General features: G+C 41.0%; 4 protein-coding genes across 8 annotated transcripts in view; 3 read left to right on the top strand and 1 right to left on the bottom strand.

The window, feature by feature from the left end:
* The window catches only part of fras1 (Fraser extracellular matrix complex subunit 1), a 250,207-nt gene extending 202,230 nt beyond the window's left edge, over nt 1-47,977 (top strand). The window contains 36 exon segments of the mRNA XM_029439391.1: nt 1,776-1,938; nt 7,719-7,851; nt 11,240-11,430; nt 12,342-12,498; nt 16,732-16,995; nt 17,093-17,281; nt 17,677-17,796; nt 18,828-19,007; nt 23,394-23,518; nt 26,821-26,961; nt 27,441-27,668; nt 29,235-29,348; nt 30,391-30,541; nt 31,724-31,883; nt 32,090-32,258; nt 33,010-33,256; nt 33,979-34,322; nt 35,562-35,723; nt 35,885-35,954; nt 35,957-36,031; nt 36,145-36,350; nt 36,455-36,611; nt 37,197-37,397; nt 37,497-37,684; nt 37,898-38,173; nt 38,922-39,154; nt 39,249-39,409; nt 40,092-40,306; nt 41,004-41,154; nt 41,769-41,876; nt 42,046-42,205; nt 42,599-42,715; nt 43,131-43,297; nt 43,398-43,603; nt 44,909-45,055; nt 45,973-47,977. Of these exon segments, the coding sequence (XP_029295251.1) occupies nt 1,776-1,938; nt 7,719-7,851; nt 11,240-11,430; nt 12,342-12,498; nt 16,732-16,995; nt 17,093-17,281; nt 17,677-17,796; nt 18,828-19,007; nt 23,394-23,518; nt 26,821-26,961; nt 27,441-27,668; nt 29,235-29,348; nt 30,391-30,541; nt 31,724-31,883; nt 32,090-32,258; nt 33,010-33,256; nt 33,979-34,322; nt 35,562-35,723; nt 35,885-35,954; nt 35,957-36,031; nt 36,145-36,350; nt 36,455-36,611; nt 37,197-37,397; nt 37,497-37,684; nt 37,898-38,173; nt 38,922-39,154; nt 39,249-39,409; nt 40,092-40,306; nt 41,004-41,154; nt 41,769-41,876; nt 42,046-42,205; nt 42,599-42,715; nt 43,131-43,297; nt 43,398-43,603; nt 44,909-45,055; nt 45,973-46,554 (6,658 nt within the window). The 3' untranslated portion in view covers nt 46,555-47,977.
* A 2,011-nt stretch (nt 47,978-49,988) lies between these two features.
* On the top strand, nt 49,989-65,663 carry anxa3a (annexin A3a). 2 transcript variants are annotated; one of them, XM_029439735.1, is made up of 14 exons: nt 49,989-50,060; nt 52,188-52,222; nt 52,314-52,361; nt 52,455-52,542; nt 59,675-59,769; nt 59,938-60,051; nt 60,449-60,539; nt 60,706-60,785; nt 61,222-61,278; nt 61,365-61,458; nt 61,549-61,644; nt 61,988-62,046; nt 63,127-63,249; nt 65,104-65,663. In XM_029439735.1, exons 2-14 carry the CDS (start codon nt 52,208-52,210, stop codon nt 65,164-65,166), a joined length of 1,023 nt encoding a protein of 340 aa, XP_029295595.1. In that variant the 5' UTR covers nt 49,989-50,060; nt 52,188-52,207; the 3' UTR covers nt 65,167-65,663. The 2 variants fall into 2 exon arrangements, with proteins under 2 accessions (XP_029295595.1, XP_029295596.1); XM_029439736.1 differs by having other exon boundaries at nt 49,990-50,060; nt 64,788-65,663.
* Nucleotides 65,664-75,664: 10,001 nt separating this feature from the next.
* bmp2k (BMP2 inducible kinase) lies at nt 75,665-121,183 on the top strand. 2 transcript variants are annotated; one of them, XM_029438803.1, is made up of 16 exons: nt 75,665-76,636; nt 95,342-95,460; nt 97,148-97,253; nt 98,247-98,389; nt 100,938-101,059; nt 102,937-103,018; nt 105,578-105,710; nt 106,177-106,280; nt 106,368-106,447; nt 106,684-106,832; nt 107,473-107,675; nt 107,771-107,977; nt 110,068-110,471; nt 110,907-111,067; nt 111,641-111,760; nt 118,932-121,183. In XM_029438803.1, the coding sequence occupies exons 1-16, from the start codon at nt 76,492-76,494 to the stop codon at nt 120,332-120,334; spliced, it is 3,681 nt and encodes a 1,226-aa protein (XP_029294663.1). In that variant the 5' UTR covers nt 75,665-76,491; the 3' UTR covers nt 120,335-121,183. The 2 variants fall into 2 exon arrangements, with proteins under 2 accessions (XP_029294663.1, XP_029294662.1); XM_029438802.1 differs by having other exon boundaries at nt 110,904-111,067.
* A 3,079-nt stretch (nt 121,184-124,262) lies between these two features.
* paqr3a (progestin and adipoQ receptor family member IIIa) lies at nt 124,263-139,309 on the bottom strand. 3 transcript variants are annotated; one of them, XM_029440629.1, is made up of 8 exons: nt 139,050-139,309; nt 137,965-138,190; nt 137,135-137,297; nt 136,252-136,407; nt 126,299-126,496; nt 125,779-125,869; nt 125,376-125,560; nt 124,263-124,732 (listed from the first exon to the last, which is right to left on the bottom strand). In XM_029440629.1, the coding sequence occupies exons 1-7, from the start codon at nt 139,108-139,110 to the stop codon at nt 125,418-125,420; spliced, it is 1,038 nt and encodes a 345-aa protein (XP_029296489.1). In that variant the 5' UTR covers nt 139,111-139,309; the 3' UTR covers nt 124,263-124,732; nt 125,376-125,417. The 3 variants fall into 3 exon arrangements, with proteins under 3 accessions (XP_029296489.1, XP_029296491.1, XP_029296490.1); XM_029440631.1 differs by lacking the exon at nt 139,050-139,309 and adding an exon at nt 138,811-138,945; XM_029440630.1 differs by lacking the exon at nt 139,050-139,309 and adding an exon at nt 138,501-138,616.
* Between the last annotated feature and the right edge of the window lie 4,870 nt (nt 139,310-144,179).

The following is a 144,179-nucleotide window of genomic DNA, read 5'->3' as shown; positions in this document are numbered from 1 at the left end:
CTTTTGTTGGAACTATGAACGTGGATCAAGGCCTCATTAAAGTACCGTGGACCTCGGGGCGGCATCAACAATCATAACTGCAGTTTAAATGTGTGACCGTTGCAGCACCAAGTACAAGTCATTATCAGGGATTCAAACTTTATGATAACCATCATGAATAAATGGTAAATTGAGTTCATTTAACTTGTATTAATATTCTTTTTATTTTACTGTTAACAGACAAGGAAATTAATAATTATTATTTCTAATGCTATAATTTATGTTATTGTAACAGTTTATTATTGCACACATTATACAATTTTATTTATGGTATTAAGTATTTGTTGATGATTACCAAATGATTTAACATCTATAGACATTTCATAAATAGAGCACATATTTCTAACACTTTGTTAAAGTTTAATAATTGGTTTGTAAACTGTCTATAAACATTATTTAGATATCAAGTTAATACTTTGTCAATGTTTAATAAAGGTTTCTGCTCTATCTACAGTATCTATGTAATGTTTATGTAACAATAATCTGTTAATGAATAGTTTACTTTTGTTTTATTATCGTCTCTTATCAGCTGTAATACAATATATCATTTATAAACTAACTATTTCTTACCACGCAAAAGAATGATAAAATAACATAAATTATAGCATTACTAATAATGAATGTTTGCTGCCAATAAAATAACTATTAACTAAATTTCCCATTTATTAATGACGGTTATTAAAAAGTGTTGCCAAAAATAATAATAACCCCCCTCCCCCCCGACCTTGACTTGCAGACAAGCTGAAGCTATCCAGAGTGTTTTAAAAGATTCAGAAGTGTGAAGAGAAGAGTGTTTGTAGAATCCTTCAACAAAAGTAAAAACATGAAAAGCACTTAGATAGAAGTCAAGAGCATGAAGAGTGATATGCTTTTGGTTCGCTGAGGCACCGACAGGATTTGTGAGCTTAATAAAGAGTTTTAAAAGAAAAGTCTGGTGTTGTTCCACTCTGTAAGAGATAAAAGGGACTTTGAGAGTTCTTCACGCTGCAGTCGCAGTCATGATCAATTCCTCTGATTGCAGCTGGAGCCGGTGGGGATCGGGATCCCCTCAGCATCACAGCGGAGGGGGACGTGGTTATAGCTTGCCGAGACATTTAGTTTCCTTTCAATCTAACGTTTCTCCTCACGAGACGATGGTTCCACAAACATTAACGGTACAAAAAGCTAGTAAGAAAACATATAAATTAACAGGAAATAATTTAGTATCCTTTCCCCATTCAGTGACTCAGCCTGTTGGCACTTGCAGTGCCACTTAGCCTCACTCTGATATTACCTGCAAGAGGTACTGAGGCCCCATATGGGAGGCGCTGAGATGAAATATAAATATTCACTAGCTAACTGCTTCATTTCCATAATGCAGGCTCCGATTAGCTTTAGCGCAGGACGATCTCCGGGGACAATCTTTAAATCGCCTGTATTAGTTTTGTCTCTCTGGTGTTGGCTCGTACAAACAAGAGCCGGGAATTGTTTTTATTAGAATTAAATGGGATTAGAGAAGAGTGCGCCAGTATGGGTTTCAATTTTATTAGTGCTTTGCAGAGATTAGCAGCTGCATCGTTGTGGGAGGGCAAATGCAAAGCTCTCCCAAGTCCTCTTATCAGTCTAGGATTAGACGCATAAACAGATATTTATGTATTAATTTAAAGATCATTATTGTGTCAAACTAATTAGTTATGAAACAACATGCAATCTATTTAACACTAGACAACAAACCTAACCAATATCTCCATCTGCAGGTACATCACTTCCGTAGAGACAGGCAGCCAGCCGATAACCGACATCTTCCACTTTGTTGTTTATGACGGAGACAACAATCGCCTTGACAACCAGATGTGCACCATCACCATCACCTCCACGCACAGACAGCCACCGCTGGTCACAGTCCACAGTGGCATCAAGGTAGTCACGCTGACATACACACATGAAGCTGTACAGACAAAACATAAACACACTCACACGGGCCAACTCTAACTTATCTTAATACATTTATATGTATGTGGCTGTTGCGGTACACAAACAGTGTTACACACACAATCTGCACACTGTTGTTTCCCCTACATTACCCTGCCTGCTCATAAGAGACTAAAATCCTCAAATACTCTTTTGAGGGTTTTTTAAAGCAGCTGCTGAATTCAGAAACAGTCATTAAAGAGACAAATGAAGCAGAGGAAAACATCGCACACTGTCAGACGTTGTCCCTCAGAAAGCGTGGGACCCTCCCTGTTGTGACAGTGGTGGACTGTAACTAAGTACATTTACTTTAGTGCAATTCCAGGTTCTTGCTCTTAACTTTTTCTGCCACTTTCTACTCCACTACATTTATCTGACAGCTTTAGTTATCTTACAATTTAAGATTTTATAAAATGTGTTTTCTTATAAATGAAACTACCCAACAGTTTGTACAAGTACCTCTGAAACGATTAATCAATTAGTGGATTGACAGAAAATCAATTGGAAAATGTTTTTGCTAATTGTTTAGGTAATTTCTCACGTACAAACATTTCCTGTTTCCAGCTTCTCAAATGTTAAGATTTTCTGCTTTTCCTTTTAATAATGATAATAATGTTTATTGGTAAAAATGTTGGTTGGAGACACTAAAGGGCTCTGGGTAATTGTGACGGCATTTCTCACTATTTTCACTAATTTCACTATTTTTATAAACAAAACAATCAATCGGTTAATAGAAAAAATAACCAGCAGATGACTCCATAACAACTCATGAGTTAGTGGTTATAAATGAGCTCCACCTCAACCAACTACAGTAACATCTTGCTTTTACATTAATGCATGAGTAATACTAATTTAATCATAACATATATAATAGTACAACAGTCACAGGGGACATTTTCATACTTTAACTAAATATTTATTGTTATACTTACACACTGAAGTAACATTTGAATGCAGGACTTTTACTTGACAGTATTTCTACAGTGTGGTATTAGTGCTTGGATCTGAACGGCTCCTCCATCACTGGATAGTATCGCTGTGCTTAAGGGTTTCTTTTTTATTTGTGTTTCAGTTAACTACAGGGATGATGATCTATCCCAATATGTGTCATTCCATATCTCCATAATGATATATATAACGATATAGCTTTCATTAAATAAATAAATAGTTTATATGAAATAACCTCATGGTATGAATTATGAATTAAGTACTTGACATGAAAAGTATTTTAAAACATTTTTACAACTTAAGTGAAAAATTCATACACACAAATACATTGTAGTCATATTAAATGGTTTGATTGAACTGAGTCCAGTTTTTAATGCATCAAACTAAAGTGTGATGTAAAAAACAGAACTACAAGCTTCACATGATATTCCCTCAAACTATTCCACGTCAGATTTTCAGTCATTCTGTGCTTGTTATTATAAATGTAGATAACGTATTGTGTATCACGACGTCTCGATGTATGAATTCATCACGAAACAGATTCCGATGAAAGGCGATAAATGATCTTTTGAATTATCGCAGAGCCCTTGTTAACTACTCCCAGTAACAGATCCGTCCTGCAGCATTGTATTCTTTTCCTTTTGGAAGTGAAAAGATGTGAAACATGTTTTGAACAACGCCCTCTGACAGAGAGCCTGTTGTGTGGGGAACAAGTGGAGGAGGGGGGAAATAAATGTCAGACTTAATGAGGGTTACACTGGTACTCACTCACAGCCTTCCTCAGGGATGGATCCTGTATAAGCACTGCAGAACCGCCCGTCTTGAAATAATAAAGTGCAATCTCAAAGGTCTCTACTTTTAGATGGGAGGTGTTTTCTTTTGTGGTTGTGGAAAGCGTCCTTCTTTTAAGCAATCAAAGGGAAAGGTCTCAAGTGGTTACACCTGTTAACACTTTGATTTGTTTTGGGAAACTGAAAAGAACATTGTAAAGGTGGATGCAAGAGCATAAACATCAATCCATCCATCCATCGTCTACCGCTTATCCGGAATCGGGTCGCGGGGGCAGCAGCTCCAGTAAGGAACCCCAATCTTCCCTTCTCCGGGCCACATCCTCCAGCTCCGACTGGGGGATCCTGAGGCGTTCCCAGGCCAGTGAGGAGATATAATCTCTCCACCGAGTCCTGGGTCTTCCCCGGGGTCTCCTCCCAGCTGGACGTGCCTGGAACACCTCCCTAGGGAGGCGCCCAGGTGGCATCCTTACTAGATGCCCGAACCACCTCAACTGGCTGCTTTCAACGTAAAGGAGCAGCGGCTCTACTCCGAGTCTCTCACGGATGGCTGAGCTTCTCACCCTATCTCTAAGGGAGACGCCAGCCACCCGTCTGAGAAAACCCATTTCGGCCGCTTGTACCCGTGATCTCGTTCTTTCGGTCATGACCCATCCTTCATGACCATAGGTGAGGGTAGGAACGAAGATCGACCGGTAGATTGAGAGCTTTGCCTTCTGGCTCAGCTCTCTTTTCGTCACAACGGTGCGGTAAAGTGACTGTAATACCGCCCCCGCTGCTCCGATTCTCCGGCCAATCTCTCGCTCTATTGTCCCCTCACTCGCGAACAAGACCCCGAGGTACTTGAACTCCTTCACTTGGGGTAATGGCTCATTCCCTACCCGGAGTAGGCAATCCACCGGTTTCCTGCTGAGAGCCATGGCCTCAGATTTGGAGGTGCTGATCCTCATCCCAACCGCTTCACACTCGGCTGCGAACCGATCCAGTGACTGTTGAAGGTCACAGACCGATGATGCCATAAGGACCACATCATCTGCAAAGAGCAGCGATGAGATCCTCAGGTCACCGAACTGCAACCCCTCTCCTCCACGACTACGCCTCGATATCCTATCCATGAAAATCACAAACAGGATTGGTGATAAAGCGCAGCCCTGGCGGAGGCCAACATTCACGGGAAACGAGTCCGACTTACTGCCGAGTATCCGGACACAACTCTCGCTTTGGGTGTACAGGGATTGGATGGCCCTCAAAAGTGACCCCCTCACCCCATACTCCCGCAGCACCTCCCACAGTATCACCCGGGGGACCCGGTCATACGCCTTCTCCAGATCCACAAAACACATGTAGACCGGATGGGCGTACTCCCAGGCCCCCTCCAGGATCCTTGCGAGAGTGAAGAGTTGGTCCGTTGTTCCACGACCAGGACGGAATCCGCATTGTTCCTCTTCAATCAGAGGTTCGACTACCGGCCGAACCCTCCTTTCCAGTACCTTGGAGTAGACTTTACCAGGGAGGCTGAGAAGTGTGATACCCCTGTAGTTGGCACACACTCTCTGGTCCCCCTTTTTAAATAGGGGAACCACCACCCCGGTCTGCCAACCCCTAGGCACTGTCCCAGACTTCCACGCAATGTTGACGAGGCGTGTCAACCAAGACAGCCCCTCAACACCCAAAGCCTTCAGCATTTCTGGACGGATCTCATCAACCCCTGCGGCTTTGCCACTGTGGAGTTGTTTGACTACCTCAGTGACTTCCATCAGGGAAATTGACGATGATCCCCCATCAGCTTCCAGCTCTGCCTCAACCATAGAGGGCGTGTTAGTCGGATTCAGGAGTTCCTCAAAGTGTTCCTTCCACCGGCCGATAACCTTCTCAGTTGAAGTCAGCAGGGTCCCACCCTTGCTGTACACAGCTTGGATGGTTCCTCGCTTCCCCCTCCTGAGGTGCCGGATGGTTTTCCAGAAGCACCTTGGTGCCGACCGAAAGTCCTTCTCCATAGCTTCTCCGAACTTCTCCCTGCCGCCCTTCTAGTCCTTCGATACCCTGCAACTGTTTCCGGAGTCCTCCCGGATAACATAACCCGGAAGGACTCCTTCTTCAGTCGGACGGCTTCCCTGACCACCGGGGTCCACCACGGTGTTCGAGGGTTACCGCCCCTTGAGGCACCTAAGACCTTGAGACCACAGCTCATCACCGCAGCTTCAGCAATAGAGGTTTTGAACATCGCCCACTCAGGTTCAATGTCCCCAACCTCCACAGGGATGGCTGAAAAGCTCCGCCGGAGGTGTGAGTTAAAGATCCCCAGGACAGGGGCTTCCTCCAGACGTTCCCAGTTCACCCGCACTACCCGTTTGGGTTTACCAGGTCTGTCCAGAGTCTTCCCCCACCCCTTGATCCAACTCACCACCAGATGGTGATCAGTCGACAGCTCCGCCCCTCTCTTCACCCGAGTGTCCAAAACATGCGGCCTCAGGTCAGATGATACGATTACGAAATCGATCATTGACCTTTGGCCTAGGGTGCTCTGGTACCACGTGCACTTATGAGCATCCTTATGTTCGAACATGGTGTTTGTTATGGCCATTCCATGGCTAGCACAGAAGTCCAACAACAAACGACCGTTCGGGTTTAGATCAGGGAGGCCCTTCCTCCCAATCACGCCTCTCCAGGTGTCTCCATCGTTTCCCACGTGTGCGTTGAAGTCTCCCAGCAAGACTACGGAGTCCCCTACTGGAGCCCCCTGCAGGGCTCCATTCAGGGTCTCCAAGAAGGCCGAATACTCAGAACTGCGGTTTGGGGCATAGGCACAAACAACAGTCAGAGTTTTCCCCCCCCATAACCCGAAGGCGTAGGGAGGCGACCCTCTCGTCCACCGGGATAAACTCCAACGTAGCGGCGCTCAGCCGGGGGCTAGTTAGTATCCCCACCCCGGCCCGACGCCTCACACCTTGGGCAACTCCGGAGAAGAATAGAGTCCAACCCCTATCCAGGAGTACGGTTCCAGAGCCAAGACTGTGCGTGGAGGTAAGCCCCACCAGATCCAACTGGTAGCGATCCACCTCCCGCACTAGTTCCGGCTCCTTCCCCCACAGAGAGGTGACGTTCCACGTCCCCAGAGCCAGCCTCTGCTGCCCGGGTCTGGTCCGTCGAGGTCCCTGACCATCACTGCCACCCATGTGACAGCGCACCCGACCCCAGCGGTTTTTCCCATGAGTGGTGGGCCCACAGGATGGATGGATGGGAATAAACATCAAGCAGCTCCTAATAAGTTGCTTATTTGCTTGACCCCTTCAAACGTCCTTTTAGGATTTGGAATAAAGTCTCAAATCCCAAAATCTAGGCTTAAAGTCAGAAGCTAAAATATTCTCCAGATGAATAAATGAACTGTCAGATAAAAGGGTTTTTTATTTGTGTATAATTTTAGAGGAAAATAGATTCAGAATCAAATTAGTTTGTAGAGTCAATTAAGGACGTTGTGCGTTATCTGATTCTGTACTTTTATGCAGAAGTCACGTTTCTTTCCCATTAACTTGTCTTGAATAAAAAACATTGAATTGAATCCTGTGTAGCTGGTTGTGTCAGGGTTATTGATTTACTCCCAGATTCCCGTGCAGCTAAACATTTGCGACTGGGCTGTGAGGAAACTACGATTTTGCAACAAAAAAGAAGAAGCTGTTTAATATTTACATTATTTTATTGACTATTCTTAGCAGTAAATAGCTTGTCTGTCTGTGCGGCAGCTTATCTGATCACTTCCTGTCACTGATTTGGAAACGAAAGTATGAAGAGTTGAGAGTCTTTGGTCTGAGGATGTAGCGGAAGCAAAGGGTCTAACATGTGTACTAATATCAAAATGTCTGACTATTTAGAGCCTAACCTTTACTTCTGTTATAATAACCCAACCCCACAAGCTGCCTGCAAACATCGACGATGCAAAAATGATCCATAGAGCATCAGGAACAACAGGACTTATCTTAGTATTTGGTTGTTTAGGTCCAGGAAGGCGGCCGAGTGCTGCTGTCGACCAATCACATCATAGTGTCGGACGTGGACACGCCCAGGAAGGACCTGCTGGTTTGGCTTGTCAGTCCTCCAAAGTACGGCTTCATCGAAAACACCAACAGAGGTGAGACATATGTGTGTGTGTGTGTGTGTGTGTGTGTGTGTGTGTGTGTGTGTGTGTGTGTGTGTGTGTGTGTTCCTTCTCTGTGACACACGTGTACATTTACAAATCGGAACATGAACAGATGAAACACAGTGCACACGTATGAGCACAGCTGACACATTGCTATTTCTGTGTGCCTGTACACGGTCACACCTGCATTCTATTCATGTCACACTCGTACGCACACGCAATCCCAGGTTGAATTCCCGGCGGTGTCGCTGCCATCTGTCACAGCGTGATTGTGTTGTGGATTAGCACTGCCAGATATCCGTATACAGATGGAGACATTGTTGAAGTCACAATTTTCAACTGCATGCTTGCTCAACCACCACTGCACTTTCTTCTGTCCCTCAGAGTAACTGTTGAAAATGTGAGATGAGTTAAAAAGGAACTGATCCCCACTGGAAAAATGTATCATTGTGAGAGAAGAATGGGAGTCAGAAACCAAATAAAACTATAGGATATGCACAGAAATGGCAGAAAGAACACAATATACTATATAGTAATACAGTTGGGGAAATTGGAAAACGTAATTACATATGTAGCTCGTTAGTAATTTAAGATAATGGAAAAGGGTTTCATGATTCACACATACAGTATAGTATACCATACAGTATGGGCTACATGCAGGATGTAGATTGTTAACCATCCACATGTCTGAGGTTTGATGATCACGTGAACAAAATACTGTAACAATAACACAAGAAGTGGGCACACTAACAATAGATTCTATTGACTTGCATCATGGGAAATGTAGGACCCAATGTGTTTCTTGAGACTTAAAGTCAGTATCTTAAACTGCTGGTTTGAGTTTTTGTTTTTGTCTCTTTTAAGTCCCTCTTCAACATAATAAATAACAAAAACAATATTAGACTTTTACTAAAAAATCAAACTTAACACAAGGTCCACTTACTTACTTGTCTCTCATTGGTCATTTCATCATCACATGACCTAAAATATGGAACTTCCGGCCAGTCCACTAAAGAGAGTCCGACTGATATTATCACGTGAACGAAGATCTATATTTAGGTCATGAACCAAATCTGAACCGAGTCCATGGCAGCTGGGCAAACACCATTAGCTGGTGAAGGCTGTGAGATGCAGTTGAAAGCCCTGGGTTAAGTTAGTAAGTGGACATACTGTATGTAGAAGACGCCAGCCTCCAGCAGCACAAGATACCCAGTTGATATGTAAAGCAGCGCTTTTCATTTTTTAAATAACAGATGTGAAGCAATGGTAATACAAATTAGGCTCTGCCATATTACATGCAACAAAGAGTTATTTGCAGATGTAATGGAGGATAAGTGCACGGACGCAGATATTTATATTGTCTGCTGCAGTAGATGAGCAGCTGGCTCCAGTCTTCTCTCTCTATGTCCTTGATGGCTGCTGGAGCAGAGGGACAGTCGTTGGTATTCAGCGGAGTCAGTCGACAGTGTGAGTTGACTGTATTGCTGCTGTCACCGGGGCACAGGGGACGCCAGCCAGTGTCCGTCAGTGCGTCGCTTGTTCGCCTCAGCAAAACCAACATGCACACTGGAGGTTGTGTGTTGATGTGCAGATGCACGGAAACACAAAAAGCATTCACCCACGTGTTGATGCTCCTCATTTGCATGATTACATTGCAGTTATTCAAACACAGACACAAATATAGAATACAATACACACCTACATACATCTGCTGTATTTATATGCCAAACAGCTTCCAGCAAAACATTAGCATTTACATTTGCGTGGTTAGCACAGAAGCAGGCACACATACATGGACCATTCAAAATGTTCTCTAATGTTATGCATTTTAATTATATATAATAAATAAATAGCTGCTTAAATTTGGATTTTGCAATAAAAGTTAAACTGTTGGCGATGTTTGTCGGTTCATAAACATGCCCCATTACTTCAGTCCAGAGTGGAACATCTTCACACCAGCAGGTCACATTTCCTTTGAATCTCCTGCAGATATACAAGCAAGTCAAGTGAAATGGATTTATATGCCAAAAATTACAAGTTTGTTTCAGAATGCTGTACAACATATGACACCCTCCATCCTTGGAGACACCATACACACAATATATTAACACATATTACGGATTCTGAACCTTTTCCATTTTGGACATCTGCAAGAGTTTCTAAAGCACCACCCTCAAGCCAAAATGTCAAACTGAATTAACCAAGGACACACACTCCAGATATCTTATCATTTATTGGCAGATTGCAGTTTGCTGACTAAATTCATGGTCGCCAGAGGCTGAACCTTTTTGATCTCAGTGTTCCCACAACTAATAAGGCATCAGAAACAGCAATATTTGTTGTTGTCTGTTCCAACACTTTGGTATTGTGGAGGACGAGAACAGCCTCAGAAACAGCACGTGGGGGTGTTAAAGTTTTTATTAAATGATCACTTCATTTGTTTAATTAACAAAGTCACATAACTTATACATTCTTTCATACAGACTTGAATAGTTATATTTGTATTTCATTTTGTCTGATGGAGACCATAAATGAAGTTCCTCTGCTAAAGGTCTTAGATACATTCAATACAAAGGTTTTCAGCAAATGATTCCCTGACAGCAACTGTAACCGTTAAAGGTTAAGTCTCATTGCAGGTGTGAAAAGCAGTGATTAGATTTTCTTTTTGAAACAACAGAATTCTTGGATTCGGCATGCTCCCTATCGGCCTAGCACACCTGTTATTCGTGTCCCTGAACAACTCGTGTCCTGCTGTTTACTCCTTTATATTTTAAATCAGCACATAGATAATTTCCCATCCTGATCAGATATCAGAGGTCAGGTAAGAGACTCCCTTCACTCACCTTATAACAGCCAGATGATGAAGATGGGATTTACTGTTTTGCCTGAAACACACACACATACACACACACACGTACACGTACACACATCAGTTATTCCCTGCAGAGGCCTCACCGCGGAGTCATCCATCTTCCGTGACGAAGACGCTCACACTTTGTCTCAAACTTCAGAGATCTCAAGGTTGATTTTGTACATTCACTGCCACTCTCCTTCGCTGCCGTGAAGTTGCATAATTTACGGTAACTGTAAAAGTGTCTCGGCGCATCCATCCTGCATCTAAACTGCCAGACAATTGTGACTAAAGGGAAATAAAAAGGCTGTTTGGGGAACAGATACAAGGTTTGCTGTCATTCCAGCTGTCAATTGTTATAAGTGATGGCCCGGTAACTGGTCGCCTGAGAGACTCATGAGTTTTGCGTTACAGTACGCTAAATGTACAAGCGTTTCATAATCAGCAGACAAAGTGACAGAGCTTAATGTAAAAAGATAAGTTAAAGAGAGTCGCTTCTTACTGTCTCTCTGTCGTCCCGTCCACCAGGAGGCTCAGTTGGTGGCTCGCGGACCATCACCCCCGATGTGCCTTTCTCTGTGGAGGACCTGACGTCCGACCACATCTTCTACGTCCAGGACAGCCAGCACAGCGCTCAGGCCAAACAGGACGTCTTCAGCTTCTACATCAGCGACGGACACAGCCAGACGGAGGCTTTCAATGTTGAAATTGACATCCAGGTAACTGTGTACCATGACTTCTTAAATCTTGGAGTAAGTTTGTTTTTTGATCCACGTCTTGTTAACATATACTGGTAGTAAATATCCAAATATATATATTTAAACCTACAGTACGTCAACTCTTTACAGACAGGATCTTATGACACTACGATCTGCCTCACCTGTCAAATCATACAGACATATTTTTTATTTTTTTTTGGACTGCTTTTATAAAGCGCTTTTCCAATTTTTACGATCACTCAAAGCGCTTTACAACACATACGTCATTCACCCATTCACACACATTCATACAGAGTCAGAGGCTACCATACAAGGTGCACATCGGCTCTTCAGTAGTGTAACCATTCATACACACTCACACACCGTTGGCCATCGGGAGCAATTTGGGGTTCAGTATCTTACCCAAGGACACTTCGACATGGGCATTTACATTTCACTCAACTGCTCTGTGTCATCAGGGAAAGTTTTAGTCGGGACTTTTAAGCTTCACGCACCAGTGGTTTAAAAATGGTCTTTGATCTGCACCTGACAGCTAAGAAAAATAAAAACAGCTCCATAATCAGGCTGCCAGCCTAAACAATCTCGAATCAATCATTTAAGGCTGCTTTGAGTCTTGAATTGAGTTGAATTAATAAGGCTGTCAGTGAGCTGTCAAGTGTGTGTGTGTGTGTGTGTGTGTGTGTGTGTGTGTGTGTGTGTGTGTGTGTGTGTGTGTGTGTGTGTGTGTGTGTGTGTGTGTGAGAGAATAGGTGTGTTTGTGAATGTAGAGGTGGCAGTATAGGATGTGTGTTTATATACAAACTTAAAAACTTCCCTGTGACATACAGTATATGTAGTTATGTCACAAATAAATGTATTAATGCAAAGATAATCCACGTGATGTCACAATGAAGTTTTATTTTTCCTCTCAGGAGAGTAAAGAGGACAGAGAGCCTGTGGTGTCGATCAGCAGCATCCACGTGGAGGAAAACTCTGGAGTCGTCATCACCAACTCGTCTCTCAGCGTCCGCGACCAGGACACGCCAGATAATGAGATCCTGTTCACCATCGTCAGGAAGCCTTCCTACGGTGAGCGCTGACAACAGCACATACACAGATGCTACTGTATAAAGGTCTACGCTCAGTTATTAGGTCTAAGTAGCTAAAAGATAATGCAGTCCAATGTGCAACCCTGCAATAAATCCTACCTGTTATACTGAGAGGAGCTTTGACTATTTAATCATAAAAATACATTTGAATCAACACAAACTGAACATTAAAACCTCGATGGACAGATTTATTCCAGGACTGTAATAGTTTGAGCTCGGCGTCCCTGATACTGAGAGTGCAGATGTACTCTGCAGAAGTCACCATTATTCACTTGACTTCAAATAAATGTTTTATATCTCCACCAAGCCGGTTGTGAGATCATGCATTCAGTCGTGTGTGTGTGTGTCAGTGTGTATCTGTCTGTCTGTCCGCAGCTAGTCTATGTGTTATGTATATGTATATGTGCTCTTTTATATGCTCAAGGACCTCTTTTGGCTGTGGGGATTCACAACCTTTGAAGAAGTTTTGTTATTTGCTGTTTTATACTGTCATTGACTGCTGACTCCTCTTAACGATTGTCCAGGCTAAAAACAAGTATTACCTAATCTGTTGCAGGCCACATTTTGGCCTTCGTTGCGGCTCAAAAACTGACATCCATAGAAAAGTTTGGTCTCATTTTGAACCGAAGCATCTGCACATTAATATTAACTACCTCCACTATATTATGACCCGGGCAGAATGTGAGATGAATAAATCCCTCTTTTGTTATCTCCGCCGCTATCTTATCTGTTAGGGAGCCGGGAGAGACAATTGAGTGAGAAGAAAAATAGAAGAAAAACATTCACGGAAAGTATCGTAATGGCAGCACACAGATGAATGCAAAAAAAAGATATTGTCGCTTTGAAATCACTGAGAGAAACGAGGAAGACATTTGAACGTCTTTTAATTCTCTTTCACTCAAAAGGTGCAATTAGTCAAGCGTTTTTGTGTTTTAGGAAAGTATCTACAATGTGCGTTTTATTTTAAACCAGCCATTAAACACTCATTATGGCATCGTAATTACTACTTTTAAAGTATAAAGGCGCTACAGCGGTGCTTCAAAAGCAGATTCTCATGTATATTAACATACATACAGAAAACCACATGCACTGCAGGTAAACATTGGAAAATTATGCAAACAAATGTGCAATAGATATATTAGCATATTTATACACATACATACTCCCATACACAACACATATACTATCAGATATTCCTCCTATACACACACACACACACACACACACACACACACACACACACACACACACAGCACAAACTAATAAAAAGCCCAGCATGCTGAGGGGTATCCAACATGTTGATAGTAAATTGTTCTGAACGTGATAGAGATGAACACACACATGCACACACACACACACACACATACACACACACACGCACACACACACACACACACATACACACACATACTCACACACACACACACACACACACACACACACACACTCACACACACACACACACACACACACACACACACACACACACACACACTCACACAAACTTGCCTGTAAACACATTACTCTCACTTCCTACACCCAAACAGTTTAAAAGAAGACAAACACACCGTTGGTCTGCTGCAGCGGGGTGCTGACTGCACCCATCACTCACACACTCGCTGCACACGACACAACGACACACACTCAAATCAACTGACCTCCAAACACTCTGTTTTCCTGACGTCCCCTCACCATCCCAAATTGAGTTTTCTCTGCTGTCTGCCAAAGCCTGGTAGACTGAAAGAAATTGCTTCACAATAAAAATATTTTTTTACTGGAGAAAAATATATTTCTTACTGAGCAATATATCATTTATCCAATTTTAGCAAAGTTTACTGAATCAGGAGCTGTGTGAAAACTGGAAGAGCCATAATAATAAATAAATGAACTTAATGAAGTGATTTGTCACATTGGAATCATGTCAAAGGAGAGAAGCTCTTTTGCAAAATGTCCATGAAGGAAAAAAACACAAGCTAATTGGCCCATAGCGAGCCAACGATAGAACTTCTTTTAAACTCATCCAATCTGCATGTTTTCATCATCTGGTGAAGGTGAGTAAGAATTCCAGCTATCAAAACACCTCTAGTTTAAACATTTCACAACAATGAATGAAATGATTACATTTTTGGTCTCGATGACAGCGCTCAAAAACCAGTTCAACAGATGACCCTCATGGATAATTCCACATAAAAACATCCACTTGGTGCTTTCTGGGTGGTTATTTTCAACCCTTGCCCCATGCCAGACACCTGCTTGGGGACATTCCTCATAACAGCCCCCCCCATCCACCTCCACTCCCCAGTAAAAGCACCATAAAGCAGCCGTTGAAACCAAGTGTGCCTCCGCCATAAAACCAGCAGGGTGTACGGCTGATGGGACTGAGAGCAGGAGAGGAGTGATTTGGTACAGGACGACGAGTCCCAGGCAGCTCGTTTTTTTTAACAGGCTGCCTCTCCACTGTCCTCACACACACACACACACACACACACACACAAACACACACTTACACACTTACACACACAGAAACGTGCACAGATTTATCAGAGAGAGAGAGAGAGAGAGAGAGAGAGAGAGAGAGACACTTTCTAATAAAGACGTCAGGAAGCTGCAACTCTCCAGCACACACTGACACAGATATCTCATGCTATCGAACTGTGTCAGCATAAGGTGCCAAAGTAATTAATCGGTCGTACTAAAACTAAGTCCTGGAGTTCACTTTCAACACACTTTTTATTAACTGTTAGATACTGTATATAAATAATTGTACTACTGGTAGAAACTACAAGAACAAGAAACTGTAGATTTTACAGAATATATAATGTATTTTATGTCAACATAAAATACATTATATATTATGTTATATATATTATATATAAAATACAGCATATCCCTGTAAACTGGATAATATATTACAATTAAAAAAAATGTAATTAAAAGAAAAGAGAACCCTGTTCTTTGTATGTTGCACTTATATTGGTTTGGCTTATTTGTAGCTAATGGTTGAATTTGTATTCTATTGTTTCTGTGAGTTGCACTTTTGTTTTTTTGAAGCTATTAATCTGCACTTAAAGGATTGTAACTATTTGAAGCTAATGTACCTGCAAGATTCTTGCTGTTCGGAGTTGTATCCTCATGATTGTTTGCACTTTTTGTAAGTCGCTTTGTACAAAAGCGTCAGCTAAATGAACTGTAATGTAAAAATGTAATGAAAGCACTAAATACACTTCAAATAATGTAGTAAAGTAAGATGTTTTGCTCATTCCGTCCAATAAGTAACAAGAAATGTGAGTGCAGAAATGTTAAAGATATGTTTGAGGTCATTTAGAAACAAATCTCCATTAAACACTGAAGTTTGTTTATTTTTCATCTGTAAATTCAGTATATATCAAGATTACAATTCTTTCAAAATAAAATTGAAGGAATCCTTCAAAATGTTAATGCATAGAAACGTTTAAGTTACCAAACCAAATCTGTCCGAAGCACTGAGTATCGATAAATGACACCACCTCCCACTGAAAGCTGGCTCAGATTTATGGACTTTTATACTTATTTTTTTTATACATATATAGTTCATTCAAATCTTAATATTTGCCAATTTTACATTTATTTATATTTACAGTGCTTGCTCATGTGTTATTGGTGCCAATATTAAAACGTTTTGAACAACTCCAGCACAATTGATGTGTTTATGTTAAAAGCAAATATCAGGGGCGTTAATATGTTAAGATGTTAATATATTAATATGTTAATATGTTATCTCTCTGCTGTCAATATCAAATTAAGACTAAAAATGCCCCAAAAAATAAATTTAAAATATCATAAAATATATTTTTGCTTTTTAACTGAATGCCGAAACTTTACACTGCTAAAATCTTTGAGGGAAATTGAGGGTAAAAATGTGTGTGTGTGTGTGTGTGTGTGTGTGTGTGTGTGTGTGTGTCCTGTTATTATGCTTCAGGATTTAGGCTCCAATCCTTTTTAAACCTGAGTTTTGATTTAAGAAGTGGTGTGATTTAGTGGAATCTAAAAAGTCTCATTAGTTTCTACAAAGACCTTTTCATGTCTTACATGTAAAACACAAACGCCCTCCATTTGACCGAGATATCGCAGCACTTAACCAGATTCAGTCGAGGTGCTGCTTTATTCAGCTACCACACACACCTACCTATATCCTCTTTAAAACCAGACATTCATTAATCTCTTATTCCCTCAGGAAAAGTCCGCAGACGGCAGTTTTACTCTCAGCCGCTGGAGAAGGGCCGTGTCCTCACGCAGGGCTCGACCTTCACCTACCAGGACGTCCTGGACCAGTTGCTGGTCTACACACCTGAAACTGTCAGCGGGGGAGTAGATGAAATGGGCTTCACCGTCACCGATGGCATCTATACGCACACGGGCCGCCTGGAGTTCACCATGGACGTCAGGAGGAGCGAAGGACCCCAAATGACCGTCAACAGAGGCCTGCAGCTCCCGGCAGGTGCGAGAGGAGGGGAGGACTTAACGGAGTGTGAGCAAAGTGTTAAATGAAGCATTCAAAGGGCGATAAAGACACTGAGTGCTCTGTATTGTTTCAGGATCCTCCGCTAAGATCACAGAGCAGAATCTGAAGGGTACAGACATCGACTCAGACAGCCTGAAGCTCCACTACGTCCTGACCAAAGACCCTCCAGCTGGGAAACTCCAGCTCAACAAGAGCGGACATGTGGAGAAGATTTCTCTTAAAGGTCCCACTCAGAGCTTCACTCAGGAAGACGTCAACAAAGGTGCCAGCTTGTGTTTTTTGTATTTCTCTATTTTCGTTGTCTTTCTCCTACTTTTAAGATCCAAACTCTTCTCTTTTCTATGTGTACAGATGTAACAATTATAATACACCTGCTTCTTATTTTGTGTCGTTAGCCTTAACTCTTATTTAAAGTAGTTGAGAAGCAAAACATATTTGTTGTAAAAATGTATTTATTTTAATAAGTAAATGTAAAACTACATTCCCCATAAACCCCTTTGCTTTCTAAGGATATTGCTTTTTAATTCAAAGGTGAGGGGAAAAGATACTTGAAGAGGTTTTTAACATATTCCACTTTTTACCTTTTTTATTGAAATGCTCGGAGCTGACATTAAGACCGCATTAAGTTCACACTGAGTGCTTGTCCCTGTCATGCAGGCCTGCTGCAGTACAGCCATGAGAAAGGGGAGAAGGGAGGCAGCCTGCTCTTCAAGTTCAACCTGGTTGATCCGGAGGGCAACAAACTCATCGACCAGTCCTTCTTCATCAGCGTGCTCGGTAAGGTTTCCTCCGTCCTCTTGGTTCCCGCAGCGCTCAAATATACGATGAAGTGTTCCTTCATTTGCTGAAGGGAAGACGGCAATTACTGCAGATTTATCCCGTTGTCTGTGCCTCTGCACCTTGGACACATCCTGAAAATAAAGTCAATATAGACACTGTGGTTTTTGAAAATATCAGGGCTGTTTCATGGTTAAAGTTCATTAAAATGTAGTCCACTGTATAATCAAACTTCAGTCTCTCCGCTGGATAGTTTCTTGTCATCGGCTAAAAACACACCAAGCCTTGTGTTAGCCTCGTTTCCTTCTGGGCACTCAGCCAAACTGTTGCAGTGGAGCCGCTGCAGGAGACTGAAGGATTGCCTGTCCCTCACACTTGAACAGTGTCCTGATTCACTCATATCTTTCCCAGCTCACATTTTATCTTTTTCTGTATTACTCCGCAATTCTGCAGATGTGACTTCTCTGTTCTCTTCCTACATCACTGCCCTCTGATTACTTGCCTGCCCTTCTCTCAAGCTCTCCTAATCCGTTTGTCCGAATCTCTCAAACCTGTATCTCTCTTTCACACCTCATGGTGTGCCTTACTCCCTCTGTTGGCGTCACTGAACTTAATCTTGTTTTGCGTTTTGTACTTGTTGTTGTGTCATTTCTCAATTCCTACAGTTTCTAATACAGCCCTCTGCCCCTCTTGTCTCCTCTCCCTTCCTCTCTGAACCAGTCTCAGCTTCTGTCTCCTCCACTGCTTCAGCCCATATTTAATTTTTATTTTTTTACCAGGATGAGAAATTGAGAAATCGCAATATATTTTATATTTTATATTTATAACTTGTGAAGATCCACTATGCTTTCACTAATACATCTTGGAGGGGTTTCCTTTTCTTTCCTGCCATGAACTTCTTCTTCTTCTTCTTCTTCTTCTTCTTCTTCTTCTTCTTCTTCTTCTTCTTCTTCTTCTTCTTCTTCTTCTTCTTCTTCTTCTTCTTCTTCTTCTTCTTCTTCCGTGACTAACCGCCTTCTTCTCCCCTGCAGTGGACCGTCTTCCTCCGTCTGTAGTGGTGAACAAAGGCCTGGTGCTGGATGAAAACTCAATGAAGAAGCTGACAACGCTGCAGCTGTCGGCCAGCGACCAGGACAGCGAACCGGGCGAGCTCATCTTCCGCATCACCAAACAGACGAGCCTCGGTCGCATGGAGCACGTCGCCAGCCCAGGTACCAACACCAGATCTGTGTTTCTGGGAAGTTACTTATTTACTGGATCATCCTTATGATGCAGCATATTATCATGCATATAACAGGTGTCAAATCAACATGTACATCAATGTAACATCAAAAATACATCTCATGGCCACAACTGTCAAGCTCCACCAGCCTCCATACTGCATTTGGCAGAGTTTGACTTCTGGTAACTCAGACTGGAATATATTAATTAGTAAAGGTGTCTAACAGCTGACTTTCCAAACATATTTCATAAAAGTTAGGACATTTGCAGACATTTACATGGACGACAAGTCCCTGAAGTGCTCAGTGGAAAATGGAAATGTTAACAAATTCCATCTGTTAATGAAGAAGATGTGATAGAAAACCTCCAGAGTGGGATTGTTTCGTTAACAATAACTTTTTGTCTTTTGTAGATAACACATAATTTAATTCCAGTTCTAATAAGACAACATATTCAACAATGCAACATTTTAGAAAATACAATATTACAAAAAGAGAAGATAAAACTAAATAATATGAGACAATGGTAACGTAGCCTCATAAATAAACATTTATACTGGCAGTGAGTATTTCAATGTTACAATCTAACATTATTATGTACCGAAGCTAAGGCTCAAAGTGTAAGATGTATCTCTCTCACAACAATCCACTGATAATACTACAGCATGAATTATTTAAGAATATTTAAGGAACTGTTCAATTTTCAGTTGATAAATTGTCAGAACAGTGAAAACTATATTTTCTCCTAAATGCAGATAACATGCATAGATAGTTAACAAAGGCACACACACACACACACTCTCTAACACACTCCATCCCTCCTGCTTCGCTTCTGCCTTTAAAGAGTAAAAGGTGCAACAACAGTTTACCTTCTTGTTACCTAACAAGAAGCTTAATGAATCTTCCTCCAGTTCCTCTCTAGTTTATATCTGATGTATTCCTGCTGCCCCCTAAATAACAGACATACACTCTGTCTTTCCTGCTCCTTTTTCTCACACAGCCACAAACACGCACACACACACACACACACACACACACACACACACACACACATACACATGCATATATTGAACGACTGCGGCTAAATGATGTGTTCAGTGTAATCCCCAACAACCATTCTCTCTACATGGAGCTAAAAACACTTTTCCTGCAGTACGTCATCTTAAACTTTGATGCAAAACAAACTCATGAAAACCACAAAGAGGTAATTATTCGCTTCCGTGCTATTAAACAATCCTGCCCCGGCTGAATGGATTCCCCACATCGCTGAACGCTCTCACAGCATGCTAATTAGCTGGATGTTAACGCCGCTCTCCAGTCTTGGAGCATCAGCTCACCTCAGAGCCACAGAGCAGCTCCGGATAATTACCGCTAGCCAGCCAGTCTTTCCGTGCTAACACGCACAGCTAGTTGCTCCCTGCTCCTGTGGGATAGCTTGTCAGCCTATGAGGAATGTCAAGGTAACAGCACAGAGAGATAAATGCCAACTTTCAAAGTCTTCAAAAGGCTTATTAACTGGCTGAGGTTATGACACCCCGTTTGTCAAAAAGGATCTTGTCGCACAAATCAATGAAAACCTTTAACTCACTGCCTCACCTCAAGTTCTTCTTATGTGCACTGCAGCTTCTGCTCGAGACAAGTTTGGGTGAGGTGTGTGGCTGAGACTTTCACTGAAGTAGAAAAGAGTGCAGAGCACAGATGCACATGCCAAGAAATAGATGAAGTGCAGCCTCTCATGAGTTTCCTGTCGAGACCTCAGTGGTCCTGCAGCTGTTCAGTTCACTGCCACGTCACTCCTAAGAGCTCCACCAAACAGAAGTAGAAGAAAGTAAAACTGCTTTCAATGCTTTCAAAAGGAAGTAAGAATATTATGTCAGAGCCAACCGGACTGAACTACAGTAGTTCTGCTGACCGTGTAGAGGCCCAGGCATTTCAACAGCTCTGTTTCTATGATATCCGCTGAGGTCAAATCCACATGGCAGTCATGTACGCTGTAAGTGAGATTGTTAGCTAGTCTGCTTATCTTCTAATATCATATTGTATGTCGTCATGCATGAAGGACAAACAGAACAATATGGATCAGTGTCAGAATACCCATCATGCTAATTGCATTGCAGGTTTGCTGACTAGAATACAAAAGAAACTCTGGCTCCTCTTACAGAAGTTTAAATCAATTACAGGGAGTCACAGCTGACCAGCTCTGCTCTGTGGCATTAGTCTCACTGCCACACTATATACTGATAATGCACAGTGTTTACCTTACGCTAATCTTTATAGTACAATTTTGCGTGCGTAACCTTTGTCCCCACTTCATTTGGCAAGGGCTCTAATGTAACGGACTATCAGTACATGTAAAAGTCCCACACTCCAGCTTTAACGCTATGAGGAAAAAACATGAGCCATCATACATCAGTCCATCTGAGACTTACCAATGTCACTGGCAATTAAATCCCAAATATAAATATCCATTTCCTTTCTACAAATCTAATGTGGTAACACATCAACTGCACGCTCAGAAAAAATGTATAGTTTGCGTTGACTTGAGTAAACATATGTGTGAACACACTGTACACTCAGAACAGGCTCAGAATTAGTGTGTAGTATGAAACTATTGAAAGCAGCTGCAGCCTTAAATTCAAAATGTATTCATCTGTTAGTCAATTATCGATCTCTTCTTAGCCACAGAACAATGAATAACAACAGCTTAAGTTGACATCAAAAGTGACAGGGAGACCGTGTGACTGTTGCAACATTATCTTTGTTTTGAAGAAAGCACTGATGCCTAACCAAGCAGTGTCTGCAGCTACCAGTGAACATGTTGTGTTAGAGGCGAGGCCTCCACAAGTCATGTCTCTCAAAAAAAAGGCAACATATCACCATTGGGCATGGAACATTTTTCTTTCTCTAATCTTTTTTCTCGTAAGTTTTGAGTTTTGAATAACTTGTCTGAAATAAGAAATATTTCTGATGCTCATATCAGAGAATGAAATCAGGTTTGCCTACACAGCATTCGCTCAGTTTAAACTTCTGGAAAACAAAAACTTGATATTCCCTGCGATTTTCTGGAAAATACATTTCCATTTAATTTGATGGGACGAATAAGTTAGTATTTTCATCTCTGACTGAGGATATTGCGTCCCTGTGTGCCTGTCCCCAAATAGATGAAACAAGCGAGGAGGACCATCGACTTCAGCGTGTTTCACTGTGTCAAAAATTGACGTGAAGAAGATTGAAAAGTCTCGGTTTCCATTTCCTTAAGGCCCTCAGTGACATGTTGAATGAGTTATTGTCCCCCCCCCCCCCCCCCCCTGTATAATATTTGACCTGCTTCATTGCTGTTGTTTTAAAAAAATGTCCTTCTGCACAGGAAAATAACTTTTCACCCATCCCATCTGCTTATGGAAACAACTTAGATTCTATCGCCAGGCCGTAAAGTTATTACCTTCACATCAAAGTCATCAGCAGCACGATTTATAGATTATTGACTTCCTACAGTGACAGGTCTATAACAAACAGTAACTGCCTAATTTAAGGTATAACATCAGTTAATGGTAAAACGCTGTTAGCTTAGAATTATAGGACTCACATGCTCTATACCCATCTGGTGTTAATATAGCAATTTATATGATGATTTTTGATTTGTTAAACGTCTGTTGTGAAAATGAAATGTTAGAAAATTGAATTTCTTCTGAACATCTGTTCATTCTCTCCTTTGCATTCATACTACATAACCATTTAATTAATGTCAGCGCGACACTTTATTATCAAATGTTACCATAAATACATTTACAGTAGGTATCATACAAAGAACTCCATTGTTTCCTTTAAGAAAGCTTTTTGTCTTTAAGCAGCCAGCACTAACAAATTATAATAAATTGAACTCCTGTGTTGCAAAATATGTTTTGGTTCTTTTGTTTGACGATTGCATTTAATTGCACGCAGGGTAATGTTTGATTGCTGCAATCAAACCTGATTACATTTCCCACTGAGTTTTAAGAGTGAGGAGGAGCTGAAGACTCCTTGAAAAGGTTTAACTTTAGTTTTAGTTTATTCACTCATTAAAATGACAAAAGCCAAAAGAGAAAAGGAACACAGTGTGAGACAAAATGGCAATGGGGCTTATCTGTCTGAAAAGAAAGAAACGTGTGATCATAGAGCGACAGAATAATTAGAAGGAAGACAATTGACACTGAAATTCGATACGGGAAAGATTGTAGGAAAACAACCAAATGCATAAATAACAAGTAACGCAAAGTGAGCGTGGCAGCATGTGTTCAAAGAGAAAGAAGGAAAGAATGGATGTCCTAATGATGTTTGTCTGCGTATTGTAAGTGTTTGTATGGTGTGTTTATACAGCTATTCCTCTTCTCTCTCCAGGCACTAGAGTCAGCACGTTCACCCAGGCCGATCTGGCATCGCGCAGCATCCAGTATGTCCACACCAGTGAAGAAGAGAAGCATGGCGATCAGTTCTCCTTCACCGTGTCCGACGGGACAAATGAGGTGAATGAGGGGGTGAACACCCAGAATAAAATGGGCTTTGAAGACCCGTTTGGGGTAGTTCGGTTCAGTTTAGTCCAACAATGTGAAGCTCAAGAAGGTACTTTGAAGAACACTTTTGTGATACATAATGGAAAGTTTGATCGTTTCGGCACAGGCACTGATTTAAGATTTGGAGGGATGACACCCTCTTGTTTTACACATGCAGAGCACACAACACTCACAGTGAAATGTGTTCTCTGCTTTTAACCCATCCTAGTACCAGGAGTCTAGTACTAAGAGCAGTGGGCAGCTCATAGGACAGCGCCCGGGGAGCAATGGGAGTGAGGGGGGAAGGGGGATGTCCGGTGCCTTGCTCAAGGGCACCACGGCAGGGCAGGAGGTGAACTGCGACCTCTCCAAGTGCAGGCGTGTGTGTACTTGGACAGGCCATGAGATAGCCCGGCGGTTCTGAACCTTCTTGGTCATTGAGGTTGGAGTTAAAGTCAAATTTAAGTTAAAGACAAAGACTTTTACTTATCAGATGTTTTATTAGAAGAATTTCTAGAGACCTAAAGAAGTGAAAGTATTCTATATTACATATTCTTGTAACCCCTTAGATTTGTTTTACAACCTGGGCATAATTATTCAGTATTCTGAAATCAAAATCAAAATGACCTTTAATAAATCACAGCGGGTCACAAGATTTTTTAGTGCCACAGCAATGACTGAACTCCTGTCACATCACATATGAGTTTCACACAGTGGGGCGCTGGTAGAGTTAAGATCCTCATTATTAGCAGAGAAAAAGTTTGATCGTTTCCTCTCTCAATTTAGGAGTTGTCTACAATGGAAGTACTAGGGGACCCAGTGAGGCTCCTTGGGGAACACCTTTACAAGAGTTCATTAGCATCTACAGCACTTTTAAGAGTTTGACATATTAAATATAGGGGCTGTTTTTTTTTAGCTTGGAACCTCTAGAAACATAAACCAACGTCCCTCCCCCACCACATAAACCCAAACACACAAATCAAAATGTGCTTTCCTTTGAAAATGTGTTTACACTTTCCAAAAATGTCCACACTTTTCAAAATGTGCTTTCCTTTCAGAATGTGTCTACACTTTTCAAAAATGTTCTCACTTTCTAAAATTGCCTCACTGCAAAAATTGTGTTTTCAAACGTGTCACTTTCCAGCTCTAGAATTCAACTTGGTCCTCACCAATATAGTAGCACAAGAACACACACACACAAACTGATGATTCACCCCTCCTTTCATTAAAAGGTCAGAGCAGTGACTCCCCCCTTCACACACACACACACACACACACACTTCAAGCGGCAAAAATAAAATTTAAATAATTTGTAAAAGGGAAACCTCTTTTCCTTCAATCTCAATAGCTATGTTCCCTTTCATTATTGTGGGATTTGATGGCAATTTTGAAATGTATTAATTCACCAATACGACGTTAAAGAGGGTTTGGGGACGATGGGTAGACTACAACAGAGATAAGTTCCGAAGTAAGTGTCTAAATAATTCTCAGGTCAGTGTAGACATTTCCCATCACATAATCAAAAGTTTAGGATAAAACAACTCTGTTCAAAGAGGGGAGCCCGGCATGAATGAGCATCTTTTAACAATAACAAACCCCACTAGGCACGTCTGCGTCTCTCAGTGCTCATGCAGTGTTCGTCCTCCACATGAAAGGCCCTTCAGACTGCTTTGTCATTGGCTTTTTTCGTTTTGAGACTAAGCTTTTTAGCATGAAATATCTTGCAACACTCCTTTATTTAAAGGATCAGTAAAAGTCTTCTGACCCATCGCATAGCAATTACATTTCATTATAAAATATATAAATAAATATTTATAAAATCTAAGGTGGCTTTCAGAGTGGCGAGGATGTGGCACTCCAGCCCCCCCAGTTCGCTCCATGCATAAATCTGCCTCGCTAATCCCAACTAATGAGAACCACAAGGACTTGAGTAAACATGTGAAAAAGGTCATTTGGCCTTCACGCCTGGCAGGCTGCAGTGTGTGGAGGCTTTTGTGGCCACTGTAGTGGTTATTGCTTGTGAAGGGGTTCGGTGCTTTTACTTTTATTAAAGCTCCTCTCTCCAGTTGGGAGGCCTTTTCAGCTTTCTCTTAGAAAACATGGCAAATAAAAAAAATGAGATTGCTCAAGGTACAACGTTTCTGTTATAACTGCATAACAGTTTGTATTATGTCATCTGGGTTTCACAGATGTGTTAACTTTGCACTTGAAAGTGACTGCATATAGTTTTCTCACTTGACTGAAACCTATACAGGTGACACATTTTATTTGATCTATTGAGCACCATTAGCATCATAATTTCTCTCAGTGCAATACAGTAAAAATGTGTCCCGCAGGTGTCCTGTGAAAGCCACATATCTCCATAAGTTTGTCTTGGAATAACACACACATGCCCATATCTATATTGAAAGAGTTATTGGTGGCTGTAATCGTTCCTCCTGTCCATACTGGCTGTGAAGACATAAGTAAAGTAATTACAATGTAAGTGATAGGGGACACAATCCACAGTTCTCTTTCTCTGTAAAAATACCTTCAGCTAAGTTAATGTTAGGCTTCAGCAGTGTGAATGCAAAACAAGTGGCTATCCAAAGTTGCCAGAGTTACTTTGTTTTTAGTACAATATTAACTATACATATGGAACAATTGTGCGTCAGTATTGTTTTAAAGGAGACATATTATGCTACTTTTTAAGGTTCATACCTGTATTTTGGGTTTCTACTAGAACATGTTAACATGCTTTATTATTTTCACACCCTCTGTCTGAAATGCTCTGTTTTAGCGTCACGGAAAATGACCGTCTGCTCTGATTGGTCAATGTTTCTACCACATCTGTGCCTACGGTGTCTCTGCCCCGTCATTGCAGCCGGGGAATGACTGTAACGGCACTTTCTACCTATATTTTTATAGTTATGACTTCACAACCTGTCAAAAGTCCAAACTGCTCGTTTAAAGGAACCATTTCTGAATCAAGCTATGTGCATTTCTCCCTGGAGAAGACATGGAAATCTCACTTTATACAATATTAGGCGTTTAAGACTTGAGAAAATGCAAACCCATTTTAGAAGTAAGAGTAACACTAAATGTTTCAGTTTATATGTACAAGTAATATTTCCTCGTAAATAAAAAGAGTGATGTTGACCTAGAGAGATGGAGAACTTTCAATTTCAAATTCAAATTCAATGAATCCAAAAATACTTGTAGTGATAACTGCTTGGAAAGAATTGCAGATTTACATTGCTTTAAAATGGCTTCATATTGTCCTGTGTTGTATCCAGGTTGCCCAGACGTTCTACATTACCATCAAGCCGGTGGACGACTCCCTGCCTCTGCTCCAGGTTCCTGGCATGAGAGTCCAGGAAGGAGTGAGGAAGACCATTACCGAGTTTGAACTAAAAGCCACTGACGCAGACACTGAGGTAGCACACACAAATCCCTGAAAAACAAACTTTTACTTTTTATTTATTTATTTTACCGGTTTAGAAAAGAGCAGGACCTCCAAATGATAGTTGGTGATCAACAGCTAAGCTGCCAAACTAAGCTGTGTAAGCTGTTGTTTGGAAAGCCAGCTGTTCTCTGCAGCTTAATTTTCTCTGGCAACAACATCATAAAGACTATTTCCTTCTCCAGCCCCAGATACTCCTAAACTGTTAATACCATCAATCAGCCATCTTCAGTGTGAGTTAACTTTTAGTATATTCTCCTATTTTCTCTCAACAACCATGCCCACTGCAATTAGAGATTTCCTTAATTTACAGGAGGTCTTTTAAAAGCCACGAAGGACATTCAGTATTTAGCTGTAGGTAATTATGTTCTTCTCTTACGAGAAAAACCTTACGACTCATTCAAAGCTCTTTCCTCTCCCTCCATTGTTTCTGCTAACACATACTTTGTCCAGGCGGAGACCATCGTCTTCAACATTGTCCAGGCTCCACGTCACGGCACTGTCGAGCGCACAAGCAACGGCCAGCACTACCGGCAGACCAGCAGCTTCACCATGGACGACATCTACCAGAACCGCATCAGCTACAACCACGACGGCTCCAACTCACTCAAAGACCGCTTCACCTTCAGTGTGGCCGATGGCACCAACCTGCTCTTCATGGTAGAGGAGGGCGGCAAGGAGGTGAGGGCGTGTGTGTGTGTGTGTGTGTGTGTGTGTGTGTGTGTGTGTGTGTGTGTGTGTGTGTGTGTGTGTGTGTGTGACATTCATTGACATTTTGACCACAGCAGGAAGGCTACATTTGCAGAGAGATTGTGTGTTGGTGTATGTGTGTATTTTGGCAGTTTCTTGACATATTTATTACAGCTACATGATTAGCAGAGTTACTCTGTGTGTGTGTGTGTGTGTGTGCGTGTGCGTGTGTGCATGCGTGTGTGTGTGTAGGGGTGGAGTCACTGCTCTGACAGGAGGGGTGAATCATCAGTGTGTGTGTGTGTTCTTGTGCTACTATATTGGTGAGGACCAAGTTGAATTCTAGAGCTGGAAAGTGACACGTTTGAAAACACAATTTTTGCAGTGGGGAAAGATGTAAAGTGTGGACACCGTCTGAAAGGAAAGCACATTTTGAAAATTGTGGACAATTACAGAAAAGTAAGCACCTTTTGGGAAAATTGAGGACATAGAATACAGAAAAGTCTTTAACAGGATTTTTGTCATTTCTTACTACCTACTTAATCATCTCGCAATCTATTAAATTCATTTTGCCATCCCTCAAGTGGTTTTGTTGTTGACCAGAAATGGTCTAGAATGTTTTAAATGACGGTCCTCACAAGTGTAGAATGACAAACATCTGTGTGTGTGTGTTTTTGTCAGCTTTATGGTGGTAGTTATGAGCGAGCCTCAGGGTGAATAGAGTCCTGTGCTTGTCAATTCAGCCGTCCCTCTCATCTGCCCTTCACTAACTGTCACAACAAATAGTCTATATGATTAAACAGAATGAAGGCAGGCAGGTATTGATACCTCTAATCACACAAACACACACACACACTTCTCAGGCTCGTGTCATTATCTTTCGATTGCCGAGGGACATTTAGCTCAATTGTCACTCGCGTTCTGCAGCTCAGAAGGCGGTTTCTTGCGTTAACGCTGCCGGAGTACGAGCTTCAATTTGTTCCCACTGGAGCTGCCGTGTGATTAAAGAATGTCTGAGCTCCTATAACACTTTCTGGATGAACGCATCCTTCAAATGGCATGTGTCAAATGTGTCTGTGTGATGACAGGCTGATCTCAAAGGGGGACAAATCAATAAATTAATGACCTGCTGTGCTTGTTTTTTGCCACTATGACATTCAACCAAAATCCAGCTCATGAGACTTTTTCCATTTCCTGTTTTGAAAAAAACGTTCTAAACAAAGTTGTCTGAACTTTCTTCAGTCTCTACGGTCACGTATCTAGGAAACTGTTTCTGCAAGCAGATGTTGCTGCTGATTAATTCTAATGTTTGGAGCACCACAAATGACACTTAATGTGCCTCCATTGTATTGAGATTTTGGCAGTAATCTGAGACACAGATATCTCAAAACCTGGCCCAATAAAACCCAAACTATTTGCATGGCGAGAGACCACCAGGAGTAATCGAGAAAATGTGTTTGGATAAAATTGCTTAAGCAGTTAATTTCTCTTTTTTTGCGACTGTCCATTCAAATCTTCAAAAATGTATTTTTAATGTCAACTTTCTTGGCTTTCCAGATAGTGACAGCTGCTCCACAGAAGTTCAAGATTGATATTCTGCCAGTTGACGATGGCACGCCGCGTATTGTCACCAACCTGGGTCTGCAGTGGCTGGAGTACATGGACAACAAGGTACAAGTCTTCCTCTTCATGTCTGCAGACAGACTCTGCGGTCTTTGCGATGTTTCTCAGTAACGTCTAATGGCTGAAGTAATAAAGCCGGTGATGGAGATCAACTTTCTAATTAACCTTTTAAATTGCTGCTGTTATTGTTTTCTAGTAGAAGACTGTGGTATCACTGGACACTTTGCAGATAAAAATGTGTGAGCGTGCAGGAGGTTTGGTTGTTGCAGAGCAGAGAAGAATCCCTTGATTGTGCAAACACAGATCTGTGTCTTCTTCAACCAATCACAGTAACATATTAAACTCGTCTTTGTGACTGACAGGAGTGCAAAGAGAAGCTCTATCACTGTTTGCTCACAATGTGTAATTGACTTGCTCCCCCTGCAGGTTTAAACACCTCAACACAATGCAGCCACCACTTTCTATAGCAGACGTTGTAAAAATGTCACTTTGCTTGTTCATCCTGAGGCTGCGCTGTGTTTGCACTGCAGGTAATTAAGTCTTGGGTGTTTTATCACAGAGGGAAATTAGCAAACAACTCTAAACTCTTGCATCTGCTTCTAACAGCTGGGACAGCTCTAACAGTTTTAGAAAACTTACTGCAGGTTTAAGTAATTACAGGTAAGTGAAGAATATACATTGAAAAATGATGTCGACATATGAGACCCCCAAAAAATGTAAAAGGGAAATATTAAGGTTTCATACAGAACAGCTGCCATTATAAAATCAACAAATACTGTAAATATAAATTATTACAATTATTCAAAGCTATATTTCCAGCAGGACAGGCAGCAGCAGTGAGTGTACCAAAGTACATTTTGCTTTTACTCTTCGGTTGAATAAAATAACATATTCATATCAAGAGATTAATCTCTCATCTTAACTACACATTTGAGCACTGAAAGATTTATTTTCTTCTTTGCCTTAATATATCCAGAAACACAATCATCATCGTTCTAATTCCCAACGGTGAAAAAGGCCTCGCTAGATAATGTCTGCGGTGTAACAACATCGCAGGTCCTTTCAGTCATTTATGTTTAACGTCCATCAGGCCACCAACCTGATCTCCAAGAAGGAGCTGCTGACCATGGATCCAGACACAGATGACGGACAGCTGCTTTATGAAATCACCACAGAGCCAAAGCACGGCTTCATGGAGAGCAAGCTGAAACCTGGCAACCCAGTCAGCACCTTCACACAAGGTACACCGGCTCCAGCTCTTTGACCCTGATGTTTCATTTCACATTTAATAATGTTTGCGATATGTTATCCAGGTTGATGTTACATCGCTGGCCTCTGCTCTTCATCCTTTTACTAGAGCTATTATATAACATTTAAAGCAGTGTAAAGGAGGAGGGCTAAATTGTGAGAAGAAGAAGGACAAAAACTTGACCCCACGTTTCTACATATACGCTCTCTGTCTCTGCTTCACTTTTGTTCAAAGGCACCTCAGCAGCTTATTTTTTCAGTTTCACCTTCCCCACGTTTTCCCAGACAATTTGCTGCTTGAATCAGCAGTGTTCCCATGATGAGCCTGCTTATCCTCTCCTCTAGGCTGCAGCTAGGGATCAATGTCGGTGTGCTCTTGTGAAATGTTGATCCTCTAGGCTGGAGTGCAGCTTGCAAACAGCCACGTTGATGAGTTATATTCTTTATTCGGCGCTTGTAAACATGATTTCCTTAATGAAAACAAATGTTCAGTAGCTAAAATAAACCCTCACCCTGAGAGAGAAAACTTCTGAATACAATTGGTGGGATTTACTATGCAAACTGTCAACATTTACTCTCATATGATGCCATATACATGCACTCAGTCTGAGAATATTTTGAGATATCACAACATACATTTTTGAGCCTGTGTGATCCCATTCAGTACTATTTTCTATTCATCGCGGCACATGCTTATTCTGAACTTCCTGAAGGTCACTTCCAGCACGGGGACTCTCCTCCTTTTTCTGGCTTTCAGCCCTCAATTACGAAGTAATTCCTTTTCTCCAACCTCCTCTGGAAGGTTTAAATGAGCTTTCATCCTCATTTTCAAATGTTCTCTCTAGTAATGGAAAAAGGCGAGAGACAAGGCAAATTATATGGAATCACTATTTCACAGGAAACACATTCTTTGCAAAGATTCAATCCCTGCTTGGTCTCTGTTTGGCTGGCTCCTACTCACAGTCAGAGATCAGTGCTAATTGTCTTGTAGGACAATTTCTTAAATCCTGGTTCTCCCTGATATCAGAAATATATCTTATCACAACTACAGGGTGTTTCCATCCCCTTTGTGACCTGAGAAGAGTGGAAAAGATGAGAAAAAGTAATAACCGGTTCAGTGAAATAAAAGGAATTGAATGTTTAATCATTATTAATCTGACCTTGTTCCTTTCTAGCTGATATCAACCTGGGTCTGATCCGCTACGTGCTGCATCAGGAGAACATTCAGGAAACCATGGACAACTTCAAGTTCCTGGTGAAAGACAGCAAACCAAATGTGGTCAGCGACAACGTCTTCCACGTCCAGTGGTCCCTTATCAGCTTTGAGCACAAAAGGTCCGTATTATACAGTGTGTGAGACGTTTACCAAAACTGTTCGTTCACTGTTGGGGAACGTACTCAGAGAAAGATGTTACCAAATACTCACATTTTTCACAAAATTACATTAATTTGCCAAGAAAATCATCGCCTTGTTTTGGAAAGGTCATACCAGTCCTGTCCAGCATCCTTAAGTAAAATAACCTCCTGTGATGGTTCCACAGCTACAATGTGAGTGAGAAGGCCGGCACTGTGGCAGTGACGGTGAAGCGAACTGGTAACCTCAACCAGTACGCCATCGTGCTCTGCCGCACCGAACAAGCCAGCGCCACCTCCACCAGCAGCGTCGGGTCCCGGCCAGGCCAGCAGGACTATGTGGAATATGCTGGACAGGTAACCGTGCTTTACCAATGTCAACATGTTATCATTTCACTATCATTGCTGTTTAGAAAGTGTCAAAGCTTCAGCCTTCTTCCACCTCCGGCTTTGACTTTATATTTAAAGCTTTTTTGATATAACATTGGTTTTAAACTCCAGTTAAGTATCAATGATTTGGAAATTACATTTTTAAAGACTATTTAAAAATGTTTATGTTTCGTGTTCAAACACTTGCCTTGAGAACAAACTTTTCAAGAAGAATAAGTGCACATTATAAATAGTATCTTATTGTAGTGTCCGACTGTAGGGAGCTGACTATTTGTTTATATATTGTAGGGTTAGGGTTAGTCTCTTTTCCAATTCTCACCTCATAAGATATTTTTCCCACATATTTTATATCTCCACTTTACCAAAAAAGTTCTTGTTATTCAAATTAAATAGATAAGAATGCAGATTGTTTTTTTTAATTTAATCCAGAAATAATGACTCCATTATCACCCTCTTGTGTTTGAAGTTTTACCCTCAATTAAGACACCGGGGCTTCAATCTCTTGGTCTTTGTAACGTTAGTCGTTTCTCACCTCTAGCTTGTACTGCACTATGACTATACTTTTATTTGTGCCAACTTGTTTTCACATCCACTGATTTTGCAAAGAATATAAGTGCTTTCTATTCAATGTCCTATGTTCTTGGTTTTATACATTGGCCATTAGATATTATGTCCAATCATAAGCAGAAACTCACGCTGTTTTCCGGTTAATTCACAGGTGCAGTTTGACGAGCGCGAGGACACCAAAGTGTGCACCATAGTCATTAATGACGACAAGGTGTTTGAGGGAACTGAGAGCTTCCAGGTGGAGCTGAGCATGCCTGTGTATGCGCTGCTCGGCGAAAACACGCGCGCCATCGTCAACATCAACGACACCGAGGACGAACCGACGCTGCAGTTTGATAAGAAGACATACCACATCAACGAGAGCACCGGCTTCATCCACGCGCCCATCGAGAGAAAAGGTAAAGAGCACTCGACAAACTGCTAACATCCCTGTTCACCTCTCTAACTATTAAGGTATACATGTTTCTATTTTCATATTTTACATATAGAATATATATTCTGTATCTGCTTGTTGCAACACTTCCTTAAGGCCACATGATGCTAACACTGAAGGATGTGTTCACACCCGTGTTCCCGTTGTGTGATGCCTTTAACGATAAAAACGCTTGGCACACTTGGCTCTAGAATATCAGTTTGTAAATGAAATCACCTCAGTTATTTACAAGGTTAAAGTTCAAAGGACAAAGCAACACCAAGTTAAACTGTAACACGGTGAATGTACAGCAGATGTGTGAAGCAGGTCCACTTTCAATGTCACATGGTAATACAGTTGCATTTGTTGTAAAGACTTTTTGAGTATTTTATATATCACTTATCAAGTAAAAGCACTAACACACTTTGGGTTTTTACATAGAAAATATCAAGTAGACATGTTAAAGTTAAGGCAAAAAATACACACCAAACCTTTGTGCAACATAAGTCCAGCCAACATGTCTTTATTTTACAGTTCAGTGAATAAACCCCACATATGAAACAAAGACACAGCACTCATGTTTCAGGACAAACATGGAAAAGCAAGTCTGATGAAATTCCCTTAACTGTGTGCAAAGCTGTTCACTTTTAGAAGAAGAGATATGGAACATACGACCAGCAGTGACTCTCTCGCCTCATTTCCTCTCAGGTGACACCTCCAGCACCGTGTCGGCTCTCTGCTACACCGTGGCCAAGACGGCGCAGGGCAGCAGCCTCCACGCTCTGGAGTCCGGCTCCGACTACAAGAGCCGCGGCATGACCAACGACAACCGCGTCATCTTCGGCCCCGGCGTTAGCATGTCCACCTGCGACGTCAAGCTCATCGACGACAGCGAGTACGAGCTGTCTGAGGAGTTTGAGCTGGTGCTGTCGGACGCTTCGGATAACGCCCGCGTGGGAGGCGTGACGTCGGCCAAGGTCGTCATTGACGGACCCAACGATGCATCGACTGTTTCTCTGAGGAACGCCACCTTTACGTTCAGTGAAGATGCCTGGTATGAGCCGTTTCTCTTTTCTTTCTGCATTTTCATAGTTAAAGATGTTCTCTAACCCCAAGAGACATCCTTGGAAGTTACACATCTTTTTCAGATGTCATTGCGTAGCTTTATTAATTAAGATAAAGGTGGAAAACTTATGATGTCCATGGGGAAATTAAGAAAGTGGGAAGAGTTAGAAATTGTCTTTGGGAAAGGAACTTTGATCATTGGTACATCCAAGATCCAAGAGTGTAGTATTGGTTTATTGGCAGAAGTGTAGTCACTACACATGAAACAGAATGTAAGCATGCTCCCTGAACATTTACACCGCTCACTTGTAGGAACAAGATAATTATTATTTATTTATTTATTTATTAGAATAAGTTTTATTATCAAGTTCCTCAGTTTATTGCAGTTTGTTACATTTTCGTCTTTCCATTTATTCTGGAACAGAGAACATGTTGTGCAGCAGGAAAGACAGATGTGATGATTGCCTTTATTATTCATTAGCACAACAACATACAGCTTTTAAGTGTGTTGACAGTTACACTCTGCCTCATGTATTTTTATATAATGTTTTTGGAATCACTTTAAGCAGTATTTTAACTTCAAAGCTAAACTCATGTTTTACTCAGTAGAAAGATGTATGTTAATAGAGTGTCGTCGTCGTCGTCCCCCCCCCCCCCCCCCCACCACCACCACCTCCACCTTCATCTCTCTGCCAAGCCTCTTCTGTTTTCTTTCTGTCTTCTCTGTGTGCGGCGATGTCTGTGTCTGCAGAGAACCTGCAGCCCTGTGCCTTTGATTTTTGTATTTTGCGTTCCAGGTTGTCAACCGCTATAAAAAACTTAGCCACCAGGTGCCTAATTGCAAGTATCCAATTCGGGGCAGCAGTATCTCAGTACGTAGGGACTTGGCTTGGGAACCGGAGGGTCACGGGTTCAATTTCCCTAATGGAGTATGTGTGGAAGGTACCTGAAGCTAATTGGCTTCCTGCAGCCCCACACTCCCCAGTCGCTGTAAACAGCTGCCCACTGCTCCTAACACTAGGATGGGTTGAATGCAGAGTCTACGTTTGTGTGATCATTTAAAAGTTGATTTGATGCAAAGCGACAACTCGTTCAACTTCAAATGACCGACAAATCCTTTTTAGCCTTTATTACATTTGTTTGCCCCGGGGTGCATCTATACTTTGAAGATACAGAGATTCTGATTCTCTCCATATTTTTTTTTCAATTCTTATCTCCACACTACAGGCACAATTGAAATACCCGTGCTGCGCCTTGGCAGTGACCTGTCCTCTCTGACCTCTGTGTGGTGTGCCACCCGACCTTCAGATCCCCCCTCAGCCACCCCGGGGGTCGACTACATCCCCAGCTCCAAGAAGGTGGAGTTCAAACCCGGAAAGACCGAGGAGGTAAGAACCTTCTCACCTACAGCAAGGATATCTAAGTGCTGAGTCAAAGACCAAGTCCATCTATTCCTTAAAATGACCATCCATACCTTCCGCCATACCCTCGGAACAACAGAGCTGGACCTTTAGAAACCTTGTCAAGACTCTTGACTCCTTTTTTACAGACCTGCAGTTTGACCATCATGGACGACATCCAGAACCCGTCCATCGAAGGATCTGAGTCGTTCGTGGTGTTCCTAGTTCTCCTCAGGGTGCTGTCCTCCAAGAGCCCTACGAAGCCAACGTGGTCATCACTGACACCTTCCAGGACAGTACGTACACACGAGAACGTCACAAACATTATCAAATAGGCGTTTCATTGTTTTCATTTGAGACTTCTCACATACAAACTCAGCGTTCTCACAGTCATCGTCTCCTCTCTCAGTTCCCAGCATGCAGTTTGAGAAGAGCGCCTACACTGTGAAGGAGAAAGACAGCGTCCTGCACATGCCCATCATCCGGACAGGGGACCTGTCCTTCAAGTCATCAGTGCGTTGCTTCACTCGGACCATGTCAGCCATGGTGATGGACGACTTCGAGGAGAGGAGGAACGCTGACGAGTCACGCATCACTTTCCTCAAAGGAGAGAAGGTAGGATTTTGTTCAAATGTTTATCTACAGTACAACTTAAGTAGACTGTTTGTATCTTGTATCTCAGTCCCATTAAAATCTTTTGTTGATTGTTTGTTTTCCAGGTAAAAAACTGCACCGTTCACGTCAATGATGACTCTGTTTTTGAGCCTGAAGAGGAGTTCCAGGTGCATCTTGGGACACCGCTGGGTGACCACTGGAGTGGTGCCATGGTGGGCGTTAGCGACATTGTCACAATCACCATCACCAATGATGAAGATGGTAAACAGGCTCATAAATCATTTACAGTTTTCTCAAGCTCATGAAAGTCATAAATAGGCTCAGTGTATTTTAATAAAAAGTTTGATAATTTCTGCATATTCTTTAAGTAGAATCTCAACTTAACTCTTAAAAATGTATCAACAGATTTGCACATTTTGCGTTCGGCTCACATATGAGTTCTCTTCTGATCTTTTTTGCATAAGTATCAGGCAGATATTGTTTGTTTTCACTATAAGTAGAGATGCAGGATCCTCCCTGACCACATTCTTTAAAAAAACAAAACTTTATAAAGTCCCCTTTGACATTAACTTTGACCTATTTTATGTATATATTTGTTTCATTATAAGGTAGTAAACAATATTTGTACACATAATGTTTTTCTTCCTCCGGATGATGACACACATTAAACATCTCTGTATGCCTCTTAGGGTTTCCTAGTTTCCTATATATCTAAATAATATATATATATATATATATATATATATATATATATACATATAAATAAAACTAATGCCAGCCGCATTTGTCTTCCCTTATTGATTAAAAGGGCAGCACTTTGACCTTTCCCCTCTCCTTTTCCTCCAGCTCCGATCATTGAGTTTGAGCAGGCGTCCTACCAGGTCAGAGAGCCTCCTGGTCCCGATGGCATCGAGGTTCTCAACATCAAGGTGATCCGTGGGGGGGATCTAGACCGGACCTCCAAGATCCGCTGCAGCACCCGGGATGGATCGGCCCAGTCTGGAGTCGACTACAATCCCAAGAGCCGAGTGCTTAAATACACCCCTGGTCAGTGGTCATGTGACTAATCCAGAAAAAAGTTACCTTTCAAGAGAGATTCTGAGAAGTTCTGACAATCAATATGTCTTAAACGTCTTCCCTCTGTAGGGATGGACCACATCCTGTTCAAAGTGGAGATTCTGTCCAATGAGGACAGGGAGTGGCACGAGTCCTTCTCATTGGTGCTTGGCCCTGACGACCCTGTGGAGGCGGTGCTCGGGGAGATCACTACGGCAACGGTGACCATTTTGGACCAGGAGGCTTCAGGCAGCCTCATCCTCCCTTCCACGCCTATTGTAAGAAATGTTAAACACCTCACTTTTCACAGGGTTTTAAATGAAATAATGGCAAATATGACTTTTTAATCCAGTCTGTCTTATTTGATGCAAACTCAGAACAATATAACGATTTAAAGGAGTACTCATTTGATGAAATGAAAACAATGTAATAAAGAAGAAAGTTGAATTCCAAAGAAAACTTCATCAGTACCCATCCTGCTTCCTCCTCAGGTGGTCTCCCTCGCCGACTATGATCACGTCCAGGAGGTGACCAAGGAAGGCAGCAAGAAGACGCCCTCTCCAGGTTACCCTCTGGTGTGCGTCACCCCCTGTGACCCTCACTACCCAAAGTACTCTGTGATGAAGGAGCGCTGCGAGGAGGCCGGCATCAACCAGACCCAGGTTCACTTCTCCTGGGAAGTGGCGGCGCCCACCGACACCAGCGGCGCCCGGTCCCCCTTCGAGACAGTCACAGACACCACCCCATATACCAGCGTCAACCATATGGTGAGTTGGGATTTCTAAAAAGGAATAGTTTAAAGTATATATAGATGGACGACACAGCTCCACTTCCTGCCACTGTGAAGCCAATATATCCAGGATACAGGAGCAGCCATCTTGAGATTTTGATGTATTGGAGCCTAAGGCTATTAGCTTGAGCCACCTAGCTCCTACGTTAGCACCACGGTAGCTGCTTGGCTAGAAATACACAACAACTAACCATAATATCTCTATAAATACATTTATGATCAATTTGACAAACTGATCTATTACACAGACTCGTGACAGTTATGGAAAGTTAAAGTTACTTCTCTTCCTTAGCATCCGAGATGAAATATCACTCAGAGCAGCTGTCAATCACAGCTGTCAATCATGACGTCTCCCCCCTCTCGCATCAAAAAACTCAAATAAAACCAAATTTATCTGAAAAATGAACACTTGAATATACATTAGCGTAATAAGAACTTAAATGATAGAAAGCTAAACTTAACCCTGTGAAAAATGTATTTGACGTGAACTGTTTAGTGTGGCCCGTGTCCCGTCTGCTAACATGGAGGGGGCGGGATTTTAACAGCATGATAAAGGCAGCAGCTGGACAGCTAAGATGATGTTATAATCTTTAAAGAAAATAGCTGTTAAATCGCATTAAACATCCTACTTTATAAGTGGTAGGCAGGAGCCCAGGATAGCTGATGTTCCCTCTGTCGGCCTCTCCTGCCGTCTCACATGTCTCACCCACTCTGCTCTGTCTCAGGTCCTGGACAGTATTTATTTCAGCCGTCGCTTCCACGTCCGCTGCGTCGCTCAGGCCAGGGATAAGGCGGGTCACCTTGGAACACCGCTGAGGAGCAACATCGCCACCATCGGCATAGATGGCTCCATCTGCCATACGCCGGTAACCACGGGAACCGCCAGGGGATTCCAGGCTCAGTCTTTTATCGCTACGCTCAAATACCTCGACGTCAAGCACAAGGAGCATCCCAACCGGTGAGAAGGAGCGAGCTGATGGTGGCTTTTTAAAATGCATAAACGTGTTGAAGTCGTACGGTTTGTTAATGTCGCGCTGTGCGTCTTTGTTTAGAATCCACATCTCAGTGCAGATCCCCCATCAGGACGGCATGCTCCCCCTGGTGTCCACCATGCCGCTGCACAACCTGCACTTCCTGCTGTCAGAGTCCATCTACAGGCAGCAGCACGTCTGCTCCAACCTTGTCACCCTCAAAGACCTGCAGGGTCTCTCCGGTCAGTCACACAAACACACAATCGCATAAACACACATAAGGAGCTGCTGTGAATCCTCTTAACATCAAAGCAGTAGATGAAACATACACACCTTCAGGATATTGAGTAAATATGATTTACATGACATTTAACATTTATTTGATGTTCACAGCCAGAATAATTTAGAATGAATACAACATTGGAAATGTTCCTCTTTGTTTACTAGTTTATGATACATGCAAGGTGTCCTGATGTATGGAAGTAATGAACGAATTAGATGTAAAGAACATAAAGAATGTATTTCCTCCAAATGTGTTATTTTTCATATTGACCACATACCACAGAAAACAATGTAGGCTGTGTTCACATCCTGATCCTGTCTTCAAAAATGTTTAGTTATCGTCTGGTAATTTGGCATCAGGCTGAATTATTGTTTATGTAGTTACTTGCAATGTACTATACCTCGCACAATCAGTTAGAATTGTGCTTAAACTTTAACCAGATCTTTGTTTAAAGGTTCAGTTGGTAACTTTATTAAAGATAATATTATGTATAAATCATACTTGATCAGACACTAATCTCTGACAGTAGTGCATGAGACAGATCATCTGTGAGAGGTTCTGAATGATCTCCTGTCACCATGGCACAGAGGGTTCTCAGATCTGTTTCAGCTAATACAAACGTTGACAACGTTCTGCCACAGAGTCGGGTTTCCTGGACGACGTGTCCTACGACAGCATCTCTCTGGGGCCGGGTTACGACCGCCCCTACCAGTTCAACCCCAACGTCCGGGAGGCCAAGAGCATCCAGCTCTACAAGCACCTCAACCTCAAGAGCTGCATCTGGACCTTTGACGCCTACTACGACATGACGGAGCTCATCGACGTCTGCAGTGGCTCCGTCACCGCCGATTTCCAGGTTCGTAAGGAGCCAGTTCTTTCTGTGACATACAGATTCCAGCCATGAAGAAAGTTTTCATTTCAATTTAAATTGTGCCAAAAGGATCAATTAGAGCAACTCAACTATGTAACAGTGTGTAACATTAGTAGCTTTCAATCCTGATCTTACACCTTAAAGTGCTTACATGTCAAGGTACTAAATATATCTGGAACACCACCAAAATGTAAACCTGGGGCTTTTGACCATATCATCATTAGTAGTTTCGTCAGTTGTTATGGAAACTAGATTTTTGAGAGAACATTTGTGTCCGTGTTTGCTTAAAAGTTTGAGTCCATTCTTGACCTTGCGACAAACTGTTCCATCAGAAGCTCCAGAGCAAGCGAGTACATGGAGTTTGAGTGGATAATGTTTCGTCAACGGATGTTTCCAAGGTCACGAATGAGCTGTCAAGTTTAATCAGTTGTTATTTAGCTCAAGGCCCATCTGTCAGCCTAATCGCACAGAAGTGACAGACAAGAAATAACTAATTTTCTGAGGGTACAATGTCCTTGGTGGAGAAAACAGGAGAAAAAAAAGTCAATTATAGAGCAGATCATATCTGAATATTGTATTCAACAATCAACAAGACAAAGTGCTCAAACCCTCGTATGACTCTGAGGCGTCTCAGCCTGCAGGTGGAGAGCCGACATTAAAGCATGCTGTTGTATATCTGCAGGTTCGGGACTCGGCTCAGTCCTTCCTGACGGTGCAGGTTCCTCTCTACGTGTCCTATATTTACGTGACGGCACCGAGAGGCTGGGCGTCTCTGGAGCATCACACCGAGATGGAGTTCTCCTTCTTCTACGACACGGTGCTCTGGAGGACAGGTCAGGACCAAACACAGCAGAGCTAATGAACTGAGTTTCTCTTTATGAGCCAAATATGACGTAAAGTTAGTACATGTCTCCCTTTATGCATTCCTTCTGGCTCCGCATGTACATATTTCAGTTTAACCAAAACTAAATCTGTAGAGTCTTAACCATGTGATTATGACAACATATTTTGCAGCTTTTGAAACTAAGCACAAAACAAACTCTTATATTGGACGTACATTCACGGTGCAGTTCCCCCGAGCAATTATATTGCAGCGATCTCGCTCAATACTGGAACAATTAAAAAGAAGAAAAATCTGAATTGTATTTGAAAAGTTACCGTTTAATTTAGATGTGAGTTTGGTGTTTTATTTTATTACATGATGTTATTTATTTATAACTCTTTATAAAACTTAAGTTAACTTTATATAACTTTATAACATCTTTATTACTGTTGTACATGTGTGTTTGCTATTTCATTTTGTTGTACCTTGTGCAATGACAATAAAGTCATCATATTCTACTCTCTAGGATCAGTGTCACAGTATGTTGTATTTATCTGATCAGCGTTGCACTGCTTTAGTCCTGATCTAACCTCTGTCTTCCTTGGCGGTGTTTCCTGAGTGCAGGTATCCAGACTGACAGCGTCCTCTCAGCCAGACTGCAGATCATCAGGATCTACATCAGAGAAGACGGACGGCTGGTGATTGAGTTCAAAACCCACGCCAAATTCAGAGGTCAGTTCACAACAGCCACCACATATGTTAGGGTCCAAGGAAAGTCTGTTTGTAATAAAACAGGACTGATAGATGACGATCAACAGAGGAGTATGTTGGTGCCAAGCGACGGATGTTCTCGGCCAGTCCACTTCTACTTCAGAGCATAAAACTCAAATTTTTCCTCCAGGTCAGTTTGTCCCTGAGCACCACACTCTGCCGGGCCACAAGTCCCACCTGATGGCTCCCGACCACCTCGGGGGCATCGAGTTCGACATTCAGCTGCTGTGGAGCGCTCAGACCTTTGACTCACCGTACCAGCTGTGGAGGGCCACCAGCTCCTACAGCAGGTCAGTCACTTCAGCCACACTTGATCAGAGAAGACATACTGACATTTTACAGTTCAGCTGGAGGGAAAATGGTAGCTCAAGGTTTACTGCAAAGTTGCTTTAACATTTAGGAAGACTTAAAGATATAGGAAACGTTCAGATTGGCACCAACTATGGAGAAATGAACACATTTTAAACTGCAAAAGTAGACTTTAGTTGGAGGTTGATGTCAAGTTTGCTGCAGGGACTGTCAGTACCTTCCTTCTGGAACAACATTAAAACTGTTCTGTGGAAATCCTCACGTGATACGTTTGAACTCTGAAGCTTTTTATCTGCGCTTCAGATCCACCTTTCACATCTTCAGTGTACTTGACTGTGCCTTGTTTATGATCCTTACTGTGAATCCTTCAACAGGAAGGACTATTCCGGAGAGTACACCGTCTTCTTGGTCCCCTGCACCGTCCAGCCCACTCAGCCCTGGATCGACCCCGGGGACAAACCTCTGTCCTGCACGGCTCATGCTCCAGAGAAGTGCGTCTGCTGAAACAGTCTTGAGTTACATCAGGACATTTGTTATAGGAGATATATTATGCTCATTTTGAGGTTCATACTTGTATTTTGGGTTTCTACCAGTACATGCTTTAATGTTCAAAGAAGACATTGTTGTTCTGATGCTGTCTGCATGAACATATCTGTAGTCTCCATCTGTCTCTTTAATCAGACTGTCTCTTGTCTCTTCTACCTTTATATGTATTGTTGTGACATCACAACTTTACCGTTTCTGAATACGGGCAGTGCGCATTTCTACACGGATTGAGCATTCAAATACATTCACAGTTTTTATATAGCAAAAGTTCTCTTACAATATAGCCAGGTGGTGCATTGTAGGAACAGGACGACAAATGAAAGATCTTGAATCCTGAGCTGTCTCTTTGTTGTTTGACAGGTTTCTGGTGCCCATCGCCTTCCAGCAGACCAACCGGCCCGTTCCTGTGGTTTACTCCCTCAACACGGAGTTCCAGCTGTGTAACAACGAGAAGGTGTTCATGATGGACCCCGCCGCCACTGATGTCTCTATGGCTGAGATGGACTACAAGGGAGCGTTCTCCATGGGTATGTGGAGAGAAACACAACCAACCTTCTAAAAAATCTCAAAAATGTTTACGCACATGTAAAAATAAAACAAACCCCATCCCTCTGCCGCCCCCTGCAGGTCAGACTATGTACGGCAGGGTGCTGTGGAACCCTGAGCAGAACCTGAACGCTGCCTATAAACTGCAGCTGGAGAAGGTTTACCTCTGCACCGGCAGGGACGGATACGTTCCCTTCTTTGACCCCACAGGGACGCTGTACAATGAGGGGCCGCAGTACGGCTGCATCCAGCCCAACAAGCACCTCAAACATCGCTTCCTACTGCTGGTACAAAGATTTCATTTGTCTTTTGTTTTCTCTGGTCTGTGGTACACGTTTGAAGAGCTTTAATCCAAATGCATGATATGTCTGCCTGGGGCTAAATATCATTACAAAGATTATTATAAAATATGAAATCCTGACATACTGAGGATTCAGAATGTTTCCACTTGGTTACAGGTTTAACATGATAAAGAAGGTCTGTACAAGAACAATGCATCTGTTGCTCTGAAGGGAAGGGATTGGACTGCTGGATACAAATAAGAATATAAAGGGGAGAACTTATGAAAATAGACGTCTCACATAAATATGATCAAATATTCTTATTCATACTATGAAACAAGGAAGTTAGAGACAAACGCCTGTCTCATATAAAAGCCTGGTCGTCTTTTTCGTTGAGGTAAATTATTTTGTCAACAATTGGAGGATCTGTTCCGCTCGTTGTTGCTCAAAGAGAAGCCGGCTGCAGCAGCTGGAGCAAAGATACAACCACAACATTCTCATAAAGCTGACGCTGAAGTCTCTTCATTTAAAGAGAGAAGCTTCACATTCTTCTCAATGAAGAAAGATGTTTGATGAAAGCCTGCATATCATTCCAGAATAAACAACCAAATCTTTGATTCATTTTGTTTCAAGCAATCAATCTGCTTATCCTCCCTTTTTTTCTTTTTCGTTTTTTCCTTTGTATATTTATTTTTCTGTCACTCACTCTGTCAAGCGTCTTTGAGTTACTTGAAAAGCGCTATACAAGTCTAATGTATTATTATTATTATTATTATTATTATTATTATTATTATTATTATTATTATTATTATTATTATTATTATTATCAATATCAATACATTTAGCTGAATTTACCTTCTTTACGACTCCAACCCTCCAGTAGAAAGATTGTATAGATTTATGTGCTTCAGATGACCTAAGATAGACATGTTCTTCCTATAACGTTACGCACACACACACACACACACACACAGACAGACATACACACACACACACATACACACACACACACACACACACACACACACACTCACAGATCTTCGTTTTTTTTACCCGCCACACCAGTCTGACCAGTCCCACTTCTCATCAGAATTGTTCAAGGATATTCAAAGTCTGTGGGTTATTTAAACTACTGACTCTCTTCATGTAAATTCTCTTCCTGCTGTGTGGATGTTGTTGCTAACACACTCTCATTATGTGTAGCAGTGATACTGCTCTAATGCATGTGTCCTGCATCTACACTCTGCTGCAGACAGATGAAAACAGAGTAACCCTTATTTTGATTATGTTCTCTTCATGTTTCCTCTGCAGGATCGTAAACAGCCCGACGTTTGTGACAACTTCTTCCACGACGTTCCCTTCGAGGCTTCCTTTGCCTCGGACATCCCAGAGCTGCAGTCCATGACGGGCATGCCGGGCGTTGACGGCTTTACAATGAAGGTTGATGCTCTGTACAAGGTGTGTGGAGCCACCTGCACGACAGCTCTGTCACGTGTTTCAGAGTCCCTGTTGCCGTGGCAATATCAATTAATCTAAGGTTCTCCGTGGTTAGCCCGACAAGACGAGAACAAAATAAGTATTTATAAATCAGTTTGCACCAGAATGCTTCCTTGAGAAAGAAGGGAAAGACATTTTATTTACGTATTTAAGACTCTAAAGTTATATTTCCCTGTGTTACTGTAGTCGGATGTCAAAGCATGAACTCTGTACATTGTGATTTATATCATCAGGGTCACAAGCAGAGTTAGAGACGACATAGTGAACACAGTGCAGCGTTTAGCAGATAAAGAGACATAGGTGGATATTTCCCAGAGCTGAAAGAGAGTGAATATTGGACTTACTAAAGATTACTATTGAAGGATAATGCTGCTCTGTGACTGCTGGATGTGTACATAACACCACATGATGACATGTTGATGTGTCCTCTGCCCCGAAGTTAAAGCAAGTTCAAGGTTACCTTTTTAAGAAAAGGGGATATTCATAATACAGTGTGGTAACATGTTTAAGAATGTAATTTTTTTATTTCATTAATTTACCTGGTAATTGAGTGTAAGATTACGGTATAAGACTTATACTATAAGTGGGGATTTTCTGAATGACGTTTAGAGATGGGAATCATTATGATAAGATAAAACTTGATTTATCTCGAGCAGTTGCAGTGCAACGTGGGAAAGAGTGCCAAAAAAGAAAATATAAACAATAAAGGTTATCAATAAAGTGCAAAACTAAATGTACACGATGTCAGAAATGTATAATAACTGCAACTAATATAACTAACTAACTAATAGCATAGTTATATTTCTGTACATATGTTATTAGGTGGGACCTGGAGTAATTGGGCAACGCCCTCTTTCTCTCTCTCTGTTGATTGACAGGTGGAGGCGGGGCATCAGTGGTACCTGCAGGTGATTTATGTGATCAGCCCAGAGTCTCGCTCCAGCCCCAGGATTCAGCGCTCGGTGACCTATGAGCTGAGCCGTCCTAAACGTGACCTGGTGGATCGCAGCGGGCGTCTGACGCTGGACGAGTCTCTGATCTACGACAACGAGGGCGACCAGGTGAAGAACGGCACCAACATGAAGTCGCTCCGCCTGGAGGCCGGGCCCTCCGCCAGCTTCAACGCCCACGTGGGCAGCACTGTGGGCGGGGGCGTGGCCGCCCTCACCCTGCTGGTGCTGGTCCTGCTGGCCGCCTGCTTCACGTTCCGCCGCTGCCGCCGCTCGGCCGTAAAAAAGAGCAAGAAGGCTCAGAAAGTGTACGAGGAGTATCCTCTCAACACCAAGGTGGAGGTGTGCATGGACAAGTGTATGGAGAAGAACTTCAGCTCCAAACACTGCACAGTGAGAAACATCAACATCCTCAACCGCAACCAGGAGACCAACGGCAAGGCCAAGGTCAAACAGGTCAACCTGGAGGTCAAGCTCCAAAACAACCTCAACGACGGCACTGAGGTCTGAAACACGGACGAGGAAGAAGAGAGGGAGAGGAGGAAGTGAAATTGAAAAAAAAGGTATTTTGTAAAAGAAAGTTTGTACTTAAGGAACGAGATGTTTGTTAATGTATTTTTATACCACTTTGAAAAAAGGGAAGAGTGTGACGTGCAGACAGCTACGCAGCGTTTGAATCATTTCGCAACTGGGCTACCTCAGGAATCCACAAACCACTCAGCTGCGTGAAACAGCCAAAACATCTGCATCCAAACTCCATCTGAAACCGTCGTTATTATCATTACTGTTTTACTTGACATTTACATCGTTTTTAGCACCAAGATGGTGACTGGTAGCTCAGACACTGGTGATTGTTTCACCAATAACACTGCTGTATTAAGTCATTTCACTGCTACTAAATGTCACTACTGTGGAGTGGTAGCCAGAGTAGAAGTCCTCTGCATTAATCCTTATCATGCAGATAAATGAACTCTAAGAACTGATTCGACATTTCCCTGTGGACTTCTACGTCGGCTACAGCTGCTTCTGACTGCTGTGAAGGTATAGAGCACATACAGTGTGCCCGAGGTCGAATAAGTGCAGAGTGTAAATAATAACAAAGATGAATGATACCTATTCAAGTGCAATTACGCAATACATTTTGTTAATCCTTCCCTCACGAGCAGGAACTTTGTTTGCATTTAAAAGTGTATTTCAAGCCTTACTTAGAGACATTTGTACTGTCACGTTGAAAACAACCCCGTCATTATTGTGTTTGTTTTCTTTCTTTCTTTTTGTCCGTACTGTACTATGATAGCTGCCAATATTAAGTGCCATGCAGTATTTCCTCACAAATTTCAAAACGAATCATCCAAAGTGTTTTTCTTTTTCTTTTCCAAGAGTGAGAAAGTGAGAACATTTCCATGTGATTGTAAAAAATCAGACGCCGCCGTTTGGAAAACAAAGGTTTCGATCCCGTCCACATGAATGAGTGCTTTAGCCTTACTACCGTTCCAATGAAAATAATCACTGTTTAAAATGATGTATTTTATAAGAGATGTGTATCTGCCTGCCTTCGTTCCGCCCAAAGACACAAAATAAATGTGTTCTTTTTTCTCATTTCTGTATTATTATGTTATTATGTTACGCTCAGCTACTGATGTACCCATGATGTTAAAGTCACATTAAAGTTTTTAAGTGGTTGGAGAGCACTGCAAAAGAAAAGAAACGTTCTCATATGAGATGTTGACGTATCTTTCTCTCCATTGGTCTCTCTGATCCCGCCTCCTGTCCTCCTTCAAATGTGTGCCTATCAAAACAACACGGGAACAGGAAAATGTGGGAAATAACAATATATTTTTGGTGCTATCATTTTGTGGAAAATAACTACAACGCTATCAACATGATGCCTGTATTTGGTGCCTTTTTTAGTAATAAAAATAATTGAAACCCAAGATCGTGTCTGTGTTTATTGTTCATGAGTTTTCATTATTTTCAGAAGTACGTGTATATGTTATGTACATGTATTAGTAATAGCAGCAATTTGTCATTTATATAGGAAAAGTATTTGGGCATTTTTTCTGATGCTACACAACAAAATTGGATATGATGTTTACGGGTAGAGAAATTTTAAATTCTCACAACAATTATTCCTGAAATTGACCAAAAGTGACACTTTTTCCATCAATGTTTCCTCTTGAGACGCTGAAAAACTGCCTGTAAAACAGCATCAACACTTTGAAACTATCAATCAAAGTCCACCACGAGCATGGCTAACTGTCATAAAGTTTACAAAACACCTGAACAGTTTAATGTTAGGAAAAGTTCATCAACAGAACATGTTCAAAGAAAAAGATGAAAATAATTACCTAACCCTTTTTTTAAAAGGCAAATAAAACTGACGTGATTTAAAACTACAGATCGTATTTCATATTATGAAGAAGCAGGCCTTCTAAATGTGAGTAAAACTCTTCTGGTGTGGACTGAAGAAACTGAACTGGAGCTTCAGGACTGCTTTGTGTGTACAAACTGGGAGGAGTTTAAACTGCTGCTCTGAGGGATGACTCTACTGTGGATTTAGAGGAATATGCTTCCAGTGTTACTGGCTACATCAGCATTTGTGTGGAAAACATTGTGCCCACAAAACGCTGTAGGACATACCCGAATGAGAAACCCTGGATTAACTGTGAGGTTCGGTCCATGCTACGTGCTCGCTCCACTGCATTTGCCTCAGGCAACTCTGAGGACTATAAGAAGGCCAGATACGACCTGTGTAGATCCATCAAAGAGGCCAAGAGGCAACACAGACTGAGGATGGAGGGATTCTACTCCACCTCAGACTCCCGACGCATGTGGCAAGGCCTGCAACACATCACAGACTACCAGCAGAGAAGCAGGGGGGTCACAACCAGCCAACCCACACTACCAGATGAGCTAAATGAGTTCTATGCACGCTTTGAGGTCCTCAACACCAATCACCAGAGAGGGTTTTTGACCACAGAGCGCACACAGGACTCACCACTCACTGTGACATCAGCAGAGGTGCGTACGGTCCTGAGGAGAATAAACCAACGGAAGGCAGCCGGCCCAGACAACATCTCCTCCGTGTCTGCTCATCAGAGCTGGCTGACGGGCTTGCTGACATTTTTAACATGTCACTAGCACAATCCTTTGTGCCCACCTGCTTCAAAACAATCACCATCGTGCCCCTCCCCAAGAAAAACCCTCTGCAGACCCTCTGCAGTTTGCGTACCATCATAACCGGTCCACTGACGACGCTATCAACCCCGTCATCCACACTTGTATCATCAAGATGATACAACAGTCATTGGACTGATCACTGGTGGGGCGGAGGCAGCGTACAGAAGAGAGGTGGCAGACCTGGTGACCTGGTGTCAGGACAATAATCTCTCCCTGAACGCAGAAAAAAACAAGGAGATGATGATTGATCCACGGAGGAAGAGTGTGCAGCACACACCATAGATGAGACTGAGGTGGACAGGGTGAAGTTCCTCTGAACCCTCATCAGCGAGGATCTCACCTGGTCTCACAACACACGACAGAACATCAAGAAATCCCAGCAGTGACTGTACTTCCTAAGGAGGCTGAGAAAATTTGGCATGTCATCCAAAATTCTCAGCAACTTCTACAGAGCGTCCTTACCAGTGCCATCACGGTATGGAAACTGCAGCGTGTGATAAAAACTGCACAGTACATCACAGGAGCAGCCTTCCCCTCACAACAGGACATTTACACCTCCAGGGCCACCAGGAGAGTCCAAAACATTATCAGGGACAGTACACACCCCCAGCACAGACTCTTCACTCTCCTGCTCTCAGGCAGGCGCCACAGGAGTCTAAAATCATACGACAATGAATATCTTGAATCTTGAAATGTAGACATCTGAAATGTCCGAGCTGTCCCTGAAGGCGGCACGTGGCTGCACAAAGTGGGCGTGTCCAGGTGACTTCAGGTAGATATTTCAGAGGCTGAAGGTGTGGTGGCAGAACACTTTTCCGGTTCAATCTGATATCCAGGTGAGCGTTTCTTTGCTTTCTTTAACTCACATTTAGTCTTCTAGCGCACTCATGTAGTGTTCGACTGTTGCTGTAGTAACAGATTATTAAAGGGTTAAAACGGAGTTCTGTACACCGATGATTACTTTTCTCATGAACTCATTGTTACCTGTGTAAAAACTAAATATATCCATTCTGTTCACGTAAGAAAGTGTCGCATTTGATCTATATTGCTTACTTACAACTTGACAGCAAGTTTATTATATTAAATATATGTTTTAATTCCTGTTTATCACTAAACGAAACCCAGAAGCGTCAAGTGTGCTTTGATCTAATGTTATGGCATTTATTTTTATTTTTTTAATCTGCTATGGTAATTTATTTTATTTCCATTGGATATCAACATTTGGTGATCATATTAAGATCGATTGAAAAACTCGTTTTTATTTAGTTTTCCGGTTATATTTTGACAGTGACGTGAAATTGCAGCAGCTTCAGTAATGACGCTGAACAAACATGGATGTGTCCGCATGACGGGTGTTTAAAGATGTTGGAGAAACTTGACAGACGCGTTAAGGATATTACAGAAATACTAAGACTGCTGTAAGGTCACGATTACGGTCATTTACTACTGGACAGATGAAGATTAGCGCCATATTGACGTTCATTTGGGTATCTCTTGGCCATATAACAACATCAGGATTATGGCTTTATTCTCACAATTTAGAGTTTTCCACTGAGATTAATCAATCGTCAAATAACTAGTAGTAGTCAAGATAACTGAAGCCAAATTGATATTTCATCGTGACACTTGCTCTTGGCTTTCACAGGAAGGAGTCTTACAGAATATTCTAAAAATATTTAATAGGCTAATATTTAATAGGTAACCAGACATCTAAACTCACTTATTGAGTTAATTCAACATGTTCTAATGCATGAAAGGAATTACACAGACTAGGGGAAGGTTACAAAATGGGACATAATATACACACTAAATTGCTATTGTAAACTCTGTTTGAACACTTTTGAATTTGTGCTGTTTTATGAATGAAGTTTGGTCAGAATATGTCAAGAATAGTCTCTGGATCATTTGTATGTAGCCTATTTATTGTTGCACAGTGGACAATATAAGGGAACACCTTATCTTAGAGTTCAAGGTGATATTGTGACACTAAAATTAAATGTGTATATATATTTAATATTTCGTCCACTAAATGCGTCACCTTCTCCTGAGTCTACGGGCGCGGCGTCTTCTCCTGCAGGTGGCTAATGTTGAGTTTCACCCCGCCTAACTTGGTATGCTAACCATGGATAAAACAAAACAAAAAGAGTTTAATTCTGCGTGGACATGTATATTTGCTTTCACTGCCAACAATACTAGCTTACCTGCATGCTTGATATGTGGCGAGAAATTGGCAAACAACAAAAAAATGTAATGTTGAAACTCAACATTTAAAGAACACACAGCATTTGCTGAAAAGTACCGAACGGCAGATGCATGAAAAAGAGCAAAGAAATCATCGAGTTCATGCCGCTAAAAGGCTGTGAGGCTGTTGTGAATTGTTTAAAAGCCAAATAAATAAACCACCACCATGTGAAAACACAACGAAACAGACATAAACTGACACAATTAAATACAAACTGGCCTATTTCTCATTAGGCCACAGCTATAGGATTTTATTAATTACATTTTTATATTATATTTTTTATTGTTTTGTGTATTTTATATTATATTCATTTTTATTTAATTTGATTCAACACATATGGGGAGGACTCAAAAAGGCCTGCATAGTTCTGTGTTCAATTTATTTCAAAGTAGGCCGAAACATGCCAGTGTATCTTTTTCCTTCTCTTCAAAAGAGTTTGGTGTTTTCCTTTTGTTAAAACAGGTAAAAATAGCAATATGATCTCAACAGTTTCCTTTATTGTCATTTTGAAATTTCATAAAAGCAACAAATATACTATAGCTATATACAAAACTTTTAAGCTGTTATCAAATATGTTTTGTGGCTCGAGACATTTGAGTAGGTGGAAGAGGGGCAACATGGCTCTTCTGATAGTAAAGGTTGCCGACTCCTGATCTAGAGCTTGCCACCATACAAAATAACAAGAAAGCCTCAAAGTTAATTTTCTTTTCTTTTTTTACAGAAGAACTTCCTGTTGTTATCATGGCGTCTTTATGGGTAAGCCAAGTTCTGTGTATTTATTAAATGTATTTATAAGATTGACCGATTTTTGTTTTTGTTTTTAATTAAACTGATAAACTTTCTGCAGGATGACTTGGACAGTCTTGTGAATACCCCTTCCTCGTTCACAGCAACAGTAGGTCCAACTAGAACTTAAATTGATTTCAGGCTTTACTGTGATTGCAAGGCATAAATTAAAACCAATACAAACTGTCTGCCTGTTCTTCAGACTGGAGAGAGAGGAACCATCAAGCCCAAAGCTAACTTTGATGCAGGAGACGATGCTGTGGCTCTGAGGAAGGCCATTGAAGGACTTGGTACAAAACACACACACAAAGTCTATGTTATAAACATAATCTTTCCAGGATACAGAAATTAACATAACTTCAGTAAATGACAAGATATCTCTAAAGTTAATTGTCAAATTACAGTCAGTCCCTGTTGTATTTTAAGATGAAGTCTTTCTAACGTGCTAATGGATTCCATAATGGTAAATATGATTATAATAATAAACATATTTTAATATGGGGCACTTCTAAGAAGCTTTACATAACAAGCTAAATTAGTAAAACCCAATACAGCACAGAATCATGTAATAATGCTAATTGAGCAACATGGATATATATATATATATATATATATATATATATATATATATATATATATATATATATATATATATATATATATATATATATATATATATATATATATATATATATATATATATATATATATATATATATATATTTTTTTTTTTTTTTTTTTTTTGTATTGTGTCATGGATGACTTAACACTCCTATTGTTTCATAAACTCCTGTTTATGGTGGTGTTTAATAACTTATCTTGCAGCTAAATTCTAGCTTGCCTTAGCTTGCAGCTAAATTCAAGCTTGACTTAGCTTGCAGCTAAATTCAAGCTTGACTTAGCTTGCAGCTTAATTCAAGCTTGCCTTAGCTTGCAGCTAAATTCAAGCTTGCTTAGCTTGCAGCTAAATTCAAGCTTGCCTTAGCTTGCAGCCTAAATTCAAGCTTGACTTAGCTTGCAGCTAAATTCAAGCTTGACTTAGCTTGCAGCTAAATTCAAGCTTGACTTACTTGCAAGCTAAAATTCAAGCTTGACCTTATGCTTGCACTAAATTCAAGCTTGCAGGTAAATTCAAGCTTGCCTTAGGCTTGCAGCTAAATGCAAGCTGCAGCTATTCAAGCTTGCCTGCCGTAGCTTGATCTAATTCAAGCTTGACTTATCTTCGCAGCTAAATTCAAGCTTGCCATTAGCTTCGCAGCCTAAATTCAAGGCTTGACTAGCTTGCAGCCAAATTCAAGCTTGACTTAGCTTGCAGCCAAATTCAAGCTTGACTTAGCTTGCAGCCAAATTCAAGCTTGCCTAGCTTGCAGCTAATTCAAGCTTGCCTTAGCTTGCAGCTAAATTCAAGCTTGCCTTAGCTTTGCAGCTAAATTCAAGCTTGACTTAGCTTGCAGCTAAATTCAAGCTTGCCTTAGCTTGCAGCTAATTCAAGCTTGCCTTAGCTTGCAGCTAAATTCAAGCTTGCCTTAGCTTGCAGCTAAATTCAAGCTTGCCTTAGCTTGCAGCTAAATTCAAGCTTGCCTTAGCTTGCAGCTAAATTCAAGCTTGCCTATAGCTTGCAGCTAAATTCAAGCTTGACTTAGCTTGCAGCTAAATTCAAGCTTGACTTAGCTTGCAGCTAAATTCAAGCTTGACCTTAGCTTGCAGCTAAATACAAGCTTGACTTAGCTTGCAGCTAAATTCAAGCTTGACTTAGCTTGCAGCTAAATTCAAGCTGACTTAGCTTGCAGCTAAATTCAAGCTTGACTTAGCTTGCAGCCAATTCAAGCTTGACTTAGCTTGCAGCCAAATTCAGCTTTGACTTAGGCTTGGCACCAAATTCAAGCTTGACTTAGCTTGCAGCCAAATTCAAGCTTGACTTAGCTTGCAGCCAAATTCAGCTTGACTTAGCTTGCAGCTAAATTCAAGCTTGCCTTAGCTTGCAGCCAATTCAAGCTTGCCTTAAGCTTGCTAGCAAATTCAAGCTGACTTAGCTTGTCAGGCTAAAGTCAAGCTTGCCTTAGCTTGCAGCTAAATTCAAGCTTGCCTTAGCTTGCAGCTAAATTCAAGCTTGCCTTAGCTTGCAGCTAATTCAAGCTTGCCTTAGCTTGCAGCTAAATTCAAGCTTGCCTTAGCTTGCGCCAAATTCAAGCTTGCCTTAGCTTGCAGCTAAATTCAAGCTTGCCTTAGCTTGCAGCTAAATTCAAGCTTGCCTTAGCTTGCAGCTAATTCAAGCTTGCCTTAGCTTGCAGCTAAATTCAAGCTTGCCTTAGCTTGCAGCTAAATTCAAGCTTGCCTTAGCTTGCAGCTAAATTCAAGCTTGCCTTAGCTTGCAGCTAAATTCAAGCTTGCCTTAGCTTGCAGCTAAATTCAAGCTTGCCTTAGCTTGCAGCTAAATTCAAGCTTGACTTAGCTTGCAGCTAAATTCAAGCTTGACTTAGCTTGCAGCTAAATTCAAGCTTGACTTAGCTTGCAGCTAAATTCAAGCTTGCCTTAGCTTGCAGCTAAATTCAAGCTTGACTTAGCTTGCAGCTAAATTCAAGCTTGCCTTAGCTTGCAGCTAAATTCAAGCTTGTCTAGCTTGCAGCTAAATTCAAGCTTGACTTAGCTTGCAGCTAAATTCAAGCTTGCAGTACTTAGCTTGCAGCTAAATTCAAGCTTGACTTAGCTTGCAGCCAAATTCAAGCTTGCCTTAGCTTGCAGCCTAATTCAAGCTTGACTTAGCTTGCAGCCAACTTCAAGCTTGACATAGCTTGCAGCCAAATTCAAGCTTGACTTAGCTTGCAGCCAAATTCAAGCTTGACTTAGCTTGCAGCCAAATTCAAGCTTGACTTAGCTTGCAGCCAAATTCAAGCTTGACTTAGCTTGCAGCTAAATTCAAGCTTGCCTTAGCTTGCAGCTAAATTCAAGCTTGCCTTAGCTTGCAGCTAAATTCAAGCTTGACTTAGCTTGCAGCTAAATTCAAGCTTGCCTTAGCTTGCAGCTAAATTCAAGCTTGCCTTAGCTTGCAGCTAAATTCAAGCTTGACTTAGCTTGCAGCTAAATTCAAGCTTGCCTTAGCTTTCAGCTAAATTCAAGCTTGACTTAGCTTGCAGCCAAATTCAAGCTTGACTTAGCTTGCAGCTCAATTCAAGCTTGCCTTAGCTTGCAGCTCAATTCAAGCTTGCCTTAGCTTTACAGCTAAATTCAAGCTTGACTTAGCTTGCAGCTAAATTCAAGCTTGACTTAGCTTGCAGCCAAATTCAAGCTTGACTTAGCTTGCAGCCAAATTCAAGCTTGACTTAGCTTGCAGCTAAATTCAAGCTTGACTTAGCTTGCAGCCAAATTCAAGCTTGACTTAGCTTGCAGCCAAATTCAAGCTTGACTTGGCTTGCAGCCAAATTCAAGCTTGACTTAGCTTGCAGCCAAATTCAAGCTTGACTTAGCTTGCAGCCAAATTCAAGCTTGACTTGGCTTGCCGCCAAATTCAAGCTTGACTTGGCTTGCCGCCAAATTCAAGCTTGACTTGGCTTGCCGCCAAATTCAAGCTTGACTTAGCTTGCCGCCAAATTCAAGCTTGACTTAGCTTGCAGCCAAATTCAAGCTTGACTTAGCTTGCAGCTAAATTCAAGCTTGACTTAGCTTGCAGCTAAATTCAAGCTTGCCTTAGCTTTCAGCTAAATTCAAGCTTGCCTTAGCTTTCAGCTAAATTCAAGCTTGCCTTAGCTTGCAGCTAAATTCAAGCTTGATTTAGCTTGCAGCTAAATTCAAGCTTGACTTAGCTTGCAGCTAAATTCAAGCTTGACTTAGCTTGCAGCTAAATTCAAGCTTGCCTTAGCTTTCAGTTCAGCTAAATTCAAGCTTGCCTTAGCTTTCAGCTAAATTCAAGCTTGCCTTAGCTTTCAGCTAAATTCAAGCTTGCCTTAGCTTGCAGCTAAATTCAAGCTTGCCTTAGCTTGCAGCTAAATTCAAGCTTGCCTTAGCTTGCAGCCAAATTCAAGCTTGCCTTAGCTTGCAGCTAAATTCAAGCTTGCCTTAGCTTGCAGCTAAATTCAAGCTTGCCTTAGCTTGCAGCTAAATTCAAGCTTGACTTAGCTTGCAGCTAAATTCAAGCTTGCCTTAGCTTGCTGCTAAATTCAAGCTTGCCTTAGCTTGCAGCTAAATTCAAGCTTGACTTAGCTTGCAGCAAAATTCAAGCTTGCCTTAGCTTTCAGCTAAATTCAAGCTTGCCTTGGCTTGCAGCTAAATTCAAGCTTGCCTTGGCTTGCAGTTAAATTCAAGCTTGCCTTAGCTTTCAGCTAAATTCAAGCTTGCCTTAGCTTTCAGCTAAATTCAAGCTTGCCTTAGCTTGCAGCTAAATTCAAGCTTGCCTTGGCTTGCAGCTAAATTCAAGCTTGCCTTGGCTTGCAGTTAAATTCAAGCTTGCCTTGGCTTGCAGTTAAATTCAAGCTTGCCTTAGCTTTCAGCTAAATTCAAGCTTGCCTTAGCTTGCAGCTAAATTCAAGCTTGCCTTAGCTTGCAGTTAAATTCAAGCTTGCCTTAGCTTGCAGCTAAATTCAAGCTTGACTTAGCTTGCAGCTAAATTCAAGCTTGACTTAGCTTGCAGCCAAATTCAAGCTTGACTTAGCTTGCAGCCAAATTCAAGCTTGACTTAGCTTGCAGCCAAATTCAAGCTTGACTTAGCTTGCAGCCAAATTCAAGCTTGACTTAGCTTGCAGCCAAATTCAAGCTTGACTAGCTTGCAGCCAAATTCAAGCTTGACTTAGCTTGCAGCCAAATTCAAGCTTGACTTAGCTTGCAGCCAAATTCAAGCTTGACTTAGCTTGCAGCCAAATTCAAGCTTGACTTAGCTTGCAGCCAAATTCAAGCTTGACTTAGCTTGCAGCCAAATTCAAGCTTGACTTAGCTTGCAGCCAAATTCAAGCTTGACTTAGCTTGCAGCCAAATTCAAGCTTGACTTAGCTTGCAGCCAAATTCAAGCTTGACTTAGCTTGCAGCCAAATTCAAGCTTGACTTAGCTTGCAGCCAAATTCAAGCTTGACTTAGCTTGCAGCCAAATTCAAGCTTGCCTTAGCTTGCAGCCAAATTCAAGCTTGCCTTAGCTTGCAGCCAAATTCAAGCTTGCCTTAGCTTGCAGCCTAAATTCAAGCTTGCCTTAGCTTGCATCTAAATTCAAGCTTGCCTTAGCTTGCAGCTAAATTCAAGCTTGCCTTAGCTTGCAGCTAAATTCAAGCTTGCCTTAGCTTGCAGCTAAATTCAAGCTTGCCTTAGCTTGCAGCTAAATTCAAGCTTGACTTAGCTTGCAGCCAAATTCAAGCTTGCCTTAGCTTTCAGCCAAATTCAAGCTTGCCTTAGCTTGCAGCCAAATTCAAGCTTGACTTAGCTTGCAGCCAAATTCAAGCTTGACTTAGCTTGCAGCCAAATTCAAGCTTGACTTAGCTTTCAGCTAAATTCAAGCTTGCCTTAGCTTTCAGCTAAATTCAAGCTTGCCTTAGCTTGCAGCTAAATTCAAGCTTGCCTTAGCTTTCAGCTAAATTCAAGCTTGCCTTAGCTTGCAGCTAAATTCAAGCTTGCCTTAGCTTGCAGCTAAATTCAAGCTTGCCTTAGCTTGCAGCCAAATTCAAGCTTGCCTTAGCTTGCAGCTAAATTCAAGCTTGCCTTAGCTTGCAGCTAAATTCAAGCTTGCCTTAGCTTGCAGCTAAATTCAAGCTTGCCTTAGCTTGCAGCTAAATTCAAGCTTGCCTTAGCTTGCTGCTAAATTCAAGCTTGCCTTAGCTTGCAGCTAAATTCAAGCTTGACTTAGCTTGCAGCTAAATTCAAGCTTGCCTTAGCTTTCAGCTAAATTCAAGCTTGCCTTAGCTTGCAGCTAAATTCAAGCTTGCCTTGGCTTGCAGCTAAATTCAAGCTTGCCTTGGCTTGCAGTTAAATTCAAGCTTGCCTTAGCTTTCAGCTAAATTCAAGCTTGCCTTAGCTTGCAGCTAAATTCAAGCTTGCCTTAGCTTGCAGTTAAATTCAAGCTTGCCTTAGCTTTCAGCTAAATTCAAGCTTGCCTTAGCTTGCAGCTAAATTCAAGCTTGCAGTTAAATTCAAGCTTGCAGCTAAATTCAAGCTTGCCTTAGCTTGCAGCTAATTCAAGCTTGCCTTAGCTTGCAGCTAAATTCAAGCTTGACTTAGCTTGCAGCCAACTTCAAGCTTGACTTAGCTTGCAGCTAAATTCAAGCTTGCCTTAGCTTGCAGCTAAATTCAAGCTTGCCTTAGCTTGCAGCTAAATTCAAGCTTGACTTAGCTTGCAGCTAAATTCAAGCTTGCCTTAGCTTTCAGCTAAATTCAAGCTTGACTTAGCTTGCAGCCAAATTCAAGCTTGACTTAGCTTGCAGCTAAATTCAAGCTTGCCTTAGCTTGCAGCTCAATTCAAGCTTGCCTTAGCTTTACAGCTAAATTCAAGCTTGACTTAGCTTGCAGCTAAATTCAAGCTTGACTTAGCTTGCAGCCAAATTCAAGCTTGACTTAGCTTGCAGCCAAATTCAAGCTTGACTTAGCTTGCAGCTAAATTCAAGCTTGACTTAGCTTGCAGCCAAATTCAAGCTTGACTTAGCTTGCAGCCAAATTCAAGCTTGACTTGGCTTGCAGCCAAATTCAAGCTTGACTTAGCTTGCAGCCAAATTCAAGCTTGACTTAGCTTGCAGCCAAATTCAAGCTTGACTTGGCTTGCCGCCAAATTCAAGCTTGACTTGGCTTGCCGCCAAATTCAAGCTTGACTTGGCTTGCCGCCAAATTCAAGCTTGACTTGGCTTGCCGCCAAATTCAAGCTTGACTTAGCTTGCCGCCAAATTCAAGCTTGACTTAGCTTGCCGCCAAATTCAAGCTTGACTTAGCTTGCAGCTAAATTCAAGCTTGACTTAGCTTGCAGCTAAATTCAAGCTTGACTTAGCTTGCCGCTAAATTCAAGCTTGCCTGCTTACTAGTTTTTCCCTAACTGTACTCTGTCATATAACAAGTGATCTATACATTTTGATATATAAGTTTGTTAATATCTAAATGAGGCAGTGTCTAAATCTAATCATGATGGTGGGAACACAGCTAAACGAAACGTTAGCAAAACCCAGAGCTGTTCATTCTAGTGGAATACATGCGAGGTGTGTTTTAGGTTATCACATTTAAATGTATTGGATATTTTTATGTTCTATGACGGCTATGCAGGTTCTTACTCAACCTAAACGGCCATACAATAACGGCATCACACACTTTGTTTCTGTTGCACTTTTGCCAGCCAGAAAACACTTCAAATGTTTTTTCTTATTTGTACTGCATAGAGCGGTCTGTGGCTATGAACCTGTTGCTCATGTTGTTCTGATTTTCATGTGGTCACTCCTCGCATTTCTTTTTTTTCTTCACATGTTTCAGGCACAAAAGACAAAGTTTTGATTGACATTTTGACCCATCGAAGCAGCGCTCAGAGGCAGCTCATCTGTGAGGCTTACCACGAAGCCACCGACAGAGTAAGATATCACACGTGTGTGTGTGTGTGTGTGTGTGTGTGTGTGTGTGTGTGTGTGTGTGTGTGTGTGTGAGAGATAAGTCTGGGTTTGGATGTAGTTTCGAGGCCTGGGTGTATTTGCATGGGTGTGGTTCTGTTTGAAAAGTGACGGGTTGTGTTTACGTCATAGACATTAGTGGATGATGTGAAAGGAGACACCAGCGGTGACTTTGAGGATGTGCTGGTGGCGCTCATCACCCCTCCTGCAGCGTTCGACTGCCATGAAGTGATGCGGGCCATGAAAGTCAGTTTTCTCACTTTGTTTCCTTTTCGTCTTATTTTATAACATTACAAATAAATGAGGAAAGAAAGATATTCTAAATAACATGTAGAATACAAAGTCAAACTGGAAAATAATATATCGTAAAGGAATCTAGTTTATTGCCAGGTTTTCACATGATATTTGGTGTATAACGATAAATGTAGTCTGAGAAAAGAAAATGGGTATGGCATTTGTTTGTTGGCTAAAGTGAAGCATTGCATGTTGCTTAAGTTCCTCAATTTGTCCTTTTTTATATTTCTATTTATGATTTGAGGGGTTTAACCAGTTAATTTAAGTTCACTTGTATATTGTCGTTCACGGTGTAAATGGCGTTCACTCGGTCAGCTCCATGTGGTAAAGTAACCGTGTGACGTTGCAGGGAGCTGGGACAGAAGACAGCGTCTTGATTGAAATCTTTACCTCCAGATCCAACCAGCAAATCAAAGCACTCACTGATGTCTATTTGGAAGGTAAAGAATGTGAGATTCTTCACATATTGTCAATGTGAGAGAACGACAGTCCATGCTAAAGTGTTCGACTGACTGCCTATTTCAAAAGTATGAACGTTCTTGTTTGGTGATTTTGATTTCATGTTCAAATACGTCACAAGTTTGTTTTGGATGTTTTTCTCCACAGAAACGGAGAAGAAGCTGACCCTTGACCTGAAGTCGGAAGTTTCCGGAGACTTTGCCGACGCGTTGCTCCTCCTGGCCGAGGTTAGTCCTCACGATGCAAAGAAACGTGTGTGTGTGTGTGTGTGTGTGTGTGTGTGTGTGTGTGAGATAATTTAAATCACATTTACAGGTTGCATATAAAATGTTAATAAAAATATTTTACCATGACATAAATATGACTATAAGATTTTAATAATAGTTAAACGAAGAGGGAAACTGACATGATGTTGAGAGTGAACTGTGCAGGTACAAAACAAACAGTCCCTTCATCACATTCTTCATCTTCACAGACATAATTACTCAACATAAAGGGAGAGTAAACGAGTTCTGTTGGTTTGAACAAGGCTTGTCTGCACATCAGGAGTTTGTAAATGTGAAGCCAACAGTGGGTAGTTTACTTATTGTTTAAAAAAACTGATGAAAGGCATAAACTGCAGGAACATAAAGCCTGATGTTGCTGTTTATATTTCTTTTTTAGGGCAAGAGGGAAGACAGCACCGCAGTAGATACAGAGAAGGCAAAAGAAGACGCCAAGGTGCAGTATGACGTGTGTTTGAACTTGAACAGCACAGAAAATGTTATCATTTTATAAGCATATTTCTTTTATTATTTTCAACCCAGACCCTTTATGAGGCTGGGGAGAAGAAGTGGGGCACCGATGAATCTAAATTTGTTGACATCCTCTGCCAGAGAAGTATACCTCAACTGAGACAAAGTACGTGAGGCGTATCTCGTATTGTGTTTAATCTAGACTAGAATAAAGTTCTTACAAATGTAAAGTGAGATTTCTTCCTTCTTTGTGCAGCTCTTGTTGAATACAAGAACATCAGTGGAAAGACTCTGCAGCAAAGCATCGAAGGAGAGATGTCGGGGGAGCTGGAGGAACTTCTGGTGGCTATCGGTATGTTCATGAACTTTTAATTCTAACATTTACGGACAAAAGTATATCGACAAAGTCTTCACAGAAGAGCAGCAGATTAATGTTTTGGAATGACATGTTCAACGCTCACGTACAGGAGAAATGGTAGCGTGTCCACATACTTTTGGTCATGTGGTGTCCACCCTCACATCAGGAGTGAATTTACTATGTTGGATATCTACTGTACATGAAGGCTTTTTTTTATTTTTATCTAATAAATATTTAGCAGCAAAACTGTTAATTTTCAAATATTTTTATCTTCCTCTTGTAGCAAAAGTGTTATTTTTACCCACATTGTCGTATTAAACTTCTGTAACTCCTCCAGTGAAATGTGCGAAGAGCGTACCGGCCTACTTTGCAGAGCGCCTGTATGAGAGCATGAAGGTGAATATATTGTTTTTATTACTTTCGCCAAGGAGGTTATGTTTTTGGGTTTGTTTGTCTCTCAGCAGGAATATGAACAAAACTAATGGGCCAGTTTTCATGAAACTTGGATTCAGGGTGAAGCAACTCATTACACTTTGGAGCGGATCTGATACGGGGAATACACACATTAATATCCACTCATGGTGGAGGTCTGGCTCTCGAGTGCTCTTCTGGTTGCATCTGTTTTAGTTGTACAAACAGAAATAAATAATATCCAGCACATGGCAACATGTTAATTTAAGAAAGTACATCCCATAATAGCTGTTCAGCAGTGAGCATTTTAATATTGAATCTTTCTTTAGAAGTTGAGCAGTATTATAGATGTACTCCAGTTTACTGCATGCTCGCTGAATTCTTACTGCACTTGAGCTGTATCCATAACAGGAATGTTTTGAAATGTTAAGATACGACAGTAGTAACACAATGGCCATGCGCTGCGTCCCAGATCCATACTACAACATGTACGACTATCATCATCGTACACTAACGAGATCAAAGAAAGTCACTCAAACTGCAACTTCTAAAGATTTCACACTTTCTTTCTTTCCAAGATTTATTTGGAGCGGTTTCAGCAGCACCCACTATTTAGTTAAATATCTTCAGCTTTCCTTTGTACATTGCTTTATAACGTTATTTAGTAAGCACACTGTTCTTGAGAATACTCTCCAGAGGGAACACGCTACATACTAGTATGGATTTAGGACCCCGCTATCCACCCGACAGATCTCAACTAATGAACGGAGTAAAAGCAACACGGACTCTGCTCCCAGTTTCACCAGGATTGCCTCGTTTTTAATTATATTATTATAAATATCATCAGAATAATTATTTAAAAAATGCTATAATCACAAATCATTTTATATAGTGGTTTCTTTTTCTACTAAGTCTGCTAAATGTAATTTAATATTCTAGAGAAAAGTCGGCAGTACTACAGAATACATTCTGTATTTCAATTAATTTGAACATCAAGTGTAAAAATCTGTTGTTGCCCCGTGTGTGTGTGTGTGTGTGTGTGTGTGATTTTGTGTGTGTTGTCAGGGTGGTGGAACAGACGAGTCGACTTTGAACCGGATCATGGTGAGCCGCTCTGAGATCGATATGCTGGACATCAGAGCCGAGTTCAAGAAACTCTACGAATACTCTCTGCACTCTGCCATCGAGGTGAGGATGTGATGACTGAATCTAAAGGAGTGACTGAAGTGATATAGTTGCAATAGCTTCCTCTCTGTACATTCCAGTTATGGGCTACAGCGCAGCAGCATTGGCTCTGGCCTCTGTGGAGTTACTGTCTGAGGCTTTGTGAGTCATCAAAGTTTGAAGAATGATCTCGCTGACCGAAACTGACAACGGCTTGATTTTTATCTGGCGCATCACTTTGAGATCTGTGAAGCCAAGTATATGTATGAATAACGCAGAAGCCAAGAGGTCCTCTGAGACACACACACACACACACACACACACACACACACACACAGAGACAAAATGACTCATCTGGTGGATAACTGGAGCTGTGTGAAACAGAAGTGCCTGAACGCCTCTTTATATTACACACAACTAATGTTACTAACATGTGGAAGAGCATTTCATAGGATTCTATCAACTCTTAGTGTAAAACAAACTATTCATTGGTGAGGTATGTCTTCTGATGTATGGTACAGGTTGTCTGGGTGTTTTCTATCTTTCCTTTTTTATTTTGCACCTTGTGGTTGCACAGGTGGATTTGTTCTGCAGTCCTGATCAAATCATTTAGAGATTAAAAGAAGCACCCACCTGCTGCAGCCCAAGAGGCAAATTAAAAGACGGCTTTGTGTCCAAGGCGGTAAATGAAACCCACATTCAGCCAATCCCTTGGTAGCTCCAGCTCTAGCTCCCTCAGCCTCTCTGACAAGTAACCATCCATCATTTAGACTGCTGAAGTTTCAGTGACACAAACCTTTCTCAGAGGCTGTGGCGTCACCTTCATGCAGACTGCTGTTCCCCTAGCTGTTATAACTTTTAGAACTCAATGCAACGTCTCACTGAGCTTTCCTACAAAATTAAGTGTTTTCAGGGTTTACTATATAGTTTAAGATAAGAGGGTATCTTTTATAGCACTTGCTATTAAGAAAAGTACTGGCATCAAAATATAATTAAAGTAACAGTTTCACAGACGACGAGAACAAAGAAGTAACGTTATCATCTACTGCTCGTCCTCACAGTAACTTCCCTACAGGGCTAAAACATTCTGGCTCAAAACATACAAACTCCAGCCATCACATACAAATGTTTCAGTGAGACTAAATATGATAAATTGCTACAACACTCATTACACAGAATGGCTGAGTTCAGAATAATGAATATTAATGGATTTTAATTATTGATGCATTAATGTGTTAATCACTTTAATGTTGGTAAAAGTGGAGCTCATTTTAATTATGTTATATACTGCTGGGTAGCTTAATATATAATAATGCACCATAATGTATTAGTTGATTTATAGTTTGTATTAATAATGTCAATCTGCAAAGAAACTAAAGCTGTCAGATTTAAAAAGTAACATTTTTCCTCTGAGATGTAGAAGAATAAAGTAGCATAAAATGGAAATACTCAAGTAAAGTACCTCTAAAATTGTACTTTAGTAAATGTACTTGTTACATTCCAGCCCAGTCAGTGTGGTGGGAAGACTCTTTTCTCCTCGCTTGTGTTGTTGTGTCCTCCAGTCAGATCTGTCGGACAACCACGGCGACTGTGTGAAGGCCATCTGTGGAGGAGACGACTAACTAACCCCGCGGTCTGAACCTGAGGCCAAGAAGAATCTGCTTCCTCTTGAACTCACGCTGTCGTCCTCTGATGCTTTACTTTCATCTTCAACCTACTAACTGATAACTTGTTTACCGCCTTAGAGCAACAGGCAGCTTTGAAAGACAGACGTCATGTGAAGTTATAATAGGACCGTCTGCAGATCTTTGAAGATGGATTTGAAGATGGAAGACGTCAACTGACAAAGTTTTAATATAAAATTCTGTTTTGTTTCAGTCTGATTGCCGAAGGAAATATGAAAAGACTCTGCGAAAAATTTGTGGAGGAGATGATGATTAACATCGACATGTTTAGCTCTCGCTACGTCTTCACTTCCATTTCTGTCGTTTTCTCATTCTTATCAACCAGAACATCTGCACGTCCTTATACAACAGTAGAGGAAACGACTCCTTAAACACACGTGGACTTTATTTATTGGGAAGGGAAATGTCCAATCAAAACTTACAATCAAACAAAGCTTTTAGCGATTTTCCGTTCAGTTGTTGCTTCATTCATGCCTTTTATTGATGTTGTTTTTCTTCTGCCTGTTAACTCTCCAAATAGAAATGTTACAGCAAACTTAAACCCTGCAGTGCAGCAGTAATGCAGGAAGTACACAGATATAGTTGTGATAATGAGTTTATGCTTGATGAGAATCTCCATAATATAAGATGCTCTTGTATGTTACTGTTTGTTCATTGTGTTGTTAAATCTTTGTAACCGTTTAAATTGCATCAGAGGGCTAAATGTGTTCTTCAGTCTGTTGGCCAATGGATTAAATAAATAATTGATGGAAATTTTGATAGTGGGTTTGAATTTGTTTGATCGGGTGAATTGAGAGTAATTTATCATTTGTTAACTAAATGAATCCAGCAAATTAATAAATAACAATAAAAAAATCATTAAATGTTGACATGAGTGGTTATTGGGTAGATTTATTAAGTGTTACGTTTTTTTATTTTATGGGTCTTTACTTGACATTTGTGGTAATTTCCTCAAGTTTTGTACTTTTACTGTAATTTGAATGACAAAATTCCAATTTCTTATAGCATAATCTAGAAAGCATTTTAGCCATGCAGTGCACAGCAGAGCAGCTGAACTCTGAAGAAAAATATTTTGTATTGGAATTCCACAAATTAATAAATAGTTTACATTAATGTTGTTTATAATCGGTACTAAATTGCACAATTATTCACGGGACACTTCCTGTGAAATTACTGAAATATATATTTGTAAATAATTGAAACAAGGCTTCACAAAAACAGTAATGACTAATTAAAATGATTACATTAAAAGTCTGTGAAATATATGTAAGGAGGCATTACTGAGCAGAGTATACTTTTAAATTGAGTAATTGTGGCTGTTGTCCTGTCACTAACAAAATAAGACATTTGAAATCTTTATCACCATCTCACTCAGCTCTTCTGTCTCCCTCTTGTATCTTTAGCTTCCAGAAAGAAGATTATTGTTTATTTTGTAGAATTGCCTTCACACACACACTGACACACACACAGTCTGCTAGTCCATCCCAGTCACCAGCAGAGGGCACCACGGGCTCAGGCAGCAGGCGTTAAAGCTTTGAGATGTCTGCAGGTTGAAAGACCTCAGGGGGCTTTAAGGGGCTTACAGAGGCCACCTATAGGGAGACTGTCTAACTCCACTTAATCATTAAAGGAGATGTTCATAAAACATTCAGTCCTTTGTGACTGATGCTTCATATGGAAACTCCTAAATCGGTGGAAAACAGTGACTTCATCCTTGTTTTATAATACGAAGATCGTTTTTTTAGGAAAGATCTGAGCAAAACATATAAAGTATAAAAGCACAGAAAGACATTTCATGATATTTCTCATTAATTTCTTGCAAGAAATACACATGGCATACTGTATATACATGCTTTTATTTATACATCCCTATACCGTATTGAATATATATATTCTTAAAAAAAGATATTGTTTATAAACTACAAATTTGACTGTCAAATAAATCCCCTTTTATGTTATTTATTATTGCTCTCATTTTCATGTGTGCACTGATCTTCTCTTTCCTGCCATCAGTTTCATTTATTTCATCATAATCTATTTCATTATTACATTATAAATTAAAAATATGAAACATTTCTGTAAACTGTTTTAATTTAACGGACCAATTTCATGTTATTATTGATGTTATTATATTAACAGCTTCACTGCTTTTCTTTTATCTGATTTGCAGGGAAATTAATTTTGTTCTTTTACTTTTAATTTCCTCCTACTATAATCGGACTACACAGACGATGAATGGGTTTACTTTGGAGGATTAGAAAAATAATTACATAGTTAATATAAAAGCACATAGAAAGCAGACAAAAGTTATTAGGACAACGATTGTAACCGCCAAACAAATGAGTCAAAAGTATTACTGAGGTATAAAAGTAAGACTCACTCAATTTAAAATCCTCAATGGCTTCTATTGAACACCTTCTGAATTACTTACATTACTTTACACAAGAATCTTGCAGAACAACAGCTTCAAATAGGTGAAATCCTTTAAGTGCAGAACAATAGCTTCAAATAAGCCAAACAAAAGTGCAACAAACAGAAACAATAGAATACAAATTCAACGATTAGCTACAAATAAGCCAAACCAATATAAGTGCAACATACAAAGAACAGAATTATTATTTATTTATTTGTGCAGTCGAAACAGGTGAGTTTTCAGTCTGCGACGGAAGGTGTGAAGACTGTCTGCGGATTAGGCTTGAATTTAAAAACACAGCAGACTGCTGGAAATGTTCACTCCTCCATGCTCTCTGGCAACGCCCTGAGATTCAACACTTATGGGAACAAGTCCACAATTGTAAAAAGGAGATCACAAGCAATGACTTTAAATTCTCTCCCAGGTGATATGTGCCGGGCGATGCATTAGCTGTGAAAGACTTTGATAATGGTGGGTAGACAGATTTTATTAAGAAGTAGAAAAATACAGAAACTCCCTCCTGTAAGGAGTGGGTCATAGAAGTTGGAGAAGTGGCCTGATATAAACAACTTTTATACAGAAAGACAGATGCAAGGATTATATCTAAAAATGTGGGAAAAGTCCAGATCTATATATGTAAAGATAAATAAAGCTGTATACAACATCTGTACAGTATGTGTACCTTTAATATCATATGCTACTTTAAGTGCCTCTGGTATGTATTCATGTTTGTTTCATTATTTTACGTTTCTTCCCTTATTATTATTATTATCATCATTTATTTCTATTATATTTGTTATTTTACAGAACTGCACAGTGCTGAATGTAATGTACGTTAAAAATGGCAATAACCCTTCAATCATAAAAAGGTATGATTGATTTAGTTGTATGAAATGTGAGAAACCCTCAGAAAGAGTGGGATCTTGGAAAGTGGAGCAGAATGAAAGCAGCCCGAGGGGAGTCTGAGTCTGCGAGATCCAAACACTTCTTATTTCCCTCTGAGTTTTATTCCTAAATAAAGTCTTTAGCTGCTAAAAACTGTGACATCTGCTCTTAAAAGTATTGAGGGCTCAATACCACTTTTCCACATCTGATACCGCACTCATTTTCCATCTCTTAAACAACGAAGCTGTTAATAATACATTTGTATGGATGCACTTTGTGTGACCTCGCCATCTGAAAAACATCACGTTCAAACCATGAGACAACGATCCCACTAAAGGAAGAAACATGTGGCCCTCAACATGACTCAGTTTGGCAATACTGCTGTTTTATTCATTTGAACTTTTAGTCAGCAGCTTTCAAAACATTCAAATGTATTTTAAAATGCAAAAGTTAAAATCTGAGTATTGAGAATAACAAAAATAATTATAATTCTAGTGTAAAATACTGGATATAATTTACACTCAGTGTAGCCTACAGCTCAATGACAGTTGCTGACAGATACATTATCGCATTATTAGATTATTAGTATTAATAATTAGTAGTAATAATTACTCAGTAGTACTGAGTATCGCATCGGTGCATTCCTACTAAAAAATACCAATAAAGTAAAAGAATATCTGGTTGCTTTGAGAGAACAGAATATAACTTGAGGATCTTGTTTGGCAAAATGTAGCGAGAAAATCATCAAATTATTAAATTATGAACTTTCATCTAAAATGATTCAGATGTTTTTTCCACCCTAAAATGGGTTTATGTTCAAATGTTGGACAAAAACATGCAGCAACAGAAATCTTTATACATATTGTGCAAAGTTAAATAATATAATATATATTTATTGTTGTAAATTATTATTAATGTATATATTACATGTCTTACAGAATTTAGAGAACTCAATTCGTCCTGAAGATGGAGCCAAAGTGCAGTAAAATGTGACCGCTCATTAGTTACACTTCTACACAGTATTACACATTTTATTATACGAAAATATATCTGAGTATATAATGATGAATACGCTGAATGTAAGTGTGATGTGTTCGTCTAAAAGTATGTTCCAGCACTAAATGCTGCCTCTCCATGTTCAATTTGCACACTTGATTTGTTTCTCTAAGTCCTGCCTGGACATGAATCCTCTGAGAGGAAATATAATATCATAAATTCCTGGATATTTTATATATGCTGTAAAACACATCAGCTGCAGCCTCAGACCCCCTCCAATGAAATGTATTCAGCGTCTCTCTGCAGCCCCTCATGTCGCTGCGTCTGTCAGTCCTGCAGGGAGCTTACAGTTAAACTCCAGACACAGACTATTGAGGTGGATGAGAGCCTGAAGGCAAATACGTTTTCCTCATTAAAGCCGAAGTAATCACCCAGACTCCTTCACTCTGCCCCCCCAACAACCCCCCGCCCTTCCTCTTTATCTGAACTGAAGGAAAACAGGAAGAGAGGCTGCAGGCCTACATTTATACATCTTCATACTCTGACAGCTTCAAATCCCCTGTGTGTGTGTGTGTGTGTGTGTGTGTGTGTGTGTGTGTGTGTGTGTGTGTGTGTGTGTGCTGTGTGCGTGTGTGCGTGTGTGTGCGTGTGTGTGTGTGTGTGTGTGTGCGTGGGTGTGTGTGTGCATGTGTGTGTGTGTGTGTGTGTGTCTGCGTGTGTGTGTGTGTGTGGGTGTGTGTTTTTGTGTGTACGTGCATGTGTGTGTGGGTATGTGTTTTTGTGTGTACATGTGTGTGTGTGTATATGCGTGAGTGTATGTGTGTGTGTGTGTGTGTGTGTGTGTGTGTGCGCGCGTGTGTCTGCGTGTGTGTGTGTGGGTGTGTGTGCATGTGTGTGTGTGTGGGTGTGTGTTTTTGTGTGTACGTGCATGTGTGTGTGTGTGTGGGTGTGTGTTTTTGTGTGTACATGTGTGTGTGTGTATATGCGTGAGTGTGTGTGTGTGTATGTGTGTGTGTGTGTGTGTGTGTGTGCATGTGTGTGTGTGGGTGTGTGCGTGTACATGTGTGTGTGTATATGCGTGAGTGTGTGTGTGTGTGCATGTGTGTGTACATGTGTGTGTGTGTGTGCGTGTGCATGTGTGTGTACATGTGTGTGTGTGTGTGTGTGTGTGTGTGTGTGTGTGTGTGTGTGTGTGCGTGCGTATACACACAAATATGAAATATATTTTAAAACGCTGTTATTAAGAAACACGTTGTGTGACCTATTTAAAGGTAGACTGTTAAAACAAATCAAATGTTTTCATGTCACAATGATTCATTATTCGTGTAGATAAGAATGTTTGTAAGTAGTGAAAAAACTGATTTTCTTTGCCCAAATAACAGCTCTGTCCCATTTAATGGGAGGGTTCCTTCCTGGCTAATTAAAGAGCAGACTGTGTGACAACACAGACAAGGTTGGAAGAAGATACACACCTACCAAAGTGATCCTTCACTCCAAACACACACTCACTGTGTTTCATAGCTTTCATTAACATGTGGTTCACCATCATCAATGATCGCTTCAGTTTTGTGAAGCTAGACACTCTAACACCATCAGAAGTGTTGATTGTTAAGGCCTTGACCCAAAACAACAACAGAGTCGTCTGCTCTCAGACATATTCTACCAATAACTAACTGTCAACAAGCACATGTTTGTTTTATGTTTGGCATTGTATGCCTCCATTAGACAGCAATAGTGGAGAGATGACAGGAAACAAGGGAGAGAAAGATGCAACAAAGGCCGGGGAGTTGGTTGTGGAGATATCCGTAAAGGGACTGAAAGGGAAGATTTCTTATCTGACCTTCTTCTCACACAGATGTAGCTACTTTTTTTATTAAGTTAGTGAAGCAAGACATTTCAGGCGATATTAACAAAACAGACTTAATACATTTGGTGACATGACGGGGAAAGAAAAAACAAACGTACAAAAAACAAACTTAGATCTCATGGTGTTGGTGAAAGTGAAGGGCAAACACACTTTATGATACTTGCATGTTTGTTCTTCACAAATGAAAACCACTTTCATAATTTTTGAAGCGTAAATTTACTGAGGTATTTTATCGGTAGTTTTAAAATCTCCTAAGCTTGTGTTAACCATTTTATTTCAGGCATCTAACCAAAAACCCATTGACTTTGAGATGAGCAACTACTTACTATTGGACTCATTCCTGGAGCCCTCTACATGTATGGGAAGAGCATATGGTACAAGTAAGTATCTGTGCAGTAGTGTGGCAGTAGTAAGTCAGAGTCAGTCATTGTGCAAATATAAAGCTATATATAACATAAAGTATTCCCTTGTATACACTGTATTTTATCTTAATCCTGTACTGAGGGTTTTTTAGTGACCTTGTGCATTTCTTCTCATGCCCTACTCATATTCCTACATAGACTGTCAGCTTTGTTAGCATACTAGTAAAGTCTTGAGTTTTGCATTACTGTAGTTCTTTGTATCAGACTGCATGAAGCCTCTAATTTGTGACTCTATCGTCTGCGACAATGTGTGCTCTCAGAGCGCTCCAGCGAAGAAATGAAACTCACAGGGGAAAACAATGTAGGCCAAGTTCATCTGCGCTCGCTGCGCTCCAGACTCCAAACTGGTGTGTGATGCCAAGTGTAAAGTGTAACAGACCAGAGTTCAAGAGCAGAGCTTTGATCCCTCCAGGCATACAGTATATCCAGGAAATCTGGTCCGTGAAATATCCACAATTATATTCTTCCCACGTAAAGAGTCTCCATTCATAAACTGGACTGCCATTCAGAAGTACAGTGTCACCAACAGATCCCTGCTTCCCTGTGTGAGGAGCAATGGAGACTATAAGTGACGCTGCTGCTGGTGGGGTATGTTGAGGACACAGGGACAACAACCCCCTAAACAGAAATGTCCCCCTTATGTTTATGAAGCTGCAAAATCTCTTTTGTCCAACAAAAACATTCTATCTTTGAATTTAGAAAAAGCTTATTAGATACAACCAAATGTAAATCGTATACATGTGTGGGTTTCCCTCTTAACGAAAGTCATTTTAAGATTAGAACAATTATTGTGTTAGTCCACTGTCATGTCAGTATACAGTATAGTATATCGTAGTCTGTATAAGCTTGTTGCAGCTCCTAATTAATTATGTTAAAATAGAAGACTCGGAACCAAACCTGCATGTTTTGTGCTTCATTTGAATACATTTTACCCTAAAGACCCCCTTGACGTGGAAAAGTTGGCATCTCCAGATTTTTAATAAGGTGTAATGAGGGTTTAATTACTTGTCTGCTGGTAAAGATGGGAGAAGACCGTTTTGATCACAAGCCTCTTATGTGTGAAACTTTATCATACAAAAGTTATGGACATGAGTCATCAGCAGTTAACAAAATACTGTTTTTAGAGACTGAAAGATGTGAATCAAGAAATGAGAATACTAAATAAAAATAATAAACACAATTTTGTGTAACTGGTTGTTCTTCATTATCCCTGTAATTATATTGAGCCCCCTCAGATCTTGGTAGTCCTCTTGGGTCCTGACAAGTTACTGGTTGAAGACGTGTTAGCAAAGGGCTTGTTTGTCTATGACAGAGGTCAAGTCACATGACTTGGGCTCGAGTCAGACTTGAGTCAAAAACTTCACCTGTACTTGAGTCTTTTGACTTGAGAGTACTTGATAGCTGCCCCCAAAGCCCAAAGATTAAAAAGTATGTCATTTAAAAAGTATGCCAAGAACCAAGTCAACACTTGGAGAGAACCATGAAGAACTAACATCACATTACTGAGCGCCAGGTGGAAAAAATGATACCAAAGTTTATTTAGTTTGCGTACAAAAACTATATGGTGGTAAAAAACTAACTGCACTATGCAAAACGTGTGGGTTGAAATTGTTGAAGAGTGCATTAAGACTTTTTTAGGATTTGAAACTCATTGTTTAGCATTTGGGACTTTTCGGTCTTGACCTGGGACTTGACCTGGGACGTGACCTGGGACGTGACCTGGGACTTGACCTGGGACTTGACCTGGGACGTGACCTGGGACGTGACCTGGGACTTGACCTGGGACGTGACCTGGGACGTGACCTGGGACTTGACCTGGGACTTGACCTGGGATGTGACCTGGTACTTGACCTGGGACTTGACCTGGTACTTGACCTGGGACTTGAGTGCAAAGACTTGTGACGTACTTATGACTTGTAAAACAATGACATGGTCCCAACTCTGGTCTATGAGTATTTTGGTTATACAATATTTTCCATGTGAGCGATGTCTCCAAAACAAACTTCCTCTCAAGGTCGGGTAAACCTCATCGTGTTTCATCTGCAGATTCAGGTAAGTTCACTTCAGCTAATCACTCAGAGTGAAAAGCTGATATAGAAAATACATTTTCAGGGCCTTTGGAATATTTACAATATATTTTCCTGCTTTGAAAGGTTTTCAGCTCTGAATTGTTGTTAGGTTTTGTATTTTAAACACCCGTTGGGAGACTCCCCTTGGCTGCGCCCTAAACTTCCAGGAGGTCGGAGGTCAGCCTTAGAACTGGTTCAGCCTTCTGCTCGAAGACACTCCAGCAGGGTGCACGTTTGTTGATATATTTACTTGCTGAATAATGATCTACCTGTCGGTACGTTTCTTTGTGCATTTGTGTATTCAGACACCAACAGGTGGCAGCATACACCTCACACACAGCCAGACAACAATAAGTGTGTCAGAGAGGAAAGATTCCCCCCTGCAGAAACAGGATGCGGCCAGACATGGGGGTTTGTACAGTCATGTGATCCTGCTCTGCTCCTCCTCATCGCTTATATAATCCCAATCTCAGACATGTGCTCACCCTATAACCACTGACCTGAATGTGCTAATTGTGACCAGATACCAGAAGTAGATATTCTTCACCTCTAGTAACTGACGTATAGACTACAAAGGTGACTTTAGGTGATGTTTTACATGAGTTAGACCTCGAAAGGATGAAAGTCTGTAGCATTACGAGGTGGATTCTCCAGCCTACACACATGCCTTTGTGCATAAAGCCTGTAGTTCACAGAGGCAGCTGTCACACTACTTCCTCATTGCCAGTGTCTGGTGAAAAATGACATTGTTTTTCCACTGCGGATGATCATTAAAATCAAAGGGAGTGTCGTGAGATCAGTTTACGCAAACTGAGGAAGTAATAGCCTTAAACAAAGACCAGCAATGTTGAACAGGCAGAACAAAGACACCGATGTAGATAGAGTTTTTATTAGGATTTAATAATGAACATAAATGTGACTACTCGTTGCTGAGGTTTGTTTATTTCTCCATGCACTGCATTCTTTCCAGACAGTTTTATGCTCTCCTTCCTCAACCAGACTGCTCAGTCTGTCTGTCACTCACGCCCCGTTATCTTATGGAAGCCCATTGCCACCAAGAAAAGGAAAAGAAATCGAGAAAGTTATAGCATTAGAAAAGAACACTCAAGTTAAGTTATAATTTTGATTTACTAAACCTACTTGCATCCATGTTTGAACTTGTTTTCAAGTAGACTTGTGAAACATCACCAGTTCTAGCTCCGCCTATTTTTAATCTAGGATGCTTCAGGAGCTGACTTGTACGGACTCCTAGTATCCCAGCATGCATTTTGTTTTAACCAGAAAACCAGAAAAACTTGAACCAACCTCAAAGCTGTTGTTGTTTTTGTTTTACCTCTCATACAGTGTCACCAAATTAAAACTGCTAAAAAAAAAATTAAGGTGTGAAATGAATCATTTAGATTTTGAATATGTGGTGTATTCAGGTTGAGAACGGTCTGTCCTCTCAGACACCAGCTCTTTTAGTAATTTACTGGTGGCTCTATTAAATAACTCCTTTCTAAGATACATTTTGATCTCGGAGTTGAAATCTGTTATTTGTTACAGCGAAATTACTTTGTCTGAGGATAAAGTTATGGTTCATGTTTTGGACAGCTAACATTGTACAACAGCACAGCCTCTGGGTCTGTATATGCACGGCAGTATATATAGCGTGCTTGCTTATATTTGATATATACATCATATATAAGATCCAAGTACAGTTGATGTTTGTGTTGAAATGTTAGTGTTAGTGTGTTATTTTTTATCACACAACAGGTTTACATGAGGTCTAAGTAAGAACACTGTTACCATAATTGCAAATAAGAGCATATTCCCATTTTAGAGACTCAAGTTCTAATCCTGTAAGTCTGTATTGAGAAAGGTTTACTATGTCATCATTTTGACATATCTCATATTTTCTATCTTGAAAAATATTTTCCATTTATATCGCGCACAATTCATTAATCTTTCTCATTTTTCTTGGCATTAATTGTCTTCCATACATTCTCCACTTACACCAATCATAACAATAGGAGGGGGCGGGGCCACGTCAGGTTAGGTTGTCACTCTCATTGGGTAAATAACAAACCACCCACTTATTTGTATCCTACCGTTGGGGAGTCACGAGAAGTTTAATGTTAGCGAAGCTCCACCGAAAATGACACAGAGGTGAGTGAGTGGAGATGAAACAGGTGACCCCAACGAAAACGTCTTCGCTGGGAGGGTTCATGAGGAGACGCTGACGCTTATTTGTGTGAGGTTCGGGCTGCCTACTTTGTTAGCCCACCTTCACTCCGACTGGCTCGGCTTGTGGAAGAACCGCTGTGGCTGCTAGCGAAGCTCGTTAGCCGCTAACTACCGCGGCTAGTAGCGAGCTAACTAGCCGCTTCGCCCGATTGAAGTGAACAAGTAGGGGTGTGTGAAGCTAACAGCGCAAAGGCTGCTTTTGGGGTGCTGGATATATTGCCGGGAGGAATTACTCGCCGTCGGAGGTGGTGTTATCAACACCGGTATCTGCTGCATTGTTGTGCCTCTCCCCTGCCCTCTTCTCATTGTTGGCGGAGCGTCCTGACTGCACACCGCTAAGCCCATGCATGCTAGCAACGACTGCAGCCAGCTACAGTGATGTCACATTAGCTAACCATCCCTATTTTCTTTTTTTTGGCCGTTTGTGAGTGTATGCGGTCACTGGTACGAGCTTTTGGAGATCGACGGGTTATATCATCCCACAGTGACGCCTGTATATTAACTGTACTTTCATGTCGTATCACCCGACAGCTAGTAGTCCCTCCAGAAGAACTAGACTCGGAGCATGCAGGAAAAGAAAATACTTCAGATAAGTAGATAGGGGACGTCGGACACAAGCGAGGTAAATTGGACTGTGTGGTTAATCTACCACCGAAAAAAAAAACAGGGATTGCATTTGGTGGCTGGATTGACAAAGTAAAGGATGAAGAAGTTTTCCAGAATGCCAAAGTCTGAGAGCGGCGGGCTCGGAGGGGCGTCCGGCTCCAGCTCCGGAGTCAGCAGCTACTTCGGGAAAGTGTTTGCGGTCGGCCGGTATCAAGTCACCGTGGATGAGCTTATTGCAGAGGGTATGTACAGACGATTAGCATTACACTGTGTTCAACAACATTTTCTTACATTAAGCACTTTTGCAATTTCCGGGACAGGACACACCCGTCCTCTTCTGTTTGGTAGAAAAACTCACACAGACACAGCAGTGAAGCAACTCCTCCAGCTTTGTTCCTTTTTATGGGTTGGTAATTGGTTTGCCCACCACAGTAAAAGCTCAGCCCCCCCCCCCCCCCTTCCTAAACATCTGCTTATTTCCCAAGAAACTACATGCAGAGGGATTGAAATAGGTCGTTCTCTCTTCCAGGGTATGCACACTTTGGTATTTACAGTGGGGCACCAGGGATTTGGTTCATAGCTGGAATTAAAACTTGTAACTCTTCCCCATACAGCTGTAGTTTACATCCTGCTTCAGCTGCTCCACTGGGGAGCCAATCCCCCTGTGTCAACATACATGGTGTAAAGATCCATCCTTTAAAACAAACAAACAAACAAACAAAAAAAAAAAAAAAAAAAACCCACTTTGTCCAACACGTTCTTCTGCCATTTGCTTTTGTCAGATGAAGGTAACACATTTTTTTTTTTAGGAATAGGAAAAGTTATTTTTGCAGCTGTTAAAATGTACAAAGGCTGGGTTCTCCATAGACGGGCTGAGATACACTATAGTTTTGTGGGTAACATGAACTAATTTCAATAGATTGCATACTATTTCAAAACGAGTAACAACAGTACTTGCTGGATAAACACATAATGGATGTCTTATGCAATGGCTGCAGTACAGCTCTTGAGGATGTCGACAGGTTTCTTGGAGACTGTTGACTTTTTCTTCAAGGCTTAACAAAACCTTGTGTTCAAATATGTTGAAATGACAATCTTCCATGTACAGTCACACAGGCAGAGAATGAGGAAGTGGGAATTTAACAAACGTTTTTCACTCAACAGCTGTTCTTTCACAAATGGTTTACTGCTTAATTATCACAGTGTATTAATTAGAAACATCCTTTTGATTTATGGAAATGCCCCTGCTAACTCATCTTAGCTAATTAGATGACTAATTGGTCATAAGGGTCTTTTCTTTACCAGGAAGTAGTTGGTAGACATATTTGTTATGCTCTATTATAAAGAATAAGGTGATGCTAATGAACAAAGGGGGACATTTCACCTATCAAAATAATATTCACAATGCTTTTGTCTATAATATGCACTAGTGTTTAAAGATCCCTCTGCAGTACTGAACACAGTTCATCTGTGGAGGGACGATAGTACTGAACAGACACTTGGACTGATTTAAAAAGCATAAATCTTAAAACGTAAATCTAATTCGGTCTACTGTTTGATTTATTAAGTCAAGGTCAGCCAACATGATATAAACCTGAAAGAGTTCAAGTGGGTGAAAGGGAAACTATGCTAAGGCAAAAAACTGCAGAGCTACTCCCACCGGACTTTAATTCTAAAATCAAATGAAACGTAAAGAGAAATTATTAAATACATGTTTTGTAAGTCACTATAAATAAATGTATAACTTACTAATCTGGACGTTTAGTTAGCATTGTCATGACAAACATGCTGTTGAGTCGAACTGTAAACCTGACCTCACTTTCCCAAAAACACACGCACACACACACGCACACACACACCCATTCTTGCAAACAGTCATGAGTCTGTGTCATCATATAATCATGTGAAGTGGCTGTGACTGGTTTTGCTACCAGGAGCACAAGGTTATGTATTGTGACCTTTGCTCATCATTCTGGTCCAAGGTAAGGGCTGGGTGGCTGTGCCTGTCTAGTCCGCACAGTTAATCATATAATTGTCTATTTAATTTCCCTTACAGCGTCTGCTGCTTTTAGAAATAGACAAAATGTTGATGTCTGACTCTAACGGTAGAATACTGCTCCTCAGTCATTAAGGTGGAGTAAAAGTGCTAGCTATAAAATCTGTCTGAGTAAATGGCTGGTTTGAGACTTCAGAGTGAAACATAATGCTCATCAGAAGCAACAATGTGATATTTACAGCATCAAAAGACAGAAAGGGTTAAATACAGACTATATTTATTAGGGTAAGAATGAGAAACGACACAATGGAACGCATTAAGTTGAACCACATTTAATCGGTATAGAATTAAGTATACGTTTCCCATTTTATGGGCTGACAGCTTTTTATTCTAATGTATGTGTCATAAGTAGAATGAAAATGACTGTCATAAAGATACTCCAGGAAATGAGAGAACACATTACTCTATTACTGAAACCATAGTTAATCAATGAATTGCTTCCACCACTTCACTTATATTCATGATGTAAATACACACTTACATGAGAATCTTGAGGATGCTTTTATTTAAATATAGCACTCTACAGTGTCATGAGTGCATAGGGAGCGGAGCACTTTACTTTTTCTGCCCCATGTTTCTTTGGTGATCCCATGCGCTGCCCATTCAGCAACACCGGACGTCTAACCACCGTCCAACTGCTGCTAATTCTTTACTGAGGTTTGGGGGATTTGTGGCCGGAACCACTTGGCAGGTAACCAGCCATCATTTGCAGGTCTTGTTCTATTTAAAGACCTATGCTGGCGAACTGGTGTATATACGTGTCAAGGTTAATTTCTGGATTTAGCTGCCATTGTAGCCCAGAGACCACCAGGCATGTTTAGAAGAGTGTATTCTAACTTTGCAGTGTTATGCAGTTAGGTTTTCTTTTTGTCCAGATCAGCACAATGACATTTGAAGTCAGAAGCCCCGTCAGTACCTTCATTAATAAACCATTGACATGACGAGACAAAATCTAAATTGATGCTCATATTCATTTCTTCCTGTCTTCTTAATTGTACTGAATACCAGGTAAGGAAATGTGCTTAATTTAGTTTCCTGTCCATCTTTTCATAGGACATCCAGGTTTGATTAGGACGATATACTTTACCACTATAATGTCACTATATTAATCACTTTCCCATACATATACACTCCTGTTTACATTACAATTGATTCACTTTGCAATTACTGTAGTCTTCCACAAATATTTATTTTATTTGATATATGTATGTATGTGTGTATGTATGTATGTATGTATTTTTACTTTGATTTTATTTTTAGACTTTTTTTAGTGAGCACTGTGGGGAGACTAAGATCTTAGAATTGTATTGCCGATGAATACTTTTCTTGTTGTACATATGACAATAAATAACTTGGATAAACCTGTTGCTGGACAGTGTGGGGCACTGACTGATGTCTAGGTACTGAATGCATCATGAGCTGTTTGAGAGGCTCATCTCCTACTCTCTTATTTAACTGTTATTCAGCCGCTGTGCCAGAAGAGAAAACGCTGAAAACATGTTTGAATGATCAGGTACTAGCTTATTTGTGTTCTAAACCTACACCATCTCATTCAAAAACATTCAAAATGAGACTTTTGTCAAGCTCAGAAGTTCTCTTGATGCCATGTGGTTAGCTATTTTTTCCAGTGACATATCTGCTGAGCTGGACGGTTCCTACTTTGAGTAGGAACATAGCCATTTCTCTCCACTCCCCTTGAGCCTCTGTGGTTTCTCTTGAACTCTATCTTGTGCTGTCTCCAAGAGGAACCCAGAAATGACATGTAGGAACAGGATGCATCTGTGAGCATGTCACCCTTATTCTCCACCAACTCCTTGTCGGGGCCTGGAAGTTTAGGAAATGTGTGGAAAATTAATTTGATAAATTATGCGTTTTGAAAAATGAAAACGGTAGGAAACAACGGTAGGGGAAACACTGGCTATTATGGGGAGTAACTTCATCCCACATGAATACATGTGGGCTCATTGAATCCACAATAGTCTCAGCTTTTCAGTCATACCCAATGTATGCCATCCCAAGACTGTTCAGGGATCCCAGTGTGCAGAAACCATTATAAGAACAGGTGAAAATAACCCATTTGTACTGCATGCAAAAAACTCCAACTACATGGGATTTGCATAACCTATGCATATCTGTAAAGGAGAGACCTGTGGGTATCAAAGAAAATAACCCATATTCATTCAGATATCTTGAGTTGAGAGGTCAAGGGATGCCTTTGAAAATGGTCATGCAAGTTCTCCATTGCCATAATTTAGCCTAACTTTTGAGCATTATTTTAGACTAAACTAGCGGGACATGGGAGGTACCAATTGAATTATTAGGTTTTCTAGTTCATATGATACAAGTAACTTTACTCTAACTTAAAAACCTTAATTTTGTTTTACTTAAAGCCCACTACTGCCTCAAATTGTTTTTTTAATGTATAGAAATGTCATCATACCAGGTACCTAATTAATGAAGTAGTTTCTGATCTCAGACATCACTCATACCCACTTACAGGTTCCAGTATATTAGGTAAACCTTGCTACAACTTCTTTTTTTATTCCACAGGAAACTATCAGTTTCTCTGATGAATACACCTCTGATGAATTGTATTTTGGATCGCTTGAAGCCACTGTTTAAGAAGGCGGACAAACTGTTCCAAAACTGAAATTTAATTAAGCTATTTGCTAAACAGCCGCTAAGAATTGAACAGATAACTGCCCCTGGAACATGTCGTCTTGTCAGATTCACTTGCATAAGAGCCCTTATGTCACTGTTATTCATTCACCCGACCACGTCCACGTTACATGACTGCTGTACCTGCCTCTCACTGCAAGTACAAGGCAATGGGTCATGTTTGCATGTGTTGGTAAAATCTTGTTAAAATGTCAGTGCCTCTTTCTAATTAACAGGAGAACTTTGGCTCAGTGGTTTCACTTCCTATGTTTGCATTTCTACAAGCATGTTAACGGCAAGGCTATAATTCATCATCGCCCTGTCTAATTAGGGTCACCTCCATCTTCTAATTCTTCTAACCTTCTCCATATCGAAAGTTTGACTCAGCTGACTTGTCCTCTGAGTATTGTCTGTGCATTTTAAGTGACACACGCCTGTCGCAAAACAAAAAAGTTTTTCTCTGAACATGCTGACTTCACACAAATTTGCCCTACTCGACTGCTGTCAACAGAGTCTTGAAGCGTTGACACTGGGGTTTATAGTGGTGCTCTGTAAGGCACAAGCTGAAGAGATGAGGGTCGTGTAAGACTCTCAGCCTTGGTCGCAGAGACTCCCTGACCACGACAAGCCACAGATCATGTAAACAGGAGAAACGCAAACACCGTTTCCATGTAAACAGCAGCTGTGTTCACGGTGAACATGTGACTTTTACCTTGTCCTTTGCCACGTGTGATCCGGGCAAATGCCAAGCATTTACCAAACAGGTTTTTGGCCTCTGCACTCGACATTTAGAGAACAAGTGTGTCAATGCACGTGCGGTGATACTTGAACCGAGTACATTTGATAAGCTCTTTGTTGTAAATTTCTTTCTTGTTTGCTTTGTTATAGAGATTATAATAAACGAAAGCCAAATGTTAAGTAAATACACTGTAGATAGCGGCTGCCTTTTTGGGTCTGACACATTTAGATCAAATGAAAAGCAGTCAGGGCTGAGTGATATGGTTGTAATCGATATCGTAGTAATGTTTTTTTCCGTGTTGTAACGCCATATTCCCTCATTTGGTGTTTTTACAATGATGTTGGAGCCACTCTCTTACTGTGCTCTGGTTCAGACTGAAATCAACGTTGTGTTGTGTTGCATGTAATTAATTGGCCAACACAGCGCCTTACTGCATGACGCCACATTGCGTTTATTTTAAAGTTAAGTTAGCTAGGTTCAACTTTTCTGGTAGACTCCCCAATGTTTGACTTGCCGGCCCCTTTTTAAAATGAATAAGGAGGCTGCGATTTTGCTGTCAATCAGTTCACCACTTTTGAAAACGCAGAAATATCTCAATGAGTATTTGATGGATTGCCAGGAAATTTGTACAGACATTCATGGTCCCCAGAGGATGATTCCTCCTTCATACAATAATTAATGTTTATAAATAATATTTATTAGAAAAAAAACAAGTTTTCTACAAATTGTTGAGGAATTATGATTCTTAATTTGTATTTTCTGTTCTAAGTAGCAAATGTTAGCATGCTAACATGCTAAGCTAAGATTGTGAACATAGTAAACATTATACCTGCTTAGCATCAGAATGCTAGCATTGTTCTTGTGAGCATGTCAGCATGCTGACATATAATTTAGCTCAAAGCAAGGACAACCTTACAGAGCTGCTAACTGAGCTTCGTGAAACAATTACACAATCATTATGATACAATTCCAGTGAAGTAGTATATTTGACAATCGGTGAGCTCTAAGTTGGAAAGGTATTTTGCTAAATGCTTTTGATTCACCAACAGTTACTTACACAAGAAATATCGTAATTTGATTGATACCAGTGCAGTTCTAATTGGTTTCCTAGTCTCTGCCATCACTCATTGCCGTGCAGGTCAGAGCGTTCCTTTTTGATTATGTTTTTTTGAATGACTTATTTGATCCTCCCTCTCTGCCACGGGAGGGGGGGTGAATAATGCATCCCATCTACTATATTGGCATACTGTACTGGTGATGAATAGGCACATTGTGCCCCTTTGTTGTCTTATTCTAGCACCCTAGAAAGAATGCTGGTACGACGCAGCACTTGGTCCCGTGATGGGTATCGCTGCCTTTGTGCTTGCTCATTGAGGCCTTCTGTATCTGCCTCTCTGCGTTGCCGTCCCTCCCCTCTTTTGTGAAACTGCTGAATTATTTTCTCCCGATTCATCATCACCCGATTTCAGGAGGGTGTCGAGCCAAATGTGGAAGTGAACTCTGGTCACATGGAGACCGCCAAACAGAAGGACATTGATGTGGAAGTCCACTACAACATTTCAGTTTAGCGTACTTTCAATGACTGTTTTGCTCTCCAAATTTGACACATGCATGTCATTAGGATTTAATTCAGAGGATTTAAACGCATGCAGCATAACTCAAATCAAATACAGCCGTGCACTGGGATATCATATTGCTGCTTGTGTTTTTTATGAAAGGTTTTGGTTTCTTGAATGAGGATGAGCGTACTTCAGAATTGTATGCATTCTTTCTAAATGCAGTAGTTCTGGCATCGTCTCTCTCTTACTATGATAAACAAAGGATGGTAGATGACTGATAAATCAATATATTGCTCAGGCCTAGTGTCAATAAACTGTCATTACTTGTGTACAACAAAAAAACATGTTTCCTGGTCTGCGCTTAGTCATGATCAGCTTTCTGGAGGGACTAAGTACAGGCTGGAAATGGATCATAGGTTTTATGTGAGTTCACTTGACTCCAGCATGACTCCACTCAGAAGTGATGAATGAATGCCTCACTCTTAATGACTGTGGGCACTGTAAACATAGTGCCGACATGTCGTTCCTGTCTGCAGGGGAGTATGGAATCTGAGTGTATTATACTTCTGATCTTGTTGTTTGTTATGGTAAAGTATTTACAGGCACCCATCCATTGTAATCCAATTACATAATTTAAGAAAGGAAAAACTCAGTTTTACAGGATCCCAACAAGCTTTTGAAAATAACCTCAATCTCTGTGGACTTGAGAAACTAGCACATGGAAGAGGAAAATAGAGAGAAATCCAAAATGGCCCAAGCAGAATAATCTAATTTTGGTGATTTTTGCATATCTTCTTTATTTAACTTTAGGTTCATGTAAACTATGGTCCATTTGCATACTCCACCACTAAATACCTGTTTAGTCTGACCTGACCACATTGGGGAACATTTTAAAAGTTTTATAGTCTGAGCTACACTGACATTCGCCCATTCTGGTATTTTGCTTGATTGCAGTCTCTGTATTGACAAAATGACGATTATTTTTCATTGCTGTCCTAAATTATGCCCAACAGTTGTCATGTTACTGTGATGAAGCCAAGAGAACTTATCTCACAATAAAAGAATAATAACATTATTGTCTGCTTTGTTACCACGAACACATTTATGTGGTTTAATGAAAAATAAATCTGCATACATTAGTAAACTTATAGAAAATGCATTGCATCTTGGTGAGAAATCTCAAAGATAAAAAATAAATCAAATCTATTTTCATCTTTCCCTCCTCTTTTCTTGTTGGCAGTGTTGAACTTGGACTCAAAACTGACCCTGTTGTAATGTTTTCACCCTCATGTATCCTTTTCATCCAGCAGCATCTCTGCCTCTTCCATAATTTCATTATAAAGCCTCCAAAGCACAGCCACTTGTGTCTGTCGGTTCAGTTGTAAACACCATTGAGGTAAGATGTATGAGAGCTGACTGCCAGCACCTTCCAGCTCACTAAGCTCGGGATGAAAAAACATGTACACTCATCGCTGCACCTCCTCATATTACCTTTTATGGACTTGATCTTCAGAGACTTGAAGCTTTGGATAATTCACCTGAGACGGGGTAGAAATGAGAATGATTGCAGTCGAGGCTCCTGCACTTTACACGTAGCCCAAATAGAAGGAGGAGCTGTCGTCAGGTTGACAGTTTAGTGACACATGCGTCAAAGTGTCTGTAGTGGTGTTTGCAGTTCTCACTTGCCAGACAGGAGTTACTGTGCACACAAGAATTGAGATGTGTGTTATGGGCGAATAGGAGCGTTATGTGTTGTGGTTAAAACTTAGCTGACAGGGCATTACTCAAAGTTCTTCTTTGGGCTTTTCCTTGTTTAAAAAATTTCACTGCGACTGATGCTTCGCTGTTTGATTTTCTTGTGGCTTTTCCCAATATGCTTCTTCATCAGACAGGATTGTGTGTAGTTTTGACCCATGTTTATTCTTTGAGACTCTGAGATCATTGGTCGCCAGTAAGGTTTGACTGATATGTAGGACTGATACTCGTTTTATATAGCTCTGACAACAGCAAAGCCCGTTCAGTTTTTCTGTCCGCGTGGCTGTCCAACCTTTTGAGCTACTGCGAGATCGGTCTGACAATAACTAGCAAGTTTGTGGAAGAAGAGAGGATTATTCAGATTCATTTTGGTAACCAACATTCACCACTAACCTTTCATCTAGCACCAAATACCCCTTGACTAACACTGTGCTAAAAAGGTTCCTTTTAAAATCCAATGGCTGGATTTCCATGGAGTCACAAAAGATGAATCCTAAAGTTTTGTTGCCCCTCTGGCCTCTTTTGTAGTGGCCAAAATTTCAATGTATGCACAACCCAAGGATTGTTATCAAAACCGGTCTAGTATTGAAAGCTGGCCTTAACTGCCTGGTCAGATTATAGACTATGTTTTTTAGGCAAAGTAGGTGCAGTTTCACAATTCGCACACAACCTATTGTGTAATCTACAACAGATTGCCATGAATTCTGCTGAAATGTAATGGATGTCTTTTCCTTAAAGGTGCCCTGTGGATTTCTTTGCAAACAAACAAAAGTTATGTTTACATACAGTGCTATATACCGCATGTGTGTGTGTAAATGTTTTGAATGAATGTCCTTCCTCATAAAACATTTGCAAAGCCAATTTTTGAAAACCATTTTAGATCTAGCATTGTTTACATGAGGGTGTAGTGCGGGTAGATCGCACATTTTCATATTATGGACAGTACATCATATGAAAGAAATAGTATGGCAGAGGTGGTTCGTGTAATGTTGTCAGGCTCAAGCTCTGCACTGGTACTAAGCAGATTTACAAGGCACTTGCCGGCTGAAAGTGACCTCTCCATTGTGAGGAAGAGCAGTGTGTTGCTGAATACAAATCAGATGTAAGTGTGATGAAGAGATTCTACTTAAAACCTTTTGATTTGAGTTTGAATGGAGATAATTGCAACAATTTATTTTCTTCCTTAAAGTTACATTTTCGGGTAAATTCGCCCACATTGTAAGAGGTTAAGAGCTTCTTAAGATACTGGTAATTCATGAAGCCTTGTTTGTTTAGGGTTCCACTTTCGAATAATTGTGATTCCTAAAAACTTGAAACTCATTTTTTTATAGTAGAGATTAGAAAAACATCTCTGTGGAATGATTTTTGTGACTACCGTATTTTCCGCACTATAGAGCGCACTGGATTATAAGGCGCACTGTCAATGAATGGTCTATTTTCGATCTGTTTTCATATATAAAGCGCACCGGACTATAAGGCGCATTAAGCGAAACAAAACAGTCAGATAAGTCAGTCAGTCAAACTTTATTAAACGTGTTCACAATAACTCAACATTGTTCAAACGTTAATGAGCGTATTCACAATAACTCCCAACCTTGTTCAGTTGTAACACGTAAAAAAAACAGTCTGATACCGCCAAATCAAACGTCATCTTCTTGCTTCCTCCACTTCCGTACCATTGATTCATTAATGTTGAATTCTCTCTATTCCCATGTTCTACTGCGTGACTGATAGCCTTGAGTTTGAAGTCCGCGTCGTAAGCGTGTCTCTTGACAGGTGCCATTTTGGGGTCCTTATACACACACACTGTAATATTATGGTGAAGCACAGTATGTATTACTCCGCGACGCTCCTGACTACGGTAGCCGTAATGCTGCAAGCGGTGCGTGTTATGCAAGTACAGCGCGTATCCCTATGCGTAGCTAGACAGTTAGCTAACATGCAAAAGTCCTCCAATAAAGATGCAAGGTTTGCTTTCTTGACTTTACTGTTCTTATTTTACTTCGTAAAAAGACAAATAGTTTCCAAGGCTCAAGCATCACAGACACAAACACAGTTTTTTAGCGTCTCTGCTCCACGTGTTGATCTCGCAGCTCCGTAAACAAAGATCCTCGCAAAGCAGAAGCGCTCACTCTGACACGCCCCCAGCAAACCAACAAACCAAGGAGTGCTCACTCTGAGTCAAAAAACATGTCCCAACTCTATAAACATAGAAATAGGCAGCACAGTGCGGCTTTGTAGTTTACAAAAGTCGTACTAAAACATTTTGACAGAGCGCCGTGTACCACACAAAATCGCTTCGAGATCAGTAAACACAACCAGAATTAATCCATATATAAAGCGCTCCGGATTATAAGGCGCACTGTCGCTTTTTGAGAAAATTAAAGGCTTTTAAGTGCGCCTTATAGTGCGGAAAATACGGTACTTTGTCATCAATCTTGTACTGAAAAGCGCATATTGATCCATATTTAAGATCTGTCACAATCTGGTTTTCGTGTTTCCGGTTTTATTTGAAATGTTTACTTCCCCTTGTTTCTTGTCTTGTTTCCCTCCCTCTGTGATTGTTAATTTGATCCTTCTGTGTTCACTCATCATGCCCTTGTGTTTTTTCCTTTCTCCCCCAGGTGTGTGTGTGTGTGTATATGTATATATATATATATATATATATATATATATATATATATATATATATATATATATATATATATATATATATATATATATATATATATATATATATATATATATATATATATATATATATATATATATATATATATATACTGGTCTGTCTCATTGTTCCTTGTCGGTTTGTCATCAATGTTACGTGATGTTCTCCCTCGTGTCTACCTCCTGGTTGGTCTGTGTTTTCAGTTTATTTGTTACTTTGTATTTTGCTAGCTTTTTTTGTCAATTAAAGCTCTCTTTTTGTTAACTTGTTTGGTGTCCTGCATTTGGGTCCTCCCCTGTCCTGAACCGTGACAATAACTACTGGAATCTCTACAGCTACAACTGAAATGTGTGAAATGCGCTCGGCATGCTGATGCTGCTTACGACCAAGTCACACTCCCAGATGTTTCAAATTTTTTCCACTCCCACTCTTAATTCACCTTTGATTCATTGTAGTCCAGTATGTTTGCAGCATCCCACTATCTCCTCTGTGTTTTGGCTGAGTTCCACCCTCACCTCTGAAAGTTTAAAAATATCTGAACTACAACAACCTTGGTTATCTCCTTGCTATGGCCATGCATATTACTTAGCTAGATGTGGAAACTTAAGAGACAGTGTTTTAAGGTTAACTAAGGTAAAGGGATGAGAAACACGTGTGGATTAAGCAGCGTCTTTTTATTAAGGAAAAAAAAACTAGTAAAATAGTTGACTTGCTATACATTTTTAAAAAATCGACCTGTTTTTAAAGATTTTCTTTTACCCAAAAATCAAAGCAGGATTTCTACCTTGAAAGGCCCAGAAAAGATGACATGGTAGTGTGGTGTTCTGTCAGGAAAAAGCTCACAGAGTGCAGAACCTCTCAACTACTTGCTAAAAGCAAATGCATGTCTATGTTTAGGATCAACAACCAATGACACTGATGGTTTTGTGAACATTGCTATAGTGTAACTTTTGAGGACTCGAGAGAAACCGCTTAAGCGGTGTTTTTAACAGATAGTCGTTAGTCTAAGGGGATTACAAGTGCTTGGTGTTTGCAAACTGGTATGTCTGTCATGTTTTGCGCTTACATTTTCTAACATATGTTTGCAGCTGCCTTTACTCTCAGCTCTGCAGGCTTGTTGTAACTCAAGTTTCACAGTTACTAAATGACATGTTTGATCACGAAATTAACCAGCCAAAGAACAAAAGTCCTTACATTAGTCTGTATAATGCCAAATCTCAAAGGATTTGCTAAAGCGCTGGGGATCAAAAAGTCATTATTGGTAATTAGCAAGAGCAGCTGGCACAGCATAGCAAACCGGCCAGACCTTGAAGCCTTACGATGGAAATCCATTTCCTACATTTATTGTGGAAAAACAACACCTGTTAGTCTGTATGTGATGTAGATGTTTTTTTTTACCTAAAAGGTGATCCTTTTCCAACTTCTTATGAAATGACACTCACTTGAGCAAAAGTCCAAGAGGAGATTTGCAGGCGAAAGGAGGCACAGAAAACTGAATAGCTATTAAAAGTAAAACTTTTACTTTTCACCTCTTTTCATTTCAAGTACAAAAATCATCATTCTCTCAAAAGAAAAACCATGGCAGTATTTCATTAACCATATTCACTTTTAAAAAAACTTTATAGCAAGCTAAAATAAAGTCGAGATATCCTTCAAACTTTTTGTAATTCAGTGCAAACCAGAGGATACTTTAAGTTGTTTTAAGCTAGTTACTCTTATCTTCAAACTTTACAGCTGGGAAGACTTGTGTGGGTTAATTTTAGGGGATGCGGGCCTCCTAGGAGGAAATACCTAAGCCTGCTCCAAAAGAAATGGCAGTCTTACTTCTTAAAATCACCTCTGCAGCTGAAGTAAGTACTATGAATTGAACTACATTCTTAGTTTGTAGCTTTTTAACAAGATAAGATGTTACGCTAACTTAAGTATAAAGCTGTGGGTTGAAACTAGTGAAATGGACAGAGAATGAGCGAGAGAGAGAGATGTGCCAGGGACTGTCGGTCAGAGAGTGGTCTGTTATCACAGATGACATCATGCTTCAGAGGAAGAACATCTGTGCCTTGTGTTGGAGCAGAAACTATAAACGTATCATCTCTGTTAGCTGCATGTTGCTATATCCTCTAATCCTCCCATGCTGAGACACTCCTCTTCCACTTTTTAAGATTTTTCTCTCTTGCCTATATCACAAGGCACGCTGAGTATCTGTTTCGCAAATGCTGTTCAGATCCTCTTTCAAGCCTCTTCCACAGGCTGTCATGTGGGCTGCCTGTGACTGTCCTAGTTAGTCAGGCTTTGCAGTGATGTCAGGGTCCCTAGCGCTTGATGCAGGGCTGGGGAAAATTCTCCAGTAATTACAGCCCTCGCTCAGTACCAGGCTGTAATGTTAGTACCCCCCCTCCTTTCTTCTTGGCCTGATGGATTCAGGGTTTTTCCTTCCAACTGTCACTGACAACTGACCAAGTACTCGCAGTGAAGTGCTTCCATCTCCTCTCCACAGTGCAGTCAGCTCAGACGATCAGGAGGGCGGTACAATAACAGTGAGATGTGACTAATGGGCCCTGAGCACCAGAGTTAGACATGCCCATCAGCAGTGCTTTAATACACTGAAAGGGTTCAGTTACACTTCTGAACCTTGCTGTGCTGTATTATCGGTCTGTGTAACTTAAACTTGGAGCAAACACAGCCATCTTATAAGAAATCCAATGTGTGACTCTAAAATGTGCCTTAGTGAGTTCAAGATTGCTTAAGAGAAGTAAGGACATGAGAAGGCAGATGATTAATTAAATATGAAACAATGTGCAGATTAACTTCTTCTAAAATGAGCTACAGCCTCTTGGGGTTGAAGTCCAATAGCATCTTATTAAATCTGAAATTTATCAAATCTGGTGATGAGATTCTCTAAATCTCTTATTTAAAATGCACTTTAATCAACAAAATTAATAAATAAATATTTAAGCTCAGGTGGCCGTCACAAAGAATTATTCACATTTAACCTCTTAACGAGTGGACGGCCCTGTGTCATTGCAGAGGTCCAATAGATAATTTCCAGTAAAAATATATCCATCTTGAACATTGTCACATTGATAAAAGCCCATGAACAGCTGTTGCAATCTTTACAGATGATACTCTGTAAACACGGCATGTATCAAGCTATTAGTGCTATTTTGATATTTGCTAACGGGATGCCGAACTCTGACCTTTCGATTGACACTTCATTTGCATTTATTAATTACAAAATAAACAAAACAATATTAAAAAAAATTATATTACATGTTTGCTTAGCTCAATGACTCTATACATGTTTTTTTACATTACTTTTCATTAATTAAACAGATGGGGAAGATGTTGAACACTGAGTTTAACAATTCCAGGAATTTACTAATCTGAGCCACATTGTAAATGGAACTGGCTACCACAGCCTAGATCTAGCCAATAATTAAATAAATAAGGCTATAAAGAGAGAATATATAATCATAATAACTTATCACAGTTCACCATCCTGCTGTAAGTAGGTGTCACATCTTTCTGAGGTGTGTAAGCCAAACGGGCTGAGAACCATTTGTCCTGCACTGACAACAGTAGCTTTCAAATGGAATTAAGATTTGGTTTCATGAAAACACATGTAGCAAGATGATGGTTAAGTGATCGCACAGAGCAATGGGATGAATTCCCCTGCCTAGTTTCTTTGTCGAATGTGTATGAATTATGTCATTGATGTCGGGTTTCTGTTTCACTGTCGTCATTAGAGAAACACTGTTGTTGTTGCATGAGAATCCCAGTCTGCTCAGGTACTTGCACCTCTCACTCAAGTCCATTGTTTAATGTTGCATGTTGGGGTTTGCATCTGTGTAGTCACTGTCAGTTCCTTACAGACTGCTTTGTTTTTGCCATTGGTTGTAGTTGGTCTCCTGTACAGAGGGGGACCCTTTGTGTTTTTTAGGGGTCCCTTATTTGTGCAGGAAGTTTGTATGCTGGGCACAAAGCATTCCATCCAGAGCCACTCAGGAGAACAATACACTCAATAGTGTACCACTTCCGTGGCTGGCATAGTCATGGGAGGCAACACAAGCCCCAGGGTGGTGATTTAGAGAGAATCTGATCCTGGAGCATATGTCCTCTGTCAGTCCCAGAGCAGGCCAGCAGGCAGACATGAAGCGTTTGGTAGGATGGCCTGGGCTGGCTGAGGCTTTCCAAAAGTCACCTCCCCTCCAGAGACTCAACGCCGGCTGCCAGGATCTGTGAAATAGTTAGTTTCTTATGACAGACTGGAGTCAGGGAATCACAGGAAGAATTGTCAGCAATTCAGTGTAAGGATGTGTGAATATTATGTAAAGTATGACTGGGAATCCCCACTGGAAGCAAAATGTGAGCGACGTGAGGTGTTCTGTCGTCCAATCCACACTGACTCTGTCTTCCGTAAACGTCTGTCAGCAGTGGCTCCTGGGAAACTGAATGGATAGCGGCTCGCTAACGTGCCAAAATAAAATAAAATAAGAAAGGTTATCTGTTCCGTGAGACACGCGGATGACTGATGTCAAAAGGGCATCTTAAAACGCTTCCAGTGGGTGTTGGCTGGAATGTACACAATATGACTTTTGCAGGTCCAAAACAAATCTTGACCTTCATTCATTCTCTTCAAGTCAACTGTCTCAGACAAAGTAATGTCATGTAGTGTGCTCTAAGGCAACACAGTGGGTGTGAATTTGGTTGTTAGGGTGCTAAGTGTTGCTCTCTAGTTTGTTCTGTTTTTGTGTGAAGGTTAGCTGTTCTTTTGTATCTTGTCCATGCATGCTTACACAGTCTGCTCTTTTCAGCTTTTTGGCCCTTTGCCCAAGCAAATGGATTGTGCCTTGTAAAATTTATCATCCGGCCAATGCAAACCCCACATCTTCTTTCCAACATTCTTGCCTTAAGTTTGATCTTTACTACGTCTGCATCCTACATATTTATGTCAAAGCACTACATAAAGCTTGAGATTTGCACAAGATGACATGATATGACAGGGTCATAAAGCAGACTCTACATCACATATGATTGAGGTTCATCTTGAAGAAAGTCTTTAGGAATGAGTGCATCCCGCTGTTTTAAAAGTTGCTCTTTCACAAGACTGTCAATGATTTGGTTTTCTGCTTAAAGTTAACTCCCACTCCCCCCCAAGTTTCTGGATCGCTCTGCACTCAACTGCCTTGTTACAGGAAATCAATTAAAGCCAGGCCCAGCAGTTTTGAAGCACCATCAAGCTAACCTGAGCACACAGGGCAGACCGAGGCAAATCAATGAACAGCATAAAGCAGGGCGTAAACAGCTTTGGCTCTTGTACTTTGTCTTGGCAGAATTTATTTTCCAGTTTTTTTTTTAGATGGCAGCTGGTCGGTGGATACAGCTGCTGGGTAGCTTCATTTATACATACAGCAAATATATTTTTGTTACATTATTCAAACTGTTCTATTGTTATGCCCTGAATCTGAGCTATTTCAAGTTATTGTATTTAAATGTTATCCTGAAACATTTATTTTCCTGTGTTTTGTGTCCTTTGCGATGGCTATTTGATATACTTCTGTGTATGTTACCCATTTCAGCACCATCAGCATAATGCTTGTTGTCTCATCAGCAGTTTGTATTTTTTCTATATGCAGCTAATCCTGACCGTGTGACTGTCAGCAGTAGAAACGCACATTTTTAAAACGGTTGCATCAAAAATCACCAGGCTCTTAGGATCATTTACCTACATTCTATGTAGACCCACCATAGTTTCCCAATGACCTGTCTTTTACACTTCTCAACGGGTGTCTGCCCGGTTGATTCAACTCGGGGTGATCCTCTCGCCGGTGCTACCCCGCTGGGCGCATTTTCTCCATGTGCACCGCGACCATCTATAAAAAGTTGGCTCGGTGACGGGGAGGAAGGTGGCCGGCAGCTTTACAGCACCTCTCACCCGGACCATGCCGCTCCTGGGCCGTGGACTTAATGCTCTCTGCCCTCTCGCCCTACGGGAGAGGGAGGGGGCTCCTGGTGCGACTGTCAACTAGGGGCAGAATGTCCTGTGCGAGGGGTCTGCAGAGATGTCTACAACCCTCCTGAACCGTCTTGAAACATGTCTCGTAATCCATCACCAATGTGTTTATGATTATATTGTTTACTAGAGCACAACATTGTTTATCCAGCCTTTTTAATGTTGCTCTCAAAGTGCACCAGATGCATTTTACTTTAAAATGTAGCCTACACAGTTTAGGTTGAATATTCCTGTATTTTTTCATATGGCAGTAAATTGCCCATAATATGATGTCAGTTTTTTCCAATATCGTGCATGCCTATGATGCACTTTTTTATAAGGGCCTTTGTGCCCACTGGTCAGTGCAGCTCCCCTTCACTAATGCTCACTCACAATCCAAATCAATGCTGTTTTTCAGCTGACCTAAGGTAACTTGTTAGGCAACAAGCACACCATTGTGGATAATTTCTTTCTCCTCTTCAGTCGGTGGACTTTGATGCCCACCACTCAGTGACTCAGTGACTCAGTGATCCCCTCCTAATGAGCCCGGATACTGTCCCCTCACAGTGCTAGAGTCCATTCACCCAGAGAGGCACACAGGACAGTGCCAACAGTCTGGCACCCCAGCTAAACACCTTGTCCCTGTCCAGGGTTGGGAACCCAAACTCTGTTCCAAATAAGAACTGAATCCAAACGAAAACCAAAAAGGTTTTCATAAATACGTTTTATTTTTTTCTTTCTGTGAAATTAGCATGTGTCCTCCTTTTGTCCCCCGCAAACAATCAAAATCAAGTACCGTTAAGAACTGAAATTGATAAGTGGAACTGGAATCGTTAAAATCCAAACGATATCCAACCCTACACCAGAAACCCCACTTCCCACCAAAAATACAATCCCCCAGTTAATTTTCATCTTATCTCATTCTTTTAAAACCTTGCTATATTTATTTATTTTATAAGCATAGCTTAATTTCCTCCAGGATTACACTTGTATGCCATTTAAGATATACAAGCTTAGACTACTTGCTCATGAGTCTTGCATTGAGATCAGTTTGCTGATATTGGCTCTTGGTGATTTGTAAACCCTTTTTATACCTTTATTTATAAATCCTTAATTGCAGTTTATCTGATGGACAATTTTGTTTCTAAATTGACTCAAGAAGATCAAAGTATGTACACTACCATGTTTTGTACTCCTGTATGTTCCACATTCACACCTGGCAGCACTCAAATCTTCCACTGAGAAGGTCAACAGAATTTGGAAATCCGTGTGAAAAATAAGATGTTTTGGGGAAAAGATGATTTGATTAGGCAGGTTTGTGTAAAGTTCGGTTTTATTTTTAGAATCAAGTCTCGTGTGAGCATTGAGTAATTCATCCTTAATGCTCAAATAGCAGTTTTTACACACAGTCTCTCTGATAACCATCATCCTATAATTAAGTACATTTCTTGTGTGAAAAGGACGTAAGTGTGCTGATGTAATGCTGACTTCTGTCTTCTTCTAATCTTGTGTTATTCCAGGAGGCTTCTCGGTGGTGTTTCTGGCTCGTACGCACAGCGGTGTCCGCTGCGCTCTCAAAAGGATGTACGTCAACAACGTCCCTGACCTGAATGTGTACAAGAGGGAGATCACTATCATGGTGAGAGCTGCATCACAGAGTTTGGTTGTAGACATTACAGACGTTATCTCTCGACTCAACTGAAGTCTTCTTGCTTGTCTATTGCAAGAGCTTTATTTATAATATGTTCATTACACAAATATTAATCATCATCAAACCTATTATAACCCGTGCTGAACTGTGCAGCTGTAGGTTGCGGTAATATTTTATTTGAAACCTTTACTGAAAGGGACATTTGCATGATTGTATATTGGAGACAGCTGATTGGCGTTGAACATTTTAATAAGTAACTCATCATTTTGCTCATCTCCACACCATTTCACTCTGAAAATCAGAAAGTTTCTGAGGGCATTCTCAGTTTTCAGGTGTTTAAGGACATAATTCCTGTTTGAAATGGGACACAAGCCCTCGTAAAGCAAGGTGCCTAGAAATTGCTTCATTCCACCTTCCTAACCCATCCTGTTTGCCAGCATTTCCAGTCTGGTAAGAGCTAACGCCTTTAGGCTTTGTGCAGGGTGACTTTGTATTAATGCATCTTGTCCATTAACAGATACCTTTGATCTATTACACAAAGCCGGCACTCACATTATTACAGCAGACAATTTAAGGTTTTTTTCAAAGTTACGATATTCTTATTTCTTCTGTAACCTACCAGACTTTGACGACAGTGAATGTTTCGTCTTGAGCATTTGACCCCAGTGTGTCAGTGAACAGCTCACTCTGAACACACTGCTTTGTGTGTCTGTTCACTTGTCTCATCAGCTGTGTAATACTCACCCAGCTGACCTTACACATTGACACAGTTCTGGCCTGTTGGGACGTTGCCTTAGGTGTGCCGGTTTCCACAACACACAGCAAGTCTCTCGTCTCATGCTGCCGTTTAACAGCCACAAACACTGTGATGCTTTAATGAATCAAGTTAAGTGGAGCTCAGCAAGGCGTAAGAACATGGAGAAATAGAAAAAGCACTCTTGCCACACACAGTAGATTGACTGCAAGACTGGACTGGACTCAGCTGGATGTTTAACTTTTTGGGATGTGTTCTCCGAGGAAGCGATCTCTGGCAGTTTTTCTTTTTGCAAATTTGAACGTGATTTCCGTATATTTTTGCTGCTCATACATTGAAAACTAGGACGCATTTATAAATGTCATATGGACTCACAAGTAGCTTGAGGCAGAAATTAAATTGGACATTCCCCCCCCCCCCCCCTCCCCTCAAATAAAACAAAACAAATCTGATTAAAAATGTTATCAACTTTAGGCAATTGGTTTATCTGTAACTTATCTCACATGATTGACTTGTATGGCCTTTTTTAATGCAGTTTACATTAGTTGTATATTCCTCTTTTAAAAGACGAAAGGGCAGAGCGGTATTCCAGTTTTTCATGCTTTATTTTAAAATGTACATTGAGTAGCAGTGGCCTTCTGTCGAGCAAATAAAGATTTAAGCACCACACAAGTCCAAACATGAATACTCATCAGCACTTACAGAAAGAGGCAACAGTGTGTGTGTACACAACCCAAATATATACTTTATCACCAAATAGCTACATTGTGTTTTTTGAGACTTGTGTAGTTGGCATTTTGTCCATAACTATTTTATTCTAGAGATTCAAAGCTTCTTCTTCTTCTTCTTCTTCTTCTTCTTCTTCTTGAATACTTGTGTCTTTCTGTCCTGATCAGTTCCATCTTTTCATCCCGTATATAGAAGGAGCTGTCGGGCCACAAGAACATTGTCGGCTACCTGGACTCCACACTCAATGCCGTGTCGGACAGCGTCTGGGAGGTCCTGATCCTCATGGAATACTGTAAAGGTAAAGCCCCTCTGTTTGCCACCCTGTTTAATACTCATTTAATTCAGCCTTTACTGAGGTTTCTGTTTATGGTGTCAGACTTCTGATTTGGGTCAGGGTTTGTTAGGGTTATTTTGGGACCAATAAACTAAATGAAACCAAACTTTAAATTAAAGCAAAACTAAAGGAATGGTTTCATGTTTTGGTCCTTGTCGCACATTGTAGTTATGATGGTTGATGCTGTTTGGTCTTCATATCACCACTTTTATAAGTTACAGCAATGCTTTCCAAAATGAAGCAAACTTCACTGCACATTGGGCAATAAATGGATTCTAGCTTTCACCAACTAAGAACATTTAGTTTATCGGGCCAAGTAGGTAAAGTGGCTTTTTAAATGTTAGCACTTTGTTGCTGCCTCTGTCCGTTTGTGTGGCCCCTCTATTGATCGTGGCAGCTCGCTGGCTCAGCTTAGCTTTTTGGAAGGCTATTCTGAGCTGTTTTGCCCTCATTAAACTAGTTTGCTGAATAATCAGATAGATGCAGCTTGTACAAGGTGACATGTTTAGTTTAGTTAGAAAAGGATTGAAACATTTGTCCTGCTCATGACCGTCTGGTGGCAGGCCAAATACTGCAAAAATATTTTTGCTTTCATTTTCTGGCACACATGTTGTTGTCTTCGAAATATGCTTAAGATATGCAATGTACTCAAATGACACATGTGTTTTTTTCTAGAATAGTGGCTTATTTCTAGGGTCATAAAACAGTAGCTGACTTATACTGATAATGGCTAAAGATCTAAGCATTTAAATATTATTTGCTATATTGTATACATTGAGTTTTAACCGGGTCAGCTTGAGGGTGTGAATGTGGGGATACTTATAGAGGACAACTGCAACCATCCCAGTTGGAAAATGTTGTTCCAAACACCAAACATGCTGGCTGGTGTTTGGTTTCCCGTTTCCCAGCCTGACCCGACCTGAGTCCTAAAGCTGTCCTTCCATTTCTCTCCTGCAGCGGGTCAGGTGGTGAAGCAGATGAACCAGCGTTTGAATGTGGGCTTCACTGAGGCTGAGGTCCTCCACGTCTTCTGTGACACCTGCGAGGCCGTGGCCCGTCTGCATCAGTGCAAGACGCCCGTCATCCACAGAGACCTCAAGGTGAGGAGAGCGTTACTCTTCCCCCTCTCCATCCTTCTTCTCCTTCTCTTTGTCCCATCATTAAAACACTTTAATCTGCTGGTTAGATGCAGCTAATGAATTTTAAATTGATTTCATGATCAATATTTTGTGAAATATTAGTAAAATGCATCACAATCAGAATTTCCTACAAGCCAAAGTAACATCTTTTAGAGGCTATTTTTGTCAGACCAACAGCTGAAAAAGATTTTTAGACAGATATTAACAGAAAACAATCACCAAATTATTTTAGAAGCTGCTGCCAGATAATTTGTGGAATTTCTGCTTCATAAATGACTTAAATCATTCATATCTCTCAACAAATGTTCTGTCAAGTGACGTTAAATCGACTAAGTGTTTAGGCCCTAACCCTAACCCTCAACAAAAGTTGTCAGTAATCACAACTCCTTAAAATTTCCCCGAGGCAAAAAACTAAACTGCAACACGATGGTAATTTGTTGTCCATGTTCGTCTGGTAGGGCTATTTCGATGCTACATTCACTGTACTTAACACACAGTGGATCGGAAACGTCTTGAAAAAGCAAAAGCATAGTATTCCTGGTAGCAGGATCAGAATCGGTAAAAGAATATCTGGGGAGTAACCACGAGCGGTAAAAGTGAAGTCTGTCGGCTACAAACTTTGTCAACAGAAACAGAAGAAAAAAAAAGATCTCTCAATATTTCTGTAGATGTCAACAAAATCAAAAGGAGGAACTTGTGGTTTGCCACTTGAACAGTTATTTATTAAATCTAATGTCAGATGATGTTTATAAACTGAAGTAAATCTGCTCGGTCAGCAGAAGAAAGAGCACTTTGGTTTCACTTCACTGCTCGTTGTAACTCCCCAGCTTCCTCTTCAGCCCCTCGCTTCCTTTGCCAGCTTGCGGTGTTATTTCCCCTCCTTACTCTCGTCCTACACCCCCCCCCCTTTTTTGTTGCTCATCCCACCTCCCTTTCCCATTTCTCCTGCACCAAACTTACTCTTTGTACAGGCCACAATAGCTGGTCCATCTTGAAATTCCTCACTAACTTTCAGCTAACTTGATTTGTGGAATAGATTTTCGAGCCAGATTCCCCCTCATTCTGCTGTTTCTTGGAGGCCGGTGGTAATTTCCCACCCTAGTTGAATTCTCCTCAGTGGGCCGCTGTACTCTGTCCAGTTGGACAAGCCTCTAAACAGTGCGGTCCCTTCAGCTTCACAGGCCTGTGCTCTGTTCGCTGTCTGTATCTATCTGTTCAGCCTACATGGCTTGCATAACACTGAGGGACACAAAAGACCACGGAGGCCCAGTCACGCATTGCCAGGGGAAGTGAGAGTGCAGAAAGAAAAACCTTAACCCCGCGCTGTCAACAGTATTGAGACACTGTTGCTTTCATTCGCTCAGTTTTCCCTTGAAATATTTTCAAGGGAAATATTCCACAGCTCCTACTGGCTTTCCATTTTCAGATGTTCACTTCTCACATTTGACATCTTATGCCCTAGTTGCACTTTCAGTCATTCTCATTTTCTTTCTGTTGTGTCCTCTTTCTTTGCTACTCCTGCCTTCATTATGTTCTAGCATTCAATCAATCATTCCTCATACCATTCTTTGCTGTTTTATGTCGTTACTCTGCTGTGGTCCTTTTTTAAAAAGTATTATTTAAAAACCGAGGCCTGACACTCCAAAAAGAAACACATCTGAAACATCTGTCTTCAGACGGACTTGTTATTGAAATGTGCCTTCTGTGTACCAGCCCAGAGAGCAGCTATGATGACTCATGTGGCAGAATAACTGTAACAAGCGACTTTATCCCCACATTTTCGAGGACATTCAGAAAAACAATGACTTAGATGAGAGTCCATGTGTTGACAGTGAGATGTTTAGTGCGGAGGTGAAAAGTGAACAGTCTCTCACAGAAGATATATGATAGTTGGTTTGTTCCTTCATCTGTCTGCACAGCTGATGGGATTTTGATGGAATGATGCGTCTCAATCACAACCACAGTCTAGCTTTTGTTAAATGATACAGGATGCAGATTGTCCGTAGAGAAGGAGCTGCTTATTGTCAGACCAGTTCTACACATGAACAACTTAGAAGAAATGTATATTAAAACAACTAAATAGCAGCAGCCTATGAAATTTCCTTTTTTCTTTGTTTTCTGTGTTTCTTAAAATGTACATTAAACATTTAAGGACTTAATGACTCGAAGCAGGTTTAACATGTAAAATATGAAACTACAAACACAGCTATATGAAAGCAGAAATCATAATTGTAACACTTTCAAAATGACAGAAGCGATTACTATCCCTTCTCATAGGGTGCACACACGAACATGTTTGCATCTTCAGTTGTAATCTTCGGCTGCTGTCATTTGCCTTTCCTGTGGGTGTTGCGGGTTGGGCATCAGCCAGTCAAGACCAAGTTACATTCAACTGCATCTCTCACTGCATATACTGTCTATACTCTAGTGTTGCGTTTTCATTCGTGACTTTCCTCGTGTTTTTCTGTTCATTAAAACGTCTAAAACATCTGTGTTCCTTTTTTACCAGGTTGAAAACATCCTGCTGAACGACCAGGGAAATTATGTGCTGTGTGACTTTGGCAGTTCCACTCACAAGATTTTGCTGCCGCATAAAGATGGAGTGACTGCTGTGGAGGATGAGATTAAGAAGTATGTGGTTTCATCAGTGAAAGACATGTTCTACATGCCATTCAACAAAGGAATGTGGTAAAAGCGTAATATATACTTGCCACTTCTATGTTCTGGCTGCTGCAATAACGGTTGTTATACTTGTCAAAGTGGTGGGTAATGTCATGTATAACCATTGCTTAGACAGACCAGCATGTAATGTGTCTTTTGCACCACAGGAACTCTGCGGGAAACCCAGGACTGTTAAAAACATTCATGAAGAAAACTTGCATTTCGAACGCAGGAACATTTGTAGTTTCCATTTCATGCCCTCCAAAAAGTCCCTGCTCCTCATGAAGGAAGAGTTTGCACTACTGCATGTCACTGACTAGACTCACAAGATTGTTACAACGTGGATCGGAGGATGGAAACTTCTTATAATGTAATTGCCGGTTTAACAGAGTTATGAAGCAAACTTCCCAACCAGTCCAAAAGAAAATAGAGTGAGTCAACAAGAGAGGCTGTAATGAGGGAGGCCGAGCAATTTAGAGAAATGAAATCTGTATTATCTAATTGTTTTAATGCAGCTAATTTCATAAGTGTCTCCTTTTCCCCCACATCTATGCAAACATCACTGTCACAGAGACAATGAACAACACGATAACATTGCATCGTAATTGGTCTAATTTCCCTCATCTTCGTGGTTCTTCAGATGTAGTTTCTCGTTTAGCTCCTGGGTCTCCTCAGGTCCCGGGACGACGAGGTCAAAAAAAAGCCTTTAACTGGTAGATTTATTTTGGGGGAAAGGTATTGTTGACTTTATCCTAACAGGGTAATCTTATGATGCTGGACACCCAAGGCCAACAAATCCGCCTGCACACTTTACTCAAATCTGGCACGTGGCCAGATTGCTGTCAAATACAGGGTTACACTCGGCCTGCTGCAACTCAAGGTCTGTTTATTTGTGTCCACTAAGCAAATGAGTGAGCTTGCAGGGTACACTTGGAGCAGATCAGAATTGTTCCCCAAACATAGAGCTGTACTAGCATAACTCCATGCAAGTAAACCAAACGCATACTGTAAACAATCCCCGGTCGTTGATTCGTTGCAGATGATGGTATTTTGTGAGGCGGTGAATGTTGCGCTCCTGTGTGGTCACAACCCCTACACTTTGCGGTTGAAGTGTTTGTTTTCTGTGTCAAATCACAGCAGTCCATTCTGCCTGTTAACTTTCCCACATTTATAGCTGCAATAAAGTGCAATGTGTGGTGCTTATCAGCAGTATATGACCGTGTGTAAACTCTTTCTTCATGACACTAGTGATACAGAAACCATCAGTCCTCTGAACTGTGGTGACTCAGACACTCGTTGCATTTTTTTTCAACCCAGCTGGGCTTTTTCCAAACACAGCCAGCTGTTTTGATTATTATCAGAATGAGTCAGATTTAGTCTGTGTAGCTCTGAAAGGAGAACTCGACTTCTTCTGCTGTAAGATTCTGGTCTTTTTTTCTGTCAGTAAACGGAGGCGCACACGTGTCATCGAAGAAAAGTGTGATCAGCTGTGGTGCAAGAAATACTCTTTACTTAAGTAAAAGTAGCAAAACCAAAATGTAAAAACTCCTCTATTACACAGGCAAAAAAAACAATGTAGACTTATAATAATCCCTCCTAATCATCGCTTAATGAGCCACTTTAAGTGCGTGGCGGTGTCTGTTCCTGCAGAGACCCGGCCATCTAACTGTAGTTTCACTTTTCTTTTCTTTTTTGCTGTGGATTGGGACGTTTCTGGGCGTCGACCCCATGAAAACGTAGCTTCGTACGTACTGTATTTATGTAGTACCTAATACTATGCGTAAGTACAGTACTTAAGTAAATGTTGTAATTCTTTCCCACTGACTACTTCCTGTTGTATCTCACAGGTACACAACCCTTTCATATCGGGCGCCGGAGATGATTAACTTGTATGCAGGGAAAGCCATCACGACTAAGGCTGATATATGGGTAAGGGCCGTGTGTGTGTGTGTGTGTGTGTGTGTGTGTGTGTGTGTGTGTGTGTGTGTGTGTGTGTGTGTGTGTGTGTGTGTGTGTGCAGTGTGGCAGTGTGGCACCCTGCAGGGCTGGTTTGTCCTGGCAGTGTCCTGTGCGTCACTCTGCCCCGACAGGTTTCTCCTCTCTCGCTCTCTCTTTTTTTTTTTTTTTTACACATTTCCCTCTCTGCACTCTTACATTTCCCTCCGTTTGAGATAATGAGGCACAGTTGAGGACCTCGATAAGCTCCTGTGTGAAATGGGCCTTGGCTGTTTTTGAAGGTGTGAGGTAGAGAGGCAGGAACAAAGGCTTGGACAGCAGCCATTTCTGGGAGCGGTGTAAATTGATGAACCCAGGGAGGTAAAATGGCCAGCCTATAAAGATATAGCTGTTGATGAGACACTTTATGCATATAAAACAGGAGCACTATGCTTGGCCTTTTTGACTTCATTAGATAGATATGAGAGCTAAATTAATAAGAGGGAGAGAGATAGGAAACAACAGCTAAGGTAAGGACGCAGCCGTGGTACAAGGAGCGCCCGCTCTACCAAGTGTGTGTGTGTGTGTACAAGCATCTCTAAATATATGAGCATAATGTATGTAAACCAGTGCAGCTTAAAATACTGATGAAACTACTCAACCAAAAACAGAAAATATCTTCCTTTCAAAAAACAAACACAAGAAAATTCTAGCAAAGCTGTTTCACTGAAGGGGCTCTTCCTCTTTCCCAATGTTTTTGTACTAAAAACGCTGTTAGCCTGGAGAGGATGCTGTGAAATTTACTTTCTGATATTATCATAACAGGATCTGGATTTATCGGTCAATCCCTGTTTTATTTAAAATAAGAAAAGCGGATTGATATCTAGTGCTCTACATTACAGCCCTTCATTACACCATCTGTGTACACCAGCAAAAATTCATTCATACAAATATGTGAAATAACCTTTAATATGACGTTTCATATGAAATGTATATATATATATATATATATATATATATATATATATATATATATATATATATATATATATATATTTTAAAGAACAGCATTTGTAGCTGCTGTAAAATGACCTACTCGATGAGAATAATTTTTCAGTACTTGCATAGCCCAACAAAAACATTATTTTTGTGAAACTAACGTTGCCCTCTTACGTCATAGCCAGCGCAAAATTGATACGACACAGCAGATAAACGCTGGCCACTCATCAAGGCGAATGTTGACCGACGCCAATGTTTGGCCGATAAATCGTTGCATCCTTAAGTACAATAACTAACGCGTTCATATCTGTGTTGATACATTTTCTACCTGCCAGCCACTGAATCCAGTCTTTTTATATCAACATGCACCTGTGACTGTGGCTAAATGCACCAGTCTGCTGTAAAAGGTATTTATGAGATGAATAGACTGAAGTTTAAAACAGGCCTCTGGTTTCAGGAACTACTGTAGGACGTACAACACAAACACCATCTTCCTGTAGACTACCCCCTGCATTCTCACTTCCTGTTCTATCTTTAGCCACGTGTTTGAATCTCTGCTGTTTTCTACGTCGTGTCTCACACATATGTTGTATGCATTCATCCATGCATTTTGGGGGGTTGTTATAGGATGTGCTGCCTCACTCAGATTAAGGAGTTTAGTATCAGACGGGATTAGGAACTGTGAAGAATATCCGTCTTCAGAAAGAGCGCTTAAAGGAAAAACATTCCCTAAACACTGTAGCTAATTCCAAAGTCTCTTTCATCTCCAACTGCATCAACAAAAAGATGCTCGAGCTAAATATAGTGCAAGCTGAACGTATGATTTGGGAGCAGAGCACTGTTGCATGCGGATCTGTTTGGACAGCCATATTGCCACGGGAGCAGGCGCTGTATTTTAAAAGTAGTGACATAAGGAACATTAATTCTCTGCTAAGCAGTCCTCTGCAGCTCAGTGGGTAGAGAACAGCAGCATCATCATCATGAGGCTTTACTTCCCGCTGGGATGGACTGTCCTTTACCATGTTGTTGATGTTACGTGGTAGTAAAAGTCTGTCTTTCATGTGTTGTTCTTGTATCAGGGATATCTCCTTTAGCCTTGTAAAAAGCACAGATAGTAACACAACACTAACCAGCTAGTTCCTTCTTGTAGCTCATAATATAGACTTATATCTTCTTGTGGTACTCTTGATGCATTTTCTTTATTACACTAATTCAGAAACAGTTGTTCAGTAGTTTCTCTATTTCAGTGTAAATCTGCTAAATATTCACATTTTAGGCTTTATTTTCATTAAGTTCTTTTTGTAGCTCTGTTGTGTTGAGACAATTAAGATGTAATACGTTTGAAGTAAAAACATTTTTTTTTTTTTTAAAGGGGCGGGAAAAGGGTTTTACATTTTGAAAGGAAGGTAATAGGAAAAAGAGTGTGGTGCAATACTGTACGGTGCCAAAACTAAGGTATTGTGTTGGCACAGGCAAGTAAAATGTCAAGCGACACACAGCCCTAAATGTTTCTGGGTTCAGGTGTTCAAGACTGTTTGTTTGTTTTCTCCACAGGCTCTTGGATGCTTGTTGTACAAGCTGTGCTTCTTCACACTTCCATTTGGGGAGAGTCAAGTTGCCATATGTGACGGAACCTTTATCGTTCCAGATAACTCCAAATTCTCCTTCAAGTTGCACTGTTTGACCAGTAAGTTTGTGATTTAACGTGCATTAATGATGCAGAATGTGTATACTAATGATTTTAGATTTGATAACCTCAGAATCACTTCCTATCAATATTCAGCCAATCACTGTTAGGCTTTTTTTATGTCAAAGTATAGTTACTAATACAATTACACAGAAGTTTAGGATTGTGTCACTCATAAATCTTGTTTTATTCCTGACTACTTTGACTGTTCCCTTTCTGCTGTGTTCACCACAGACACTGACTTTAGTGTTGTTGTTCTGCACTTGCGCAGCCTGTTTGAACCAGTCATTGACATTAAGTCATGGCAGCCTTGTTTAGTTCAAGTTATTCCACTTCTCTAAATGCATTCTGCTGTGGATCTTTTTCAAATGAATTGACCAACAGCTCCACCAAGTGGCCAAAGCGAGAAGATGCACATTACATCAGCCAGCGACGCTGTATTAAACCACCTCTCTGTCTTTTCCAGGATATATGCTCGAACCAGACCCGGAGAAGAGACCAGACATTTACCAAGTGTCCTACTTTGCCTTCAATTTAGCTGGAAAAGACTGTCCCGTGCCAAATCTCTTTGTAAGTCACCGCAATGAAGCAATTGGTGTGGCTTTAGCATTTGCAGTCATTTGCTTATTAAACATAATTCTCCTTCCCCTTTTGCAGAGCTCTCCCATCCCTACGTCGCTGCCAGAGCCTCTAACTGCTAGTGAGGTCGCTGCTATGAAAAGCATGACGAAAGCCAGGTACCGCTTACTCATGGTTTTCTCATTTTAGTTTTCTTAGGATATACAAACAGGACAGTGGTACTGATGGATAAATGGAATCATAAAAAACTGCTCTTTGAAGTTTGATGATTTGCATTTAGTCTGTGTCTTTAAAGAATAATTTGTATCTTCAGTGTAATGAAAAAGTATATCTGGGCGGAACAACACTTTAGACATCAGAACAGCAACGACAACTTTTGACTCCATTTTCCCAGGATAACAGACGACGTGGGGCCGACAGAAACATCAATCGCTCCCAGACAGAGGCCAAAAGCGGCAAACAGTAACGTCCTGCCACTCGCCAACACTGTCACCCCTGTGAAGATGACCGCGCCTTCAGCACCCGTCAGCAACGGCCAGAAAGGTTTGTGAGATTAATATTAAATATGATGTAGAAGTTTCCATCATCTTGAAGGTATGTTCTTATCTCAATAATAAAAACAAAGATAAATGATGCCCATCAACGCCAAGTATTCTCCCTTCATTACAATAGCTGTGGTATTGAACTCACAGCCTCCTGCTGTTGTATTTGGAAGCTGTACCACTAGACCATCACCACCCTCAAACATTACAATGTGCCAGAGGCTACCACATTTGGGCATTTACGGCCAAAGGTTTTACATTATACCCATAAATACTTTTCAAACGGTACTTTCCAGTAAAAAAATAAAAACTTAAATATTAAAAATCGAATTTATCATAGATTTGTCTTTTTAAGTTTAATCCCTTGTACATCCATACTGGATCGACAGTGCACACGCTTGAATGCAGATGTGATGTTTGCAGCGTTTATGCTTTGCGTGTTTTCAAGCTGAGTTTGCTACTGAAAATCCAAAGCATTCAAGATTTCACCAACTCTTATGCCTGTTGGACTGTACTCTGCCACATCTTAGCTTTAAGTATTTAGCAGTCTTTCAGTTATACACATTACTTGTGCTGGCTGCTGTGATCGATGCAGTGTTGTAATAAATAAGAAATCCATCAATCTATACCTGTCCACTCAGCTCCCACCCCTGGCTCTGGGCAGCCTTCGGTGCAGCCCCAGCCCAGCAGTCAGCAGCACCGAGTCCTGCAGCAGCTACAGCCTGGTGACCTGCGTCTACAGCAGCTTCAACAACAACAACAACAACATCACCACCACCAACAACAACAACAACAAGCAGTGCAGCAACAACATGCAAATGCTCAGCAACTCCAATACCTCCAGGTACATCCGCCACACTGACGAACTACACATCTCAACTGCTTTTCTGGACTGTCACAAAGAGGAGTTGTTCTCAATCCCTTTACTCCTCCCCTCAGTACCAACAGGCTGTGCAGCAGTCCCTCCAGCTTCAGCAGCATCAGCAGCATCAGCAGCAGCAGCAGGCCTTCCAGCTTCAGCAGCAGCAACAGCAGGCCCTCCTCCTCCAGCAGCAGCAGCAGCAGCAGCAGATGATGATGCAGCCGATGTACCAGCAGCAGATTGCTCAGGCTCAGGCTCAGGCCCAGGCTCAGTACGCAGCCATGGTGAGTTTGTCAGAGGTCCGAACTTTGCAACAAAGCTGCCAAAGGCTTGAATTTAATTAGCTATCTCCTCTGAACTTGAATTAGCTTTTGTTCGCATTCAGGCCCATTGAAGCATCCGAGGATGCTTCTTACTTTAAAATGATGACAGAATTTCCAAACAGAATATTTAATCCAAAACGGCGATAAATAGTTTGAGCAAATGGCAGTAAAACACATGGAGACGCAGCATGAAATAACACAGAGCTGACTATTTCATTTAAAGTCAGAATGGCCTAAAATGTCTCTCTCTGTTCCAAACACTGGCAGCCAGTCCTCTTTAGTGGAGTCGCTTCACGTCTGTGCCAAGCAGCATTGGAAGCAGACGCTCAAACTTCATACTGACTCTGTCCAAATATTCCGAAAACTAGTATTTACGCAGCTACTGAATCAAACACACAAACACAGGTCCTCCAAATGCGCTCTGTTAGGGCGGAGCAATCTTTAGTCCGTTTCCCACCGAACACGTACCATCTGTTTTATTTCGGAGGCAATCTGGTCGGAGCGAAGCCACGAGGGGATCGAACAGCGGGTGAAATCGAGCAGTTTTCTCCGCGTTGCATCCTGACATATGAAGCGGTTCACAGGCAGGGGAAGAGAGCACATCAGAAAATTACTGTTCTTATTCCCAAGACACCTGCTAAATGTTCAAAAGCCGCGTCTGCCCTCTGATCTTAGACCTGCTCCTTATTGTGATGAGGAAGCTTTGCGAAGTGAGGCACATTTCTAATCTGGTGTAATGACAACAGATCAACTTTATTTGTGCAGCACTTTAAAAGCGCAACAGCAGTGTGTGCACAAGTGCTTTACAAATATGGTTTGTTAAGAACAAATTAAAATAGGAGGAAGAGGACGAAGCAACATTAACAAGATTAAGATTTAAAGAAACAGGAACCTGGTTTAATGAATTCACATAAATATTCAAATATCTGCAGTGTGCTGCAAATCTGAGCTCAAGTCCCTGAACATTGTTGCTAGATGCTTCTCTAAGTTGAAAGGGTTCTTGTGGCTGCAGATCTTTGAAAATAAGAAAGATGTGTGTAATGTGTGTTTCTCTTATGGAGAAAGAGACTCTTTGAAGAAGTCAGATCCAGATTCATCAGGGGAACGGAGAAAGTGGAACATTTAGGAGCTAGCTACGAGTCCAATGTTTCCCAAGGAGCTGGCGTGGAGCAAACCACGGCTAAAAGGAGAGAGGGAATGAACTGAGTGCTCCAATGAATGCTAATCTTGCTCTGCGTCTGAAGGATGTTTAAATATGTGACTAACCGTTAACATGTTATCCATAACAGCTGACAGTATGTTCATACTTGTTATGGAGATTTTCTTCCCCCATCAATGAAATCAATGAAAGAAGCTTTAATTCAATTAAATTCCATTTAGAGCTGCAACCATTAGTTGATCGACGGAAAAATAATGGCCACCTCTTTTGATAATCGACCTATTGTTACGATCACTTTTCATGCAGAAATGTCATCATATTAAAGTAAATATCTTGTGTTTTGACAAAATAAGACATTTAAAGACATCATTGGACTTTGAGAAACTGGGATGGACATTTTAATTATTTTCTGACAAACTATAGACCAAACGATTAATGACAAAAAGAGTCTGCAGATTGATCGATAATGAAAACAATCGTTAGTTGCTGCCCTTATTCAATTCAAAACACACACATTTGCAGAGGCACTTATAGCGCTACAGTAACACAATATAAGAAAAAACCATATGATAGTGTAATACGTGAATATAAACTAAAGCTACACATAGTATGATAATCATACGAGATGATAATATGAGTGCAATTTAAAATGGTCAGCCAGTGTTCAAGGCAATCCTTATGTCATTTGAAAAGTATTAATTTGTTCAGTGACGACGTGATGTTTGACTTTCATTCCTTCATCCCTCCCCTCCACTGTGTCCCCAGCTTTCCAAATCCAGAACTGGTTTCTAACAACATTTAATCATCGTGTTGCCGTCATTGTGCGCCATGAAATCAAAGGTCCGTCCCTCATTCCCTTCCCCCTCTTCTCCCTCTCTTCCTTCCCTTACAGCTGCACCAGTACCAACAGGCTTTTGTCCACCAGCAGCAGCAGCAGCAGCAGCAGCAGCAGCAACAACAGCATCATCATCATCATCAACATCAACAGGAGCAGCAGCAGCAGCGGCGTCATCAACAGGAGCTACTGCTGCATCAGCTGCAGCATCAGCAGCTGCAGCATCATCAGCATCAGCAGCTGCAGCATCAGCTGCAGCTGCAGCAGGAGCAGCAAGAGCAGGAGCAGCATCAGCAGGAGCAGCATCATCACCCGGCTCAGCAGCCTCTCTCCTACATGTCCTCCCCTCTTGAGTTCCAGATCCCGCTGGGCTCCTATAGCTCGACCACTCCCACTGCTGGAGCCGGAGCTGGGCAGATGGGGGGACCATCACCTGTCGATCCCTCATACTCTAACCCAGGGTAATGTTTAAAAAGACAATTAAAAGACACTTATTGTAAGTCGCTTTGGACAAAACAGGGCCACTATTGCCAGTAACTCAGTATAGAATTAGTTCATTTTTCAAAATTCAAATCTTCCTTTAAGAGCCCAGTGACCCCACTCATACACTATCGTTCTTTTTCCACAATACATTATTATTTTACTTTTCCCAAATTGCAGTTTACTTTCTTGCCAAAAGATCAAATGAATACATTAACTGAGACCAGTGGGAGCGTAAATAAACATTTCTGCCTGTATACTCACAGTATGTGTTTGAGATTCTCAGTTGAGAGTTCTCCCTTGAACTTTTTGGTTTTAGGTTTTTATTTTACAGCCTCATCATCTTATTACATCATTGTATAGAAAATGGGGAGAGTCCTACCCATAGCAGGTTGTCTGTGCTGTCTCCACAGTAGGAACGCTCTCCTGGCTTCAGATGGGACCACGCCCCCCTCTCAGAACAGTGCCGTCACTAAACCCCCCGACATGTCGCGCTGGAACCCTTTCGTAGAAGACAACTTCTCCAAGTTGACCGAAGAGGAGCTGATCGACCGGGAGTTTGACATGCTCCGAGCAAGCAAGTGACCCTTTGGATGTTATCGTGTTTGTTCTGTTATTCATAGCAGCGTAGAATATCGTAATTGACCAATCAGATCAGAGTATTTAACATTAACAAGCCATTTGGGAAAAAGCCTTTCGATCGCTTAACGCTTTTTGTTTAGTTTATATTGTCATGACTGAGTTTGTCTGATTCAATAGAATGAGCAAATCATCCTGTGACGACCACGACTGACTCAGTCTTAATGTTTGTTACAACTTCCTGGTAGAAAACCCCTGTGCCACGTAAATACAATTAAACGGTGCTGAGAATGAATGTTTTCTTTTGTTCATGATGTTATTCAAATGAACGGCCACCGTGTCTAGTTGGAAGTGATTGTTGTTGTGAACGCGTTGTCACGGTGATTGGGTCTTTAAGATACAGCAAATGTTATTAACGGTTTCAATTGTCTAAAGGGAAAATAAATCCTAACCGGATGGTCTACACGTGGCTTTTGTTCATGTATTCAGAGCTCCATGTGGTTTAAACACTGGCCTGTGTGTCGCAGCTGTAGATGATCTAAGTCTCCCCTCTGTGACCTTCTGCACGCAGACAAGCCAATGGAGGGAACAGCCAGTGTGGAAAAGGAGCGCGCGCAGCCTGCTGCCTCCACCGCCAACACCCTGCAACCAGAGGATCTGTTCGGCTCAGTCCCGTTCGTGGCCAGTGCAGGCAAGTCTTAGAGGAGTCTCTACAGAGAGGACCCAACACTGTGGAGCCACCTAAACCCCCCCCCCCCCCCTCTCCCTCTGCCCTGTCCTGCTCTTCTGTTCCCACCTGACCTCCAGTCAGGAGCCCCTATGCCACACAGACCCCACAGTGGGGCATTTAAAAGCCAATGATGAGTCAGATATTTGTTTTGTTTCCCACTGTCGGTCGGCAGATAAGTTCTTCAGTTTAAAACGTAAAGAAAAAGTGAGTCGAGGCTCTACTGTGAATACATTAGGAGGAACAGCAGATGCGTCAGTGAAGTGGTGACAGCACTTTCTTAATTCACTGCAATCAGCTGCTGCCTCTTTTAATACTGGGCTCGGTGGCCATCATTTCTAACTGCCCTGCTGTAACAAACCTTTATGCAAATCAGCTGGAAGAAGTGTTTGGGTCTCCTCTGTAACTGACTGGGTGAAGCACTAACGCTGCCAGAGTTTGGGGTTACACCCCCCCGTCTAGATCAAAAGGCTGGTGCAAGGTACTAACACTTAGGTCTCTCACTATGAAGTCTACACTCGTGGTGAGGGGCTTTGCATAAGACTAGATATTTTTTTTTTTAAGTGCATAAAAAAAACTTCCAACTCACTGTGTCCTGGAAGAACACGGCTGATCACATTGCTGTAGTGACATCGGCACTAAAGTATCGGTGCAAACGTGACACATGGCTGGTACTAACTAGGGCTGAGTGATGTCAAAAGTGCACAGTAATGAAAAAGATTTTACATGGGCAATCTAATTAACAAACAGCTTTGAACACATTTCATGCATCACAGACAAACTGCTGGTGATTTCTTATGGGTTTGTGATATTTGAGAACAGAACGTGTCGGAGCAACTAGCTGCATGTTTATGTCCCGACCCGAGTCAGACGGAGAAGTAACCAAGCCCGACAGGCGTTCTGTTTTTATTTATGTCCAACACGACCCCGAGCCCGACGCAGTGTTACAGGGGTGCGTTCAGAGCACCACACTCTAGGAGCTCTGTGTGAGGAGCAGCTGAAGTCACAGAAAGTAGGCATAGGTCTGTCATTTTAATTTATTTTAACACTATATTTTCACTAAAAAGAACTTGAAGCACCATGTCGAGTAGGCCAGACCTGACCATCGTTTGTAAATAACCCGGGGTATCCACATATGACATGACTGTTACCGAGCTCAGTGGCATCTCACAGGAACCGTGTCAAACCCACCCACCCCTCCCTTTTTTTTTTTTTGGGCTTGTTTAGTAGATTTTAAGTCGTTTTATTGTAAGACCTTATTTATTCTGTAAAAAACCCCATCACTCAGCCCTGGTACTAATAAACTCCATTGGAGGGAAAAGGACAACACTTGAACTTCCAAAGGTGTGGCTCTCTGCCGTTTGTTTACATTTAAACACCATCGACCCTCTTCGGCCATTGAAACTGCAAAGATTCCTCACAAATTGCTAAATGTGTGTTGTTTTTTTTAATTGTTGGGAAGAAGCCTCAAGTGTTCTCGTGTGGACCGTGCACTCCTCTGTGGAGGCTGACGTTCACATCCACTCTAGTACAACCTGATTAGTTGTGGTTTGGCTTAACTAACCAGTCAGACTGCAGGAGGTTGAACACAGATCATAGCCTTCGTATAACAATGTGAATATCACCGTGTTCTACATATTACGTTGGTGGCAGCAATAAGCTTTTGTGCCTCTGTACTCTTCCTTAAATGTGAATTGGTTTTGATAGGCAGTTTAGAAACGCTGTTTGTAACTCGGACTATATTTACTGATAAACGGCGTCAACACTAAAACACGTAGATATTCTCCAGAGGGAAGTGAGAGGAGATAATTTTTCTTTCTTCTACAATAAATCCATCTCTTGTGTCCTTAAACATGCAGGCTTCATGCAAATCCAGTGGCTACAGTTTAGAGTAGAATAAGACAAGATAATGATGCAATATAACCCTCTAAGCACTTGAATGTAGGTGTGGAAATATTTTATCGTCTTCACTTGTTACTTAATGAATATGAAATTCCATCTGAGTTCAAATTGGAAAACCAAAAAAAAAAAAGATACCAAAACAGATTGAAGGGACTTTTGTACTGAACTTAAATACCAGAAAGGTCAAATGAACCCACGTTGCTGGGACCAGGTGTGATTCCTACAGGCTGTGGGGGGGGGGGGGGGGGGAAATGTACATTTTTGATCAGCCTATTAGCTTCCTGTGTTTGTGCCATCGCAGTGTGTCAGTTGGTTATTTAGGTTGCAGGTGATTCTTTTAAAACCCTCGTGCCAACACACCGCCGGCATCTAGCATTCAGATTTTATGTTCTGTGTCTTTGTGTCACATGACCAGTCCGAATACGACATGACAGAGTGCGCTGGCTGATGTGAGAGTTAGTGCCATTAAAACAACAATAACACAGTGGCAGCACCACAGCCATAAACATATTCTAAGAACTCTCCAAATCAATCCAGCACTACGGCCAAAGTTTATGTTTTGTTGTGTAATATGAGAGACGCAGATGATAACCTTTCTCTGAAGCTTCTTTCATAACGTTGACATTCTGATTTATAAATCAACATTCAAATGCTGCACAGCTTGTTTCTGTCGTGCATGCGTGTTTTCTTTGTTTTAAAGCCTGTAATTCTTCAGTTACAGATCAAGATCAGGCGACTCTTTTATATTATTAGTATTATTCTATGTGTGTAGAATTATATTCCAGTGGTGGCTGCGTAGCATTGTTTCAATCGTTTCATCCAAACATTTTTAATAACGGCAGAGCCTTGTCAGTCCTAAAGCCATCATTTATTGAGAGGTGTAATAAAAATGTACAATATGTTTTTATCTGATGAAATATTCTGCTACAATCCATATTTGTCGGTGTTTAGCCGGTCGAAACCGTTTCACTGCGGTGGAACTGTTTTCTCGCCCCTGTATTAACAGGGCAGTCTCGCAGCACCCTACATTTAAATTGTACAACTACAATAACAAAGTCTTTTTTCCCATTGCTTTGGTTGATGACGGCCTTCTTTATTTTATTTTTTCAAAGTTTCTATTTAGTTTTTAGAATAAATCTTTGAATGTAAAACACAAAAACATTCGGTACGATTCAGCAGACTCATCAAAGCTTTAAACTTGATATTATACAATGTGACAGACGGGTCCAAGATGTGATCAGACCCGTCTCACAGTGAGACTATAATGAACCTGCAAGATGGCCGTCACTGCATCATGTCGTATGACAGGAGTCGCTGGTGGTGTGACTGCACATTTTAATTCTACTTTTATTAAGCATCATCCTCCTTTTTAGAAGTCTTACGGGTTTCTTTTATAGTGGAAGTCTTCTGGTTCCCACTTCTAAATACAAAGTGCCTTTTGTGTGGCATTTTTAATGAACCTCACCAACAATGCTGACGGAGCTTTCTCCCACGGGGATTACAAAAGAATGAAATGTTCATAAACCCAGTTGGCAGGTAATTGAAACGTATCCGGCACCGGTGAGTGTAATGGTTAAACCCTGGAAGTTACTCTGTGAGGAGGATGATTAACGTAGATCTGCTCAATATAATCACCAACTGACACAACGTTGTACTGAAGCGTGTTGTTCTTCTCTCATGCTGAACACGACTGGCTGATGGCACATTCAGTGGTGTAAATGTAAATTGTTGTTCTGTGCTGATGATATCCGGCAATGGTGAACTGTTTTTTATTTTTATTTTTGAATCCATACAACCCTAAAGGGCTGTATGTGTGTGTTAATGCTCACTGTGCTGCTGTTCCGCATTAGAGCAGCAAGTGAGAAAGTGACCCATCTTTGTCATCATGCACATTTTTGTACAGAATATATTAACTGGTCAAATATAATTCATGTGTTTAGCTGAAGGTAAGTTTGGAGAACTGTTACTGTTCCCCTTCATGTTTCTGCTCATGTCTCTGCTTGTATTGGGCCTTTTGTGGAAGAAACCTTCACTTCACGTTTTATTTCATTTGCTTTTGTTCCTTTTCATTTTTCATTCAGTAAGACAGCCGTACTCCGAAACATCTTGTTCATGTGTATTTGGTGGATGGATCTTTAGTGTCCAAATGAAAAGTGAAAGGGACGAGCGGAGCCATTAACTGCACTTTAATTTATGTTTTTAAAGTGTGGAATATTATCCCAACATGTGTGGGGGGGGAACAAGCAAACATAGACGTTGAATATGTTGTTATATATTGTTTACATTTGCAAGTTTTCTGTGCTTTTTATCCTCTCTGTCTCGGGGTCTGGTTTCCCCCTTTCTTAGCATTTTGTGTCCAGCTTTACATCCTGCTAGAGGCCCCAGAACACATCACTAAAATGTTGGGAACTTTCTATTTCATCCTCATTAGAAGTGTTCGAAAAAAAAAAAAAAAAAGTCTTCAGTTTTAGTTCTACTGGATATCAGCAGCTCCTGGTAACTCTCCTGCAGAAAGAATCCCACCTATAGATCAATAAGTTGTCTTATACATATCTTGTTGTCCTGTATCATACTGTGAGTGTGAATGTATTTCTTTATAGAATGTTACTGATAAATAAAAACAACATTCAAATCAATAAACACTTTGGTTCCTTCTTTATAGCTCTTTAAGGTATCGGAAGGTTTAGAGTCTCTCCACCACTACACCATGTGCAAGATGTTGGTAACATGGCTGTCTTTGTTTAAGCTCTGTGAGGAGGGCAAAGGCCAAAACAAATGTTAATGCACAATATGTCGACTGTGTGTCCTGGAAAAAGCAGGTGTGTGTGAAACATTAAAACGCAGCCCTGATGGTGTGAAACAAGTCCAGTGTGGTAAACTTCACTTTTCATACATGTTTGAAAAAGGACCCAGTTACAGGTTTCATGACCTTATTTTGAATTATCTAAATTTCTCATGTTGACCTGCATGTGTACACGTCGTTCTGTCTGCAGCTGCATCATTAGGAACTCAATCAGTGAAAGAAGTCAGCAGCTGTTTGTAAAACTAAAATTAAAAACAGCCTTTAAATGTATATTAAAAAAAAAAAAAAAAAAGGATTGAAGCAAATGACATAAATAACTGACACTCATTTTGAAATTGAATTGCTGTTATAATAATATATAATTAACCAGCAGATTTTTGATTAAATACAGAGCACCTCACTATACAATAAGATGCCTACAATATGCTTAAAAATAAATCCTCTGAACTGTCGTGACATGAGGATATAATTGAAATATTTCTCTTCTAATGAATTTGCTTTGCCTGTTGATATTTTAATCTTGTAATTCAAGCCTGAACAGCCGGACTCAATTTGTAAAAACTAACTGCCACTTTACATGTACAGTTTGACCTTCCATTCGTTAGTCTCTAAAACACAAATCCTCCTCTGTCCAAGTAACACAAAATTAACATTGAAATTAAATTCACCTGTGTTACAATAAAGTCATATAAATGAGATGTGTGTGTGTTCCAGAGCAGAAGCAGCTTTTTGTGCTGTACTGTACAAAGTATGTGTTATTTATTTTATTAAATGTAGCTGAGTTCCAGCCACAATGGCGTCTAATCAGGGACACGACTAATGATCTTTTTTTTGATAAATAGATTTTTTTAAATCTGACCATCAGACTAACACTTCAGGTATTTAATGATACGATTTTAAGATGATTGGACACAAAAGAGAGAAATAACAGCACATGTAACGTTTGAGAAGCTGATAGAGGGACGTTCAGCATTTTCTGCCTGATTTAAAGGCTTCAACAATTTCAAAATCTGTTAAATGTCTGCTATTAAAGAACTCATTTCAGCTCTATTCATCATTTTATCCCTCAGTCGGAGCGTTGTCCTCCAGTATTTTAAGGAAGCCATGTAATATTATTATTATATTAGCAGTCGTTTGTTTCCAGTAACATCTTTGTTCAGTCACTCCGGCCTGTAAATGTCGTCGTCTCTGCGGCTTCATCAAATCAATCTAAGTTCAGTGGTCGTTGTAGCGCGAGGGGAGACTTCTCTAAGCTCCTGCCGTCAGACATCTCCAACACATTTTATCTCTGGCATGTTTTGTTATTTGTATCTTTACCAGATCAGATGCAGCGTGTAATCCTGCAGCTTTCCATCAACAGAACATCGACGAAACAAATCAGCCTCGTGATTAAAGACGTTTCTATCGTCTCACTCTGAGAGGTGAAAGTGATTACAAGTTCTAATCTGGGAGCAGTCGGGCGGAGCGGACAGATGCAGAGCACCTCGTGTTTCCTGCATTATGTTTTATTACTTTTTTCTCTTTTATTGCCTCTTTGTTTCATTTATCAACAACAAAGCTTTTTGGCCAATCTGTCATCACTTCCTGCCAGTTTTGGATGCTTTAAGACGCGGAGAGGTTTCCATTCTCATGTTCACAGCAGGGAGTCCTTTCTCTGCTTTCTAATATAGAGTTTACACTGATGGGCAATAATAAATTGGCTCATTGTGTATAGCACCATTTATTTTCAATATAATTGGAGACTATCCACTCGTCTCGACTAATTAGGCTAATGTCTAAATTGTCATTATGCAAAAGCTCTTGGACATAAATTTACACACAAGGCAAAAAAAATGTCCAGCAAATGCCAAATATGTGTAAAGAAATGTAGAAATGAGGAGTAGTACTTGCAGAACAAAGCTCTATTTAGTTTTAACTCTGAAGGAAGTGACTGACAGCTTGAATTTTTTCACCAAGAGATTTAAATCTAAAAGCAATTTTGTGCATCTTGAAAAGCCGGGCGTCTCGTTTCTTCTGCCTGTAAGCCTGCTCGTCTTACTGCAGGGTCAGGGTAGAGTCGGAGCAGCTTTTAGACCATATTGAGTTTTGAGATTTCTCCTTCGCTGCTCCTTCTGCTTCAATATTGGACAAACTGTTGGGATTTGTATTTGTGGACAACCAAACCTAAAGCAAGTAATCCTGATTTCAGTAATGCCACATATTACAGAGGTCAACGAAGCCATGTGGCGTTCTTAGGAAATGAAAATGTGTACATCTGGCATCAAGATTCTCCTTCTGTCACTCATTTTGTTATTTAAACATTTTACATTTGAAAATATCCCGAAGGGTCTGAGGTTAAAACTTAAAATGCACATTTAAGAGAATATAAAAAAAAAAACCAAGAAGACTGGTAACATCTTTAACTCTTGCATTTGTGTCTTGTTTCTGCAGATGAGATAAACTCTGAGCAGACCGATGAGGAAGTTAGTGTTCCCGCCCTCATCTCAACCCCAGCAGAGGATCTGCAGCCAGTGGCGGCCAAGGAGCACAAACCGGCCAAAAAGAGCAACTGCATACCAGGGGAAGAGTCCGACAGTGACTTCGAATCCGACCCTCCTTCGTCAAAGAGCAGTGAGGACGAAGAGCCGGAGGAGGAAGAAGGCCTGAACAGTGAACACGGTGAAGACAATGAGCCGGAGACTTTGGGACAGAGGCCTCTGCTGATGGACTCTGAAGAAGAGGGAGAGGAGGATGAAGACATGCACAGCTCTGACTCGGACTACGACCCCAGCAGGGTCAGGAGCCGCTCAAAGAAAGCTCTGGCCGGTAAAGCAGCTGCGGCCTCCGTCAGTTCTGCCATGTCTCTGATCACCAACCCCGAGTCTCCCAGCGGAGCGGCAGCTTCTCCCTCTGAGGACTCTGAGGACTCTGTGGACTCTGTGGATGTTTTTGGTGCTGTTCCCTTTCTCGGAGGAACCTCGCCAGTCGGGCCCTCAAAGAACTTGGATATTTTTGCCAAAGCGCCTTTCCGGCAAGTAAGCCAGGAGCAGCTAACTAGGGACGAGTTTGATGTTTTTACCAAAGCGCCATTCAACCGTAACCTCTCCAAATCGGGCAAGAGCGGCCAAACGCCACCCACTTCCCCTGAGGCCATTGACATTTTCGGCTTCTCTCCCTTCGAGCCGGGCCCCACCACACCGCCTCCGACCACCTCTAGAAGCGCAGAAGATATCTTCCAGTCGTCTTTTGAGGAGTCGGCCAGCCCTCAGCAGCAGAGGCTGAAGCAGCGCAGCCTCCAGAAGCTGTCGTCCCGCCAGAGAAAAAACAAGCAGGAGGCCACAGCAGGCGGCAGCATGGGCAAACGGCATCACAGTACGCCGACCGGAGGCCGCAAAAGCAACAAGCCAACTTACCGCACACCTGAGCGAGTCCGCAGACACAAGAAGGTTGGCCGCAGAGACTCGCAGAGCAGCAACGAGTTTCTCAACACCTCTGACTCTAAAGAGAACATCAGTGTTGATATAACCATGGCTGAGGGGAAAGACAAAGGAGCTTCTCTGACGGTAGACGAGGCCATTTTGGACCCTTTCGGAGCCAAGCCTTTCCAACCTCAGGACGGCAGCCGGCACGGCCAGTATCAGGGACTCGCCGACAGCAATAGCGACATTGGCACAGCCAATGGCAAGTCCTGGACGGACTCCCTTCACGGTGCTCTTGAAGACAGCAGCATGGATGACTTCGGGGCGGTGCCCTTCACAGAAATGGTCGTCCACAGTGGCCCTCAGGAGCAGCCGCCCTCACAGCCGCTGGACCTCGACCCGTTCGGAGCTGCACCTTTTCCCACGAAGCAGTGACTTTTCCCTCTCTGCCAGTTGCTGTTAAATAACGCCTGAGCTTTTTTCTTTGGCTTGGGAGCATCTTCAAATCAATCATGAAATGACAAGCTAACAAATGCTTTTTTTCTTCTTTTTTTTAAGGAACATTTTAATACATCTCTGTTCGAGTGATGTTTCCACATATCTTTCAGCTGTACCTGTTTGCTGAGAAGCCTTTTATGCTGCATCTTAACGCTTGTAAAGACGTTTGAAGCGGAACGGAAAACCCACTCGGAAGACGCACTGTGATTACAAGCTTATTAACGTTTGACTCACTGCAAAAAGCTCTTTATGCCTTCTAAACTACCAATATCATTTTGTTTAGCACCACAAAGCCTTACCTGAGCTGGGCTCTGCCTTGCTGCACTGTACCTCGGAAACCACGACAGTCAGCCCACGTTGGCCTCTCGTGTCTGTGGAATTGTTCGGGAGTGACCTTAACCACTTTGTTTTATCCTTATTAGATCTTTCTCTATGCATAATTTCACCGTAGTCTTTACGATTTGTGTTGCGTTACACTTTGATCACTTCAAGGGATTGCATTTTAGTGTACTTCCTTAAAAAGTTGTCAATTGGGTCAGGTTTAAATTTCGACTCTTAACTGTTTTCTTTTTTTCCTAGAGGTGAGTACAGTTAGTTTTCTATTTTTATTAAGTTAACTCAACACATTGTTAGAAATACAAAGCCACATTAGATCATTAGTCTTTGGACCCCTTTAAAAACTTAAACTGTACCGCCATTTCCTCAGCAATGCTTCTAACTGCTGTTAGGTGCTGTAACATGTTCTCAATAATTTATGCTGAAGAATAAATGGGAAGTGTACGATCAGTTAAAGGTGAAGCCCGGCAGAACTCTATACATGCTGTTATTGTTAACAAATCCAAGGCAAAGACCAAAACCAACAAAGTGTGAGTCTGTCTCTCAATACTTTGACTTCCTGTCTGTGGCTCTCAGACACAATCTCATTGGTTCCAACTGAAGACGTAAATCTTTAAAGGAATAGTTTGACGTTTTGTGAAATATGCTTATTCAGTTTCTTGCTGAGAGATAATTCAGAAGACTATATATTTATAGATATGACAGCGGTATCAGTCAGGAGACCAGTAGCTTAGCTTAGCATAAAGACTGGAAACGGGTGGAAATAACACGGCTCTATCCAACTGTTCCAAAATCTGCCAACCAACACCTGTAAACTGTAAAGCACAGCGTATCAGTGAACAATTTGTGGGTTTTTAATATTTTTATACAGGAAGTTATCTAAGAGACTATTTCTTGGCCAGGGTTACTGCCAGAAAGGTGCTGATAGGTAGATGTTGTGAGTGTGTTATCAATCTTCTCATCTAACAAGAATGTTTTTCCCCCAAAATGTCAAACTATTGGTCATAAAGATATATATTTTTATTTTTTACAGACTATGTTCAGCTGCAGATTAATACACATTTGGTGCTTGAGCGAGTATTTGTGGACTGTTTGCAGAATTGAGTTCCTAAGATTTCCTTTGTCGATTAGTCATGTGATTAGTCATGTGATTAGTGATTAGTCATGTGATTAGTCATGTGATTAGTCATGTTTTAGGATGTTTTCATGGTGAATGATTCATTTGCAAGAAACCTTTTAAGCACATCTCTGGAAAACAAAAAGATTTAAAGTGGAGCTTTTGCATGATTCTTAATGGAGAAACTGTTATACAGATCTGTCAATTAAATCAACAAAATCGTGTTAGACGAGGACAGAGTCCAAAAAAACTAGAAAGAGGAATAAGGTATGAGGCCTTGTCTACAAATGTAATACTTGTTCCGACCAGTTTTTTTTTTTTCCATGTTGACTAACAACACGTAATACCATCAGTGTTTTTCTTTCTACTGAAGAATGAAGAATTGGCGTATTCATAAAGGGAATCAAACCTGTGATGTGTAATCAGGTCGCTTGCGGTCATGGATCTACTTTTCGGCGCTGAATTCTTCCATTAACTAGTTCTGTGTGTTACATCGACTGCCTTAAACTCTGCATTTACCTTCACACCCACTGGCACGCTTGTTTGAACCTGCAGGCTGCTGTGTTTCACCAGCGGAACCATTTGATACAACAACTTTCCATCTTTTCTTTTTTTCACAAGGATAACCCTGATATTGTATTTATCATGCTATACGCTGTTTGATGCAATAAAAAGAAAAAGAGTCATCTCAGTGCGGCTTCAGGTGGATGCTGTAAAGAAGAATTTTAACAAAGCAGTTTTAAACCAGCACATGGTTCATTTTATTTAGAGTCAGGTTCAGCAGTTTCATATGAAAAGTCCAGATACAAAATCTCTGCTGCTACAAAACGAGTTTTAGACACACAGCTGAGAGAAACCATTACAGACAGCACAGAGCAGGTTCATAATGAATAATTTAAATACAGAACACCACCAGAGAGCATTTGCCTCGGTCTAAAACCTAAAAACATTAAATATCACACGAAACAATTGACTTTCATTCCAAAATGAGAACGCTACCATTTAACTGAACACCTATTGTAATTAAATGACAAACAGAAATGCATTAAGACTCGTGCTTACAAAGCCGTATCATTTGAGATCATTTTAACGTTCATGTTTGAAATACAGATTGCGGTTAAGATGACTTCTATCCAACATGGATGCTTTGCATGTTGGAATGAAGCCGTTGAAACACAAAGCAACATTGCACGTCACCCTAAATGAGCCAGAGAAAAGATCATGGCGTCTGTTTGACGACAGAGTGCCCATCACTGCAGGTAAACTCAGTTCAGGCAGAAGAAGCACTTTTCCAAAACAAAGACTGACAGAACTATTGTAACGATGAAATAAATGGTCTGAATGTACAGTGAAGTTGCAAAATGAAGTGCGATGCATGTGGATACAGATTTTCTAAATTCTAAATCAGTGCTTGAATCTTTAAATGAAAAACTGCCAACTCAACAGAAATTACAATAACTTAATACAATCTATTGATTTTCTGTTAGTATACAATGGAAGTACATGTAGAAAGAGGGTGTAGTGCGGGTGGGATAGAGTTTCAACTGATGTGTAGACACGACTTCAGTAGGAAGTCTCTACTTATCAGCTGTGTATATGTATCTGTCAGTGTGAGAGAAATGAATGCACTTCTTGTACACTGCTAACGTCATTTCTAGTATAGACAGTTAGTTTTTCATGATTTGTCCCCTTTAACTAACTGTGCACGTGTGGTCACTTTTTTGTGGTCTGCCTCGGTCAGAAAACAGGGATTCAACAAGCCATTTAGATTTGTGTCACATGCAGGCTCATTAGAATACACTGACCCACGTCTGAGTATCCAAAGCAGACTGGGCTTTTTCAGGAGGGGGGTCTTAAGTGTCACAGACAGAGGGGTCTACAGGTAGAGGCAGACAGTAGGAACATATTAAATAAAGAACCAGGGATTCTGCAGTCTTTAGTAAACTGGACTTAAACACTATAAGAAAACATTCCAGCAGTGAACACTAACACATCCTGTGCAGCTCTGATCCAAATGTCAGTTTCAACACTGAGGCCGTGCAGCCCGACACATTCAGGTACTGACTGACCTGTACCTGTATTTAGAGTCACATGTCACGATGTGATCATCTCACAGCAGTGAGAACCAGAAAGAGCACACTGAAGGACAAAGTTACACCCTGAACGGAATACGAGCTGATGAGAACAGCAGTCTTTGGTTTTATCTATCTAAATAATAATTGGTTAGTTTTTGCTTGTTCTCTTTAGGATTACCAGTCTCACCACAGACAACTTGGAATAGTTTGGTAAAGTAAATAAGTCTATTAGAAATGATTTGGGTCGAGTGGAGCTGTGCAGATCAACACTGTCAACTGCATTATTTTCCCTTTTTTAGGTCATTTTACTTTGTTACTTACAGAAAGAAGGTCTAAATAGTTTTTTTTTGGGGGGGAAATGCTTCTCAGATTAAGAACCACGGTCTTATCAACCTTCACAAATAAGTGAATTGGTTGAAAAGTTGGGCATTAATCAAACGTTCATTAAAGAAAAGCTACATGTTTTATTAACAGGCACTTAAAGAAACATCTCTCATAAAAAAAGAAAATGCTACTTGACCTTAAACTTGCCAACCTTGATGATTTGAGTTTTTTTGTGTGAGATTTTGTAGTTTGACTGCAGAATGAGTTTCAGCCGCTGTGACGTTTACCTACAAACAGTCTACACATGTCACCTCACATCCTGGAGGGAGCTCCTCTGATGTTTCCTCCACAGGTCAGGTGGACAATCCTACAGGTAAGAACGTGTCCATCTGTGGGGACATAGAGGGACTGAAGGTCTGTCCATGGCGCCTCCACGCCTCCTGTACATGCTGGAATACGCTGCAGCCATTCACCAGCTGAAAACTATTTGAGGATAAAATGATCATAATTAGTGTAACAAACCTCAATACTTGTTGGTACCAACTAATGTGTTTCCATAATGCGTAGAGTTTACGACTCAATTAGGTTCAGTTAGCAATTTCTCTGGATAACTGCAGTTTATTGTGTAAATGAGATGAAAATATATTTAGTTTTATGTGTGCAGCTCCCTAAACTCAGTCCACAGAACTTTGACAAGTATTTTGTAGTGATGAAGAAATAATAAAAAAGCCAAAGTATTCTAAACCATTAAAAAGTCATAGTATAATAGTATAGTGAGTCATAAAACATATAAGCATACAACAGTGCTTGCCAATACCATACTGTTTAGTATGTCCCAATAACTAGTATGTCAAATGCAGTATGCCAACAATACCGGGATGTCCTACTGCATCCGGCCGCATTTAGCTGTGTGCAAGCTTTTCTGGCTACTCTGACCCACAATGCTTTGCGCAGGGGGTATTAGCGAGAGGGTCAAAGTTAATACAAAGTAGTTTGTCCCAATTGTATGCATGCTGCATGTAGCCGTACATAATAAAAGTAAACATAATGTGATTTGGAACGCAGCCATAGTAAAGTTCACCCTGTATACAACAGCTTATAGCTTTAAAGTAACAGTGCTGCTTACAGTTTAACAGAAGTCAGGGATCCCAGCGTTCAGAGCAGCGTCCTACGCGTGGTGGGGGGCGTCGGGGCAGGGCTCGCTGTGTCTGTATGCCATGATGAAGCATGACGACTGGTGCCACCAGTAAAACATCAGCACCAGAAGCAGGTGCCACACCTGGTGACTGGAGCCCAGGTAGTTGAGCTGACCTGCAGCAACATCAGAGGAAGGAAAGAGCGGGAGATTAAACCAGTCTGGCAAGTTGACCTTTGGCTACAAATGACACACAGAAACTGTATGTACAGTACAGACCGTGCTAAGAGGTTCTTTTACAGACTTAAATGTTATAACAGAGCTTGAGGCTTGAGCTCAAGTATGAATTGATCATCCTTCACAACGACTGATGTGCATAAGAACGCAGTCTCACCTGGGAAGTAGCGTTCAGGAACTTTTGAAACGTAGAAAATTAGAGCTAATGAAGCGATGAAGTACATCCCCAGGATTCGAGGAATAAAAGCCTGAAGGGAAGAAATATTTATTAAAACAATGTTTAATAACAATGTTTAAACCAAACAGCAGCTACAACACTCTTGAAACGATGACTCCTGAGAAAGAGTTGATGTTTGAACTCAGCAGCCAAACAGCCTTATTGGATTAGTATGACAGACTCCACCTTTAATCCTGTTAGTTAGAAGTATTAATAACATTTTTAGATTTGGACAGAAATCAGTGACAACAGTTACAGAATTGCATAAATAGCGTGAATACTTCTCACAGCTGACAGTCCATAGAGCACAGCACACATCAATGCATCTCCACAATCAAACTATTCCTTCATAGTTTTCCCGATAACAAATTATTTCTGCTTGTAAATACTGACTGTTCAACATCAAATTTCACCTCTGAAAGAAAGTCATGGTTACTGTGGCAACACTGAGCGTGCTCACCTGGACGAGCTCGGAAGAGAAGCCTCCGGTGATGCAGATCCAGTGGACGGTGGGGATGAGGCCGTATCCGGCCACCAAGCAGAAGATGAGCGAGCGCATCTGCTTCCACTGCTTGCTGAGGTAATGAGGATGGATCTGAGCGAAGAACACGGCCAGGATCATGGCCAGGACCGTCACCAGGTACACCTGCCGCCAGTACTGCAGGGACAGGAAGGTCACAGGTCAAATCACACCACCGATACCAAGTTACAAACGCACACTCCCATCCGACTCACAGTGAACACGTGGACGTTCTCACAGCCATTTAAACGCTTCCGTTTCTTTCACATGTTGCAGGAATGTGCAGGTTTGAGAGTTTTGAAAAGGCCAGCTGAAGCTGTCCCTGGAGGAAGGAACTGTATGATCACACGTGTGCATAGACACACATTCACATCAAACTGTCAAACTAAAACCTACCAGATGTATATTCAAGACTGTTTTTAAAGTCAAAACAGAGCATGTTTATGACTAACGAGTAGAAACAAGCAGCAGAAGAACATAAAGAGCCACCAGGATGAACTGTTATGTTGTGTCGTGTGCAACATGCTGCGTATGCATGTTGCACACTGGTGAGGAAACATGCAGCACAGAGAAACCCATTGTTACGTGATTAAAATACATTTCACTAAGTGTTTCAAGGCCGTTTTAAAGCTTTGGGACTTTTCTCCTCTGCATTAAATCTTTAGTTCAGATTCTTTTTTTTAGTGCTCAAACAATTAGTGACAGTAATAATTAATACAGCAGAAATGCCAAATGCTGACTCGCTCCAGCTTCTCAAATCTTTTGGGTTTTAGACTTCACCGTGGGCTCTGGGAACTTGTGGTCAGTACTTTTTAATGGACTAAAAATAAGACAGATTAATCAAGAATGAACACAATTGTTTGTTCTGTGATCCAAATCTCTCGAGTCATATTCCCTCTTTTGTTTTGAAGTTAACACCTCAGCTTGTCTGATCTCTAATATTTTAAGTGTGGGTTTATTATATTTGCAAAAGGCATATGATGATATAACAAACTTCCTCGATGAAGCTGTGAAGATTTACGTACGTATGTGCTAAAAAAAAGAAGGAAAAAAACCTAAAATGATACTTATGATTATAGTCCAAACCTACAGCGAGTCCTCACTGTTTATTAAACTTCTATAAGTAACTGTGCACATTCTGGACAGCCTCGTCTCAGTCCCTTCTGTCCATTTGTGTGGATGTAGGCCTCCGTCCAGTCACACGTCCTCATGTGACGAGTCCTGCTGAATTTCACAGTGAATAAATTTGCACCAGGAACAAGGCCCCGCTCGGCTCCAGCCAAATTTCGTAAGCTCTTCTAACAGACACCGTGTTCTCTCCTCCAAATCTGCATTTCTAAAACACTCCGACGAGACAAGACTTTAACTGGCTAAATATAAAAATTAGTTTTTCTGTAGGGACTTGGATTGCCACAGAAGCGGAGCCCCAGTCTTGGCAAGAACGGGGGGGAGGGGGGGGAGGGGGGGCCCCCTTCGCTGAGACAGCTCCCAGACTTGCGAACGTCATATGGTGGGGAACAGGAGTGACGGACCGCTCCGTGAACGCAGCCATCTGGTTTGGGCTGGAGCAGATTTCAGCTGCGTTCTGGGGGCAAAATAACCCGGCGCTTCCAATATGCGGGGGAATGCGAACAGTAAGGAGCACAGCCAAATACTTCAGGAGTAAAAAAAATAATAATAAAAATGAAAAGAGACGCAACCAGGAAAGGAAAAGAAAACATGGTGGTGGGCGGCTGTCATCAGAGGCTGTTTTCCAAATGGCGAGCGCAGCAAAGGTGTCGTGTTGCTTATTCACCAGGAACAATGAGTCAATCAGCCAAACTGTGGGCTTCACTTCAGCTTTATTCAATTACAGCTTCTCACGCCGAAGATGTTGAGCCGAAAGGTGTCCAGGGAGGACGGTGGTTCCACGTTTAAGCGACGCTCACACATAAACATCTTTACATTATCTATAATCATGAAGCTGCAGTGAGTGTTGCCTCAATTCTTCTTAACTAGGGCTGAATATCTATGAGGATAATACTTATGCATCAATCAAAATGTATCTGGACTGTAGCATCAAGTATCAAATCAGATATAATATTATAATATTGTTCTTATTCTTTGTGTTCATTCTTGACATAGGAAATGGCAAGCTGACAAAATGATCCTCATCACAAGGTCTAATTCTGTGTTTCAAAAGCTTTCGGCCACATCACATGCAGTTCCATCAACTGAAGAAGGAAATGCATCTAAAGCTTCACAAACAAAATAAGTGGCAGTCAGTTCCAGACCTCTGAATTAACACACACTTCTCCGATTTATCTTCGTACGAGGGATTCATTAGTTTTTGTTTAAATTATTTTTTTATTATGATTAGTGTTAGGCAAAATAAATAAAGAGTATTTACAAAAGACAATATAAATAAATCGAGTTAAGAACGTTAATGTCATCTGCATCCAACATCCTGCATAGCTTGCTAGCTCCTGGGGCTGGACCCAAATATTTGACCAGCCATACATACAGCCATACATACAGCCATACATACAGCCATACATACATACAGCCATACATACAGCCATACATACAGCCATACATACATACAGCCATACAGCCATACATACAGCCATACATACAGCCATACATACAGCCATACATACATACAGCCATACATACAGCCATACATACATACAGCCATACATGCATACAGCCATACATGCATACAGCCATACATGCATACAGCCAGCCATACATGCATACATGCATACAGCCATACATGCATACAGCCATACATGCATACAGCCATACATGCATACAGCCATACATGCATACAGCCATACATGCATACAGCCATACATGCATACAGCCATACATGCATACAGCCATACATGCATACAGCCATACATGCATACAGCCATACATACATACAGCCATACATACAGCCATACATACATACATACATGCAGCCATACATACATGCAGCCATACATACATGCAGCCATACATACATACATACATACAGCCATACATACATACATACAGCCATACATACATACAGACATACATACAGCCATACATACATACATACAGCCATACATACATACAGCCATACATACATACAGCCATACATACAGCCATACATACATACAGCCATACATACATACATACAGCCATACATACATACATACATACATACATACATACATACATACATACATACATACATACAGGACTGTCTCAGAAAATTAGAATATTGTGATAAAGTTCTTTATTTTCTGTAATGCAATTAAAAAAACAAAAATGTCATGCATTCTGGATTAATTACAAATCAACTGAAATATTGCAAGCCTTTTATTATTTTAATATTGCTGATTATGGCTTACAGCTTAAGAAAACTCAAAAATCCTATCTCAAAAAATTAGAATAGTTCCTCAGACCAAGTAAAAAAAAAGATTTATAACAGCAAAACAAAATCAAACATTTGAAAATGTCCATTAATGCACTCAGTACTTGGTTGGGAATCCTTTTGCACGGATTACTGCATCAATGCGGCGTGGCATGGAGGCAATCAGCCTGTGGCATTGCTGAGGTGTTATGGATGCCCAGGATGCTTCAATAGCGGCCTTTAGCTCATTAGCATTGTTGGGTCTGGTGTCTTTCAGCTTCTTCTTCACAATACCCCACATATTCTCTATGGGGTTCAGGTCAGGGGAATTGGCAGGCCAATCGAGGACAGTAATGCCATGGTCAGTACACCAGTTACTGGTGGTTTTGGCACTGTGGGCAGGTGCCAGATCATGCTGGAAAATGAATTCCTCATCTCCATAGAGCTTTTCAGCAGACGGAAGCATGTAGTGCTCTAAAATCTCTTGGTACACAGCTGCATTTACTCTGGGCTTGATGAAACACAGTGGACCAACACCAGCAGCTGACATGGCTCCCCAAACCATCGCTGACTGTGGGAACTTCACACTGGATTTCAAGCAACTTGGATTTTGCTCCTCTCCAGCCTTTCTCCAGACTCTGGCGCCTTGACTTCCAAATGAAATACAAAACTTGCTTTCGTCTGAAAAGAGGACTTTGGACCACTCTGCAACTGTCCAGTGCTTCTTTTCCATAGCCCAAGTCAGACGCTTCTTCCGTTGTCTTGAGTTCAGAAGTGGCTTGACCATGGGAATACGGCTATTGTAGCCCATTTCCCGGACACGTCTGTGAACAGTGGCTTTTGATACCTGGACTCCAGCTTCAGTCCACTGTCTTTGAAGCTCCCCCAAATTCTGGAAGCGACTCTTCTTCACAATGCTGTTAAGGCTGCGGTCATCTCTCTTGGTTGTGCAGCGTTTCCTGCCACATTTCCCCCTTCCAACAGACTTTTTGTGGATGTGCTTTGAAACTGCACTCTGTGAACAGCTTGCTCTTTGAGAAATTTCTTTTTGTGTCTTACCCTCCTGATGGAGGGTGTCAATGATGGTCCTCTGGACAGCAGTCAGATCAGCAGTCTTCCCCATACTTGTGATTTAGTTTACTGAACCAAGCTGAGTGTTTTTCAAGGCTCAGGAAACCCTTGCAGGTGTTTCGAGTTAATTAGACGATTCAAGTGATTCGTTGAACACCCTACTAGTATACTTTTTCATGATATTCTAATATTTAGAGATAGGATATTTGAGTTTTCTTAAGCTGTATGCCATAATCAGCAATATTAAAATAAAAGGCTTGCAATATTTCAGTTGATTTGTAATGAATCCAGAATGTATGACATTTTTGTTTTTTTAATTGCATTACAGAAAATAAAGAACTTTATCACAATATTCTAATTTTCTGAGACAGTCCTGTACATACATACATACAGCCATACATACATACATACATACATACAGCCATACATACATACAGCCATACATACAGCCATACATACATACATACAGCCATACATACATACATACATACATACATACAGCCATACATACAGTATATCTCAAAAGTGAGTACACCCTTTAGATTTTTGCAAATATTCTGTTATATCCTTTCAGGGGATAACATTATCCTACTGAAACTTTGATATAACTTAAAGTAGTCAGTGTGCTGCTTGAATAACAGTATAGATTTATTGTCCTTTGAAAATTACTCAGTACACAGCTGTTAATGTCTAAACAGCTGGCAACAAAAGTGAGTACACCCCATAGTGAACATGTCCTAATTGTGCCCAATGATGTTGTTTTCCCGCCCTGGTGTCATGTGACTCGTTAGTGTTACAAGGATTCAGGTGTAAATGATAAGCAGGGCTGTTAAATTTGGTGTTTTGGGCACAATTCTCTCTGAATGCTGGACAACATGACACCTCATGGCAAGGAACTCTCTGAGCGGCTGAAAAAAAGGATTATTGCGCTTCACAAAGATGGCCTTGGCTATAAGAAGATTGCCAACACCATGAAAATGAGTTGCAGCACAGTGGCTAAGATCATACAGCGGTTTTCCAGGACAGGTTCCACTCGGAACAGGCCTCGCCAGGGTCGACCAAAGAAGTTGAGTCCACGTGCTCAGCGTCATATCCAGAGGTTGGTTTCCAAAAATAGACGTGCGAGTGCTTCCAGCATTGCTGCAGAGGTTGCAGAAGTGGGATGTCAGCCTGTCAGTGCCCAGACCATACGCCGCACACTGCATCAAATCGGTTTGTATGGCCGTCGCCCCAGACAGAAGCCCCTTCTGAAACCGATGCATAAGAAAGCCCGCAAACAGTTTGCTGAAGACAATGAATCCAAGAACATGAGTTACTGGAACCATGTCCTGTGGTCTGATGAGACCAAAATAAACCTGTTTGGGTCAGATGGTGTCCGGCGTGTGTGGCGGCACCCTGGTGAGGAGTACCAAGACAAATGTGTTTTGCCTACAGTCAAGCATGGTGGTGGCAGCATCATGGTCTGGGGCTGCATGAGTGCTGCCGGCACTGGGGAGCTGCATTTCATTGAGGGACACATGAATTCCAATATATACTGTGACATCCTGCAGCAGAGCATGATCCCCTCTCTTCGGAAACTGGGCCGTAGGGCAGTTTTCCAACATGATAATGACCCTAAACACACCTCCAAGATGACAACGGCCTTGCTGAAGAAGCTGAAGGTTAAGGTGATGGACTGGCCAAGTATGTCTCCAGACCTAAACCCAATTGAGCACATGTGGGGCATCCTCAAGAGGAAGGTGGAGGAGTGCAAGGTGTCCAACATCCGTGCGCTCCGTGATGTCGTCGTGGAGGAGTGGAAGAAGATTCCAGAAGCAACCTGTGCAGCTCTGGTGAATTCCATGCCCAGGAGGGTTAAAGCAGTGCTAGATAACAATGGTGGTCACACAAAATATTGACACTTTGGGCACAATTTAGACATGTTCACTATGGGGTGTACTCACTTTTGTTGCCAGCTGTTTAGACATTAACAGCTGTGTACTGAGTAATTTTCAAAGGACAATAAATCTATACTGTTATTCAAGCAGCACACTGACTACTTTAAGTTATATCAAAGTTTCAGTAGGATAATGTTATCCCCTGAAAGGATATAACAGAATATTTGCAAAAATCTAAAGGGTGTACTCACTTTTGAGATATACTGTACATACAGCCATACATACAGCCATACGTACATACATACATACAACCATACATACAGCCATACATACATACATACATACATACATACATACAGCCATACAGCCATACAGCCATACAGCCATACAGCCATACATACATACAGCCATACATACATACAGCCATACATACATACAGCCATACATACAGCCATACATACATGCATACATACATGCATACATACAACCATACATACATACAGCCATACATACATACAGCCATACATACAGCCATACATACATACAGCCATACATACATACATACAGCTATACATACAGCCATACATACAGCCATACATACATACATACATACAGCCATACATACATACAGCCATACATACATACATACAGCCATACATACAGCCATACATACATACAGCCATACATACATACAGCCATACATACATACAGCCATACATCCATACATACAGCCATACATCCATACATACATACAGCCATACATACAGCCATACATACAGCCATACATACAGCCATACATACATACAGCCATACATACAGCCATACATACATACAGCCATACATACATACAGCCATACAGCCATACATACATACAGCCATACAGCCATACATACAGCCATACATACATACAGCCATACAATACAGCCATACATACATACAGCCATACATACATACAGCCATACATACATACAGCCATACATACAGCCATACATACAGCCATACATCCATACATACATACAGCCTACATACATAAGCCATACATACAGCCATACATACATACAGCCATACATACAGCCATACATACAGCCATACATACAGCCATACATCCATACATACATACAGCCATACATACATACAGCCATACATACAGCCATACATACATACAGCCATACAGCCATACATACAGCCATACAGCCATACATACAGCCATACAGCCATACATACATACAGCCATACATACATACAGCCATACATACAGCCATACATACATACAGCCATACATACATACAGCCATACATACATACAGCCATACATACATACAGCCATACATACATACAGCCATACATACATACAGCCATACATACAGCCATACATACAGCCATACATACAGCCATACATACAGCCATACAGCCATACATACAGCCATACAGCCATACATACATACAGCCATGCATACATACAGCCATACATACAGCCATACATACATACAGCCATACATACATAAAGCCATACATACATAAAGCCATACATACATACATACATACATACATACAGCCATACATACATACAGCCATACATACATACAGCCATACATACATACAGCCATACATACATACAGCCATACATACAGCCATACATACAGCCATACATACAGCCATACATAACAGCCATACATCCATACATACAGCCATACATACAGCCATACATACAGCCATACATCCATACATACATACAGCCATTACATACAGCCATACATCCATACATACAGCCATACATACATACAGCCATACATACAGCCATACATACATACAGCCATACATACATACATACATACAGCCATACATACATACAGCCATACAGCCATACATACAGCCATACAGCCATACATACATACATACATACAATACAGCCATACATACATACAGCCATACATACAGCCATACAGCCATACATACATACATACATACATACAGCCATACATACATACAGCCATACATACAGCCATACATACATACAGCCATACATACAGCCATACATACATACAGCCATACATACATACAGCCATACATACATACAGCCATACATACATACAGCCATACATACATACAGCCATACATACATACAGCCATACATCCATACATCCATACATACATCCAGCCATACATACAGCCATACATACAGCCATACATACAGCCATACAGCCATACATACAGCCATACATACAGCCATACATACATACAGCCATGCATACATACAGCCATACATACAGCCATACATACATACAGCCATACATACATACAGCCATACATACATACAGCCATACATACATACATACATACATACATACATACATACAGCCATACATACATACAGCCATACATACATACATACAGCCATACATACATACAGCCATACATACATACAGCCATACATACAGCCATACATACAGCCATACATACAGCCATACATCCATACATACAGCCATACATACAGCCATACATACAGCCATACATCCATACATACATACAGCCATACATACAGCCATACATACAGCCATACATACATACAGCCATACATACAGCCATACATACATACAGCCATACATACATACATACATACATACATACAGCCATACATACAGCCATACATACATACAGCCATACATACAGCCATACAGCCATACATACATACATACATACATACATACAGCCATACATACAGCCATACATACATACATACAGCCATACATACATACAGCCATACATACATACAGCCATACATACATACAGCCATACATACAGCCATACATACAGCCATACATACAGCCATACATCCATACATACATACAGCCATACATACATACAGCCATACATACAGCCATACATACAGCCATACATACATACAGCCATACATACAGCCATACATACAGCCATACATACATACAGCCATACATACAGCCATACATACAGCCATACATCCATACAGCCATACATACATACAGCCATACATACATACAGCCATACATACAGCCATACATACATACAGCCATACAGCCATACATACAGCCATACATACATACATACAGCCATACATACATACAGCCATACATACATACAGCCATACATCCAGCCATACATCCATACATACATACAGCCATACATACAGCCATACATACAGCCATACATACATACAGCCATACAGCCATACATACAGCCATACATACATACAGCCATACATACAGCCATACATACAGCCATACATCCATACATACATACAGCCATACATACATACAGCCATACATACAGCCATACATACATACAGCCATAGATACGTACATACAAATATTCGTGTCCAGCCCAAGGAGCTAGCAAGCTATACAGGAAGATGACATTGACGTTCTTAATTCAAATTTAAAGTCTAATGTGTTTTCCCTTTTCTATCTAACTGAGTAATCATCTTTGCAAATGATTTGGCAGATGGAAACAGTGACAAGTCAATTCTTGTGAAGTTTATCTCAGGAGTCAGATGATGAGCTAAACTGCATTTTTGTTCGACCAATGAGCTAAGGAAGGTGAACTTACGTTATTGCAGTAGAAGGTGTAGAAGACTCCGGGGACGTAGCAGCCCAGGATGCCAATGGAAACTCCCGCGTAGTCCAGCGCCATCCAGCGGCGGCTGGTCTTCTCCGAGCGGTGGCAACAGAACAGGTGATAACCCACCGAACACAGCATACACAGCTGAGGACGGTAAGACAACAAGGGGAGAGTCGGTCATTTGCACAGAAAGAAACAAGTAGGAAAATATTATGATCAAATCATTTTCATCTTAACATTCTGCCTTTTTTCGATAGACTCGTAGATTTATTTTATTGGACTTGAAGACTGGCTGTCAAGCCTGATCCAGCCAACTGCTGGACTGATTATTTTTCATTTGTTAAGAACTGCCAATATTTTGGATATGGTCTTATGTCCTTCTGTAACCACTCAGATTAAGGTAACACCATGCAATTGTCACATTTTCAGTTTCCAGGATATTTGGCTAATTTGAAATCACCACATTGCTCAACATAAGGGGAAACAACATCACATAAAACAAGCCTGCATAAAACATTTTTACATTAAGCCTAAGTAAACTTGGCTTAACACGAAAATGACAGAAATTAACAGCAATTAATCATTATTTATTTATCTCAAAAAGTTACCATGTCTGAGTTCATGATTTGTCGTTAGATATTTATACCTTAAATCATTCAAATCTGTAACTTTGACTAAATAAATGAAACAATCTGTAATTTGAGGTTTTAAATACGGTGACGTAATGTTAAATCTGTTTATTTGAAGAATCCGCTGCAACACTGGGGAAAGCTCTTCTATAGACATGACGTGAGACCTCAGTCACTGACATGTTCTCTTCTCTTCTACTGACTGTCGTGGCTGAAGTGAACTGGGAAGCTTAGTCCTGTACCTGGAAGCAGAGGAGTTCGATGGAGTAGATGACGTAGTCCTCTTTGGAGGCGCCGATGGCCGGCAGCACTGAGGCCATGTTGTACACGCCGACAAAGAAGAAGAGCAGGAAGCCCAACAGATGGCTCCAGATATTCACCGTCTCATTGGACAGAATGAAGATGCTGCACACAGGATTTACAAACATTAAAACAACCACTCAGATAAAAAATATCTCAGTCACCTCCTAAAATAATCTTTCACTCAGACTGAGTAGTAACTGATTCTCAACAGCACAGCCAACAGTATTTAAATTCAAACATCTTCATGCAGTGTCAATATGCAAAAAGTAAATCCTTTGACTCCAGCAAGGTTCAAGTTTTAAATTAATTCATTGTAATTAGCTGCTGAAACTTCTGCCGCTTCACAGAATCAGAAATATCTAAAACAATGACTTTGTCAGTGGGTAAATACCGTCATTAAGTAGACTATTTTAAGTAACAAAATAGGTTGATGCCACACATACTCTACAGATAGAGTATCTGTAGAGTATGTGTGGCATCAACCTATTTTGTTAGGAAGCATTTATAAAGAAAGGCAACTAAAACAATAGAGGAACCAAACAGCTAGTGTGGCCATTGAGAGTGAGCCTTGACTTCCCAGAGGAGCGAACAACAGGAAAACACATGTTCTCCTTTAAGGAATAATAAAGTATTACAGCTATGGGTACTAACTTATTGCTAATCACAAAAACTATCAAGCAACATGATTGATCATCATCATCTTAGCCAAATTTATGCAGACCTGGGACAGCTTTACATCCTGAACACAGTCTTATGTTCTGCTTCTCACCTTTTGATGCACAGCCTGGAGGGCAGGTAGGCTCTGTACCCATCTGTGATGTAGGGGTTCTCCCTCAGAAACACTGGGATCTGTTCGTATGTGTACAGTCTGATACCGCGGGGCACCAGCACGGGCCAGTACTGATAACTTCCCAGCTCAATGTAGTGTGCCGTCTGGGCACTCTTTTGGGGTTTCTGGGGCATGGCTGGGTCGCAGACTTTAGTCTGACCTGAAGCTGAGAACAAAAGATCCAGTCTGATTAAACGTGGGTTAGGGTTGGCTGACCAATTAGATGCTGTTACAATTTGACTTGTAAATGTGCCTGATACATCAACCAGTGTCAGGTGGAAGAGTTGTTTTACTGTCAAATTGAGCAAGAATAAAAGTGGCGCACTAATTGAAACTCCATCTTTGTTGATGGCCATAATTAAAACTAACATCAGCTGATTCTCTCCATATCTTCTGATTGAAAGAAACTACCCGAGCTAATAACTAGCTAACACTAATTGGCTGAGCAGCTCGTCTTCCATGTAATCTCATGTTACCTCCGTTAACGATCCCCAGTGTGTCCGTTCTGCTCTATTGTACGGAGAAAACCCTCGTACCGGTCTCCGGTCAGTAATAAGGTCATTCTAGACCGAACGTGACAGGAAGCGTTCACCAACCAAACATGGCTCAAGAGCTTTTTTAAAGCCCCGGACTACAAAACAATATTTCAATTAGCATCGAATACTCAAAGCACCACTTATTATTATTAATTAAGTTTATATTTCTAAAGACGATGCTACTCCCAGTCTTTTCCCTACTGCGGTGGCGACCGATTATATCAGTAGAGATTTTGTTGACATAACGTACCTGCTTTGTATATTGTTATAATCCGACTATGCCCAAAGAACCAACTCAACTAGAAACTATTTTAGGTTAAGCCTTAGGTGGTAAATAATATGCTCGGTATCCAAGTCAATACAAAACATAATTGTCTATGCAGTTTGGCAGCTAGTGGTTAATTAAAGCTTTAGTCTGTCTGTACATGCTACCAGAGGCTAGCTAACATGTCGCTTTGTGTAGAGCCATGACAGTAACAACAAACTCACCTTTCAATTTGGTATATGTGCAGTTTGTTCCATTTTGGGGTTTATAGTACGTACTACGCATTTGTAAACGTATGTTACTATTAAATTACAAGACAACGCAGAGTATATTAAAGTTTCGGCTACAACATCTTCCAAATCACCAGAAACGTCATCAGTAACGGACCCCTCCACTGTGCCCAAAGACTGCCTGAGTAAAACTCACAAACCATGAGCAGCCGGCTGAACCATGCAGGGCAACAAGCCACACTTTCTCTAACCGATGTCAACTGCGCAAACTCCGTTCATCAATCTAAGTAAATGCATTAATAAATGTATATAATATATATATTTTTAAATGTAGGCTTTATTTAATTGATAACATGTGACATACAATATAAATGTTCTTGTTTGCTTTACCTCAGTATTAGTTCCTTTTATTTATTTTCATTTAATTTTACATTTATTTATTTTTTGCATTTATTTATTCATTCTTGGTGTATTTATTATGTTATACATTTCTGCATTATTTTACCTTTGCATTTCTCCCAAAAATGTATTTTGCAAGATTTCCATAAAATTATTTATATCTGTATTATTTTCTTAATATAAGTATTTTTTTTTACAATTTACATCATCAAAGTGTGTCATGGGGTCAACTTTTTGCCTATTGGTTGGTCAACTTCAGGGTGCCGTTGTCGCTGAGAAGGCAATGGCAATAATGCAAATCAGGTTACCACTCTGAACAAGCTCAACCATGGAGAGGACACCGGCGGTGAGTCCGCGAAACAGTTCAGCTTTAGTCAATTTATCTGCACACCTGTAAAAAAGATCTGCAGCAGCAAGCCCACAATGTCCGGTGTATGGAGCCGTGGATTAAGACTCCAGTTAATGAGCAGACAGCGTTAGCTAGCTAACTAGCATGTATAGTTGATCTATGCACTCTGATGTCAGCAAGATAATCTCCACATATGAACTTTTATGTTATTTGAAGCGTAAATGGAATTGCAAGTAAAAAGCTAACGTACGGCTACAAACAACCTACACCACAGTCGCATGACTCACGTCACCACCACAGGCGGACTTGTGTTCTACGTGATTATGTTTAGTAGTCTAATTTAGCCACTTGTTAGGAACTGCCATTTTTAAGACACATCAACACTTCAGAAATGTGTTATTTTGTTATATATTATTATTAATTTAAGTCGCAGAACAAAACGTTGAAATCTCTTAAGCTTCTGTAACCACAGACCTTATTTCACGCTCAAAAAAACATTAAAAAAACATTGACTTAGAGTAAGGGAACCAGAAGTGCTAAAATGCTAACTCATTTCAGAGTTTGAGGACTCATTCCTGCACTCTATAGGCGACAAGTTGACCCGATGACACACTTTGAATAGCCTGCCTCAAGTGGCTATTCGAGGAACTTCATTTTTCAGCCCCAGAGGTTGGCGCATGAATATGATGCGTTATACGCGATATTGAACGTTTTTAAGAGCATTGCTCAAAATGCCTACTTTTCCCTCTGAATTTTTGCATTTATGCCTTTTAAAACATAACACCTTGCAATTTCAAATAGTAATTTACAGGAAAGCTTAATAATTAACCCACAAGTTGCTCTTCAAATGTAAGCCTTTAAAAGTATCTCTCGGTCTCCTGGCTGTCATCCCGCTGCACTGTGCGACTGTGATACATCCTCCTGTCATCCAGAATCCTCGTTACAGCGAGCGTTCGCCACAGACCTCTCAGGTGTGAGAGATGTTGGAGGATTCCCTCAGGAGGGAAGTCACTCAGTCCTCCCTCTACTGTTTACACCCTCTTTAATTGCCTCATTCTCAACTGGAAGTGTCTACTTCATTATCACTTCTAATACACCTCTCAGCACATCCACTCTGGCAAAGTGTCAGCTGCCAAGTTAAGATAGTAACTCGTGCATGCAAGGGTGTACAACAAGAATCTCCTGCTGCTGCAGTCGCTGCTCAGTTATTAATTGATTTTGTAGGCTAACAGTTGGCAGTTGGCCCATTTTCCCACTTTGTACACACTGACTAGTTGATTTTGCTCCTGGCAAAAAAAGAAAGTAAAAGTAAAGGATATTTCCAGTGTATTACAATTCATTTTCATAGTTTCTTTTCCATAATTTCCATCAGTTATGATCACATTGTACACACCAAAATACATGTTAACATCTGGGACGACTCAAAGGGCAGTTTAGTAAACAAACCAAAGTTGAGCCAGTGATGGAGATAAAACCAAAGATTAGTTTAACCAAAATGTTGCTAATAATCCCTCATTACACAGGAAAACTGTAAGCACACAACGGTCGAGATAGTCGCCAAATTGGCAACTCTGACAGCCCGTCAGGCCTCCGTCCATTGGCTCCAACATGCAGTTGAGTAGTTCGCCCCTTGTAAAGTATTTGTGATTCAACCAATGAGATAAAAATGTGTTTTCAGTGCAGTTTTTACTGTAAGGAGCATGCATACTGTATGCAACATCCAACTTCTCCAAGATCATGTACAATCAGTACCTCCTCCAGCTTATAATTTTTTTAAAGATCGGTTGATAGAGTGTTGTGTGTTTTTGGGTGATTGCCCTCAGGATATCGCAGTGAATAACAGCCATCAAACCAGGCACTGGTACATTCATGATTGAGGACACACCTCTCACATGCACTGTGGTTTTTGATAAAGACGACTCTCCGTCTCCCGCCCCACAACCTTCTTCCTGACTCCCCACTGATTCACTGTGACAATCTGTCGTCGGCCCTTTTTTTCCTTTCTTTTCAATCTTTGCCTTTGATTTCTGTCCTCCATTTTTCTGTCAGACTTAACGTAGAGAAATGTGGCCCGATGTAATTGTGCGCTTAGGCGGCGTGTAATGGAACATGAAATTAAAGTGCTCCTACTTATACTTTCTTATAAAAAGCAGGAGGTGATTTGTGTATTGGCCATTTCATCAGTGTTGAAATATCACATTTGAGCTGATTAGCGCAGATGCTGGAAGTGTTCCATGTTATGGCCGACTTGGGATATTTTCCTTCATAAAGCGCTAACTGTGGGTGCGTCCTTCAAGGAAGTGTGCAATAAAACAGCACTGCATTACATCTTAATTGAGGTTGCCTACACTGTCTTGGCAAGTGAAAGTCTCTCCTTTCCAAACAAGGCGCTGTTAGAGTGGTTTAAATAGAGACAGACAGACAGGCCCCCGGGCCACCGATGTCCTTTGGGATTGTCAGTGTCATCAATGAAACACAAGGCTACACTGGTGCGCTTCTCTTTGACCGTTGCACCACATGTAATGGCACATTATCTTATGGTAAATACATTAAATGTAATGCTTCTTCTCACTGATGTTAAATGCGTGCTAAATTGACTACTATTGATTAACAATGCATGACACGTTTCCCACTGAAGCCTCTCTACCAAGCTTTCTATGTGCAACTCAGCTTCCACCATTTCCTCTCCCACCTGCCCCAACATGGAAAACAACTTTGATAAAACCTCAAATCTAGGGGCTAGAATCTTTATTTTCCTTTCAAACCCTAAACACAAAGCTCACAGGCATCACAGGCTTCGACACAGGGCCCGCCAAATGTTAGCCCGCCTGCCGTGCCAAGACTAGACAGGCCCTTTGCAAAGCTAACACGGCCTCGCGGCGGCTTGTGCTCGTCAGCGGCCGGCTGGTCTCATTGGCTTTATTTATAGTCGGCGCCACAAGACATCTGCTGGAGACGAGACTCTGTCCTCTGTGTCCACACAGCACCACACAGAGGGAGCTTGTCAACGCTTTTTCGAAGGCAAAGTGTTTGCGAGGACCCCGGTCAGAGGAAGGGAGGGACGGCTGCAGCCTCCTCTAATAGGACGGGTGTCCCCTCCGATTGCTTTCTCCGCAGCTCTGATTAACGAGACCGGAAGACAGAGGGAGGCTTCACAGTTTGTCGTGTCTTGTGTGTTAGCCGATGTTTACTTGATCTGAGAGCTGTTGTTTGTTTGGTGTCTTCAGTCTGGTCGTCGCTCGCCACTATTTTGGGACCCTGACACTTGGATGCAGCTCGGCAGTCGTCTGATGTGGCCTCGCCTCCCCCCCCCCCTCCTCCATGTCCTCATCCTCCTGTGTCACACAGAGTTTCTCTCCCTTTCCCATCCTCTCCTCTTCACATCGAGGACGTCTGCATGTCTCTGGCTGACCGTGCTTCAGGCCTTGACATAAAGTGTCGGGGACAGCTCTTTGCTCTTCCCTCAGAACGGGAGGGGGGTGAAGTCAGACTGCCACACAGGGGGAGAGTGTGAAAATACTGTTAACATGTTCCTGAAAAGAAGCAACCTGAGAAAGCCGCCATTACAAAAAGAGACTCTTTGAGGAAATAGTACCAGAAATACTGTGGACACTAAATATAACATCGGACAGTGAAGAGTTCAATCTGAACTATCTTTGATTGACACATGACATGTATATTTCAACATGTGGTTAAAAAAATAACGATATAATAATAACTTTGTTTTAGTGCAAAAAATTACATTCTGAAAATGTTCACATTTAATGAACTATCTTTTTACAAAACATTATGAACAACCTGAAATTTCTTAAGAAAATAAGTACAATTTCAACAATGTTATGCCTCGGTTTATCATTCACACATGTGCATTACAACGTACACATCACAGTGTGTCTACAAAGGCACAACACATTTAGTCACAGGTATCTGGAACTGAACAATATAGTATTTTACTTTATGATCAAAACAACTCGTCAAGTGATTGTTTTTTTACACTTTGCAAAGTCATCCCGGACCCTCTGGTGGGCCAGTTTTGGCCCGCGGGCCGTATGTTTGACACCCCTGGTTTAGAGGCTTCAAACAAACCCTTTTTAAACAGGTGATACTGACATAAAACTAAGCACAATTTTGCAACTGCATGCTGTTTGGTGGATGGTTCGGAGGATAGTGTAACTGTGAGGCCTTTTACCAAACCACAATTTGTAGGTTTTCAAAAAACACATTTTGTTGAACCATTTTCAGGAAATTACAGTTTATGTGTTTTTCCACTTAGAAAATTCTAGATCTAGTAAATCTAGACCAATAACAGCCCAGCTAGTTGTTTTTGCTAATCATAGTTTTTCTAAGATGGTTCCTGTCTGAAGAAAAGGCCCATA

This window comes from Cottoperca gobio, chromosome 9, assembly GCF_900634415.1.
Source record: "Cottoperca gobio chromosome 9, fCotGob3.1, whole genome shotgun sequence".
NCBI classification, from domain to species: Eukaryota; Metazoa; Chordata; class Actinopteri; order Perciformes; family Bovichtidae; genus Cottoperca; species Cottoperca gobio.
The sequence above is the reverse complement of the archived record's forward strand: the minus strand, read 5'-3'. Positions and strand labels throughout refer to the sequence as shown.

Excerpts from the sequence above, each read along its gene's own strand:
- anxa3a (XM_029439735.1), top strand. Across the intron at positions 59,770-59,937 it reads ACCACGAAGCCACCGACAGA|ACATTAGTGGATGATGTGAA; the intron begins GTAAGATATCAC and ends TTTACGTCATAG. Across the intron at positions 63,250-65,103 it reads CTCTGCACTCTGCCATCGAG|TCTGATTGCCGAAGGAAATA; the intron begins GTGAGGATGTGA and ends GTTTTGTTTCAG.
- bmp2k (XM_029438802.1), top strand. The coding sequence starts at position 76,492 with ATGAAGAAGTTTTCCAGAATGCCAAAGTCTGAGAGCGGCGGGCTCGGA. Across the intron at positions 95,461-97,147 it reads AGAGGGAGATCACTATCATG|AAGGAGCTGTCGGGCCACAA; the intron begins GTGAGAGCTGCA and ends TCCCGTATATAG. Across the intron at positions 110,472-110,903 it reads CCCTCATACTCTAACCCAGG|TAGGAACGCTCTCCTGGCTT; the intron begins GTAATGTTTAAA and ends CTGTCTCCACAG.
- paqr3a (XM_029440629.1), bottom strand. The coding sequence starts at position 139,110 with ATGCGTAGTACGTACTATAAACCCCAAAATGGAACAAACTGCACATAT. Across the intron at positions 138,191-139,049 it reads CACATATACCAAATTGAAAG|CTTCAGGTCAGACTAAAGTC; the intron begins GTGAGTTTGTTG and ends TTTTGTTCTCAG. Across the intron at positions 126,497-136,251 it reads ACACCTTCTACTGCAATAAC|TACTGGCGGCAGGTGTACCT; the intron begins GTAAGTTCACCT and ends CTGTCCCTGCAG.